The sequence below is a fragment of the Ovis aries genome, chromosome 5 (assembly GCF_016772045.2).
Source record: "Ovis aries strain OAR_USU_Benz2616 breed Rambouillet chromosome 5, ARS-UI_Ramb_v3.0, whole genome shotgun sequence".
NCBI lineage: Eukaryota > Metazoa > Chordata > Mammalia > Artiodactyla > Bovidae > Ovis > Ovis aries.
This window is the reverse complement of record NC_056058.1, coordinates 60,016,817-60,137,443: the sequence shown is the minus strand read 5'-3', so window position 1 is coordinate 60,137,443 and position 120,627 is coordinate 60,016,817. Positions and strand designations below refer to the sequence as shown.

Here is a 120,627-nt window from a genome sequence, read left to right as displayed (position 1 = left end):
ACCCACCCTGAGCCAGGCGCCGCTGTCGGAGCTGAGAGGTGGCTTTGCTTTCAAGCATTTGTCAGCAGTGGATCACAGAGGCATCTCAAGACAAATACGACAGTGTCCTAAAAATACGCACCGAGAGACGAATAGGTTGGGGGTGGAAGGGAAGGAGTGATGGAATCTGAGGGAATAGATGTCGGAAGGCCTCATAGGCCCGGGGGAACACAGAAGCGGAGAAACCAGGAATTCATAGAAGTCCTGCAAACCAGGAAGGAGAGCTCACACGGAGTGCTACCTGTGTACTGACCACTCTAAGACCTCGACGGGCAGTTTTCTCAGTTATGGGATGTTGCCTTCTGAGATTGGTCGGCAGTAGGAAGCAGACCTTCAGCTGTTTTTGTTTTATTTATTTGGCTGCAAGGGGTCTTAGTTGGCAGCTTGTGGAAGCTAGTTCCCTGACCAGGAATAGAACCCCGGCCCCCTGCATTGGGATTTTGGAGTCTTAGCCACTGGACCATCAGTGAAGTCCCCTCTCAGTGTTTTGAGTTTTTGAGGGGAGGTAGACAAGATTAGAAATGGGAATTGGCATTCAATTAGAAGAGCTTGTAAGTCAGGATTATATCATAACCCAGGGGTGGCCTTTGGAAGTTCTTTGGAAAACCTATAGGAGACTTCTCTGGCGGTCCAGTGCTTAAGACTCCGTGCTTCCACTGTTGGGGGCAGGGGTTCGATCCCTGCTCGGGAAACTAAGATCCCACATGCCATACAGCATGCTAAAAAAGAAAAAAAATTTTTTTTTAAAGGAGAGGTAATGAAGGAAGAGAGACCAGTTGGAAGGCTATTAAAATAGTCCCACCAAGTCCCAGGTGTCTGCAGAAGAAACCATGCTTTTTCCGTGGAGCTGTGACAGAGGAAGGAGTCACCACTGTTCTGAATCCAAGACACCTCGTTCATCCAGCCATCCACTCATGCAGCTTGTGCTTATGAATGCCTTCTAGGTGCCATGCCACTTGCAAGATGCTCAAGATATTTTTAAAAGTTAGACCTTTGTGGTCCTCATCCTTAAGAGATTCTGTTTGAGTGTCCCTCCCACCCACCTCTCTCCAAAACATAATATACGACACTGGAGCTTGTTTCTGTGGCCAAAGTTCAACAGAGAGAAGTGGTGGGGTCTAAATTAAAAACGAAAGGAAAGAGAAAGCGGAACCCAGACCGCTGCTGTCTCAAAGTGGGAGCACGGGAGGATGGTCGTGACATCCTAAGTGTGGGAGGGGCCCTCAGAAATTCTCACCTCCCTCTCAGCCAGACAGACAACTGACACTTCACAGGCCCAGGGTCACAGAGCCTTTCAGTGGCAGACAACCGGAACTGCGCGGTCCTGACCTCAGTCCAGCACTTCTCACCCCCCCAGGTCCTTCCACTTCCTTCAGTCTTCCCTAGAGGGCTTCAGTACAAAGTCAGCCTCCCTCCAGCTCCGAACTGGTTCCCTCTAGCCCTGAGCCCTGCCTTTTCCCTCAAGAAAAACACTTCCCAGCAGCTCTGGTCTGGGGTGCACTCGGGCCTTTACGGCCACGGGGGAAGCGTGTGAAGGAAGTGGCTGGTTGGCAGGAGATTGCCCTTTCGACCTGAGCCGAGAGTGACGACTTGGGGATTGCCACTGGCCTATTTCCTGCTGTTGGAGAGCACTGTGGGAAGTGTGGGCTATTTACAAGACCCCGATATTTGCTGTGGCCGGCTTTGCTGAGAGCCAAGTCACCACCAGTGATCCCACTGGAGAAGCCCCTCCTCAGTCGTCCTCTGCTGTTAGGCAAAGGAGATGGCTAACTAGGCTACTAACCGGAGTCCAAGTGCTGAGGCAAATTACCTGAAGACAGAGGCAACACGTCATGGATGGACTGAACTGGAAATGGTCTGCAAGATCATCCGAACCAGCCCTCCTACTTCCCAAGTTGGGAAATGGAGGCCCGAGAGTTGAACTGCAGCCCTGGGGTGACCCCTGTGACCAGTGCCTAGTTGTCCTGATTCCAGCTCTTCTCTCTGCTGACACACTCGCCTTCCTGCTGACAGCAGAGCTGAGAACAAGATGGGGAAGTGTTGAGTTGACTGGCCCACAGTTCAGAACCCAGAGCAGTAAATCACCACTCCAACGGGCCTCTCCGCACCCTTCAGACCTCAGGTTTCCCAGGTCAGACTTCCCCCACTTCACAGCAGCACTTAGACGAGTGGGAAATGCTGGTTCTGCACCGAGTCCACCACTCAGTAGTCAGATCTATAGAGGGAGGCGGGCAGTTCAGCCTGGATTCGAATGCCAGCCAACCACTGGGAAGTAGATAGGTCACTTGGCCTCTGTGCCTTGACGTCCTCATCTGTAAAATGGGAATGACCAAGATTTCTATCTCACAGGGTTGTTGTGAAGATGAAATAAGGCAATGCATGTCTGAGCACACTATCTGGGATACAGCAAGGGCTCAATAAATATCAGCTCTTTGTTATTAATCAAAGGCTGGATTCCATTTCAGAGCAGAGAAAGAGAAGGAGTCTCTTTCAAGAGCTTCTGATGATTTACTGAGTCCCTGCAACTGTGCTCCTTACTCTCAGAGAAAGCTAAGTGGGAAAATGTTATAAGAAGAATTCAACCAGGCACACAGCAGCAATGGATACCAAGAGGCCACAGATGAACCACAGACAGGTCAGAAAAAGACTCCCTGGAAAGTGGATATGTGAGAAGCACCTCAAAAGATGGGTAGAGAGGGAATTCCCTGGCCATTCAGTGATTCAGATGCTGAGCTTTCACTGCAAGGGGTGAAGCTTTGATTCCTGGTCGGGGAACCTACATCCCGAAAGCCAAGTAGCATGGCTTGGGGTAGATGGGGAGGGGGAGAGATGGGTAGAAAAGACATTGAAGGAGGGAGAGAGTCCTTTGAGGTAAGATACAGAGGTGGGGAGTGGAGGCAGTGGGGTGTGCTCCTGAGGGCCCTGCCCCACGCCCAGCATGAGGACACCACTCAGGACAGTCATGGAGATTCCAGGTTGGAGTCTGGCCTTTACCCTCTGGGCCCTGGCCAGCCCGTGAAGGCACTGGGGATGGGAGTAGTAAGATCAGAGACATCCTTAGAAAACTGTTTCTGGGTATCAGCGTGGAGGAGACCAGCCCGGCAGCTGGGAGACCATTGAACAGGCTCGCAATTATTCCCCAGATGTGGAGGGATGAGGATGCGAGCCAGGGCTGGGGAAGCAGAGATGGAGAAAAGAGAAGAAGGATGCATGGGGGAGCAAGAAACCAAGGAGACTGCCCTAACTGCTATGGGGAGCAAGAGAGGGAGGCCAAGGTGAAGCCAGGCATCACCTGGGAGTCAGAGGCAGCAGGAAGTGTTTTAAAGCCAAGGACCCTGGCGTAGCAATCCCTTCACCCTCTGCTCAATGAGGTGAGGCCCAAGGAGGCCCTCGGCCAGAGCCTTCCGGGAACAGGCCCTTCCTTCCATCTGTGGGATAGCCCTACTCCTTCCTCCAGCTACCACCTGCCCTCAACGTTGCCAGCTGTAACCAGAACCCCTGAGGGGCTACTCCACTGAGATCGCCATGGACCTTGACCTGGAGACAGCCATGGCAGGGAGGGAAGGGCCTGATAGGAGAGCAAGGAGGATGGGGGCTGACACAGAAATCTCAAGCCTGAACAGGGCCAGCCATCTCCATTTCCACTTGCGCTTACATCTGGCATCTACTCAAAGCTCGTAAGTACTACTATCCACCCCCCACACAATTCCGAACCACAGCCACGCACAGCCACATGATGTACACACTCTGTATACCCAGACCCACCTTTCCCAGCAGGGCTGCCAAAACTGGCCTGCTCTCCCCACCAGAATGATCTTGTTATTGCGAACCAGGGAAACAGGAAAAAAAGTACAGTCTCTATCCTCACGGAGAAGGCGATGGCACCCCACTCCAGTACTCTTGCCTGGAAAATCCCATAGACGGAGGAGCCTGGTAGGCTGCAGTCCATGAGGTCACAAAGAGTCGGACACGACTGAGCGATTTCACTTTCATTTTTCACTTTCATGCATTGGAGAAGGAAATGGCAACCCACTCCAGTGTTCTTGCCTGGAGAATCCCAGGGATGGGGGAGCCTGGTGGGCTGCCATCTATGGGGTCGCACAGAGTCAGACACGACTGAAGCAACTTAGCAGCAGCATACCCAGACTCAGAAATACATATTCTTGACCACAGAGAGAAAAATGATTAGGTCTCAAATACACAGAGGGTCACAAACAGAAAGACAGACGTCGCTGCCCATAGATGCACTGGTGGCCACACGGGAAGGGCCTCACGCACATAGGCACACTTGCTTTTCACACACACTTGCTAGGGCACAGGTGAGTTCACACTTTTCTTGGCACCCAGCCTGTGTGTAGAGCACACAACTCCAGGAACCTGTGACCTGCTTGTTCCTGTGTATGCTCTTTGTTCTGTTCCTCCATAGGAGGAGAAACAGCCAGGCTGTCTGGGGGACAGACTGTGGGCCTAATCACGCCCTGCCTTGAGCTCTGGGGAGCCAAGATGAGCTCCCTGAAGGAGGGGGATCAGCCTTGCAATGGATGAGAATCCCCAGGGAAGGTTTCCTGGAGGAAGTGAGGCTCAAGGTGAGTGAAATATAAAGCTGCAGGTGGAAGAGAGAGAGATTTTCCTTTAAAAGTCTCCATCCTGTTCTTCACTTTTCTTAGCCTGCTCTAGAAGAAGCTGGTGGTGAAAGGGTTAACAGCACCACGTGCCCCTTGCCCCCTTCCCCAACCTCCTTCTCTTGGGCCTGGGAAAACCTGAGCACTGGGATTTGCCCTGATGCCTTTTCGCTGTTCCCAGGATAAAACTCCCCAGGTGAGTGAGATGGAAACCTAAAATGAAACTTTGCCAGACTTCCCGGCCTGGGGCCCCATTACCGTCACCCTTGTCAGCAGCTGCAGTACCAGATCCACTATGATCGTGCCCTCTGCCTGAAGCCGGCTCTCCTGGGGTTGGAAAGTGCGCTTGTGACTTCCCCTACTGGGTCTCAGGCTCCTGACCTCAGGAGGATGTTTCAGGAACTAAGTGAGATTAAGCACACGCAGATCCTAGCACAAAGCCTAGGTACCCAGGATGGTCAGGCCCTATTACCTGCCTTCCCAATTCCCTGCCTCTCCCAGGGTCCCTTCTCTCCCCCTGGCCTTCTCCCATCCTGGGGTCCAGGTTAATGGGAGTACAATATTTGCATAGACATGAGACCTCACACCAGGGAAATTCCCCGGTGACCAGGCTTCCTTTCTGAGGTCAGGCCGCATCATCATACCCGCTCCTTCCTCTCCGGCTCCCCCCAGCCTCCTGCTGGCTTTGGTCTCTTCTATCTGGGTGCTATAGACCCAGACTCACAGATTTAGTCCCATCCTTTCATCCTGGGTGGTGTCCAAGAGGGTGTGAAGGCAGAGAGTGGGCTGGGAATCTGGAATGAAAACAAGTTACAAGGGATACAGGAAAAGGCAAAAGGCAAGAGGTGTTCTGGAAATCTGGACTGTAACGCTAACGTGACTTTGGGCATAAGCCTTCCCCTACCTGGGCCTTAGTTTCTCCTCCTCTCCGGCCAGGGGGTTGGTCTGAACAATCTCAAAGCTTCGTTCCAGAGCCGATAGGCTAAGAAGCCGCTTCATTTAGCAGCACAGTCTTGCAACATTCGTACTTGGATCTTCCTCCTTTGACTTGAATCTTGCAACATTCTGCCCTGTATCTGTTTCCTTGGGAAACACAATTTTGCAAAACACACCCCTAAATTCCATTTTTCAGATGTTTACAGAATTCTATGCACCTCCTTCCCCCATCTTGGCTTGAGTTTTAATGTTCCCTTTCACATTCACCATGTGTGATGTCCTATGACCCACAAAAGTGGAATAGAGCTTCCCGATCCGTCCTCCTTGTGGTCTCTGCTCCTGGCACTGAAAAGATGCCTTCCCTGATACATGAAAGGGGAACAGTGAGGTCCTGCGACCACCTGCATCAGAACCAACCTTTAGAAAAGAACTTTGAGGGACTTCCCTGGGGGTCCAGTGGCTAAGACTCCATGCTCTCAGTGCAGGGGGCCTGGGTTTGATCCCTGGTCAAGAGAACTAGATCTCACATGCTGCAACAAATGTGGAAGATCCTGCCTGCTGCAACTAAGACCTGGTACAGCCAAATAAATGAATGTTTAAAAAAACACAGGCACAGCCAAGTGAATGAATATTAAAAAAAAAAAAAAAGACCCTTGAAAGCAGTGGGCAAACTTGTGACTTTGATTAACCTGGGGGGCTATCAAAATACCAATCCCAGGCCATACTCCGCCCCTTGAGATTCTATTATTATTACTATAAAGTGGGGCCTGGATATCTGTATTGCCACATAACTCCTAAGATGATTCTGATGTACTGCCTGGATTGAGAGTCGCTGATCTGAGGCACCCATCCAAGACCAAATGAGTCAAATAATTCTGACGGACTCTCAAGTTGACGAACGCTTGACCTATGATATTCTTTATGAAATCCTCCTAATGGACACCCCTTCTATACACCTAGCTCTTCCCAGGGTTACAGGTGAACAAGGAGAATTGATTCCTTTTCACAAATGAGGAAGGTGAGAGACAGAGAGAGGAAATGTCTGCTGAGGTCACACAGTGAGTCAGCAACAGCAACGGGCCTGGCACCTAGTGCATGCCTCGAAGCCCTGGCATCCTAGGCCCATGCCAGCACCCCTGGACTCAAAGCACTCTTGCCGAAGTCATGGATTTGACATCTGGGTGACCCAGAGAAGTGCTCGCACACTTGGCACCTCCCACTAGTTTGTGACAGTGAGTTCTCCTTGGCTGCCTTTGTTCGAGCAGGCAATTCTCATTTCAGAGTTGGAAGATCCAGTTTAGGGAACTTGGGCTTTTCAAACTCCACTAAGTTCCAAGATCACCCTTGAAAGTTTATTTAAAGTGCCATCTCTAGGGCCCTAGCCCCCAGAAAGGCTGATATCTTAGGTCCATGGTGAGATCCAGAAATCTGCCCCAAGTCCTGGGCTAGGTTCCAATGGCACTGGGGTAACTTTCAACAGAATTGGTGAATCAGGAATCCCACAGAGTCAAATCCATTCATTCGCTAAATAAATACTGATTGACGAGTATGAGGCTGACTCAATGCTATTCCCACATTAGCAACAAGACCAGAGATGTCAGGGTGGGAGAGGAAATTAAGGAGGGAGGCACAGGATAATTAAGTAGCAAAGTCATTCGTCCTATTCTGTGAGAGCTTCCCCCTGTATATCCACATTTCACTCATCTTTTGAAGTTCAGCAAAGGTCTCATTTCCCTCAGGTGAACTCTGAAGAAGTTCATTACCTGGGTTTGAACTCCAGCTATGCCAAATAGTAGCTGTTGGCTTAGACCACTGTAAGCCTCGGTTTCCTCATTTGTAAAACAGCACTACCAATCTCACAGGGTTCTGATGAGGAACGCATTTAAGAACGCTTAGTACCATGCCTCAGAGAAGGCAATGGCACCCCACTCCAGTACTCTTGTCTGGAAAATCCCATGGACAAAGGAGCCTGGTGAGCTTCAGTTCATGGGGTCGCTAGGAGTCAGACACGACTGAGCGACTTCACTTTCACTTTTCACTTTCATGCATTGGAGAAGGAAATGGCAACCCACTCCAGTGTTCTTGCCTGGAGAATCCCAGGGACGGGGGAGCCTGGTGGGCTGCCGTCTATGGGGTCGCACAGAGTCGGACACGACTGAAGCGACTTAGCAGCAGCAGCAGCAGCAGTACCATGCCTGTACACATTAATCTGAAGTATTAGCAATTAGTGTTATTATTTCCAGACCATTTGGCCTGCTCTGATTTCTTCTTCCTCTGAACTTTTAGCTTTCCTTACAGTATCAGAATGGAAGATCCCTTAGTGATCATCTATCTGATTCCTTCCTGTTATGAAAGGGGAAGCTGAGGACCAGAGAGGTGATGGAATTTGCCCAAGGCCACACAGCAGAGCCAGGACTCAAACTCAAGTCTTCTGATGCCCAGTCCCAGGGGCTCTTATTTCTTAATGTCTATCCCTTGACCCAAACAGAGAAGGCAATTTCAGGATATCTACGGCTGGAAGAAGGAAGATGGGGAAGAGAAGGTGGGAGGAGTTGATTGCTTTCAGCATTTCGGCAGGGAAAGCCAAGAGCTAATCTTCCCACAGAGTGTTCGAACCAAGTGTTCAAATTGGAGATTCCAGCTCAGGTGGGTCTAGGTCCTTGAGCCTTGTTAGCTCTTTAAGTTCCCTCCAACCAGTCCTGGGTGGGTGAATTCACAGAGGATCTATGATTTTTGTTGCCTCGGGAGAGGACATCCCATGTAGCGGGGAAGTATCAGAATCCAGGAATCAGGGCTGGATTACACAATCTGATGAGGAATCTGAAACTCTGTTTCCTTGATGAAGGGACATTCTTTAAGTTCCCAGAAGGCTCTAGATGACTCAGGGCGCTTATGCAGGGCTGCTAGCAGGCTTCATAAAGGGCCAGGAGGGAGATCTCTCTCCCTGATGCTGAGTCCTGCCACCATCCCAAACGCCTGTTTCCTGAGCTGTTGGGGCCGTAAGGGAGGCCTTGCCATCTGGTATCAGAGGGAAAAGATGGAGCATCTGACAGCGAGGGCGTGAGAAGGTATATTTTTATTCCCCAAAGAGAAAAGAGTTTATGTTCAAAGAAGCGTATTGTCCTTTGCGCCTGGCCTAGCTCAAGGACTGATGTCATTCATTCTGTAGAACTTTCTGTGAGCTTTGTCAGTGTAGCTGCTTGCCACCTGTGGCTATTGAAATATTTAAAACGTGGCCTGTGCAAGCGGGAGCCTGAGTGTGGTGTGGGAAAGAGCCCTGGACTAGGAGTCAGGAAGTCCCTCGATTTACTCACATGGGAAATCACTTCCCTCTGTCTGTTCTTTCCTTCCACGTCTGTAAAGTGAGGCTGTTGGGCCAAGAGTTCTCTCTGGCATTCCCTGGGCAGTCCCAATCTGAAGGGCACAGCAGCAGTTGAGGATCAGAGTCAGTGGACTCTCCACTCCATCACACCCCGTCCCCCCATCTCCCAGTGCCCTGCCCAGGGCTGGCATAGCCCCCTGACATCCAGCCCTGTGTGTTTCTCCAGACCCACCTTTGTGACATCCCCCTTGCATGCTTCAGACTCCATGGTTTCAACAATGGTTCGCTCCACTGAGAGTGAACAGTTTTCAGCTCCCTGAATGTACTCTCTTTCTTCTCTTTGCATATTCTGTTCCCTTTGCTGAGAACACCCTTCCTTATACTCTTGCTTGGCTACTTCTAGGTCTCAGTCAAGGTGTCCCTTCCTTTGAGAAGACCTCCCAGATGCCAAATCCTGACCAGATGCTCCCTTGTCCAGGCTCCTATAGCTCCCTGTATTTCTCCTGTCAACACACATCTCTACCATACTTGACTGTAATTACCTATTTATTTGCCTACAGCCCCCAGAGCAATGCTATCCAGTAGCCATTTGTATGATGATGGAAATGCTCTATACGTGTGCAGTCTAAGGTGGGAGCCACATATGGCTACTGAACACCTGCAATGTGGCTGGTGCTACATTGCAGGAACTGAATTATTAATTTTATTAATTTCAACTCATTTATATGTAAACAGCCATGCATGGTTAATGGCAATTGTACTGGACAGGGCAGCCAGCCCAGAGTCTGTGAGCTCTGAGTGGGCAGGAAGTGGGTCTGACTTGTCCATTCCTATGTCTTCAGTGGTCTAGAATGTTGTGTAAGAATGAAGAAACTCCAGAACTGGGAGAAAGGTCAGTTCATCCAGACAGTCCCCAAATATCCCCCCACTCAGGCGTCTTTTCAGTAGACAATGAGCTGAGACGTTCTGTTGGTAAAGTTCAGTTCAGTTCAGTCACTCAGTCATGTCCAGTTCTTTGAGACCCCATGGACTGCAGCACACCAGGCTTCCCTGTCCATCACCAACTCCTAGAACTTACTCAAAATCATGTCCATCAAGTCAGTGATGCCATCCAGCCATCTCATCCTCTGTCACCCCCTTCTCCTCCCGCCTTCAATCTTTCCCAGCATCAGGGTCTTTTCCAATAAGTCAGTTTTTCACATCAGGTGGCCAGAGTATTGGAGTTTCAGCTTCAGCATCAGTCCTTCCAATGAATATTCAGGACTGATTTCCTTTAGGATGGACTGGTTGGATCTCCTTGCAGTCCAAGGGACTCTCAAGAGTCTTCTCCAAAACCACAGTTCAAAATCATCAGTTCTTCGGTGCTCAGCTTTCTTTATAGTCCAACTCTCATATCCATACATGACTACTGGAAAAACCAGAGCTTTGACTAGACAGACCTTTGTTGGCAAAGTAATGTCTCTGCTTTTTAATATGCTGTCTAGGTTGGTCATAGCTTTTCTTTCAAGGAGCAAGCATCTTTTAATTTCATGGCTGCAGTCACCATCTGCAGGGATTTTGGAGCCCCCCAAAATAAAGTCTGTCACTGTTTCCATTGTTTCCGCATCTATTTGCCGTGAAGTGATGGGACCGGATGCCATGATCTTAGTTTTCTGCATGTTGAGTTTTAAGCCAACTTTTTCGCTCTTCTCTTTCACTTTCATCAAGAGACTCTTTAGTTCTTCTTCACTTTCTGCCATAAGGGTGGTGTTTGTAAAGTAGTCAACAGTTTACAAAGAATGTCTGTAAACCCTCATTTTAATTGCCATTGCAGGAGGCTGGCAAAGCGGGACTCATTATCCTATTTTATAGCAGAGGATCACTGAGGCTCAGGATGGGAAAGTGAGTCTCATGACTGAGTGCAGAGCTGGGCTGCTCATCGGTGGGTAGATCTCTAAGGCCCGACTTAGCATCCTGGTGAGATCCAGCCGAGAGGGAAGGAAAGGGCTTTTTCCCTTCCCTATGGAGAAGCCGCAGAAACTAAGTGGAAACAGATGGGATGATGGGAGGTGGGAGGTGGGCGGTTGGTAGGAGGATGTGGGCCGGGTGTCTGGTGATTTCCTCAGGACCCTGGGCACTGGAATCCCCCATTTTAGGCAAAGGAAGAGACTGAGATCCTTGGGAGAACCCAGAGGTGGGGCGGGGTGGGCCGGCCCGGTGGCCTCTGCCCTCGTGCCTGTTCCTGGCCCAGCCACAGAATCATCAGGCTTTCCGCGGTCCCCCGGAGCCCCCTCCCCGCCCTGGAATTCACAGCAAGTGACAGCCAGTCTGGGAAGTGACAGGTGGGGAACTGACAAAGGAGGGCCCTGTGCTCTGCCAGGGGGCGGGATGGGGCCTCAGCTGAGTTTGTGGGGCTGCCTGCGCCTCCATCTCGGGGAATTCCCCTCCTGCCTAAAAGTCAGCCCTGCCCAGCTCTCCTTCCTGCAGAAGCACAGTGAGCCGAGGCGCCTTCTCAGGCGGCAGCCCCTGCTGCATAGACCCCGTCATCTTCTCCTGCCCTTCCCCAGGTGAGTGACCTGCTCAGGGTGGTAAGCCAGGATGGACCAAGGTTCACTGCACAAGCCTGTGGGGCCACCAGACCCTCTGGCTCTGGGCCACAAGCCACCTGGCGCCCCGTTTTTCTGCAGGCTAGTGTCTGTGGCTGCCCTGACCCAGCTCCCTCGCTCACTCCCTGGGGCCTGGGCTCTGCACCTCTACCTCCTGGCCGGCCCTCATTCTCTTCTTGCCTCTCTCCCTCCATTGCTTCTTTCCTCTTCCTGCCCTCCTCTCCTTGCCTTCTCAGCCAGTCATTTTCTCTCTAGTCGCCAGCAGTTTTTCCAAAGGGAAGGAAAAGAAAGATCTACTTTTGTCTTATCCTTTTCCCAAGAGAAGGGAGCAGGTTCATAAGTATGAAGGCAGTGTGTGTGTGTGTGTGTGTGTGTGTGTGTGTGTGTGCATGTGCATGAGCAGGGATGAGAGATGTGTCTGTGTTCATGGGCTTGTGTCAGATCTCCCAAGATGCTTATGTGGAAGACCGTGTGAGGCAGCGCGTGTGAGCATGTTTACGTATTTGTGTGAGTGTGTCTGTGAGTGTCTGGGTCATTATATGATTGTGTGTCAGTATGTTTTTGAGGGTATGTGGGCGTGTGTGAGGCACTTCAGTGATCTAAAGCTAGACAGGAAGAGACCAGGCGGGAGTCTGCCCTGCCTCCCTTGGGAACACGGTGGAAGGCTGGTGCCCTCCTTAACAGGGGGCAAAAGGGCCTGCAGAGGGCTCCCCCACCTGCTCTCCTCCAGGGCCAGCTGGCCCTTTCTAAGGTTGAGAACCCAAGGCACTAGGAGGGGTGACGGCTGGCAGACAGTGGTGATGCAGCCTCCTCTTTGATCACAAACAGTCCAGATTTTCCAGAGCGGGTCAGAGGCCCAGCCCAGGGAAGTCCCTGGCCAGGAGGGGCAAGGAGTGGAGGCCAAGTCACTGTCACAGTGGCTTCTGGGCTGGAGAAGAATGAAGGGAGAAGTGGGAGCGGCCCAGAAGAGGGTGCATAGCAGAGGCCTTGGGGTGAGGCTGAAGGAGGATTGTTCTCAGGGCCCTGTCAGGGCTTCCCAGGATTAGGAAATGCTCTGGTTCCCTCGGGTCTGCTTCCTTCAGGGGCTGGGAGGAGCCTGGCTGACCTTTGCCAACTTCCAGGAGGACGACAAGGGGCTAGCTTGGCTCCAAACCCAGATCCACTTGACATTCTGAGTTGCAGATACGGGAGGCCAGAGGGAGAAGGCCTGGAGGAAGGGAGGCCTGGGGCTCCTAGGAACCGTGGGAGGGGCCTGGCTTGGCCACGTCTGCTACAGGCCGCGGCTGGGAATTCCCCCCAGTGTCACTTTGCCCTTGCCTCTCCTCCAGCAGTGCCCAGAAAACATAGAGTAAGAGGCAGGCCCAGGGATGCAGTGGAAACAGTTGGAACGAAAAAGAGAAAAGAAAAATAGGAAAGACACTGGAGGAACAGTCAGGAGAAAAGCCTTCTAAGGCGTGATGTTTCCGAGAAACTTTTGTGCGGTCTATGGCAAGTTCTTCCACAGCTCTGGGCTCTGAGGTCCTCCCTGGAAGGAGAGGGACGATCCCTGCCCGCCCTGTGGACTGGGTCATGATTATCATCGTCGCCTCTCACTGATGTCACGCGCAGTGGTGTTCCATGCTTTCTACTCCTGCACTGTTCTAACCTTCCAGTTATTGATGAGGACCCTGGGGGAGAGTCCTCACGAGGTGTAAACGCCAGGTCTGTCTGAGCCCAGCACCCACCTTCTCACCCTTGCGTGACATGCCTCTTGAAAGTGGGGCAAACTGTGACTATGAAATAGTTTAACTCATCTTAAAGTGCTGAATGTATGTGAAAAGTTATGGCTTTCTTAGCACCGTTGTATCCATCCTCTCATGTGGTTGTTTGGGAAATAAATAGAATTAAAAACACCTTTTCAGGCTGAGGGTGGGAAGCAGGGGCCATAGCCTCTGCTCACTGATTTAGTCTTTACTCCCAAATATGATCACCTCCTATGACTACAGCTGACACCAAGTGCTTGACGTGCATTTCTCACTTATCGCTGAAATCTCCCTCTCATATGCACACACCCAACACCAAAAAGCACCTAGAGTCTATCACAGGGTTTTCCATTCCTGAGATTGTCCCCAGGCTATGGAGACGTGGACTGGATCTAAGGAGGTACCCAGACCCAGGACTGATCTTTCCTTAGTTCATTGGTTGCTCATCACTGCTATCCAAGACTCTGACTCACTAATTAACCTACAGGAGTGAGGCAGGTGCTGTTTGCTTTAGAAGCTCTGTTCCCATCACTGAGGTGTGGAAATAGCATTGCTCTGGCAGCAGGCGACTTAAGTACTATTCCAAACTTGCTGTCAGACTTCTGACAAGTCCCTGGCCCATGCTGGCCCTCAAGCAGTGGTTTCATCCCTATAGAAAAGGGCCCTTTCTCAGGACCCTTTAAAGACTGGAATGTTGAGTTTTGTGCCCTGCAAGCTGGCAAGACTCTACCGCTTAATGCTCAAGAGTGTTAAGAGTTTCAGAGCCAGGATCTTCATGTTCCCGTGACTTGCAGCAGTGGAAGCCACCTAACACCTCAGGACCCCAGTTTCATCTGTGAAGTGGGGGTTATAATGGTTCTGACCTCAGAGGCTGGTTGGGAGATACATTATGTGAAAGTGCAGACCTAGCACACAGCAAATATTCCATTGATGTTACTGCCTCATGTCTTTAATACGCAGCCTTCACCCCTCTTTAGGCACTTGATTTAGAGCTTAACCACTCACAGGTTGATAGTTTTTGATGTATTTTATGTCTCTCAAATGTGGATTTAGGTGTGACTTTGGAGCAGCCTTGGTGGAGGTGATAGAAAGGGGCTGGTGGTAGAAAGGAGACTGGGTCACTGCATGCCTTGAAACAAAACAAAATGAAACCACACACAGGCCTTTTGATTCTCCTCCCAGGTGGGACTTTGCATAGGTGCCTGTCCTCACTCTGGAAGAGCAAGAGGTTCCCAGTGGTCTGAGTCACTCGGTTCTCAGTGTCAGACTCAGCTTCCCAGTTTGGCAAGTTCCTTTCAGGTCTGGAGGGAGCAGAGGGTGCAAATCTAGGGGGCCTGTCTCCCACCCCACTGAGCCCCCAGAGTTGAGGGTCCCATAGAGTTTGTGAATAGTGGGATGGAACCTAGGGAGGCTGCATTCCTGGGTTTAACACTAAAGTTCTACTCAGTGCATGTGATTCACATCTATAAACCACTATCTTTTCTTGAATGCCTACTGTGTGCCAAGCTCTTGGCTTGACTTACATGATCTCATTTATCATGATCACCTAAGGGGTAGGTAATCATATCTCCACTTTTTAGAGAGGAACAGAGGCTTAGAGAGGCCACCCAGGAAATCAGTGTTTGAGTGGTTAGAAGCCCATTAGTTAGGTCCATAGCCTGTGATCATCATGAGTGTTGAGTTTCTGTAAGAAAAATTAGGGCACATAATGCAGTGGAAAGAGTATATATGACTTGGAGCCAAGGTCCTGGGTTCCAACCCTGGTTACATCACTCAATGTGTGTGGCCTTAAGTAAATCCTTACTACATCAGTCCCCAACCTCTTTGCCATGAAGAACAGCATTCGTGGAAAACAGTTTTTTCATGGCCTGGGGTGGAAGGGATGGTTTTGGGAGGATTCAAGAGTGTTACATTTATTTCTATTATTATTACATCAGCTCCACCTCAGATCATTAGGCAATAGATTCTGAAGGTTTGGGACCCCTGCTTTTATTACATTGAAGACTCAGTTTACTGATCTGCCAAATAGGGGATTGTGATCAATAATCCTATGGCCTTTAACACGGTGGAATGTTTGAAAGTCAAACAGACTGTAAAGGATGAAAGGGGTGAGTGTAGTCATCACTTCGAAGAGATGACTCTTCTCACACATTGTAAATGTTAAGAAAAATTATCCAAAAGTAGGGGATTGGGCAAAAAGATGACTGTGTAACCTTTTTATGCCATTCTAGAGCACTGTCTAACAAGCCCACCTCTAAGAGTCATCCTATACTTTGTGGGATGAAACAATTCACCTAATTCTCTAAGGTCAGACATTTAGAAAAACAGCTGAAGTAGTTTGGAAACAAGACGTAAATAACTGGAGACTCTTCATTTTTTAAAATAAATTTCAGTGTTCATGAGAAGACTTGGGTTGGGCATTTTAGGAAAAGGCAAATTGGGAATTACAGACAAGAGCAGAACAAAAACTAGACTGGGGGATCCTAATGGGTGAGGGGATGCCTGAGAGCTGCAGCATGAATCAGTCCAAGATTGTAATCTCCCGGTACCCTTCCGAATTGGTTTCACTCAAGGGTGCTTTGTTTGGTGTTCACATCCCTCTCTCCCTCCCTCTCTTCAATTTATTTTTGCAATTAAGATTAACTAGAATTAATTGTTTTGAGAATTTGATAACCCCTTTGAAGTAACTAAAAGCATCACAGGATGTCACAAAGCCTGAGAGTACTTGGGTAGGGGTGTGTATGTGTGTTTTCACGTACAGTCACAGTTAATTTACAGGGCTTTCCTGTAAAATGAGGGCCTATATGGAATAGGTCCTCAGATCCTTTCCAAGGATGAGGGCCTGTCAATCACTAAATTTTCCATAGTTCCAGTGAAATGAATCTTTTAGAATAAGTTTTTCATAAAGCTATATTACCTCAATTTAAAGAGCTGTTCTTTATTCCTATTATAAAGCTGTTCTTTATCCAAGCTATTCTTTATTACAAGGCCTTTCCACTTTTTTTTAAAATTTAATTTTACTTAAAAAAATTTTTTTTTGGCCAGTCAGTATGTGAGATCTCAATTCCCCTACCAGGGATGGAACCTGTGCCCCCTGCAATGGAAGCTCTGAGTCTTAACCATTGGACTGCCAGGGAAGTCCAGGCCCTTCCACTTTTTGAAATTAAAATTTACCCTCTTTTAAGTAAAATGATGGGCTTAAAAAAACAAGTGTTCCCAACCTTTACCATGTTACTGCTCCTGCCAGGTCTGGGGACTCTCACAACCTGTTTGCATGATCTGACCCAGGTATAGGTAGATGGTAGGAGGTGGGCTCCGGATTTGCCCACTTGGGTTTGAATTTTGGTTCAGCCACTTACTGAGGTCTTCTAATCTTCCCATCCCTTGTATCTTAATTTATGGTTAAAAATAAAAGTGGGGGCTGGGGATAGAAAACCATCTCACTAGCGTGGCTGAGCAAATTAAATAAAGCTTACCAAGTCTGGAGCAGTAAGGGCGCAAAAAACGTCAACTGTGACAATAAGATTCTTTAAAGGTACTTTCAGCTCAGAATTTCCATAAGCTCTGTAAGTCTTGGGATCGCCCTGGACCGAACTCTAGGACCCGGAGCTCTAGCTTTGGCTCAGCTACAAATGCTTACTACCTTTTGGCAAATCCCCTCCCCGCGCTCTGGGCCGCGTGCCCCTCGGCCCAAGGAAGGGGTGGGTGGTCTCTGCGGCTCGTCTCTGCTCTGAAATTCCGGCTTTCGGGGTAGCCCCTTTCTGGCGCCCGGAGTTTCCGCAGCTGGGAGTGCCGCGAGGGGTGGCCCGGAGGCTACCTAGGGGCCGGCCTGCGGGACGGGACTCTTGCGGCCAATCTGCAGACTCTCTCCGGCCCCCTGACCTCCGGCGGCTGCTGTTTACTTCGCTGCGTCCCACCCCGGCGGCTGCTGGCCAGCCCAGACGGCGCCGCGTGATTGGGCAAGCGGCCTGTCAATCGCTGGGGACTTTCCCAGGGGTGGGGCGGCCCGGCCCCCAGCACTTCCTAGTCCCTGGCCAGGTCCCCCTGCCAGGAGCTGGGATCCTGCTGAGTGCTGTGAGGCCAGAGCCTGGCGCGGGCCTCTACACTGTCCCTGGACTCGGGACTGGACGCGGAGAACGGGGCGCTGTCCCTCAGGGCCCCCACCCTCAGGTAAGCCGGTTGGGCGGAGCGGGAATGGAACGGAAGGGAACCCGAGACTGGGCCGTTCCGAGTCTCGGCAGTGACCGGGCGTGGCGCGGGGAGGTCAGGCCCGGCCTGGTGGCCTGGCTTCTTGGCTCAAGGGCTAGCCTCGAGGCACGCAGCGCCTCCGAGGGTGGCGAGGTCCGGCTGAGTGGGGAATCCCTGACCCGCGCGGAGGGTGGTGGGCGCGCGTGCGCACTGAGTGGGCGAGCGAGTCTGGGACGAGCGTGCAGTCGATGTGCAAGGCGTGCAGACCGGTGGTGTGTGTGTGTGTGTGTGTGTGTGTGTGTGTGTGTGTGTGCGGGCGTGGATCTGTTTACAGTATGGGAGACCAGTTTTGGAGGCAGTGTGCACACGTAATGAAGAGGAAAATAGCTTATTGGGCGCTTTCCAAGTGCTGATCTTAACTCGTTACATGTTTTAAACTCATTTGTCATTGTCACCCTCAAAATGAATTTGATTATTAGTATCTGTATTTTACAGTTTAGGAAACTGAGGCATTTGGAGATTGGGGTCATACAGTTAGAGAGTTGCACAATTAGGATTTGAACTCGGCGTGTTTGATTCCAGATTTCGTTGTGAACTTACTGTTTCTGTTGAAAATATTTTGCCCTCTGTTGGAGGCAACATTTGGGTGCATTTGCAGGGCAGCTGTAGTGAGTTTGGGGGAGGGATTTTTGGGTGTGGAGTTTCTACGTGTGTGAGTTTTCCACTGTAGAATATTTATCTGCAGGAGAGTGCGAGTTTGTGTGTACATGAAAGTGATTGTATTATACATTCATTAATTGTATGGGAATTTTGTGGGTGGGAATTTTGTGCGACTGGGTGAGACCGTTTTGGTTGGGGGGGGACTTTTGTGGGTGATGCAGAAGAATCAGCAATGTTTATCCCCACCCCTTTGCAGAATGACAGTACAGAGAAATCTGTGGATTCCTAATGCATCACTTTTATTTCACAGTATTGTCAAAATGTAATTTAATCAGCTCTTACTCATTTTCCAAACAATGTATGGTAGAGGGGAATTCAGCACCTGATGAGAGATCCGGAAAGAGAACTGTCTCTCTCTCTTTTTCTCATTCCTGACAATGGATACTGCATTAGGAGGCTGGAATATTTATTAGCACAGGCTTATAGCAAGCCTATGATGTATTAATATCCTTGTTTTACAGCAGAGAGAACGGAGGTAGTGAAAAACCAATAATGGTAATAGTTACAGCTTACGTTTATCAGCACTTATCACGTGCCAGGCACAGTGCTTTACGTTTAGTATCTCTTTTAAACTTACAACAACCCTAGGAGAGAGTCACTATTAGTAGCCTCAATTTTCAGATGAGGAAACGGAGTACCAAAAAGGTTAAGACTTGCCCAAGACTAGTAAGCCTTGAACCCTGAGCACTATTTCCTTTCCACTATCCTGGCTGTGTCCTGGAAAAATAATGTGATCAGGGTCTGGCACTTCACGGAAGCACCTGATCATGTCCCTCTGGAGACAGCAGCCCTGAGTGTCCTGTGTTCTACATACGTAGGTGAATCTGTTTTCCCCCACCTGTGGGCATCCGTGGGTATGGCATGGCACTCCCGCTGAGGGTTGCTGCCTGCCCCTATTCCCACACCAGGGCCTTTGGGGCCCCAGGAAGCCGTGGGGTCTGACTCATACCCTTACCCCCCAGTCCTGCCTGTGACTGGGGCCCGGATGTCCTGGGTTGGGTTGGCCGACCTGATTTGAACACCTCAGAATTGAAAGAGGCTGGCTATTGGCCTCCCTCTCTGGGTACCCCTGGGTACTGTTTTACTCTCACACGCACTGTGATTTAACCACAGCAGCCTGCTTTTTCCTCCGTGTTCAATATGGCAAGTTTATTCTTGCTTGAGGCCCTTGTGGATATTGCTTCTGCCTGGAACACCTTTCCCCAGCTCTTTCCACGCTGGTTCATCCTTATCTGTCAGGTCTCAGATCAAATGTCACCTCCTCAGAGGGGCCTTCCCTGACCTTTCTATGCAAAGTAACTCATTTTTTCACTTTCTGTCATATTACTATTATATGTATTTTTAATACATTCATCATGCCTTGAAATGACCGTGCTTATTTGCAAATGAGAAAGTGTGTGTAGAGACACTGTATATGTCTGGGAAACAGTAATTTTTAGTGTTTGCTTGTTTGTTGTCTTTCTCTTTTCCTGGAGTGAAAGGGTGAGAGCCAGGACCTCTTTAGTCTTCACATGTGCATTCCTGTTACTAGGTAAGAGTGTCTGGGATAAGACTGCTGGGTTTGTTCAAACGATGAGCAGAGTAGAAGAAACCAGAATGATGGTGCATTTCGCAGATAAGGAAACTGAGACCTAGAGATGGGAAGGCCCTTGTCCCAGAGAATTAGTGGCAGAGTTGGGGTGAGAGCCAGAAGTTGCTTCCCACGACATGATTTTCCCTCCTGATAGTCAGCAAACAGGTCCTGACAGTCCTTTGGTGTGGTGCTGTGTGGAGTGGCATGGTGCTCATGGTTCTCTGTCCTCCAGGAGCATGTGGTAGACTGGGCAGAAATGTGCCCTGAGTGCTAGCTGGAAGGCATAGTGTGCCAGCAGTTGCCTGGCACTGAGTCTCAGTGGGGTGTGATGCAGTTTTGGGGGTGCCAGGTGGTCAGGGGGCTTCTGTAGAGAAGTGACTTCAAGGCCAGGCCCAGCCAAGATGAGGAGGTACAGAGCTAGGCCTGAGCTCCTTCTGGAACTTAGGAAACTGGGCAGAGGATTTGGGGTAAGGCTCTCCTGGGTTGGGGGAGCTGACCAGCTGGGCTAGGAAAAACCCTAAAGTCTTGACTGCCAGGCAGAGAAGTGTCAGTTTTTCCCTGCTCCGTCGGCAGCACTGGGAAGTGATCAGAGCAGCTGGTTGGTAAACCTGAGCATGCATCAGAATCCCCTGGGTGGCTTGTTAGACTGCAGGGCTGCGTCCCCAGAGCGGCTCAGCCAGCTGGTGGCAGCGGTGCTGGGGCCGCCAGACCAGCTGCTCTTTGAGAACCCGTGGTGTGGCGTGCCTGATTTAGAGTTAGCACACCTGGACGGGGGCTGCGCCTGCTTCCTCATCTGTAAGATTCTGTGACGTAAGCGCTGCCTCCAGAGGGGCGCCATGAAGGAGACAGTGCCTGTCAAGCACTCAGCGCAGGGCTGGCGTGGGGCTGCTGTGGTGTAAGTGACCCGTCGTTGCCAGCTGCTGAACACCGTTCAGTCTTATTAACGATGCCGATCTTGAGGATGTTGAAGGGATTTCAGGAGGAGATGATGAGGAAGGTCAGATGTTCCAGGCTTCGGCATAACTTGCCCTTCTTCCTCTGCCACCTCTGGACCATTCTGTGTCCTCTGTGAATGGATCGTCCACTGTGGTATCAGACGCCCTTCCATCCCTGTTTGGAACAGTGGAAGTGTATACGTGGGAGGGCCACAGAGGACATCTGGCCCAAATTTCCTCAGCAGCACCCAGCACCCCACAGGTGATGAGCCAGCCTCCCCTGGGCCCCAGCACAGCATCAGGGAGCGCTCTGTGGGCAGCCCTTCCAGTGCTGTTACAGGGGGCTCGCTGTGGTGGGCCCACCTCCTCTCTTGCCCCCTTGTTTACCCCTCTGCTCATGGCTCACTTGACCCCTTGGAGGGAGGGAGAGGGAGGAGTAGGAGGTATGGTAAAAAGAGTGGACAGCTGGCCAACAGAGGATCTGGGTTTCCTCGCCTCTCTGTCTCCACCGTCCCCTGCAGCCGTGGGCGAGTCTCCCTCCCTTGGCCGGCTTTGGTGTCCCAGCTGGAGATCGAGGGTATTACACTGACAGGTGTCTCAGGGCCGTAGCCCAGTGACTGGGCTGCCTTCTCTGCCCGGAGGTCTCTGAGTCTGCTGCTGGGCCAGGCCTTTCTGTGCTCCACCTCCTGGCTTCTTGCTGTTGCCCCCCTGCCTGCCCCTCCTTTATCCTGCTCCTCTTTGGAGAGTGTCAGCAGCTCTGTGAAGTTGCCAGAAGGAAGGCAGAGCCACCACGGCCTGGCTGCTGGCAGGAAGTTTTTATCTGTGCCCCCCCTGTGACCAGCCCAGGACAGTCAGTCACTCCTCTGATAGGAACGGATGACTGGGCTGAGGAGCGGTGGCTCTTTGTCCAAGGGCTGTCCCCAGGCAGGGCTGAACTCTTGTCTCCCCAGGGACCTCACCCCGAGGCTGTTCCTTGTGTCCTTGAGCACCTGCTGGTGGACAGGCCGGTGGCCCAGGCAGGGGTGTGTGTGGGGGCGATGGGGGTAGTGGGGGAGGGCTGGGGATGCTATGGGAGTCATGTCACCAAGGCATCCTACTCAGCGGTCAGAGCTGGTATTTTTAGGGCGGGCGTGGGGGTGTCCCATGAGTCAGGGGCGCTTGGTTAGGTCTCCACCCACAGTGGAGGAGGCTTACGCCACTCTCGGCTGGCCAGCAGACCATGATCTTGGTCAGCTTCATCTCTGTGGTCTGAGGAACCCTGGTCTTGCCACAGCCCCACTTCTGCCTCTGGGGTGTAGTCCCCCCAATCCCAGTCTCTGGGAAGAGGAACAGGGGTCTGAAGATGGCAGGATTAACTTTTAGAAAATGCAAAGGAATCTTTCAGACGCAGAGAGTAACATGCAGACACTTGGGAGAGCCACCATTCAGCTTAAGAAATAACATATTCTGTTCATTTGAAATTTCTCCCTGATCATCTCCTTCCCCACTCTTCCAGAAGTAACAAGGGTTCTAAATTTAGAGTTTTTTCTCTTGTATTTCTCTATAGTTTTATGGATATTATAAATATATACATCCCTAAACAATATTTAATATTGTTTTATATGTTTTAAGATGTTACTTAAATGTTTCCAGCTGTGTTCTTCTGCAGCTTGCTTGTTTTGCTTTTTATTATGTTTGAGAGATTCATTTTTGTTTGGATCTCTAGCTCTGGCCTATTTGTTTTTCACAACTGTATAGTATTAATAGGGGCTTTGCTAGCACCTCAGTGGTGCAGAATCTGCCTGTCAGACAGGAGATGTGGATTTGATCCCTGGGTTGGGAAGATAGCCAGGAGAGGGAAATGGCGCCCCACTCCATCATTCTCGCCTGAACAGTCTCATGGACAGAGGAGCCTCGAAGACTAGAGTCCATGGGATCACAAAGAGTCGGACACGACTTAGTGCCTGAACAGCATAGTACTAACATTTGCTGGTATGAAATGGCCCCGGTGTCTTCATTCATTTTCTTCTTCGTTAGCTTACTTCCAGTCTTCACTGTTGAAACAGGGCATCTGTGGCTTTTATCTGGTTGGTGGTCCCTGGTAGCTGTTCTCTTCCCAGCCACTGTGGCCCCTGTTGGGTTAGCACTTCAAGGTCTACAGGGAGTTCTGCGGATCTGTCCTTGCAGCATTTCCTTGGGGAGAGGAAACCAGGAAAGTGAGGTCTGCTCAGGGTCACTTGGTGAGGGAGTGGAACCAGGATCTGAGCCCTGGTTTCCCAGAAACCCTCTTTTCACCGTATTTGGTATGAGGGGAATTCTCAAAAGTTGTCATCTTCCCCGATGGAGAAAAGTTACAGGGTTGGAGAAAGCCTTTGTTGGGCATTTTGGGCACAAGTACACAGGAGGACAGTTGAGTCTCCCTTCCCTTTAGGTCCAGGGTTAGCCTAGTGCCCTTTGACCCTATAGCTGATAGGCGAGGGGCTCCTCCTGGGTCAAGAGTGCCAGCTGCTGGGTTGGGGGGTGGGTGGGTGGGGAAGCCAGGCTTCTAGGCACGGCGGTAGGTGCACCAGTGGATCCCAGGAGCTGTGAGGAGGCGAAGGCTCACAGGCTGGAGTTGCTTGGGCTGCCTTCTCAGCCCTTCTTAGGGGGCTGTTGGCAGTGGTGAGTACAGGCTGGGGACTGATGATCAAGAGGGGGACATTCTGCTTGGTCCTTGGGAACTGGGCCACCTTGAGCCCAGCTCTGCACCCGTCTGGGCTTGGCTTCCTCTCCAGCAAAGCAGGTATAAGGCCCCATGTGAGGGCCCACGGGTAGTGGATGGGAAGCTTCACCTTTGTTCCCACACCAAAGTCTGGTGCTTTTCTTCCCACCTTTGTTGCCTCCGACCCAGCCTTGACCTTCCTGAAGGTAGATCCTTTCTGGAAGGTTCCAGGTTGAAACAATCTACAGTTACCAACTCTCCATTTGCCAAATTCCTTGACTAGAAAACTCGACCCTGGACTTTACCTCTTGATTTTTTTTTTTTTAACATTTTGTTCACTGCTTTTTAAGTCTTTATATGATAACTAGTCATCTACATTTTTTTCTCTATTAATTTCACTTTGGTCAAATATTTCCCAGAATGAAATTAGAGTACAGGAATTTCCTACATATATGTAAATTATTTATCATGAAACAATATACATCACAGACTGTTAGAATAGAGAAAGACCGTAGAAATATTGATTTTACTAATGAATAAGTTCTTTGGTTCAGGTGATGAAGTCCCTTCTGATTTGTGAACTAGTCCCTATAACCTGTCTGTGCATAGGAGGCAGATTCATAATAAGGAGGCTCTCATCCCTGCCCTCTGCCAACCAGCCTCATTTGGTGCCAGAACAATCGCCCTTATTGTTCTGACTTTGTCAAGCAACTTAAAAACAAAGTGAACTCTCCCTTCAGAAGAGTTACAAAATAACATGTGCTCACTGGAGAAAAAAAACTCCAAAAACTCAAGGGATGCTAAAGGTATAAAGTAGAAAATGAAAGTTGTCTTTTTTTCTCCATCTTCTCTTCTACCTGTTTTTTAAAAATCAATTTAAAAAATAGAACAGGCTAGATTTCTCTTGGAAAGAGTTAAAAAATCTAAGTTTTAAAATAAAGGCCTCCTTTGATTCCAGTCCCCTAGCCCAAGTCCTTCTCTAGAGCTGACTACTAGCGGTGGTTTGGTGTGTATCTTTCCAGGCCTTTTCTTATGCATATGTAAGATTTTATAGTATGTGTATATGTTTATGCACACATACAGGGCTTCCCTTGGTGGCTGAAATGGTGAAGCTCTCTGGCTGCAATGTGGGAGACGTGATTTTGATCTCTGGGTCGGGAAGATCCCCTGGAGAAGGGAATAGCTACACCCCCGCTCCATTATTCTTGCCTGGGAAATCCCATAGACAGAGGAGCCTGGTGGGCTACAGTCCATGGGTTTGCAAAGAGTCGGACACAACTGAGCAACTAACACTAACACACACACACACACGCATACACTCGCACACATAGTTGTGTGTGTATGAATGTGTGTAACAGGATAAATAATATCTCATTATACATCAATGCTTTGCCTTTTTCCTTAACAGTATTTTATGGGCACCTTTCTGTCATTGCAAAGCAGTCTGCCCATTCTTTTCGATGTCCGTGTGCTCTTCCATTGACTGAATGCACCACAGTTTATTAAACTGGCCCCCTCTTGATGAACATTCAGGACATTTTTGCTTTTGGAAGCTGTGTGTCAGTGTGCAGCTTTGTCCAGTCTCTGTGCAGTGAGACAGAGATTCTAGCTTCTTAAATAGGTGGTCACTGAATGACTTACCTCTGGCCCTTTGAATAATTGAAACTTCCTCAAGCATACTTTTTTATAAGATAACTTTCATGTCAGCCATACAAACCTGATTTTTTTAAAATTAATTTTTATTGAAGTATAGTTGCTTTACCGAACCTGATTGTTGACGTAATTGAGAAAGGACATTCTTTACCGTGGGTGACCCAGGTATAAGAAAAGCAAGTGTCCACACAGCTACATCAGTAGAAACATAACACCTAAAAGGTGGGGGTGAAAGTTCCTCTGTTTGGTCAGGCAAGCCACATCTGGAGTGTTGTCCATTTTCAAGGTCAGATACAGATAGGGTGGGAGTGGAGGGGACGGGGTGGGGAGGGGTCCAGAAGCCTGTCCCTGTGAACAGTGCAGGGAACAAGGGCTAGTCTGCTTCTTGAGTGCTGCAGGTTCCGAATCTGCTCAGGGCTGAGATGGAGAAGAGGGGCATCTTGTTCCTTATTCTCAGGGACCCCAGAGGGCAGAGCAGGGGCAGTGCAACCAGAGCTTGGAGTAGCTTCACTGCAGTTAGTGCTGGCTGCCCGGGGGTGCTCCTGGGGGAGGAAGTTGGTCTGGGTCACTAAAGATGGTCAACCAGAGTCCCCTGGCTCCCCTGGGGACTGGATAAGCATGGGTCTGAATCTCCCCTGAGCTTCCTTTCAACCTGAGACTCTGAGCCCTGGTGACTACTGGCAGTCCAGGGCAGACCGACAGCTGACCTCATGCAAGGTGAGTGACACATAGAGGCAGCGGCTGGGAACCTGGGGCGTTTCAGGCAGTGGAACAACAGGACTGGTGTCCTCCCCCTGAGCTTCAGCCTGTGCCTCTCCGCCAGCGCAGGCCAGTGGAAAGGGCACTGGTGTGGAGTCTGATAGAATGAGGCTGGGTTCTTCGTTCTGCCACCAACCAGCTGTGTTTCCTCAGGCAAGTGACTTGACTTGTCTGAGTCTGCCTCCTCGTCTGAAAAATAGAGATGATGCCATCCAGCCAAGAGGATTGGTTTCCTTGCTGGAAAATAGGGATAAGAATGTTCATCTCTGTGTGGTAAGAGGAAAATGCGGGAATACTGTGCCTAATGACGCAGTGCAGTGCCTGGCTTATGGGAGCACAGGGCTGTCAGGGCCCATCCCAGCTTTAGTTAGATGCTCCTTGGTCCTCTTATGCAGAGTTTTCAGCCAACTAATGGCCCGGTCCTCCCCACTGTGCCTGGGCTGGTAGTGTAGAGCTTGGATCTTGGAGGCTAAGTAGGGCCAGTGGGGCTCTCTCTCTGGGTGAATCAGTGGTGTGGGGAGGAAGGACGTGGGAGATGCCAGCTGTGCTTGAGAGACGTGACACTCAGGCTGACCTGGAACCTGGATGCAGACCAGGGAGGAGGGCAGGACCCGGGGAAGGGCTGCAGACATCATTTGGGGGTTTCCAACTGCTCTTGGGAAGGCGACACACCCCTGAGAGCACTGCAGGAGGGTTCATGAGGCAGGACAGCCACTTGGGCGTTGGGAGGGATGGGAGCTAGGGTGTACGTGCTCAGTCATGCCCTACTCTTTGCAACCCCATGGACTGTAACCCATCAGGCTCCTCTGTCCATGGGATTTTCCAGGCAAGAATACTGAAATGGGTTGCCGTTTCCTACTCCAGGGATCGAATCCCTGTCTCCTGCATCTCCTGCACTGACAGGTGGATTCTTTACCACAGAACCACCTGGGAAGGTTCTGAGCTGGGGAGAGTAGCCTTTTTAAGATCAGAAGATTTTAGAAATGGATGGCAATATATTGCAAGTTCTGGAATGTTAGAACTAGAAAAGGCCTTAAAAATTGTCTAGTCTGCCCCCTTATATTGTATTATTGCTATCATCAACAACCCCTCCTTTTAGAAAACTGAGGCCAGGTGATGGAAAATGTTTGCCATGGTGTATCTAGACTAGAGGGCTTCCCTGGTGGGTCAGTGGTAAAGAATCTGCCTGCCAATGCAGGAGACGTGGGTTTGATCCCTGGGTCGGGAAGATCCGTCGGAGGAGGAAATGACAACCCACTCCAGTATTCTTGCCTGGGAAATCCCATGGACAGAGGAGCCTGGCGGGCTATAGTCCATGGGGTCACAAAGAGTCAGACATGACTTAGTGACTACAACAACAGCCTCCGCTAGATCCCATGATTCCTGAGCCCCGCCCATTCCTCATATTACACTCTGCCTGTAGCCTCTTTCTTACTGAATTGTTTGGAAAGACTGATTACATCTTAGGCTTCTCACTAGTGAGATGCTGGGGTGGGCTCCTTGGGTACACACTGTCTAAGGTAGGTGCAGTGTCTCTGCTGACAGTCATCAGAGGACTCGGCCCGCTCTCTGATGGATGGAACTGAAGCCACAGTTTCCCTGATTGTGAAATGGGTGGAGTGGTCTGGAGGTCATTGTGAGGTGTGGAAGTGGGAAGATTTTTGTTTTAGCTTGCGAGATGTTTCATAATACCTCACTTCCCGTCAGCCCTTGGGGGACTTGCAGGATATTCCCATTTACTGTTGAGGAAATTGAGGCTCAGATGATTCCTGATCTTTCCTGAACGTGGCCTTGGTCCAAAGGCTTCTCATAGCTTCAGTTTCACCAGCTGTGGTGTTGTCCCAGTGTTCCTGCTTACAGTTATTTGCAATCACGAGAACTAAGTGGATGCTACAACCCATCAGCTGGGCTGTTAGGGGCTGCCTCAGCCTTTTGGTAAGAATCTACTAAGTGCCAGGTACTTTGTGAGGTATTATAATTATTATCATTTAGGAAATCTTATTACAAAATGAATACATTTCTTTATTGAATCAAATAGTCAGGAAATAAGTGAGAACTCCCTTCCAGTTGTACACATATTGCTTCATTTAGTTTCTTTAATCCGACATCCATGGTTTCTGTTATTTTTTTCTGTTTTGCGGATGAGGCTCAGAAAAGGTGAGGGGATGGTCAGTGTCACCCAGCTTGCAGGGGTGGGCCAAGCTGGGACCAGGGCAAAGCCCTGGGGCAACGTGTGAGAAGGGTTCCGGCTCAGGGTCTCATCATGCGCTTGGGCTCCCCCTTCTTTGTTGCACCCAGCGTGTCCCATCTGCTTCCGTCTCTGATCCTGCCCTGTTGGGATCCTTTCTTCCTGATCCAGGGCTGGACTATCTTCTGTGTGTGTACGGGGTCCCCTCCTCTTTCTTGCCCTGTGGCTGGCTCGCAAAGTTTGGGTCTCCATGGATCCTTAGGCCAGCATGAAGACATCATGCAGTTTGTCTCTAGTCCAGGCTCCTCTCTCTGTGCCTATGAGGGAGTTGAGGTACACAGAATGGACAGCTTGCCCATGGCCGACAGAGTGTGCAGTAGAGCAGATGCCAGGACTTACGACTTTCTGTCCTTGCCTTCTTTCTGGAGACCCTTCCCTTCGCCACACTGTCCCCCACACCCACCAGCTTCCGTGGCAGCCCCTGCCGTTCCCTGGGGAGGTTGCTTGTGGCCTCTGTGTCCTCCCAGTTCCCAGTGCCAGAGACCTACTCAGGCTGTCCTCCCTGGGCTAGCGAGAACTTCACTTCCCCCAGAGACACAGGGTCTGGCTGGCCTCAGGATGCAGCCAGTGCCCAGTGGCATTAGATCAGGGTAAGCCCCCAAGTGGGCCTCAGTTTCCTTACCTGTGGAACAGATGTCAGCCCTGCCTCCTTCCCGCGGCTCTTGTGACAATCCAGTGGAAAAAGATGCTTGAGGAATCGTAGCGATTTTGCAAATGTTACTAACTAAGCAAATTCATATCATTTGGGAACCCTGGGAGCCCCTACTCCCAGCAGCAGCACACAGCTAATTGAAAGACAGCCTCTAATGGGCTGAAGTGTCTCAGTGCAGAGGCTCCATTTGAATCTAGCCTTTTTCAACCTTCGTCTTGGGTGGAGGTTGCGATCTGGGCCCACGCCCCCCCACCTCTCCTCACCGCACCCCTCACCCCGACTCCTTCCCATCCTCCCATCCCTACCCTCCGACCCCTACCCACCCCTCCCTCCTCACCCCACCTCCATCCCCCCAGCTGCTGTCTTCTCCTTCTCCTCTTCTGGCTCCTTCAGTTTCAACAGCATCATCTCTATCTTTACACTCTGTGGTCACTGCCTGATTTGCCATCTGTCTGGGCCCAAACCAGGCCTTTCTGGTTCCAGTGAGTGCCCCCAGGTTTTTCAGGGTGGGCTGTGGGGACCCCCCTCAACCTTAAACCAGGATCTTGTTTTGGGAGAAGGTCTGAGGTGCCTGTATCTTCACCCACAGCTGTTTCTGTTTTTGCACAGTGGGTTGGTGTCTCCTGCTGGTGGGTCACCTGATCTGTAGCTGCTAGACCCAGGCCCAGGTGGACACAGAGTCCATGCTGGACTTGGCAAGAACCCAGAGAGGGGGCTCTGCAGTGCAGTGAGTGAGTGCAGGAGCAGAAATGGAGATGGGGCAGTGGCAGACTAGAGGGAGAGCAGGGGCCCTTCTAGCTCCACCCTGACATTGTGTGTGACCTTGGTCTTCATGCTCCGGGGCCTGCCTGCTGCCCTCACACCCTGAGTAAGGGTCAAATGAGCTCGTGTCCCCAGATGCCTAGGCGCTGAGCTCCAGTACTGCCCCAAGCGAGGCATGGGGGTGGGGTCAGCGCCTCCTTTCCCCTGTCCACACCCATCCCTCTGTCTGTGATGGAGAGAAATGTACCATCAGCATGGAAGACAGGATGATGACGCAGGCCCTCATTCCAGGAGCCTTGGGGCGCCTGGTAATGGACTTGGCCTCATTGTCCTTGGAAATTCCTGTCCAGCTCTGTCATCCTGGGAATGAGTCCCCTCTCTAGGAAAGATCTCAGAACCACACAGACCAGGAGCAGAGTTCCCATCTGCCCAGAAGTCATCCTGAAACTGCCGCTGACCATCTGGGCATGAGGTCAGCGGGATCTGGAAATTCCCTGTTCCCCTGTTTGTGTTTCTTGCCTCCAGAAGTCCAAGCCATCCTTTGGGTAGCTCTTCTGGTCTCCAGAGAGGACTTTCTCATAGTAAGCTATTTGGTCTGGGCTCCCTCTGCCCACAGCCTGTACTCTCCCCCTGCCCCCAGCTCTGCCCACCCAGGCTGGAGTCGAGAGAATAGCCTGCCTGCCCCTCAGCTGCTTCCCCTGAGCCCCCTTCCCTGGAGGCTCCCCAGTGCTGAGGGAGAGCATGCATGGTTTGGAGAATGGGAAGGTGGGGTTTCAACTCCTGGGTCCTGCATCCTGCTCTGTTGCTTGGTGTGACCTCTGGGCATCTCCAAGGGAGCTTAGTTGCGCCAGGCTCAATTCTAGAAGTGTATGGCTGTCCCGGTGTCTCTGGTCAGTGGGTCACAGTTAGGCTCTCAGGATGTTTGCACATGGCTTCTCAGGAAGCAGGCATAGGATCAAGGGCTCCTCTGGTCCTTTCCGTCTCTCTGATCTAATTAGGGATTTCCTGGGGCTCTGTTTTGGACCACTCTGATGACACCTTGGTAGACCAGATGTACTCGGCACCTGCTCCCCTGGAGCTTCTAATCTATTGGGCAAGCCAGATGTGGAGTAAAGATATTCCCAAATTATCACATGTTGTCAACTGTGAGTTCCATGTAGGGTGAGTATGGAGTGGTGAGCAGGAACCCAGACGCCTGCTGTCACTTATCACCAGAGGTGCTTAGGGTTCCTTTCGGGTCTCAGTCTTTCCGTCTGTGGACTCCATGCAGCTGTCAGTCACCTCTCGCTTTCCAAGTGCCAGGCCTGCACTGGCACCGCAGATGAGGAGAGCATGCTCGCCTCCAGGAGATTTTCGTCAGATACATAAAGATTTACCCCAGTCATACATATCCCATTCTGGGCATAAGGGCCTGCTGGAGAGGCACACAGGAGAAAGGGGAGCGCAGAGGTAGGAACCCCCCAATATCTACCAATGTTTGGAGCTCCTTACTCCATACCAGCCACTGCCCGGTGCCTCACCCACACTGCCTTCTAACTCAGTGAACACTTCAGAGCTTTCTTTGCTCTGCTGTGTAATGTTGATCTTTTGAGTTAAAAATAAGTCCCCCATAAGCTGGTGACTTCTGTGTTGGGTGTGTGGGCAGCTGTCCTGTGCCCCTGGGGCTCAGTGAGGGTGTGGGTGGCTTGCAAGTGTGTGTTTCTCTTGGCAGTCTTTGGGGGACAGGGGTCTCACTCAGCAGAACTTTTTCTTTCTGGCTTATGGCATCCCAGGGTAATGGGGACCCTGTGGCCAAAATCCTCGTTATCTCTTGTGCTATAGGGCAAGGGAAACAGCCCAGAGTGACTGGATAGATAGCCCCACGTTATCTTGCAAACAGGCTTGAACTTGCCTGTTGCCCCTCTGGCCTGAGTCTTGTTGGAGCTGTGTGAGGATAGCAGGCGATCGACTCAGCTTTCCCAGGTGGACCTGGATCTGCATCTTGCCTCGCTTGCTGGCTGTGTAATCCTGGCTGAGTTTCCTAACCTCACTGAGCCTCCATTATAAAGTGAGGATAATACTATGTTTTTTCGGGCTGTTGTACAGCTTAACTGAGATAATGCAGCCAAACGATTTAATGCAGTGCTTGGCAAGTAGGTTAATGAATGAGCTATTATTATTAGTCTTTTTTTTTTTTGTACTCTTTTAGCAAAACACTTGTGGGTGCTCAAAGGATCTTTGAGGACTTGTGACTGGAATCATTTTGGCCCTGGCGGTGGTGATCTTGGGAGGGAGGTATCAGGGCTCCAAGTCTTTCTGGAGCCCCTGGTAGTGGAAACCTTTGGAGCTCTTCTGTGGTTGGTAAGCTCTTTGTAGGGCTGGAGGCTGAATCAGTTTTTCAGCCTCAGGGCCTTTGCCCTTACTGTTCTCTCTGCCTGAAATGATATTCCCCCAGATATCTGCATAGCTAGTTCCCTTACCTCCTCTTCAGGTGGGCCCTGAAGGTGAGCCCTCCTTCCCCGTGAGCCCTTTCCTGACACCGTCATTTAAAATTAAGGCCCTGGCAAAAGAAAAAATTATAAATAAAATAAAATAAAATTAACGCCCTACCTCATACTTCCTGCTTAATTTCTGTCCGTAGATATTTCCATTACCCCTAATACTGTGCTCATCTCTCTCATTGTCCATCTTCTTCCACCACTACCATGTAAGCTCCAAAAGGATTTTTCTTTTGGTCTGTTTTGTTTGCTGATAGTTACCTAGCACTAGACTAGCATCCAGCACAGAACAGATGCTCAATCAATAATTGTTGAATGAATGAATGCAAGAAAGAAGCTTCTCTACTAAGTCACAAAAGTTGGAATTCTGAAATCACTTTGCGGGGGGGTTTCAGATGAAATAAAGCCAGTGAAACTGAACAGAGTAATGCAGAGTACTTGCTGCGCAAGCAGATGGTGCTTTGATGGAAAGTACATCTGTTCATTAGAACTGGAAGGAGGAGGGTAACAGTGTCAATTCGTATATTAAATATTAGTCAGGGGGCTTTCTTTTTCTTCTTTCTTTTAGAAAAGCTAGTGTACATATAAATGGAACTTCGGATTGGATGACTTGCTTATCCCTTTGGGCACAACATTTCACTTTAAAAATCACTGATTTAGTGTAAGACTTTCATTTCCCCTCCGCAGGGAGGGGAAGGGACTGCCCACGATCCCACAGTGAGTTAATAGTTAGACTGTTTATTCATTCGATAAGTGTTTGCTGGACATTCCCATCAGAGCTAATACCCTGCTGGGCACTGGGGATGCAATGATTCAGGGTCCTGCTTCTTCCGGACCCCATCAGTAGGACATGAAGCTCATGTGTTTTGACTCCCAGGCCAATGCTTTTTCTTATACTCCACATTGCACCTCACAGTTGACTGCTGTTCCAAATGAACTGGTGGTGCAGCAAGGCTGCTAAAAGAAACTGATGGTGTTCTTAGGTCACACGAATAGAGGCAGAGGGTCCAGATCAAAGGAAGTGACTGTCCTGCCCTGCGGTACCCCGGGCAGACCAGCCTGTGGCGCTGTGTTCTCTTCTGGGCTCTGGGGACTGCCTTCCAGGGCTTTGATTGTCTAGGACGCTTCAGTGGCTCGGCCAGCCCCCTGACCTACTGCTGTTGTCCTTCCAGCCAGGCGGGTACCACGGCAGGGGCTGAGCCACCCTCATGGAAGGGAGAGGACCATACCGGATCTACGACCCTGGGGGCGGCGTGCCTCTGGGAGAGGCGTCCTCAGCTTTTGAGCGCCTAGTGGAGGAGAATTCCCGACTGAAGGAAAAAATGCAAGGGATAAAGATGTTAGGTAAAGCAGACCCTGCCCTCTCCCTGCAGAGCTCCTCCCTCAGCCTGCAGTGCTGACTGGCGCATGCTTCTGCCCAGGCCCCCTCTCTCCCTCCCGTCCCAGCATGGGCTCCTGCCTTACAGCTGTGTCTCTGTGCACTCCTCTAGCAAGGTGGCAGTCTTCCCTGCGTCCCCAGCACCCCAGCACCCTGATGACCAGACTCAGAACACTGTGAGGGACTGAGAAGGAGGAGTGGGGTGGCAGAGAGGGAGCCGGCAGGCTCAGTTGGCAGACATGGGGAATAGCCATGTATAGGCCATCTACCAGAAGCACCAAAAATGGGGAGAACTGGCATCACCAGGGCAACCACGGTCCAGTCCCTAAGTGTTAGAGCAGGGAGTCTGGCTTGGCTTGAAGCAGGGCAGGAGGAGACCCCTTGATTCCTGGCTCTCACCCAAGCTGTCACCACTGCCCAGGACCAGCCCACTTCTCTCCACATGGCTGACTGGTCCCCATCTGTCAGCACCCAGCTCAGATGCTGACTGTTCCTCCATGCGAGGTGTTCCCCATGCAGAGGGGACCCTTTCCTCCAGATTCCTAAAGCTCTTCCTTCACCTCACTGCCCTCTTCTCTGGCCTTGGGCTTTGGGAGTTCAGTATAGCTCCCAGTTCCCAAATGCTTTCTCCCTGCTTGGCAGATCTCTCCTAGGAATGGCAGATTGGCGAAGGAGGGGTGGTGTTTCCCTGTCTCCACTTACATAAGAAGGCAAACAAGGCCCAGAGGGGTGGCGGGTGGTTGATGTTATGGAAGGTCTCCTCTCTTCAGGGAGCCCCTGACTGCAGTCTGTAGGCTGTGGGTAGCCCCCCTTGGGACCATGATGGTGGGCCTGAAAGAGCCCCTGGCTTTGTGGAGTCCTCAGTCAGGTGTGGCAGGAATGGGGCAGGAAGAAGGTGCTGGAGGTCAGAAGTTTGTTCCAGATTCCCCTCTGCTCCTTTCCCCCTGGTTGCAGGGCCTCTTCCTTACCAGGCTGTTTCTGGCCGTGAGCTGGAATGATATCTGTCCCACTGAGCCCACGAGGTGATGCAGGGAGTGAAGCCCAGGACCTGGAGCACCAAACCCAGGCAGAAGCAGGCATAGGGGATCAGGGTGGGAGAGCTGGCATGCTTAACTGAGTAATTCTGCTCCTCCTTCGCCCGTTGTCTCCCCAGGGGAACTTTTGGAAGAGTCCCAGATGGAAGCGTCCAGGCTGCGGCAGAAGGCAGAGGAGCTGGTCAAGGACAGTGAGCCACTGCCACCACCGTCTCCCTCTTTGGCCTCCTTCGATGACCTGGCTGAGCTCGCAGGTACGAGGGGAGCCCGGGCGGTCCTCTGCCCATACCCTCACTCTCTAGGCCCTTAACCGAGGACTCCCTTCTGAGTCAGAAATCGACCTCTCCTTCCTTTATCTTTAGGCTGCAGGCTGTCCTCCCAATCATTTTCTGGCTACAGCATCCCCCAGAAGGTCAGATTTGGAAAGGACCTCAAAATAATCTTGTCCAAAAATGGCTGGTGACTCAGCAGTCCTAAGACCCTGGCAGACATTAGAAATGGATTGCAACAATCTGCTCCTTCCAGGATGTGGGCTCAGGATCTTTATCAATATAACTTACTCAGCGCATATTTGATGAGCAGTTACTATATGCCAGGCATCATGCTCCAGGCAACACGTTCAGGTCACTAGAGTTGGCATCTGAGTCAGAAGCTTTCTGGTCTACCTTGCCCCGCTTCCATTTTACAGGTGGGGAGGCTGAGGCAGAGCTGGATTTGCCTCTCGGCCTGCAGCAGCGCCTTTCAGATGTCAGGTCCACAGACCACCTATTAAGGGAAAGTGCCGACTGTGACTTAGGGTTAAAATCCTGTGTGTGATCATGTGCATTCCTCTGGCATGTCTCTACATCCAGGGCAAGGTCTGAAACTAGGGAAGAAAACGACTCAGATGGTTCCTGCTGTAGCCCAACCTGCGGCCTCAGCCCAGGCCAGTATGCCAACCTTCCATTCGGCTGCTGGTGACGTTTACTGAATGGACACATGGAGGAGATGATGATCTCAGAGTCTGCTGTGCTGCAGGCAGCGGGCATTGCCAGCTTCCACTTGTCCATTCAGTAGTATTTTCTTTTTTAAAAAAATTATGAAAGTATGATAACACATTCACAGGAGACTAGGAAAATACAAAACAAGTTTCCCTATAATTCTACTATATTCAGTAGTATTTTCTGAGTCCTGGATGGATGCCAGGCTCACCTCAGGAAGGAACCATGCAGCTATCCTCAAGGGGCTCCCTGGGGCAAGAGCCCCAGGAATTTAGGGAGGGAGAGCTCAGTTCTGCAGTTGCCAGCAGGATCAATGAACCTTTCTGTGTCTGTTTTCTTACCTTTAAAATGGGGATACAAAGCTGTCTTAAGAATTGGCCAGGACAGTAAATATAAAAACACTTTGTTAATTATAAATTGTCATCCGTGTCATTATTGAGGTAGGTCCAAAGTAGCAAGGAACAATGATCACCTTGGGATTTTCCCAGTGAGAGCAGGGAAGATGGTCTCTGCCCAGGTTCTGCCCTGTTGTTCCAGGGCCGTCATCCTGGGACCACCTCCCATTTCCCCAGACTCGTGGAAGGAACTCTAAGAACTCTCCGTGCCAAGGCCATTCTTAAGGGGGTGGCATCTGGGCTTTTCCTCTTTCTGCTTCTCACACACATTTTCTTAATGCTCCAGGAAAAGACACAGCTGTCCCAGAAACCCCTGCTGACCCGGCACACCCAAGCGACAAGCCAGAGCCAGTCCCCAAACCTCCATCCAGTGTAAGTTGTATTTGGAGTCATGACAGAAAGTTGCCTGGATCTCAAGTTCCCACTGGCAGAATAGGAAGAGGGATGTTTGGGGTCAGGAAACTTCTGACTTGCTGGGTAATATTGGCGAGTTGATTTCTCTGGGGCCTTGGTTTCCTCATTTGCAAATGAAGGTCAGAGTTCAGTCTGACCAGGAAAACCCTGATATGCGCAAGGAGTTCTTCCCGTCTGCCAGGTTGTGTAATGTTAAGCATGTATCGACTGCCCAGTGCTTGGAAAGTAGGCAGATGTGACAGGCAGCTCACCTTCTCAACAGGGGCTCCCAAACTGTCTTCTGCAGATTTGCCTTGAGAAGGTCGACTTGGTATCCTAGGACTGGAAGGGACTCAGGGTGGTCATATCATTTAGAGTCTCCATCCCACAGATGAGATTCAAGAAGAATGTTTTCTGAGGTCATATAGGACAGCTGAGAAAGAGTAGAGGGGAAAGGGAAACTTTCTGGGGCAGTGCCAAGGCCTAGAAAGTTGGAGGCCAGGGGGCTCAGCAGAAGCTGAGCACAGAGATCCCTCGATCCCTGCCCTTTCCTGGGACAAGGGAAGGCTGAATTAACCTTTGTTCAACCAGGTTCAGCAGCAATCCCAGAGCCAGTTGTTGGTCCAGCGGCCCATCGATTGGTTGCGCAACCAGTATCTGCTCCTTGGAGTGACTGGGAGACATGGCAAAGTCTGGAGTTCTGGTTCACCCTAGATTTGTGTGTGTCCTGAAAAAGTCTCTCTAAGTTTGCCAGTTTCTCACTGAGACTTACCCCAGATCAGTCCACTCGCCTGGGATCTGTGGGACTGGGTTGGCAAGGCAGGTACAGGACCGCTGTGGCCGCGGCCACACTGACTGCTGCCTGTGTTTCCCAGATGACCAGTCGGAGACTCCCAGGTCTGGGACATGGCTCAGGTGCCATCATAGGGATGTTGGATTTGTGGTCCTTGAAATGCAGTCCTACTTTTACATTTATTAGTGAGAGGCCCTCACTAATTAGTTTCCTCCTCTGTCCAATGGGCATATAACCTTCTGACCACTCACACAGGTTGCTTGGAGAAAAAATGGAGTTCATGAAAACATTTTATTTTTATTCTTTTTTTGGCTGTGCTGCACAGCATGTGGGATGTTAGTTCCCAAGAACCTGTGCCCCCTGCACAGAGTCCTGACCACTGGACCCCCAGGGAAGTCCTCATGAAAACACTTTATAAGTGCAAGGCCATTAAAAAAAATAAGATCGTAAAATGCTAAGTACCTTGAAGGTCAGCTAGCCCAGTATCCCTGTTTCACAGATGAGGAAACTGGCCACGGAGGATGTGACCTCGAGTCACACAGTGGGCTGCCCAGCAGACTTGTTGGGATTTATTCCTGCTTCGTGGTTTGTGAGCTCAGCCTGGGCTGGCTCCTCCCACATGGAGGGGCTGCCCAGAGGACTTGGACGTAAGAAGGGATTTTTGTCCCTCCATTCTCTGCCTCCTCCATACTCTCAGCTATAGGGTCCATAGAGGAGGGGTGAGGGGTTTTCTCCCAGGCATCCCCTGACTCCCTTTTTCTGCACAGAACACCTCCTCTGAATTTGAAGTGGTCCCTGCCGAGGGACCTTCACCGGAGAGCAGCGGCCGCACCAGAAATACGATGGTGAGTGGACGGCTGGTCCCTGGGCACATCCCGCATCTCCTCTCTGTTTCAGTCACCTGGCCCCTGGTGAGAGGCACAGGACGCGCTCACATCCCCTGGGCACCTCGGAGTCACTTGGGATAGGCTCGAGGGGCCAGCGCTGGGGGGTGTTTCTCGCTCACATATGCAAATCCGTGACTGGTGACTTCCCCGTGGGCCACACGAGTACCAGCCATTGTGAAAGTCCAGGCACATTGCCAGCCCCGCTGCCTCCGCCAAGCGCTCAGCACCTCTGCACACTATGACTCAGCCTTTGGGCCTGTGGGCTTGTAACCCGAGTAGAGTAGAAAGGGTCAGAGGAACCCAGAGCAGCTTGAGGCAGGGGATTGGCATTTTGTGCAGGCTCTTGGGTCCCCCCCGGGCTCCCCTTTGGGGCATGTAGGTAGGAGGTTAAACCTTGCGCTCACACACACACAAGCATACACAGTCCACCAGCTCTGAGGTGTCTACCTGGTCCCCACTTTACCCTCCGTTGCTGCCTTTATTGCAACTATGTCGCCCTGCTCTCTCTTAAAATGGCAGACTTACTGGAGAACCATTGAGGAAGGCATGGTACATTCTTCAGAAATCTTCCACTTCTTACCCTCTCCTCCTTCTCCCTCCCTCCTCCCTTGGAGATTTTTTTTTATTGTTATACAGGCAGCAGGTCATCTAACCCTTCACTGATGTCTTGTTTTCCACTGCCTTATTTGGGGCACGAATGTTGCCCTTTAAAGTGAAAGGCTTTGGGAAGTGGGAACTGGGGAGTGGAGGGAAGTGAGGCAGAAACTGCTGGTTCCCATTACAAACCTTGGAGGACAATGTGACTTTTTAAGCTATGAGCAGTTGATTAAAATGTTAAAATTTCAAGTTAAATGCCGAAAAATACATTAACGTATAAAAATTGAAAATGTTGAATCAGCAAGGCAAGATACAAAAAGGTTGCTCTTTGGTTCACTGATCATCTCTCGTGTGTGTCAGTCCCCGGGGTGAGGTCTCCATCAGGCTGCCACACAGCTTACACTAGCGAGGCTTTGGGGACACAGGGCAGCTCTGGGTATCGGGAAGGTTCTATGTTTCATCCCCTGGGAATGTCAGCCCCTGGTCCTGTTGTGTCCCTGAGGGTTCTAAGAAGCTGGCCAAGGAGGCACGATTCCCCCGCACCCCACCCCGCCCCCTACTGCCTGCTCTGAAAGCATTTCACTCTATGACCCTGAACTTCATCTCATCAGTAGGTTCATCCTTCGCCCCACCGAGAGCTTAGTCTGTGCCGAGCAAAGACAAGACAGCCTCCCTGTCCTCTGGGAGCTTGCAGGCTAGTTGGAGAGGTCTGAGATGACACAGGTCACCAGCTGTAAAAAGAGTACCATTGGCCGCCTCAGACCCTGTGTGGAAAGAGGCAGTGCGGGGATGAAGGCAGAATTGAAGCAGCAGCAGCCCCTGTTAGAATGAGGTGCTGACAGTATCAGGGAGCCATTCACTGGACACCGTGCTGTGGCCCTCAGGGCATTTCCACTGCTGCAGAGTTCAGACGAGGGAAGTCGCCGCAGATGGAGCATCGGGAAGCCCAAGGTCTGGCCCTGGCTCTGCCACTGACTCATGGGGCAACTTTGGGCAGCCTTCTTCTCCCCACACTTTGGTTTCTAGACCCGAACCTTGAGGCTTCATGTAGCTCTGACGTCCTGTGATTTGCATCAGTGTGATGGAGGGCTTGCTAGAGCCGCTCACAGGCGGGCAGGACCTGGAAGGATGAACAGAGGGGACACCAGGGGAATGAAGGCTGAGGAGATGTGGGACCTAGGGGCTCCGGCAGGGGAAGGTGGGCACTCAGGTGCCTGGCTGGGGAGCTGGGGGCTTAAGGCAGTCAGCTGTCAGGTACCCTTGCGGATCCTTGGACATGGTGTTGGCATAGCTAAGGCACTGTCTGTATTCTAGACAGAGGCGAGAGAGAGAGTGACAGGTTCTGAGACTGGACTGTCTTGCCCATGGTTTGCTTTCTGTCTTAGTTCTCTACTAGACTGGGTATCTTTGAACTATATAGAGCTATGATTCTTTCTTTTTTAAATTAATTAATTGTTTTTGGCCGTGCTGGGTCTTCATGGCTGCGCACAGGCTTTCTCTAGTTGTGGTTAGCAGGAACTAGGCGCTGGTTGTGGTGCACAGACTTCTTACTGCTGTAGCTTCTCGTTGCAGTGCATGGCTCCCAGCACGCAGTCTTCAATAGATGCGGCTCATGGGTTCCAGAGCGCGGGCTCAGTAGCCGTGGAACATGGATTTAGTTGCCCTGCAGCATATGGGATCTTCCCAGACCAGGGACCAAACCTGAGTCCTCTGAATTGGCAGACAGACTCTTAACCACTGGACCACCAGGGAAGTTCTAGAACTATGCTTCTTAGTGTGTTTTGAGTCTCGGGTCCTTTGAGAAGTTGGTGAATGCTTGGACCATTCCCCAGAAGACCCTGGTACAGACATGATGGACAGCTGCGATGTCTGCTGGCCGAGCCTTGCTGAGTGGCAGCAGCAGTGCTGTGGACAGAGTGATTTTGTTCCCTGGGCTTGCCGCTTTCATTCGTCAGTCAGTTCACCTGCAGGGAACCTTCTGGGGCGGAAGGGAAGAAAGGGGGTGTGTGCGTGCAGGAGATGAGGATTCTGAGGCCCACATAAACACATGACTGACCCAGAGGCCCTCGGTGAGGCCCGGAGTGTGGGAGGAAGGCGGCTCCATTACTGGTGAGACAGCCAGTGGCCCGGGAGTCCTGGGGCCTGCCCTGTGAGTCAGCCCCAGACAGGGAACCTGGGTAACTGGAGAATTTCCCCAGGCTGAGCTGGGATCAGAGGGGGAAACTGAGTCATGAGGAATGGGGAAGCAGAGGGAGAAAGGCTGGAGAGGCCTGCTCAGACCGTGGTGAAGAGCGGCCCGCCCCCACCCTCCGCCCCCAGGAGCTGGGCCCCCTGCCCCAGGAGGACAGCACCCTGATGCTGCACCTGCAGCGCCTGGAGACCACCCTGAGCGTGTGCGCCGAGGAGCCCGACCACAGCCAGCTCTTCACGCACCTGGGCCGCATGGCTCTCGAGTTCAACCGGCTGGCCTCCAAGGTGCACAAGAACGAGCAGCGTACCTCCATCCTACAGGTGAGGCCGGGCCCGGGGCGGGTGGCCCGGGATTGGCCGTGTGGTTCCCCTTCCGCTTCCTCCAGCTCTTCTGGGGCATCTAGGGGACCACAGGGACTTCCGAAGGCGTGGTTGGGGACCGGTCTCGGGCTTCTTGTTCAAGGTGGTGAGCGGGGTAAGGAACTTGTGTGAGGGGACGAGGAAGGAAATTGGGAAATGGTGGGGCGGGTGATGCAAATTTCATGGTTGGGGTGACTGTGGAGGCAGGGGATGCGGCAGGGTGGCAGCATCCTTGCCTTTGTTCTTCACATACAGGTGTGGACAGGGAGGGGACAGGCCCCTTGTATGTTACTCCCTTGCCCCCTGAAGCAGGAGCATCATTATCCCCACTTCACAGGGGGCGCTGCAGCCCTTGAGAGGTGATTTTTTTTTTTTTTTTGCCTAAGGTCCCCCAGTTAGTAGATGGTACAGCTAGAATTTGGACCTCTGTGTCTTATTCCAAAGTCCATGCTCTTAACTACTGTCCCAGCCTGCCTCCCCAGTGGAGGAGGCTTCCCCTTCATAACCCTCCCTGTGCTGTGAGAATGAAGTTAGGTTTCCTTCCTAGGCCAGGCATACAGCAGAATGATTGTCACACACACAGACACACACATATATTCTTTTTCAGATTATTTTTGGCCATGCTGTGCAGCATGCAGGATCTTAGTTCCCCGACCAGTTATCGAACCCATGCCCCTGCGTTGGAAGCACAGAGTCTTACTCACTAGGCCTCCAGGAAGTCCCATCCCTTATTTTCCTATCAGGTTCCTATTTGTTTCCTTCTTAGCTCTTACCATAGTTTGTAATAATTTTATTAAGTGGTTTCTTTGTATTTGTTTTTTTCCTTACGCTCCCTGCTAGAATGTAGGCCTCACAAAAGGGGCAAGTGCTTGTCTGATATGTCCACCACTGCCAGCGTCTGGCACTTCATAAGTGCGGAATGCGTATTTGGTAAATGAATGAATGAGTAAGCAAATGGACTCACACATGAGCTCTCTTAGCCACTTTGCTGGAAGATAGTGACCTTTGTGATGACCTCTCTCGATCTGCTTTTGGCCCAGGGTATTTGCCTCTTGCCCAGAAGGATAGCACGTGAAGCCTCGTCCTGACCTTCTCTTAGTGCCCAAAGCAGGACGTTCTGTTCCCTGGAGGCCCCACCCAGGGCCGTGGCATCCTGTGTATTTTCCCAGCCTGTGGGTGGAGGTAGATTAATCCTGTCCCTCCTCATTCTTTCACTGATTTGTTTCTTGGTTCCTTTAGCATTTCCAAGGCCAGGCATGGCATGAGGCCTCTGCTGGACATTGTAGTCAAGCATAATGGCTTTCTGCTCCTTCACATCTGATCGCCCTCGAGTTCCAGGCTGTCACAGGGGGCTGGATTTTGCTGTGGAAACAAGCAGCTCTGAAATCTCCCTGCATACTGTAAACATTTTCCCTCCTGTTCTGTGTGGCAGGGGCTTGTTTCTGCTTTGTGGCAGAAACAAGGCCCCCACTGTCTTGTGCCCTTTGGAGTATGAGGCAGCCAGAGGGAAAAAGAGGCCAGAGAATTGTGCCTGAGCCAGCCCAGAGGTGCCACTTGTCACTTCCACTCAGCTTTCATTGGCCATAACTGGTCATATGATCATGACAAGCCTGGGAAACAGGAGGGAGTGGGTGAGAGGTCCAGTGAATATCACTTACTGTTTCTGCCTCCAGCCCGACTCACAGAGTGCCACCTCCCTTCTCTGCTCTTTCATCACAGGGGAAGGGCACCATTTAGGGTCTGCCAGATGGCGTTTAGTCCCAGTGGTGATTCTTAAGAGCCAGGCAACCTTATGCACTTTTTTTTTTAATCTGTACTAGCCTACGTTTTGGAGAAAGAAATGGCAACCCACTCTAGTGTTCTCGCCTGGAGAATCCCATGCACAGAAGAGCCTGTCAGGCTTCAGTCCATGGGGTCGCAAGAGTCGGACATGACTTAGGGACTAAAGAGAGAGAACGAGCGCCTACATTTGGCTATACCTCTCAGCTTGCAGCATTTTAATTCCCCAACCAGGGATTGAGCCTTGGGCCATGGCAGTGGACGCGCCGAGTCCTAACCACTGGGCCACCAGGGAATTCCCTGGCCAGCATTTAAAACTGAGCTGAATTGTGTAGCTTTGGGAAAGCTGTGAGGCTCCACTGAGGCGGTGAGTGGCAGAGCACCCCACCATGTATGGGCTACAGGTGAGGTGCTCACTAGATATCTGTTGAAAGATTGAGTCATTTAGTCCTGACCTAGTGCATCACCGTTACTAGTTAGCCATTCCCTTCCTTCCATCTGTGAGGCCCTGAATCTGGCTCCCTGTCTTCCACGTCCCCCACCTCACGGCACTTCAAACACGCATCCTCAAAGGTTATAGAGGGCCTGGCAGCTGATGAGGCCCTTGTGTTCTCACAGTTTTGTAGGTCCTCATAGCAGCCCTGTAAGGGAGGCAGGAGAGGTGCAGTGTTTCCTTCCCACTTTGTAAGGGAAGGAAATGTGCCTCAAAAGTGAGGGAATCCTGAGCCACACTGGAAATTGGTGAGGTCTTGACCCAATACCCTGTCTTCCCACTTGCCAGCTGACAACCTCACAACCACCCCCGCTCCGATGCCTCATTCATTCTGCAAATCGCCTAAGCTCTAGGCCTCTTAGGACTCAGGTCTTCACGGTCCTTCATTAATTTGGCAGTTCAGTCATTCGGTTTTATGTTCCTTCAGCGGGATTAAGTGCTGAGCTGTGCTGGACCCTGGGCTAGGTGGGGGTCCTGCAGGGGACGAGAGAGTGGCGAGGGGATCCCAGCCTTCTAGAAGCTTGTGGACTAGTAGGGATGGGGTGGGTGGACACAAAGAAGGTAATGACACTGATGATTCTGTAGCTGTAATTGTCACAGGTACCAGGAGGGTGAGAGCAGGGGATGTGGGCGAGGATAATGGAGGTGACCTGGCTTACCTGCATGTGGCAGTCAGGGAGGACTTCTCGGAGGAGGTTTGACATTTAGGCCAAGACCGGAAGCAGGAGTAGAAGCCGGCCAGGGCACAGCTGGTGTGGAAGAGCATTTTAGGCGGTGGGAACAGAGGAGGAGGGATGACCTTGGAGGACCAGAAGGCCCTGTGGCTGGCTCTTGGTCAGGCCTCCTTATGGCTGGCTCCTGAGGGAGCTGATGCCGAGAGGAGCCTGGGTGGGACTTTGGCTTGACTCCTGCTGTCCCAGGAGGAATTGGGTGAGGCCATGCTATGGGGATATCATGTTGGGACGTGGTGTGGTTATAGTGCCTCCCCCGACCTCAGCATCATTCTGCATTTGGGGTGCACTCCTTCCCTTGCTTTGCCCTCATCTCCCTCTCTCTGCCTTGCAGACGCTCTGTGAGCAGCTTCGGAAAGAGAACGAGGCCCTGAAGTCCAAGCTGGACAAGGGCCTGGAACAGCGGGATCAGGCTGCTGAGAGGCTGCGGTAAGTCCAGGCTCCGCCGAGAAGGCGTGAGGAGCCGGCGGGGCAAGAGGCGGGCAGTGGTGTGTGGCGCTGATTTCTCGGTTGAGAGCACCGAGCCCTGTGCCCAGCTCTGCTTTGGGCGTCAGGTCTCTTGGTCCTTCTCCTCAAGCATTTCCTCTCTGGTCCATTTAATACCGTGAGGAGTGTTTGTGTATAAAGTGCCTTCAGAGCTTCAGAAGGTCTGGATGAAAGTGCACTCCTTCCTTGGCAACCTGCCTGTTAACAACAGCTTGCTGGCTGTTGGAGATGGAGCTCTGGACTTTGCTGCCCTCTGCTGGTCACCATCCTGTCCTGCTCTGTTTCCTGAGAGCTGTCAGGGAATGCTCTTCTGGGCTGGCTCCTGGTCCCAAACTTAGCTGTGCATCAGAATCGCCGAGGGTCAGGAAAAGCATTGCAAGTTTGCACTCTCTACCCTCTCTCCTGTGCTGAGATTCTGATTCAGTGGGTCTTGGGTGAGACCTAGGTGTCTGCATTTTCCAGTGGGCCCATAAGCACGTTTTCTGTAGTTACAGTATAAGTGGGTCCAGATTCACCCCAGAGAAACACTGGTCTTGACCATCAGAGCTCAGCCCTTTGAGATCACGTGGGCCAAACCCCTCACCCTGCAGAAGGAAACTGAGGCTATTTTCACATGGAACCCAGCTGGCAAACAGAATACGAAGAAATCCATGTTTCAGTCGTACGTGAATCCACATCACCATTTGTCTTGTATCTTTTATCACCTACTTTAGTATTTACTTAAGAATTTAATTTGCATCATGTTTTTACTGAAGATTATTATAAATAAAACTTACACTAGAGTAACTGGAAAACAGCATTACTTGGAATAAATAGAAGATGCCTCCAACAATAAATAACAGCAAAAATGGAAAGATGATTAATTCTGGCGAATTGCCCACTGAAGGCTCTGGACCTTGAAGGCTGCTCTTTCTCAGTCAACATGGGACACTTGCCAGCACTAGAGAGGCGCTCAGGACCTGTGAGCACCAAACTGAGACTTATCCCGTGCAGGATGTCTGAGGATAATTGGAAAGGGTGGAACTTTCTCAGAGTGTGATCCAGGGTTATTTGTTTATTTGGCTGCACCATGCAGCATGGAGGATCTTAAGTTCTCTGACCAGGGATCAAGCCCGCACCCCGCAGTGGAAGCCTGGAGTCTTAAACCACTGGACCACCAAGACGTCCCAATCCAGGGTTATTTAATGCAGTGTGGATGTATCCTGAAGATCTTACGTATACAGACATCCCATAGTTGGGGATGGATTGTTGGTGAAGATCAGAGAATTCCAGAGAGGTCATGCAGAGTGGCGTGAGGATACCATTTGTAGTTCCACCTGAGGGCAGATCTCAGGGACTCCCCTTACTCCCCAGGACTCAGCTGCAATTCAGACGAGTAAGATGTCTGAGACCCCTGTCTCCTCCACCTGGGGCCGGCAGTATGACCTTTCTGTTTGCCTCCAACCCAGGGAGGAAAACCTGGAACTTAGGAAGTTGTTGATGAGCAGCAGTAAAGACGGTGCCTCCGGGCGGCCAGGCTCACCAAAGATGGAAGGCACGGGCAAGAAGGGGGCGGCGGCACTGCAGCAGGTATGTGGTCAGAAACTCCTTCCCCAGATCCTGATGGCCAGTGCCCAGCCTCCAGGGCAGTGAGCCAGTCCCACTGCTGGAAGGTTCTGGTTGTTAGACAGCATTTCCTTGGTTTGTTCTGACAGTCCACCTCCCTGGAGCTTCCACTTCTCAGCCCATATTCTGCTGCCAGCCACAGGGAGCGTCCCATTCCCTGGAACACACGCTTAGCCTGTGGGCTGTGACCGTGGTTCTGTGGGGTCCCCATAGCTTCTCCAGGCTGAATAGCTGCAGCTCCTTCAGTCATTGCTCATAAAGGCGGTGTCGAGTCATTTGTGCTGTCTGGGCATCTCCCCTGTCAGTCTCTCTTATAGGGTGGCTCCCAGACTCAGTTTAATGTCTCAGATGCTCCTAGTGGAATTAGGATGTTAGGTTGAGAGAGCCCCCGAGGGGACTGTGTTAAGCTCCTGTGGTTGTGCTCCGAGAGCCTCTGACATGTGGAGAGGGTGTGGGCTGACTCAGCAAGGCCTGCAAATGCCCTGGGCCCTCTCGCCTCTTCCCACTGCTGCTCCCAGTGCCGGCTCACATCCAGTTCCTGCATGGGAGCTGGCTGGCCCCTTGCCTGTTCTGTGTCCTCCTGCAGAGCTGAGAACCAGCTTTTTACTGACATATTTTTCTTCTCTAATGAGGTTTAATGGCTGCACAGCCATCAGTGTCTTTAACAATCCCCACACTTGTGTAATAGCAATAATTATCCTAATAACTTAATTCCTTATTACTATGTGACAAGGTAGAATTTACCCAGGGTTTGCCAGTTCATTATTTGGTTTGGACTTCCTCTCTACACGTCAGGGAGGCAGGGCAGGGACCTGTACTCCATGAGACTGCCATGGCTGTTTATGGCAGGAGGTTTGGAGAGGCCGTGTGACATCACACTGTCCAGATTCCTGTATCCACCTGCTGCTGTCAGGCAGACATGGGGTAACAGGCCGACATGCTGATGAATGGCCTTCTGATTCACAGCTCATGAAGCCCCTCTCCTCTTCTGTTTATGCCTCACATCAGGGCCTGCCTTGTCTGCCCTCTTGTGGAAGTGCCTTATGGATTCTCCTGATCTCTGGATTCACGGTGGTGTATGGGCAGCCCTCTTCACTTTTTCAAACCCTTGACATCACTGGTGTCTAGAAAGGCCAGATGCTCTTACTGCCTTGCCAGGGAGGAAGGTCCCATAAGAGGCTTGCATTGCAGATGATGGTGAAGCCTGTGCCTTGCAGTTACATGTGGGTTAAATGCAGGCTCAACCCACCTCTTGTCCATGCTGCCACCTTGGACAGGTTACATGAACTTTCTGACCCGTTTCCTTCTCTGTGAGATGGAGATAATAACACCTCAGAGGATGATTGGAGAGTTCAGTGATGTGATGCCTGTGAAATAGATTTAGCACTTGGCAAATGGTAAACTGAACACTGACTGTTACTTTTAATGACAGATTTGGTCTCTCTTCTCTGTGGACAGGGGCTTCCCTGGTGGCTCAGCTAGTAAAGAATCCGCCTGCAATGCTGGAGACCTGGGTTTGATCCCTGGGTTGGGAAGATCCCCTGGAGAAGGGGACGCACACAGTATTCTGGCCTGGAGTCCAGTCCATGGGGTCACAAAGAGTCGGACATGACGGAGCGACTTTCATTCACACTCAGTCATTCTCTGTGTAGCTTAAGGGTGCACCTCCAGGAGCAACCCCCTCTTCCTCCTTCCCCAGTAATATTAAGCACAGCTCCCCTCCAGGAGGCATCAGGCTTCTAGGGGCAGGCCCATTGCTCACTTTTCTTAATGGAGGTGGCGTCCCTGGAGGACTCCCCTTGCCCTCTCTCTTTACTTCTGGGTTCTGTGGTGTACTTACAGACCTTAGCCTGCAGGGGCGCTTGAGCCTCACAAGCTTATGCAGGCCCAACCCTGTCAAGTCACAGGGGAGTGTGTGTGTGTGTGTGTGCGCGCGCGTGTGTGCGTGCGTGCGTGCGTGTGTGTGTGTGTGTGAGAGTGATGAGGCGAGTGGAAAGGCAAGGAACGGAGAGAATGTGGACAGTGACTCCAGGACAAATGCTGTCAGGCCTACAGGATGTCAGAGGTTGGGCCTGTCCTGTTTGATCTTGTACTGAGAGTGTGGACCTTGGCCTACATCATGCAGGGCCCTAGAGGTAGAACTGCTGTTCGGTTTCTTTTCTTTCCTGTTTTTTGCTGTTCAGTTTCTGAGTTGATGACATCCTCCTGTTCTTTCACCTCAATGCTTCATATTTAAAAAACATTTTCTTAAACGTTTTATTTTGGTATAACTGTAGATGTGCAGAAGAGTAGTGAATAGTGCAGAGAGTGCCCATCTGCCAGTCGCCTTGACGTCTTGCGTGACCGTGGTTCAATGACCAACACCAGGAAATGACCATTGCCACAATACTATTAACTAAACTGCAGACTTGGTTCGGATTTCCCCTGTCTCTCATTCGTGCCCCTTTTCTGTGCCAGGATTAAATCCAGGGTCCCACGTTGCATCTGGTTGTACCGTTTCTTTAGTCCCCTCTGCCCGTGTCAGCTCCAGTGATTCTTGAGGCTTTCAGCTATATTGTAGAATGTCCCTCAATTTGGGTTCCTCTGGTGTTTTCTTATAATTAGATTGATATTGTTGATTTGGGCAAGAAGACCACAGGAGTGACATCTTGTAACACGTCAAGGGTATGAGACGTCAGTGTGTCCATTTACACCCAATCTTGATCATTTGGCTAATGGTCTGTCTGTCAGGTTTCTCCATAATAAAGGGACTAATTTTTCTTTTATAATTAATATTTATTTTCGAGGATATACTTGAGACTGCAGATGTGCTGTGTCTCTTTATACTTATTTCAGCAAACACGGGCAGCTCTTGACTGCCATGATTATAACTACAGCCTTCTAATGGTGATTTTGGATTTCCCTCATTCCTTCTCTGTTTACTAATTGGAATTCTTCTTGTCCCTTCTCCCCCATTTATTTTTTTATTCATCTGTTCCTATTAATATGGACTCAGGGATATTTTATCCTTTGGCTTATAACCCAGCACCGTCGTGATTTATTTTCTTGTTCAGATTCTTCCTGCTGTGGTCATAGGAAGTTCTTTCAAGTTGCCTCCTGTGCTCATTTGACCTGCCTTTCTTCTGATGGTGATGATTGAACACTTCCTTACTTTCTGTAGTGTCACAAGTTGCTCCATACTCACCTTATATTTTCTCTGCCCCAGCCATGAAATTAACCACTTCTCCAAGGAGCCCTGTTTCTTTTTGTTGGAGAGTGCCATTTAGAAACCAAGATCTGTGCTCATTGTTACCTGAGTGATGCCGCTTTAGGCCCTCTCAGAGGCCAGAGCAACGAAGTACATGTGCTGATCACACATGCACACATGTCTTTATTTGTATATTTTTTAATAAAACATTTAAAAAATAAACACTTTATAAAGTATTTTAAAAAATAGTTAACTCTTGCCTTCAGAGGACTTTTGGCTGATGCGTGGAGGAAGGGAGGGCAGCTGGCAGTGCCATAGAGATAGAGCCTGAACAGGGAAAGAAGCGTCTATGGGGAGGGGGCCTCGGAGCCACTGAGGATCAGGGAAGCGGAATGATGGTCTGTGTGGACGTAAGAGGCTCAGTTATGGCTGGGACTGGTGGGTGAGAGGGTAGAGAGGCAGGAGACAGGGGCCTGGGTCTCGGGGGTGAGTAGCCTTGGAGGAGCCCCGAGTGGGCGAGAGAAGGGCTGTTTGAGGCTCTGCTGCAGGCACCTCTGTGTTCCTCCGCAGGCTGGTGTGACGGCAAGTAAAACCCCAGAGGTGGGGCCCCTGGGTGCGGCTGAGAAGAAGGTGAGGATGCTGGAGCAGCAGCGCACAGAGGTAGGTGGCTGGAGGGGGTGCTGGGGGCCAGGGAGGATCCTTCCCCACTTCCGGGGCCTGCAGCACAAAGGTCCTTCCTGGCCCCTGGCTCTGACTGGTCTCTGTGATGAGCTGTCATGGTGGCCACTGAACCATCTGCCAAGGATGAGGCACGCTGCCTTGCCCTGGGCTCTTGTCTCCTGATCAGTCCCCCTGCCCATAGGAGTCACTCTGAGGACATGGCCTTCAGGGCGTGGCCCATCACTGTTGAGGGGGGTTTAGTTTAGAAAGGCTCCCATGGTGAACCCTGAGTGGTGACAAGAGGTGGTGATAGGAGGCAAGTGCAGCATCAGCAATGGGGAGCCTGTCACCTGTCACCACACAGCTGGTTCAGGAAGGGTCTGTCACAGAAGGAGAGACCCCTCACCTGCTTGTAGCACTGCTCCCAATCAGCCGAGAGTCTCCAGAAATTGAGGCTCTTCCCTCGTGTCTCATGCGTATTCCATCCCTGATGTTTCTGGACCAGAGGTGGGAGCCTAATCTTCTCCACTGACTGAGCCGCTCCTCTCCACGCAGCTCAGGTTCTTGTCCAATCCCTGGGCCTCTCTGCCCTCCCTCATCCTCCAGCACATTTGAAAGTTAGGCTCCACTGGTCTTTTGTTTAGGTGCATATTCAGTTTTCTTTCTGTATTGCTGTAAGGTATATATATATATTTTATTACAAAGATAATATTAAAAAATACTCATTATGAAAAGATGGAGCGTCTCACCTCCTGGAAATGACCACAGTTTAGAACAGTTCTTTGCATATTCCTGAATTTTGTCTGTATACTTACTAATGTATGATGTTTGTAAAACCGATGTCAAAATACCACATTGCAGATTGCTTTTTTCCTTTCTTAAAATTGGCTATATCTTTGAGGGTATTTATTATATTTATATATAAAAGCATACTCTGTGATTCTTTAATTCTGAGTACTTTTTATCATATTTTAATGCTTTTGGAATTGGAAAGGATGCCCTTTCCATTGTTTTATTAATTTAACAATGTTGGATTGTTTTCCTTCACGGAAGAATTGTTGATATATCAAAATTATGGCAAGTAATTAGTGTCATCTCAGAACACAGGCGATGTATCAGGCGCCCAGCTTTCTGAGTAGCTGTGCAGTGCTCCAGTTTCTGTTTAATGCTGTCATTTCCTTAACCTACTTCTGATGCTCAGGTTTGCCTCGATCCTTTTTTTTGCAATATAAACGTTATTGAGATGATCACTAATACACATATTTTTTACACACTTGTGCAAGTGCTTCTTTTGGCTGCATCTTTCAGAGTGGAATTATTTGGTTAAAGAGAACTTGAAGTTAATACATAGTCCCGAATTGCCCCCTGCATGGGTGTGGGTCCCATAATTCTATACCAGAATTATGTACTGTTTCTGTGTCTTGGTGTTAGTCTTGCTTTCCTGGCGAGGGTAAAATGTGGCAGTTGATAAAGCTGACTCACTTTGAGGAAAGGTTGTGAGAAGCTCGGGATCAAGGCAGCGTGTGGACCCACCACCCACACATGCTGCACGATGCACCTATGAAGCTGGTGGCGGCGGCGTTGGCTCTCTTTGGTCCTCCTCTGCTTGTCTCCTGCTAACCCCAGTCTCTCCCCCGCAGCTGCTGGAAGTGAACAAGCAATGGGACCAGCATTTCCGGTCCATGAAACAACAGTACGAGCAGAAGGTATTGTGAGGGTGATGGGAACTCCAGGCCGCGCCCCTGCTTCTCCGCTAGGCTCTCAGGGCATCCTCGGCGCCGTGCGTGCGTGCGTGCGTGCGGCTTCTCTCGCTGCAGCGTTGGACTGTGGGTGTCCACCCCGGCCCTCACACGCTCCCTCTCTCTGCCTCTGCTCCCAGATCACGGAGCTGCGACAGAAGCTGGCAGACCTGCAGAAGCAGGTGACCGACCTGGAGGCCGAGCGGGAGCAGAAGCAGCGCGACTTTGACCGCAAGCTGCTCCTGGCCAAGTCCAAGATAGAAATGGAGGAGGCAAGTATGACTGTAGGTCTCGCAAACTCAGCTCCAGAGGCCTGCTCTCCTCTCGCCATCGCCAGGAGCTGGGGGTGGGAGTCGGGAGACCCGGCTCCCTCTCTGACTCCGGTACTCAAGGGCTGTGTGGCCTGAGGCAAAAGCGCTTTCCTGAGCTCTCCCTCAGTTTCCCACCTGAAAATCGAGATTGGACTAGGTATGTTTCTCATTTTTTTCTTTTTTCATAGGGAGAGCTTTTTGTTAAAGTCTCATGGCCTAGGGAACTGTACAGGGAAGCACAAAATGTGAAAAGATTCCCCAGGCCTGCTCTAGTACACCTGATGGGGTGGGTACTGTGGAACCTGCCCAGTGGTGGTGGCTGTTGCCGGGGAGGGGCTCCAGCATTAGAGCCTCCTTTAGTCCTTCATCCGGTCACTGTCCAACAGCGGTGCACCAGGCACAGCGCTGGGTACACAGTCAGCAGTGAACGGCCAACCCCGCCCCGGGGGAAGAGACATAGAACACCTAATTACAGAAGTAAATGAGTAGACGTGTGTTAACACAACACAGCAGGTGCAGGGAGAGAACATGAAGGGAGATCAGATCCATTCAGGCTGTGTGTGGAGGGGAGCAGGAACAGGTCCCCTGAAGAAGGAGCATCTGACCAGTGTGTGTGTGACTGACACCAGCCAAGGCCCTGATCCTGGGGCATCTTCAGGAGGAAAGGCCATTTGACCCCCAGGCTCCCTGGAGATTTTATACCACCATGTTTTCACCTTCATGAGAACTAGGCAGAGGCTGCTTTTGCCTGACTCAGAAATGGCCATTTCCAACATGGTACGCATTTCAGAGTTCCCTCCCGTCAGCAGGGGCCTTCTCCGAGCAGTCAGCCTGCCCTGGTGACTGCCCCGTCCCTGGGGATGTGTGTTACGGAGGACACTGCCAGTGTTTTCTTGTGAGAGCACAGTCACAGCTGGGGCAGGCAGCCTGGCCCTGGCTCCCGTCAGTGGGTGGGCTAGGTTCCTGGTATCTGACGCTCTTCTCAGTCAGCTGGGGGAAAGGTGGAATTTTCAGAACAAAGCTTCTGTGGCCCTGTGGATAGGGACACGGGGCCATAGAGGCCATGTGGACCCATAGCCTCTTACACGGGAGCCTGTAACAATTCCCACAAGATCCAGCCAAGGCTGTTCTCTGTCATCGCCAGCTGAAAGCATCTCACCAGCTAGTTTGTAGAATATTGACATGTTCACACAACAGTTACAGTTGGGAGTTTCCCCAGACCATCTCTCCTTACCACCCCACCCCCTATTCCAGGCCCTTCCCAGTGGTCATCACTGTTTCCATTTGGATGTATTTTTCCAGGCCTCCAGCACACATAAACACACAGAAATAGTTTCATGTGGGTATGCCTGGCCTTTGCACCATCCTGCCCTCTTCTATTTTAAACCCTCCCCTTGCCTTGCAAGGGGACAAAGAGCACCAGAGTTAGGAGACCTGGATTCTTGTCTAGCTCTAGCTCACCGTGTAGTCTTGGGTAAGTCACCTCGGGATAGTCCTATAAAGGGGCTAGGACTTGATGCCCCTTTATAGGGGCATCTCTGAGGGCCTTTCCAGCTGTGACTGTGGTAAAGAACCTGGATTGTTCCATAGTATGTATGGAAGCAGGGCTTCCACCTTAAAGCCTTCCCCGGTTTCTTTTCGGCAGGAGTGTGCTTTCTTTAACCTCACAGAACTTTATTTCTCTGTGGAGGACCCCTTTCCGCCTCATGCTGTGTTTATCTCTTTGAAGGTCTTTTCTCCGCTAGACTTAGAGACTGTAAGAGCTGAGAGGTCCTTTGGAGACTGTCAATCACATCACTTTCTGTGTATTGTAGAAGACCCTGTGTGAGCCTGGTAGAAACTGTGGCTTTTCTCTCTATAAACTGCAGTTAAAATTTTGCACTCAGTGTGGGGGCTTACGGATCTCCTGCAGCCCACCTGTGACCCTGTTATGAACCCCTTATCCATGGTGGATAGATGAGCTTAGACCAGAGAAGGCTGTGTCAGTGCCCGAGGGCTCACCTTGCTGTTGGAGAAGGTGGTGATGGAACCCGGGGCCTTCCACTCAACTGGGCTGCCCTGTCCTTGAGGACAGGACCATGTGGACATGACTGCTCTCACGGGGGTGCCTTGCACAGGACCATGTGGACATGACTGCTCTCACGGGGGTGCCTTGCACAGGACCATGTGGACATGACTGCTCTCACGGGGGTGCCTTGCACAGGGCCTTGTGCATGAGCATCGTGGGGCTGTAGAGTAAGAGCGAGGGAGGGAGGTGCAGTCACCCGGGGACAAGGCAGGCGGTCAGGGGGTCCAGGCCTCCTGCAGAGGCTCCCTGCTCACCAGCCCTGTGTCCCCTGCAGACCGACAGGGAACATCTGACAGCAGAGGCCAAGGAGCTGCGCCAGAAGGTCAAGTATCTGCAGGACCAGCTGAGCCCACTCACCCGGCAGCGGGAGTACCAGGAAAAGGAGATCCAGCGGCTCAACAAGGTGGGTGCAGCTAAGGTCTGGGGGTGGGCAGGGCTTCCCAGAGCCCTGCTGCAGAGCCCACCCCATGGCTGGTACCCTCAACCCTCAGCTCAGGAGGGGTGACTCCTGGGTCAGGGTAAGGGTGCTGAGGGCCTGGGTGCTGCCGCAGGGTTTCTACTGCCTCTGCCCTGCTCCCCGCATGCTGAGTGCCCGGCCAGATGAGCTGGGCAGGCCCTGGGATGTGCTGTCTGCTCACGCAGTGCCACCCACTCATCGTTCAGGTTTAGCTCTAACACCGCTTCCCAGGAAGGCCTTCCCGAGTCTCCTTCGAGTTTCCCTGTTCTATAGCTAAAGCACCAGCAGCTTCTTTCAAACCCTTCTGGCATTTTCTTGTGATTACTTACTGACAGCCACCCTCCCATCCAATGTTGGAAGGTGTGCGTCTTCACCAGGGCACATACCCCCGGCGCCTGGCACCAAGCATGTGTTCAGGAAAAACTGAAGGGAGTGGATGAGCTTTGGCCTGAGTTCCTACCCTCGAGAAGGGGGATCCAGGGAGACATGGCCCAGGGCAGGGATGGGCTAGGGCTAGGGGAGCCCAGGTAGAGATCCCTCTGCTCTGAGCCAATGTGAGGGCCAGTGGGCTGGGCTAGGGGATGGTTCTAGTCCCAGTTATAGCCCCTGTAACCTATCCGGGTCTCAGTTTTGCCACCTGAACCCTGGCTGGAATCATGCTAGCCCTGCCCAACTTCTAGTGCAAGGGTTAAAGGAGTGAGCTGATGGAGAGGCTTTGAAAGGAAACTTTCTTGAAGGCTCAGATTTTCTTCCTCTTCTGCCTGCCTGCTCTTTCTGCTCACAGCAGACTCTGTTGTGGGTTTGTATTCACTGGGTCCCAGCCCTGCTGGGGTGACTCTGCTTGGTTTTGGTGTTGGATAAGCAATTGATGATGCCAAGTGTGGGGCTTTGGGACTTGTTCTCATTGAAAAGAATGATCTATCCCAAGCTAGGGGACTTGGGGCTCTAAATCCAGGCAGAATGTTCTATGTACTGCTGGTTGTAGAGATGACCCAGGCAGGATCACTGCCCTCCAGGTTTCTGTGCTGTAGCTGGGGACAGAAACTTGTAAGGATGACTAACACAAGGCTCTCCCTGTCCCTGGACCTCAGTCTGCTCATCAGAAAAATGGGACAGATGGAGGGGGAGGTGCAGTCATAGCCTTCCCTCGAGCATTCTGAATTTACGCTTTAAATATATGTGCATCAATTTGACTTTCCTTGCCTGTACCATGTCTCAGTTGCAGCATGTGGGATCTGTAGTTGTGGCATATGAACTCTGAGTTGCAGCATGTGGGATCTAGTTTCCTGACTAGGGATCAAACCCAGGCCCCCTGCATTGGGAGCTTGGAGTCTTAGCTGCTGGACCAGGAAAGCCCCTTGAATTCACTCTCGGCTCGGCAGTCTCCTCTTGTTTCTGGGGGAGTCCAGGAGACAAGGAGGGGCCTGAGTCCGAGCTGGGCAAGGTTTCCCCAGGGTCCAGGGAGGCACTGTGAGCAGTGCTGTCACAGGGCCAGCAGAGGCCCTGCCGCCCAGGTGGTGATGAGGATGGCCAGTCTTGAGGGGTGTTCCAGAGTTCTCAAGCAACATGTTAACAGGGTGCAAGGAGAAAACCGGTTAATGAATAACTTTCAAGAGAACGTGAGCACACAGTTTATGCAAGGAAAAGTATTCCGTGAAGGTAGTAAAACAGAGCTTTTACAAAAACTCTCAAAATATTATTTGGTGATGTTTCAGCCCATTTTCAGGGTTGGAAAGGTAAAAATTAATTACATCAAAATGAAAATCCAGGCTAATCTAACTACAGAAGATCTGGGGATGGAAGGGTTGGCTTGGTGGGAATGGGTTATGGAAGCTGGAGAATCTCTGGGCAGGTCCAGGAGATATAGCTTCTGCCTCCAAAGGACTTCGTATTCTTTCTAGGTCTGGGTGCTAAGAATTGAGCCACTTATCCTCAGGGAAAGGGAGATTTCTCCCTTCTACATAAAGACCACAGTTTAGGCTGCTGGTTAAGAGCACATACTGGCCTTGAATACCTGCTTTGCCACTTACTAGCTGTCTGACTTTGGACAAATCCCTTCAGGTCTCTGAACCTCAGTTTTCACATCCATGAAATGAGTGAAGGTCATAGTTTTTCTTCATAGGACAATGGAGAGGATTTAGTAAAATGATGTGTATATAGTGTTCATCTATAAGATGGCATTTATTAAATAGTGGTGGTTATTATTATTATCCTTATTATGATTGGGGTCTTTCAGTGGGCCTGACCCTTTCAATGGGACCTGACTTCCCAGGGCTTCTGCTGACAGGCCCATCTCCTTTCTTCCTGATTCTAGGCCCTGGAGGAAGCACTGAGCATTCAGGCATCCCCGTCCTCTCCAACAGCATTCGGGAGCCCAGAAGGAGCTGGAGGCCTGCTAAGGAAACAGGAGCTGCTCACGCAGAACGAATTGCTGAAACAGCAGGTGAGTTTGAGGGGAACGGGTTAGGTAGGTGGTGCCCAGTGGGAGTTGGAGCAACCCTGAGGGCCTAGGACGGACCTTGAGTCACGCAAGCTGTAATCTGCAGTCCACTGTCTGGCCATCGGCCAGGACTCCTGTCTGGTATAGGTTTATCCTTGCTGGCAGGATATCCCTATCTAGGTCATTCCTCTACCACTGTCATGTTTTAAACATTTCTATGCCCCAGTTCTGCTATTATTTCCCTAATATTTCGAAAGCAAAATTTTTTAAATTTATGTTTTAAAAATGAACTGCTACTGGAGTGTATTTGATTTACTATGTCCTGTTAATTTCTGTTGTACAGAAAAGTGAATCAGTTATACATATACATATACCCACTCTTTTTTAGGCTCTTTTCCCATATAGGTCATTGTGTAGTATTACGTAGAGTTCCCTGTGCTGTTTAGTAGATCCTTATTAGTTATCTATACGTTTAAATAAACTCAATAAATATACTTAAAATGGAACTTTAGATTTCTCCTGCAAATGGGAAAACCGTTTATTATTTGTCATAATTAGAAAGTAACTATAAGCAATAAATACAGTAAAGGCAAAACTGTGTTGTTAAAGTCTAGCTAGATACTTCTGCCTGATCATGGCTTTGTGCTTGAGTCCTCTGTCCCTTTATTCAAGGGAAATTAAATACTAAAGAGGTGCTTAAACAGTAGCATAGAATGCAGACCTTCTCGCTGAGCGGCACAGAGGAGTGAAGAAAGTTGAGAAGGCTTTGGTTCTCGCACGTGCTTCTGTGCTATTTGCTGCCGTGTTTCGGATCCTTCTAAATCGTCCCGAGCCTGGTCAGCTTCTCACTGATCTGCAGTGAGGATGTGAATCTGCAGACAGGGCCCTGCCCGCCCCTTCCCTGCCAGGGCACCAGCCCCCACCCCAGAGCCTCAGGCAGAGTTTTGTAGGCCCCCTGCTCTTGGCACCAGGAGGCCTGAACTCCAGTCCTCCACTCAGACTGTTTCTGTGGCCTCCGCCTCTCTGTGGGTCTTGGCAGAATGGAAGAATGGGACTAGTTTTGATGGCTGTTGACCAGTTTTGTGTTTTTTAGCCATGGATCCTTTTTTCCAATAAAGCCCTAGGTTGAAGCCCAAAATATAAGATCAAGGGACCCAGAACTACTCTGTTTGTAGTTGGGGTTGGGGCCAGAGGTACACCTATTCCTCTCCCCATGGGCATTTTTCAAGACAGGGTAAAACCAGTTCTGCTGTCTGACTCCTATCAGAGGCCCAGGATTCTGGGTCTGAGCAGGTCTGAGCCCCCACTCAGAGCTGTCCCTCCTCCCTCACCCCCTTCTCCCTTCCCCTCCACCTCCCCTTTAGGTGAAGATCTTTGAGGAGGACTTCCAGAGGGAGCGTAGCGACCGGGAGCGCATGAATGAAGAGAAGGAAGAGCTGAAGAAGCAGGTGGAGAAACTGCAAGCCCAGGTCACCCTGTCCCACGCCCAGGTGAGAAGAGCAGGACCCAGGAGTGGGCAGCTGGCTGTGCCCAGGGGGAGGGCACATGGGTTGGAGGGCCCTGGTGACGCTGGCTGGCAGGACACTCACCGATTCTCCTTCCAGCTCTGCTGATACATTTCTGTGGCCCTCAGAGCGTCCTCTCCCTTCTCTACTTCTCCTAGCCCTGACTTTCCACAATCGGTTTTGATGCCTTTAAAGAGCATAATTAGGAATTAGCTCTGAGCCATCCGCTCTTTCCCACACTGAAGCTAACAGGTATGAATGCTGAAGCACGGCGTCAGTGAGGCTCCTGCAGCCGTCCTGACCTGTGTTCAGACTGCCCATGGTGAGCGGGCCTTACCCGCAGTCCCTGGCCTGGGCCGTGTTCTGCCCCCCAGGGCCCTTTCCCACCGCTGGGCCAGGCAGGACAGCCCAGAGTGGCGGCCTCGTGCGTTGGCCAGTCCACCCTGCTTAGGCCCGGGACCCAGGCCTGGCCAGGAAGCGCCTCTGCTGACAGACTTCTCTCCCTCCCTCTCTCTCTCAGCTAAAAGCCTTCAAAGATGAGGAAAAGGCGAAAGATGCCCTGAGGCAGCAGAAGAGGAAAGCAAAGGTGAGGCGGCTTGAGGGAGGAGGCAGCCCCTACCGCATTTTACCTCCTCCAGGGAGCTGCAGTCTGACGCCGGAGGCACTGGTTGCTCAGGCGTCCAGCTAACTAGTGAGGCCCCAGGTGGCACAGCGGGGAAGAATCCGGCTGCCAGTGCAGGAGACACAAGAGGCTCAGGTTCGATCCATGGGTCGGGAAGATCCCCTGGAGAAGGAAATGGCAACCTGATCCAGTATTCTTGCCTGGAAAATTCCATGGACAGAGGAGCCTGGGCCACAGTCCACGGGGTCACAAAGAGTCGGACACGATTGAGTGACCGAGCACACACACGCCCAGCAGATGACAGAATGAATTATGAGCTCGACTACACGTCAGGCCCTCTGTCCCTTTATTCAAGGTGTGATGCTAAGTGCTTTACAGACAAAACAAAAAGCGCAGTTGGAGCATTTAGAACAGTACATGGTAAAGAACCAGTGCCCAGGGCACACCAGCTGTCCTCATGGTTGGTATTCTGGGCCCGTGTGCAGCCTTCCATGGCCACATGCCAGCCTTCGGAGAACTGAGACTCTAAGAGGAGAATGGGAGACGGGATGAATGTCACTGGGGTGGCCCATGCAGCCTGTCACAGACCAGAGCCAGATGCCACCTTTCTTGCAGACCTCGGCAGACCGCTACCACCTGGAGCCCCACCCGGAGCACCTCTGCGGGGCCTGCCCCTACGCCTACCCGCCCATGCCCCCCATTGGGCCGCACCCCGGCTTTGAGGACTGGTCCCAGATCCGCTACCCCCCACCCCCCACGGCCATGGAGCACCCGCCCCCACTTCCCAACTCACGCCTCTTCCGTCTGGTGAGTCCATGCCCCCTCCCTCACTCCATGACACACACACACAGGCCAGCCAGACACATGCCAAGGGCAAGGTCAACGGAGAGGGTCAGAAGCTGCATCCTTGGCCCCTTGGGAACAGACTGGTGTGCAGCCTGCCATCCCCGGGGCAGGACATTCCAGCTCAGGGCTGCTCAAGGGCCCTGGTATGGGACAGAAAAGGCTGGGTAAGGGAGCAGGGCCAGCAGGAGGGCTCTCTCCGGCCAGCCAGGCCAGGAGTTTGACCTTTTTCGTGACCTCCTCATGTCACCAGGTATAAAGTCTTCACCATGCATTCTCTCCCTTTGCTTTTTCTTCTCTTTTCCTTCTCAGTTTCCTTTTTCTGTTTTCCTCCCTTTTTCTCCTTATCATTCTGTCTCCAGAGTTTCTGACCCCTTTCTCATTCTCTTCAGTGCCCCTGCCACAGCCCCTCAGGCATCTCTCAACCTGGTCAGTGCCAGCTGCCCCCCATCCCATCCGCTTCTCCCCCATCTTCTCCCACATAACCATTCCTTACATGCATCTTTAAACCCTGGAGTGTACTGTGCGACTATAGCGCCTTGGATTCAAATCAAAGCTTGACCACTTGCCAAGCTGGATGACCTTTGACAAGTTACTCCACCCCATTTGAGCCTCAGTTTGCCAACCTGTAAAGTGGGGTTGGTAACCTGGGTTGTTGTAAGGATTCAGTTATAGTTGATTAATATGAACTTAGTACTGTTCTGGCACAGTAGCTGCGACTATGGTTATTGATTACTAAACACCAGTTTTGTTGCAGCCAGAATACACCTGGCGGATGCCCTTTGGAGGGGTACGTAATCAGAGCTCCCAAGTGATGGACTTACCTACGGCCAGGCCTACAGAACCAGGTGAGTGTGACCCCTGGTAATGGGCCTTGGTTTATAAAAAGATAGTTTTTTAATCTGCCAGGATTGTCCCAATTTGGGGGCAGTCTTGCTACCTTCTGATCTCAGTGGAGGAGAGGTGCAGGTTTCTCAAATAGTGTTGAGAAGAAAGGGGTGGTGACTGCATCATGAAGGAGTTGAAACCATTCCTTCCGCTGATTATAGTTTAATGTTCTAAGTGCCATGCTCTGTGTAAGATGCTGGGGAGGAGGCCAAGACCAGTGCAAAGGTCTTGGTGGGAGGGAGTGAAGAACTATGGCTGACTTGAGGATCGACAGAAGTCTGGCTTGGCTGGAGCCAGGAACAAGACGGAGAAGGGAGGCAGACAAGGCAAGGTCAGGGAGGTTGGTAGGTCGCACCACAAGGGCCTTGTAAGCCCCAGCAGGACGGCTGGTCTTTATCCTAAGGATAGCCTGCAGGCCTTGGACATTTTAAAATGGTCTGTTTGCTGGTTGTGAAAGCACTCTGGGCCCTTAGTCTCTCCCTTGCTTTCTGTGAGGCTTTTATGGGGCCTTGCCTGTGGGGGCTTCTGGAAACAGAATTGCAACTAGTGGGAGCCATGTGGAGGCCAAGTCTGTCTCAGCAAAAAGAGGAGTTTTCTAAAGGTTGCAGTTGTGCAGAAATGAAGCCTGCCATGCCTGGTGGTCGAGGGCCCCTCTGCAATAGTGTGGGCAGAGGCTGCAGGGCAACTCGGAGGGGGTGTGGTTTGGAGGATCTCGTGGTTGGGAGGAGGAGGCGTTGAGCTGGTCAGGCACTTTCTCATGTCTCCCCGTGGAGCCCTAGGGGTTCTGTGGAGCCATAGGAGTCTGCTTTGATGAGTGCAGAGGGTGGCCAAACAGGCAGGACTGTCCCTTCTCCCAGAACTACTCCATTTCTGGGATCTGGAACCGGACTGACTAGGTGCCAACACTTCCTAGACCTGGGACCTTGAGCAAGTTTTTAAAAACTCCCCTGTGCCCCATTTCTCTCCCCCATAAAGTAATAATCTGCCTGCTTCCTAGGTTTGGGCAAGGATTGAATGACGTACCTAAGGTTCTTCGACCAGGGCCTGGCACTCATTAACAAACACCCAGCAGCCCTGGTTTTTTTCCCCACTCTTACTGTATTCATTTCCATAGGACTTTGAAAGCTACTGTACTACCTCATCTTTAAATCCTAAATTTGTTTATTTAGAGTCCACCAAAAATGACCGTGAAGGACCTCAGTGAAACCAGTCCCCTGCTCCACCTTCGTCTCACAGAGCCAGCTGACTTCAGATTACTGGCAAGCTAGAGGCCACAGGCTCTGTGTGGCCAGAGCTGCAGCCACTCCGGAGGCTGAGATGGATGGCCAGCTTGGGCCCTGGCCCCAACCTGGACGGTCTGCAGACTGGAGAGGCTCCATCCAGAAGGCGTCCATCTGGGCCTCTCCTTTGGAGTGACTGGGAAAAGCCTACTATTGTGCCCCTGAGTGGAGAGAGGGGCCGTCAGCCTGGACCTGCTGTCCTCTGTGGACACTGCTGGCGGATGCCAATCTCCAGTCGAGAGACCTTCATCAGCCGAGTGGCCCCAGCCTGGAGCCACCAGGCCCTCAGCTGGAGCCTTGTGGTGTGGAGGCCTGGACTGGGGTGGTTCTTGATCCCTGGACAGCTGTTTGCACAAATCTTGGACATAAATCCAAGCTAGAGATGAGCATTTTGTGACCAGATTTCTTTTATGCCCTGGCTAATGTGCTCCTCCTTGTCAACTAGTGTGCTTCTTTCCTGGCCCCTCTTCCCTCTGTGCCCTTTTCTTCCCAGACGCACCCCCCCATCCACCCCCATAAGAGCACCACCATTACTCCTGGCAGGCATCCCCTGGGATCCTGCTCAGAGCTTCTGTGAGGGTGGAGCATCCAGGGGCTGGGGGCCAGGCGGCCTGAGGTTACACTCCAGTCCTGCCCCTCACTTGTCAGGAGACATTGGGCAACGCCTGGCCCTTCTGTGAGCCTTAGTTTCCTCATCTGTCAAATGGAACACCTCATCTCAGTGCTAGCTGCCTTAGAGAGAACTGTGGGGTGACAGTAGATGTGAGCTGGTTTTATAGACTCCAAATGCTGAGTGAGGAAGCAGAGCGGGCCTAGGTGGAAACCAAAAAGCAAGGCCCTGGAGCCCTCCGTTCATTCCTTACCGCCACCTTCAGCTTTCCTGCCCCCGCGCTGGGGCAGCCCCATGGAAGAAGCACAACAGTAGGCTCAGCTGCTGCAGAAAGGCCTTTACTAGGCAGACAGGGGTGAGCCTCATGCCAGCAGGTCAGGGTGAGGGGAGAGGACACACCCCCCGAGGGAGTGGGGTGGCATCCCTGGCCGGGGGCCTCAGCCTGAATGCACTAAAGGCTGGCCCCTCAGACAGGCTCAAGGGAGGTCCGCCCACGCGGGCTTCGGGCCCCTCCTTCATGGCGATGCCGCCCCCTGACACGGGGAGCGTGGCCCCTGCTCTCACGTCTGCCTTGGCGACCCTCAGGGAACGCTGTGGGGGTGGTGGGGTGGGGGGCGGGGGAGGGCCCTCAGGAAGGAGCGAGGCTGTGTGGTGGAGATGGAGGGGGTCAGGCAGCGCGGCGGACCCAGAAACTTCCGGGCACTTCTGGGTGGTGTTTGGAGGCTGTGAGAGATGCCAGCCCGGTAGGGTGAGGTCCTGGTTAAAGCAGAACAATTGAATCTAGAGCTGGGTTTTCAGTTTGGACTCAGCTGAAAGTGGATGGTTATCACTGGAACAGAGAACTAGAAGGAAAGGGAAGTTCCTCTCTGGCATTCTTCACAGCACACAGCTGTTGCCACATATGCACTTGTGCAGGTTGACACATGTGGCCCTGTACTCGTGTGTACACACGCCTGTAGGCATGTGTGCAAACGCCCATGTGCAGAGCAGTACAGACACAAACATTCATCTCAGGCTGGGGCCTTGTGTAACAGTAAAGGGTCTAGCATGGGAGTGTGGCATAGTTGGAGAAATGGGTTCCTTCCTGAACAGAGCCCTCCCTAGCCCGTGTGGTGGACATGGAGGGGGGGTGGGCCTCAGTTACTTCCCCTTGGCCTCCAGGACTGCCCGCCGCCGCATGTAGGTCAGGATGTCCATCTTGACAGAGTTGACCGTGGTGCGGTGGTACCAGCGCATGATGGGGATGCCGTCTGGCCCCACCAGGAACTTCTCAAAGTTCCACCGGATGTCATGGACCTTCATGGGTTCCCAGAAGAGGCGGCCGGGTGAGCCTAGGAGCTCCGAGGTAGGAGGACAGGAGTTCTGGAGCAGAGACGAGAGAAGTGTTAACTCTGCTTGGGGCCCTTCCCACTCTATAATCCCTCCTCCTTCCCAGGACTTTTCAGGGGAAGGAGAATAGCCCGGCACTGAGAAAAGAGTACCAGGTTGGGAGTTAGAAAACTGAATCCCAGCACCAGCTTTGGTTCTAGCAGATTGTGAGACCCTAAGCCTGTCCCTTCTGGGGCCTATCTTAAAATTAGTTGATGAGCCCCTAGGGTCTACAAAGCCCTCTAGTTGGAATAATAATCAGATGCCAGGAAACTCCCCAAGAGCCCAGGAACAAAGGAGGGTGGCACAGGCCTTGTCTCTGTGGCCTGGGGCCAGGAGCGGCTGCAGCCCCGTCCAGAGCCAGCATCAACCAGGCAGGGAGGCTCGTCAGCAGTGTGGCTTGGCTGTGTACTCACCTTCAGGAATGTGTAGAACTTCTGCTCTTTCTCCCCGTTCACATCGCCTTTCTCAAACAGCTGGAAGTTGGGGGTGAAGCCCCCACCTGGTCGAACATACCTAAGGAATATTTGTGTGTGGGTCCCAGGGACATGGGCTCAGAAATAAGAGGAGGGGGCAGAACTGGGGAAGGGGGGTTGGGAATCGGGATTTTATGCTATGATGGGCAGTGGGAGCCAGTGACTGTTAAATGGGCACAGGTATAATGTGGGTCAGCAGTCTTCCTTCAATTTGGTAACTGCTCAATAACCCCTGCCCTCAACCTGTCCTCCCCTTACCCCAACGTGGCTGACTGCCATCATCCCTGACCCTGTCTCTCCTGGTACCTCTTCCACTTGTTCCACTAAACAGAGTTCCTGCAAGGAGAGAGTAGTTCTTGGTGGCTGATAAATATCCCTCGTGAGTAGGGGCCAGCATAAAAGATGCCTGGAGCCTGGGCCGGGGCGCGGTGGGAGGGACGTGCTAGAGGAGCTTTCTCAGGACACTGATTCAGCACTCACTTGAGGGTGGCTAGGATCTCCGAGTTCTCTCCTGGTTCTTGTTTTCCAAATTGGTTGCAGGGGAAGCCCAGAATGACCAGACCGAATGGTTCAAGCTCTTCCTGCAGTGCATTCAGTTCTGGAACAGGGAGAGAGCAGAGATGGGGATAGCCTGGTGAGGAGTCCCACCTCCCGTGTACCATCCACCTGCCCGCCCCATTGTATAGCTGAAATCACTGAGGCCTGATGGGAAGGGACTTGCCCAAGATAATCCATTGAGTGTGGCATTGCTGGCATTCAAGCCCCGTCCTATGGAGTCCAACCTGGATGGGTTGGAGGTCTGGGGGAGAAGAGAGCAATGTGCTTTCTCAAATTAATAATCAGACACCCACTGCCTAAACCCACCACCTGGGCCTGTAGGGTGGGGGCTCCTTCAGGACTGTCAGGACTGAGTGTCCTGGAGTGAGAACCATCCATCCCTGGGCAGAAGGCAGATGACGTCCCTGGGGTGGGATGGAGCCCTCACACCCCGCCTATACTCTGGGTATTCAGAGGCCCAGGGGAGAGCCTGGCCCAGCTCTCACCCCGCTCAGTGCCTCCTAGCCTCTGGTGCAGCATCCATGGTCACCCACCTCTTGCCCAAACACACTCTGCTTTATTCCAAGGGCTACGTGGAAGCATTCTAGATGGAGCGCTCACTACCCACTGGGCCATCCAGTTCACTGTCATTGTACTTCCAGGAATCTGCCCATGACTCTCAGGCAGAACATTCTAAGTTAGATTGCCCTTGCTTCCCTCCCACACCCCCAAAGCATTTTCTGGTGGGTGCTGTCAGATGCCTTTGGCTTGCCTGTCCCCTGGCTTTTGACTCTGACCCAGCTAAGGAGAAGTAGAGGGTACCAGGGATCATGAAACCTGGTTCTGTCACTAACACACAAACTCTGGGAACTCAGGCCAGGGGCCAAGAGAAGCACTGAGGCAGATGGGCTGAGGACAGGGGAGAATTTCTCAGCAAGAGGAACCTACTGTTCTTACTCCAGTGAAAGGAAGTTCCAGGCACAAACCCAATCTCCTCCATCCTTCTTTTAGGGCAAATGAGATACTCAGGGATGAAGGATAACTGAGAATCTTCTAGAACATATTTGTAGGGGATCAGACCTCAGGTTATATAACTATTTTCACAGAACCACGGAACACAGTAGGATTCAGGTACAGGGTTTAAAATGTCATGATGACCATCACCCCCATTCTCCTTGCACCAGAAAAGCTCCTGTGATTGGAATGTGCCCAACTAGCAGAAACAGCCCCAAACACAGCAGGGGAAAGAGCGGGTGGCTCTTACCAACATACTGGCCCGTCAGGCCTCAGTAGCTGGCCACGTTGACGAAGAGGATGTATTTGCCAGCATACCGCTTAAAGGGGATGTACTCCTCCCCATCGATGGTGAGGGCCCCGTACTCATAGATGGTGCCGCCCACACCAGCATGGCAGTCCATCTGCAAGAGACCAGCACCAGGAAGCGGTTAGAGCCTGAAGGGAACTCGGACACCACCATTTTCAAGATACCAGGGAGTGGCGGAACACTTTTGCCCACGTGGTCTTGACTTGCCCAAGAATTCAAACTGGACTAGAACTGAAGTCTCCTAATTCATTGTACAAGATAATATTAAAAACATTGAATAAGCTGGTGAGTGCTACGGAAACTTGGAGAAATAACTATGGTCATTACTTCTGCATCACTTGTCAGTTTAGACAGCCACCAGGCAGGCTGTGAGGGAGACTACCCCTGTGCCTTGGATGGGATGGTGGAGACTGGGAAGCTGTTAGAATAACGCAGGCAAGTGGTGATGAGAGCCAGAAGTAGATCGTTGTGAAGGAAGAGCTGAAATTTCCTCAGAAATGAGGAAACATCAGTGTGGAAAATGGTGATTCAGACGTTTCCAATCCGGAGAACTGGAAAGCTGAGGCTGTTGTTCAGAAATGGGGAAGTAGGATGGGGGCCAGGAATGGGGCCAGGCCTGCTGGGAGGATTAAATGGCATGGTCAGGATAAAGACCAGTGCCTGGCATAGATCCGATGTTCCCTGCGTTGAGCAGTGTGGCAATGACCTTAAGGCCTTCCTCTTTGCCCGACTGCCTCTCTGCAGTCCGCCTCCAGACTAGTAGAGTCAGTGAACAATGGGCTGTGAGTTGGGGAACCAGCTCTGCCTCTAACTCCCTGTGTGGTCTTGGACTTGCCCTTTTTCTTCTCTGGGCCTCAGTTTCCTCATTTATAAAGTGAGAACCTTGAACTGGACCAGCTGTTCTGAATCACGATGGCTTGACAGTATTGCTTTCGGTGGGAGAAGAGGGAACGGATTACTGCCAGCAAGTGGGATGCTGAATTTACATCCACCCAACCCCCCACCCTATCCTCATCTCATCTCTACCATTTTTTGATGCAGAATACAAAAATCTGGGTTTACTCTTGAGAGAGCATCACGGCATCACTACCACAATTAGCAGGTGGGCTGGCAGTCCTGGCCTGGACATCTGAGGAGAGGCGGGAAGACAATAAAACTGAATGCAAGCTAGCATTATAGACCAGAGACAGGTGTTTGGAGTTAAGAGAAGCAAATTCACGCACTCTGTTCTGGCCAGTCCTGGAAGACTGGCTGTTAAGGTGAGGTGCACCTGGGCCCAACCGAGTGAAGAGAGCCGTCTGGGCTGGTAGGGCGTAGCCCTGGTGGGGTGTAAGAAAGCCACTCTGTCTTGGAGACTCCGTAGGCCTGCTGAGCTGGGGGAGCTGGACTCCTTCCACATGGCCATTCCCTGACTGCTGCAAGCGATCTTCTTGGCTCGGGTACGAATTCCCTGCTTCACGTGAGTCTAATATTCCATGCCCCGTGACTTCTGGTGGGTGCCAGAGGCAGGCCTGAGACCTAAGCTTGACATTCCTCCAGCCCCTGGGCCTCTTGGGCCCCAGCTGGGGTCAGCTCCAGCTCCAAACGCAAACAGCCAGGACACGACAAACACACCCTAGCCAGGCCTCCTGCCTGCCTCTCCACTCTGCCCTGGCCCAAAAACAAACTGTGAAATGGGGAGGAAAAAAAAAAAAGCCAAGAGGTTTTCTAAATAAGAGAAGCTTGAAAACAGCGGGAGGTTCAGCTTTTAAGCCCATTTTCAGGGAGGGGTGGGGCAAGGGGAATCTCCCCTCATTAGAGTTGAGTCTTGCTGGCTGCGTGTCCCTGAGCAAGTCACTTTCAATCTGAGTTTCCATCTGTTGACGGGTGAGGGAAAAACCACCTGTCTCCCAAAATGGCTGTGGGAATTTGCTAGTAGATTAAAACCATCTTGAAAGCCTCTTGGAAAGAAACCCAGCCCCCGTCCCCTCATCAAGCGGTAGGGTAAAGGGTCCTGACGTTGCTGTGTTTCTGTGAAGAAGACTTGGGTGTTCCCCAGTCGGTATGAGGAAGCTGATGCACTGGGCAGAGTATTTCCAGGAAAAGGGACCTGTGACAAAGCCTCCTGCTTTCTACTGGGCCTGCAATGCTGGTGCTGTGGGTTCAGACTGAGAGGGGTCGGAGAGTGACAATGGCAGGGGAAAGAGTTACAGCCTGCTCTCAGTACTGAGCATGCGCCCCACCTCCTTCTAGGCCCCGCCCCTCCTCTTGTGGGTCCCTGGAGTCCCAGAACCCTGCACCTTAACCAAGAGGTCAGAGGAGATGGAGGTGGGGGGTGGGGAGGTTACCTCAATCCTCCCACAATTGCATAAGACAGGAGAGTTCAGACGGCTTGAGAGTGGGAGGGGAGACCCTGCCAGGACCCCGGCTGGCTTGCATTGCTGGTCCTGTGTCTCTCTCCTCACTCATCTTACCACTCCCAACAGTGTGAAGGTATGAGAGGAGAGCTGGACTGGGGGCAGGAGACCTGAGTTCTAGGCCTGGCCGGGCCCCCCATGAGACTACATATGACTATCCTGTTCCTTCTCTGGGGCTCTGGCTCCTTGATTATGAGAAGGGGTCAGATTCAAGGCTGTCTAGAGGGCTCTTCAGCTCTGACTGTCCGCCGGTGGTTCCTTCATTCTATCTGCCTGATTTAGTCACCTAGAAACCAGCGGTTACTAGGAGCCCACACACGTCAGCAGCTGTTATTCTCTTTAGCCTCTGTGAAGTCCTTTTGTAGGGGAAGGACAGGGAGCCTGGGCAGCCTTAAGATGGACTGGAGAGGGGTCAGCGAGGAAAGGCTTTGTTCCCCAGCCCCTCCCTTTGAAATGGGTGGAGGCAAATATTCCTGTGGGGCTGTTGCCTTTTGTCCATCCTTTCCTCCACTTGCCCCTGGGCCGCTGCCTTGGCCTTGGAGCTAGGGGTAAGATAAGTAGTGATTGAGTCCTAGAAATGGAGGCTATGAGATTTCAACCCTCTCAAGACCTGGGAGGAAAAATGGGGCAGGACCAGATTGTCATTGACTAGCAAATCCTAACTGGTTGCATCTGATATGATCACACCCCACTCTAAGGCTTTTCTAGCCCATACCCATCGTGTTTTCTCTGAATCCATCTATTCCTCCCCAGAGTTCTACAGAGAACACATAACTATGATGAGCTATTCATAGGATCCATGTTCTTACCTCCACCTTCTTGAAACAGGGCCCCATCTTCCCGTCTCTGCTTCTCCCCAAACTGAGGTTATAGGACTGACTCCATGATGCTGCCCTACCCATGGCCTGCCCTCACTTCAGTTCCACACCCTAATATCGAAACTCAGACCCATCCCTGCCCAGGAAAATACCTTCTGAATTGGAGATTATGAACAAGACTGGATACAAAGCCAGAGGCTAGGAGGAAGTGGCCCCATAACCATCCAGTCTCTAGGCTGACTCCCAGGAGAGGAAGACCGATTAGAATTTAGGCTGAGGACAGGACGAGATAGAAACAAGCAGAAGTAGCCTTGCATTTTTAATGGGCTTCCTGAACAATAGATAGGATTATGGAAATAGAATTGTGGAGTCATACGATCTTAGAATGGAAGATTTGAGAAACAACAGAAGCGCAAAGCGTCTTCATTTTATACAGGTGAGGGGTGTGTGTCGGTGTGTGTGTGTGTGTTGGTGTGTGTGTGTATTGGGAGGCTGGAAACAAAAATCTCTCTCTTTGGGTCTATGCCTGGCTCCTGACTCCCCACCCCAGGGAAGAGGAGAGGTCTAAGCATGTCAGGTCACCCCTGCTCCTGACCTCAGAATCCCCACTCTAGCTAAGGACCACACGCTCTACTGAGGGTAGACTCAGGCTCAAGGGAATTCTGCCTCTCCTATGGAGCTGGCAGGCCAATAAGGGCTGTGGCTGGTGGGTACTGAGGTTGCCCCCAAACAGGAAACCCTTCAGAGAATGATGCGTGGATTTTTCAGCTTCTCCAAGCTTTGCAGCTTCTCCTCTGAAGTCATCAGCCTCTTTGTGCCCTGTGCTCTCACCTCCAGTGGATGGAGAAACTGAGGTCCACAAAGGATGAGATGTCTAGTCAGTGTCCTGGGCGTTCTTTGCTGCCAGCCCAGAGCTCGTTCTGTCAGCCTCTTTTACCAGTGTCCCAGAATCCTACCTGCATTTATGCTTGGGCTATTTGGGCACCACATATTGCCTGCCATTCTCCCTGGGAACTCTGCAGCCACCCAGACCCCGAGTCTCCAGGCCATTTTCTGGGCCCCTACCCTCTTCAGGGTCTGCTGGAAGGGAAGGGTCTCAGAAACAGACGGTGGTTTGGATGTATCAAGGCGGCCCGGAGGTAGTGGTGGGGAAGAAAGTGTGAACTCTGGAGAGACAAACCTTCCTCCCTCCTTCATTCCGCCCACCAGGAGCACCCAGGACTCCAGCGGATGAAACTGCGAAGAGTCTGACGACAGTCTGAGTGCGCCAAAGACGGAGGCAGCGGGAGTTAAGGGCGTCTCTCGCTCCTAGGTGTCACCCTTCTAGAGGGAAGCCCTCACCGAGAGATGGTGACACCTGCGGGCTGTGTTCTTTCCCCTGGCCCCCCACCCCCGAGGCTCACTCACCTTCGACTTCTCCTGTCCCTGGCTCGGGGGAATGAAGCCGGCCAGGAGCAGGGAGAGAAGGCAGGATGCCCGGAGGAGCCGGGCCATGATGGGCTGGGGACGCGTCTCGGCTCGCCGCAGACGCTGTCTGATCCTGGGCCACGGTCCGTCTGAGGTGTCGTCTGCTTTCATCCACCTTTCAAGCCCTCAGCAATGACCAATCCGCTGCCGGGCCGGAGTCTCTGTAGCCAATTGCAAGGCGCCTGGCATTTCAGGGGCGGGCATGACTTCCCCTCCGCTTCCCCCGCTGGGCGACAGTGACATAAGCAAGTGTGGGCCGAGAGATGGGCGCCAGGTGCTTGTGAACCCTTGAGGCAGCCCCCTCTTCTTTCGACTCCAAAGTGCTGGAAGTGGCAAGCACCGTGTCCTCAGCCCAGCCAGAGAAGGGGCTTAAAAAGCACCGAAGAATTGATGGAACTTCCCCTGGTGTTCCGTTTCCTCCTGCCTCCAATCTGGTAGAAGGGATATTAAAGACTTAAAATGTCAGCAAGATCTGGAGTGAGACCTCCGGGAATATTTACTCTATGTAGGCTTAGTGCTTAAAAAGCAACGAGTTGACTGCTCTAGAATTTTTGAATGCAGCCCCGTTCCCTAGAAGAACATTGGGATTCCTCAGCTGGTTTGAGAGCAGAAAATACATTTACTCCCTGTATAGTCTTGAACATATTGCTTTCCCTCTCTGGGTCTCAGTTTCCTGAACTGCATGATGGGATTGGTTGATGCTGTCTAAGGCCCTTCTTGTTCTGGCTAGATGACTTGCTTCTAAAAATAAGTGACAGACCTAGACCAGGAGTCCCTTAAGAGTAGGGACCATAATCACCAGCTGGCACAGGGCCTAGGACACATCACGTGCTTAGTATTTGTGGTATTAGTTAGGCAACGGATTTGGGGATTTCCCTATAGTTCAAGGCTTCCTTGGTGGCTCAGTTGGTAAAGAATCAGCCTACAATTGGAGACCCAGGTTCCATCCTGGGTTGGGAAGATCCCCTGGAGAAGGAAATGGCAACCCACTCCAGTATTTTGACCTGGAAAATTCCATGAACAGAGGAGCCTGGCGGGCCACAGTGCATGGGGTCGCAAAGAGTCGGACATGACTGAGTGGCTACAGTTTCTTTTTCAGTGGTTTAAACTCTATGTCCAGTGCAGGGGGCGCAGGTTCAATCCCTGGTCAGAGAACTAAGATCTCACATGCAAAAAAAAAAAAAAAAATCAATTTGTTTCTTTGCTTTGAGATGCTGATGACCAGGTCAGTGAGTTCGAGGTCCATGCATGATTCTATCCACAGACAGCAGTATGTGTTGCAGTCAGTGCTTCACAAATCAGACTAAAAGAGTCATCTGAGAAGCTTTTTGTACAGATAACTAGGTCCCCCTTCAGAATCACTGCATTACGATCTCTAGGGGCAAAGGCTGAGACTCCACCTTCAGCCATGTTCCAGAGCTGACTCTGAGGCAGGTGATTCTGTCTTCTGATGGACAAGTGCCTTGTGATACCATGCCTTTATCATGACTTAAGATGGTATGATCCCTGTGGGAATTTGGAAGGGCTGTCTTGATCTCACATTCTCTGTGACTCCTTCCTTATCTCAAACCACAGCCTATTGAAGTGAAAAGAGTCTTAAAGGCCTTTAACTTTAAATGAGTTAAAGCACGAAAGCATTTGAACAGTGTCTGACACAGAGTATGTAGTCAACAAATATTATTTATTCAATTGCCTCATTTTGCTGAAGCCTAGAGATGGGGAACAATTCATCCACAGCTAATTGATGGCCGAGAGCAGACCAGAATCCAGGCCTAGAGTACATTCTTGGGCCCTCTGGACTTTGTTCTGTTGTATCTTGAAGGTCATATTTACCCAAAGATACAAACATCTGTATACATAGTTTCTCAGAAATGCGGTATTCATTTGCATCAGTAGGCATCTAGGATTCCTCATAATATGTGCCTAGCACCTTGTCAACATCATGAAAGAGGGGACTTCCCTGGTGGTCCAGTGGTTAAGACTTCACCTTCTAATGTAGAAGGCATGGGTTCGATCCCTGGTCAGGGGGCTAAGATCCCATGTGCCTCACAGCCACAAACCAGAACAGAACATAAACAACAGAAGCAGTACTGTAACAAGTTCAATAAAGACTTTAAAAATGGTCCACATCAAAACAAAAAATGTTAAACAAACAAAAACCATGAAAGATGCCAGAGAGTTTTCTGGAAGTTACAATCCCCGCCTTCAAAGTGAGTCCAGCAGAGCCAGGACTAGGGTGAGGCGAGTGCAGAGATGGCACCCGTGAGTGAGTGCCTGCTTATATGGTGCACCCTGAGTACCTGAATTGCCTTACCCTAATCCTAGCCCTTGTGTTCAATTTCTTTAGGGAAAACAAGGAGTCAGAGCCTTAGGCTTGCAGTAGGGCCACAGACAAATGACTTTCCTTCTGGTCCATCTGTTAAACAAGGGTCCTTGACAATCTCTCCGTGGTGGGCTCTGCAGCTCCAAGGGTCTAAGGAAAACCTGGGCTGAACCAGACTTGGGAGTACTGATCTCATGAACAGTGGGTGGGGGGTTAAGGAGGATAGCCTGCCACTGGATTGGGCCTTTGTGTTGTGTACTCCTTTCAAAGGCAGTTCGAGCCTCAGTACAAAGATCATGAAGACAAGGATGAATATCATACTTGCTAACTTTTTCACCATCAGCCTTTTTAGCACATTTGGTTGATTTGTTCCCTGGAATCCTGTTTTGAAAGATGTTATTCTGCACCAGGCTGTTTCCCCTGGCCTTCAGATTAAAGTCCAAATTCCTTAGTCCTGGGACCATACCCTCCAAATCTGGCCACTTCCTTGTCTCTCACCACACTCCTCTTGCTCTCTCTACCCAGCTGTACTGGACTGTTCTCCAGTTGTTCCAACAGGCCATTCTCTCTCACCTCCAGCTATGTTGTTGCCTCTACCTGGAACTCTCTCTGTTCTCTTTTACTGGTTCTCTCCTACCATTTTCAGGTCTCAGTGCAGATGTCATTTCTTAAGGAAAGAGTTTCTTTCAGGCCCCCTTGATTTATTCTACCTCCTAGAGCATTTGACATTTTATACATTAACCTTTTGTTTACCATTTACTTTACCATTATTTCTTATTTGTCCCCTTTTCACACTAAATCATAAGGTCCACGAAGGTCTCATTCTCACCGCTTTGCAGAGGGCTTAATACACAGTAGATGCTCAGTAAATATTAAATAAATGAATGCCAAATAAACACTCTTTGGCAAATTGAATAAGTAGAATTTTAGTCTAGCTCTGAGCCCAAAAAACTGGTCTGATTCCAGTTGCTGGGAAGATTTGAGACACATGAGTTATGCTGAGTGAGCTTGTCAGAGGAGAGTAGATGATTTGCATTTGGGTTTCAGGAAAGGAAGGGTGGAGACAGATGTGCAGAAGAATCATAAGCCAGTTTTGTTTCCAGCCTGAGAAGCTGCTCTACTGAATCTCAGATAAGTGAGCACCAAGTCCCTCTTCATTTTCTCTTTTTCAGGCACATTCACTACCAACCTGCTTGGTGGGTGAAGAGGGACTGTAGATGATTAAAAGGAGGTTTTTAAAAAAAAGTGCTGATGCTCTGTGTCTTAGAGGGAGATAGAACATGAGTTAATAAACAAGAAGGGCAGTGAAAGGGAAAGCAATGGAAGCCAACCCTATCAGTGCTGAGTAATAACTGGACCCAGTGATGAGGTCAGCCAGCCCAACCCAGATGGGGAGGCAGCAGAAGGGAGGCCCAGGCCCCACCACTTTGTGCCAACTCCAATGGTGGCCCATTTTTATAATCAAGAAGGGATGGCAGAATCCAGGTAGGGCCCTGAAGCTGCTGGATTCCTAAATAATTGGCAGATGCAGTCTTTAGAGCTAGCCAGAGGACAGGAAAAGAGGTGGCTGGAGCCTCTGCTTTTGAAATCAGTGCTTTCCAAACTCTGGGCCTCAGTTTCTTTATCTATGGAATGAGGAGTTGAGCAAATTAATCTCAGAGGCCAACCTTTTGGATGATAAGAGTAACAGCATTCACCCAACATCCTATGCATACTAGGCGCTCAGTTCAGTCGCTCAGTCGTGTCCAACTCTTTGCGACCCCATATTTTTGGAATTCCTGTAACTTCATGAGGTCGCTAACATTACTCCCATTTTAGAGAAGAAACTAATAGATTAGTTAAATGACTTTGCTTAAGGCCATCCAGTTGGTAGGTGGCAAAACCAAGATTCTGACAAGATGTTGATCTCTGCAGTCCTTGTCATTAATCTCTAACTGTGTACTATCCCACTTGTCAGCCATTAGCTGGGTGTGGCTAGTGAGCACTTGGAATGTGGCTAGTCCAAATGGAGATGTGCTATGAGCATAAAGTATGCATTGGTTTTTGAAGACTTAGTAAGGAAAAAAAAGAATTAAAATATCTCAATAAAATTTTATATCATTACATGGTAACATTTAATATTTTTATATTTGGGTTAAAGAAATTATATTGAAATTGATTTCACTTGTGTCTTGACTTTGTAAAATGTGACTGATAGAAAATTTTGAATTACACATGCAACTGATACTATATTTCTGTTGGATAGTGCTAGTTTTAAACCGTATATTCCTAAAAGATTGCTAGGATTATAGTTGTTTCTGTGAAATCTAGACTTACCCCCTGTCTGAGGTTCCCAAGACCACCTACCAGTTCAATGATTTGCTATCAGGACTCACAGAACTCAGCATACAATCATACTCACACTCTGATTTATTACAGCAAAAGATTACAGAATAAATCAGCAAAAGGAAAAGGTGCATGGGAAAAAGACTCAGGGAAACCAGGCACAAACTTCCGAGAGGCCTCTCCAGTTGAATCACACAGGATGCACTTAATTCTCTAGCAGCAGACTGTGACAATACTCTGAGGAACCCCATTAGACTCGGTGATTGGTTTTATGTATTTATTTTTGGTGGCGCTGGGTCTTGGTTGCTGTGTGCAGGCTTTCTCTAGTTGCGGTGAGCAGGGGCTTCTCGTTGTGGTGGCTTTCTGGTTGCAGAGCATGGGCTCTAGGTGCCGAGCTTCAGTAGTTGCAGCTCGTGGGCTCTAGAGTGCGGGCTCAATAGTTGGGGCGTGTGGGCTCAGTTGCCCCTCATCATGGGCAATCCTCTGAGACTAGGGATTGAACCCATGTTCTCTGCATTAGCAGGCAGATACCCAACCACTGGGCCACCAGAGAAGCCCAGGGCTCAGTTTTTATTGGGGGCTGGCCTTGTAGGCATCCTCCTCCTATCATGTACCAAAATGCCAGACTCCCAGAAGAAAAACAGGTGTTCAGCACGAGCCACATTGTTTATCCAAATAGTCTAGGCTTAAGTGGGCCACCGTTATCAGTTCTGGGAATTGTGGAAGTCCTTTGACATCAAAGTTCCGGAATGTCAACCCAGGGCCAATTGTGCAAACAGATCTTTCTAAGGATAGCAGTCTCAGGCGGGCTGTGTTAACTCTATTCCTCAGATCTCCCAATTAAACTTCAACAGGACCTGGCCTGACAAATACTAGGTTTATTGAGTTTATCTGAAATGGAGTTACTGACTCTTACTTTCTCTAAAACTCACTTCATTTGTGGGGAGAGTTATGGAAAAGAGTCCCTAAAAACCATCTTATTCAACCCTCTCATTTAAGAGGCTGAGGTTCTGAAAGGCCGAATGATTTGTCCAGTATCCCACAGTAAATAAAGAGTCACACCTGGGCTGGATACAGTCTGAAACTTTCAAAATGTCGCTTCCCTTCTCTGGGAAGTTCTTATATATTGGTGGAACCTAACACATATAGCCTTTTCCCTGATTCTTAGTAGCAGGGAGCCCTACCTATGTTATCTCCTGGCCTCATCCCTCCTGCCCTCCGTCCTCTCTGTTATTGTTTGGCTGGGAGACTATTGCCTGGAAGAATAATGATCTTCATAAACAGTCACTAAACAGTGGACAACCCATATTCTACTTCCTCTGGTTAACTGACCACACATAAAACCAATGAGGACTACTGGGGAATGAATAAACTCTAGCGTAGGACAAACTGGATGGGGTGGGTATCCCGTCATCCCTCCTGCCTCTCTTTCCCCACCATGACCACAGCTAACAAATGGCTAGATCAGGTCCACAGCATCGTCACCCTTTTCCCAACACAGAAGGTCATGTCAAGGGGATACTTGAGCAAGTTTTGGACCAAGAGTCTGGACTCCTGATCCTACATTTTTATCCATGCCAGAGACTACTCACATCTCTCTGAGCCCTGACTCTCCCAACTCTGAAATGAGGAAGTTAGAATTTTGAGGGTTTCTCCATCCTAGTCAGTTGATGAGTATACAGTGTCTCATGAACTGACCCCAGGGAGGAGTCCCTAAGGACAAATGGAATGGTGGGCTGGAGAATCTGCCTAGTCGGAGTTGCATTACAGAGTGAGGGTAGACTGTGGGCCGGTCACATTGTCTCCTCCTTTGCGGCACCCGCCATGGCCACCCTGAAGCAGTGATTTTGAGTTTTAGATGAGCCAGGACACTTAGTTCGGAGTCGGCCTATGAGTACCTCCATCCACATTTCCTCCATGATGCAGAGGTCGGGTGTGATGTCTCTGGGGCACCAACCTTATCCAGATACACGCTACCGCCACCTGGCTGGGTAACTTCTGATGAAGTACATTCACCCTTCTTGGACATGACCTTCCCTAGCTGTTGAGTAAGGTCAATAATTTCTGTCCTGCCTGCTTGATCAGCCTTTTAGGAGTCTCTAGTAAAGTATTTTTGGAGCTGAAAGATGCTGGAATATGAACTCAAGAAAGGACTGAGGAATTGTTATATTTTTTCCCAATTAATTCTTTGTCTCCAAAGCCACGCTTCATCGATGCCTTTTCATCGTATTGCTGAGCTTTTAAACATTCTAAGGGCTTCCCTGGTGGCTCAGTGGTAAAGAATCCTGCTGCCAATACAGAAGATCTGGGTTCAGTCCCTGGGTCAGAAAGATCCCCTGGCAAAGGAAATGGCAATCCACTCCAGTATTCTTGCCTGGGAAATCCCATGGACAGAGGAGCCTGGTAGCTATAGTCCACGGGGTCGCAAAAGAGTCAGACACGACTTAGCAACTAAACAACAATAACAAAATGTACTAAACGAAGTGTCAATTCAACAGATGTTTCTTAAGCATCTGCTATGTACTGTGCACTGTGCCAACTGTTGAGGCTTCTGTGACTCAGGGAGAGCAAAATAAGAGTCCTGCCCTCTAGGAGCTCAGTCTGGTGTGGAGAAAGCAGCAACCTGGCTGCAGAGGACGATGGATGCTCCTAAAGGAGAAAGTGCACCTCAGAGAGAGGCACTGCTCCTGGATTCTGGGAGCAGGACCAGCTTCCCGCTGGAAGTAGCTCGTAAGCCGAGAAGGAGCGGGAGTTAGCTGGCTGAGAGACATGAGAGAGGCAGTGAAAAGAGAGTGTTTGACGCTAAAAGATCTACCCGATCAGGGGCTAGTTGACCCCTTGACACGCAGGTTCTTCATGGCTGAAACAGAGAGCTCAAGATGAAAAGAGACAAGAGGTAAAAGGCTAGAGAGGTAAACAGGGGCAGATGGAGATGGGCTTTCCTGCCTTGGACTTTATTTTGAGGACAGTAGACAGAAGAAAGCTCCCCGTTGCATCCTGTTTTGCTATTCTTTTATCCCTTTTCACAATTTTAAATGCTCTCACTGGTTTATTTGTCTACCTACTTATGGTCGATCCCATTCTTCTTCCACCTAGAATGTAAAGAGCATGATGTCAGAGACTATGTCTTATTCTCTACTATAACTTCAGCCCTAAGTACCAGGCACACACAGAGGGTATTTAATTAATAATTGTTTAAGAGTGAATGAACGAATGAGTGAATGACTGAATGAATGAGAAAAAGGAAAGGGGAGACATAGATTTGGGAGTGTCCCTTGTACTTTGCCTTTATTTAGGGAAAAGCCTCCCCTCCGCACCCTCCATAGGGGAGAGGTGCAGCTCAACAAGTTTTGTCTTTTCAGGAAGTGAAGTGCAGGTGAGGGTGAGAAAAGGGCTAGGGAGAAGGATCAGGGTGAGCTGACCCAGAAACAGAAAGTCTACCTGAGGTCTGGACACCAAGTTCCTTTTCCTTAAGGCTCTGTGATCCATGGGAAATAACCTGGCCTTCACATTGAACCCCAAAAGGTTTTAGGGCATCTGGGACAGGATCAGGTGTTATCCTACTTCCCAAGCTTTGATCTCTCAACCTCATGAGACTATCAGACCAGAAGGGTCCTTGGGGATCACCTAGTTCCTTGGACTCCAAGTGTCTTAGGTCCTTAGACTCTACTAACAGACATTCCCACTGCCACCTACCCTGCTCTTGTGCTTCTTAATGTCAAATTGACAAATTCATGTCAGCTACTGTATAGACTTTATGTTTTTGAGAGGTAGAAGTTCTTTTTCAGGCTACTCCCTGGCTGCTGCTTCTCCCACTTTCCATCTGTTTGTAATCCTGCCCTGGATGAAGCTGGGAAAGTCAGGTCCTGATGCTTCACTCCATGTTCTAAGCCCTATTTTCTCACCTCTTCCAAAACCAGCTACAGCTTCTCCCCCAAGTCTAGACAGCAAGACCATACCCATCATGTTCAAGGATGTCAAGCCTGGTATGCAACAGAAACTTCCTAGAGAAGAGCTCTTTCTCCCGCAAATGTCCAAGAAATGTAGGAGACTCATGGTTGAGTTTGAAGTGATCTGCCTTCAAAATTCTCCAGCATCAGGAACCTTACTTGAGCAGGGTTTTCCTCTATAGCTACCCGTGTTCCCTCAGGACCAACCAGGGACCTTTCCAGAGCTCAAGAATTTCTGAATCATTCCACCAGTGATGGACCTATGATAGGGTAGGAGGGCTCAGGGAGGGCTTTTGTACTGCTGAATGTTTTCTGGAGAATATATTATAATCTTTCAAAGTTGTAAAAAAAAATTAGTGGGAACAGATAGCATCAAGGCAGGGCCTGAGAAAGAAAGGATCCACCTCTCTCACAGGGTTCGGGCTCTCTTATGGCTTGTGGATCAGGGGCTGAAAAGATGGCTGGTAGTCCAGGCTCATCCACTCCAGGATGCTTGGCCAGCTCTGTCAGACAAGTCAAAGATCTTGTTTTTGGGAGCTGTGGGTTCAAGCTCCCAGTTAGGCACTGGGAAGCATAGAAGAGTCTTGCTGACTTGGGCATCAGAGAAATGCATATTCAAACCCCAGATCTACCCTTTTCTAGCTATTTGAGAAAGACATCTTTCCTCATTTGTAAAATGGAGATTTTCTGTGGATGAGAGCATACATGAGAAAACATTTGGTACAGGGTGTGGGATCTATTCCCATAGTTATCATTATTATTAAAGATGCCAGGGATGACCCCCAGTATCCCAGCCATGCAGTGCATACCTGAACCAAGCATTCTTGAGGGCATGGAGGCTGGCGCTCTGACCCTCGGCATCCGGCCACCCCATTGCCCCCTCAAATCACCATCCACAATTCTACAGCTCAGCACTGCTCTGTGATCTCAGACCAGGCCCTGTAGTCTCTCTGGTCTTCTCTGCCCTTTCTGAACCTTCAGAAGCTGGACCACATGATCTCTAAGGGCTCCATCTGGCTTTGAAATTCTTTGTCCAATTTCTTAAGGTCTCTCTGGGACAGTTAAGTACTTTGTGTACAAGCTCCTGAAATGTTCTTATCCAGAGGTCAACACGGAGGCGGACTGTGGGGTTTCAGGACTTTGGAATACCCTGAGAGGGTGTCCTGCTCTTCCCATGCGCACACACCCCTGCTTTACTTCCCCATTTACACAGAATCGCTGAGCTAAGATTAACTGAGTGCCTTCTATGGGCTAGGCTCTGTTCTAAGTGTTTTAAACAGACTAACTTATTTAATCCTCATAACAACCCTATACAACACATATAATATAAATTCCATTTTAAAATCGAGGAAAGTGGGGGATAGAGAGGTTAGTAACCCAAGCCAGTAAGTGGTGGAGACAAGGGTCCAGCTCAGACAATCTGGCTCCAGGGCCTGATACTCTCCTCTTTTATCCCAACACTACACTGAGTCCAGAGAGTGAATGGGAAATTCAGAGTAACACAGCAGCTTACTCAATGTTCTCTGACCGTTAAGCCACTGGAAGAGTCATACCGAGGGCAGTAAATAAGAAGTTGAAGAGGAAAATATCTTGGCCTCCCCCTTTCTACATCCTCCTTCCATCCCCGAATCCTGTGGGCTATTTACTAAAAGTAGAGAAGCTACAGGGTGTGGTCTTGTGGTAAGTGCCGAGGCTGGCCTGGCCAGACTGGCCTCGCAGCGGTCAGCCCTCCTCAGGGCTAAGCTTGGCTGCCTCTCCCATCCACCCAGAAGCACAGTCAGAGGGGGTGGAAGTGCCTGGGGTGGAGGTGAGGGCAGGACCGAATCAGGAAAATATATTAGAAAGGGAAAAGGGCAGGGGCCGGGATTAGGGGAAAGGATGGGATACAGGGGGAAAAATACCCACTGTGTGTGCCAGACACAGGGCTAGGGACCTTCCCATACCTCTTGCATGGAAGGTCCTGTCATTACCCTCATATTATAAGGGAAGAAATTGGGACGCAGAGGGATGGATTGCCTGCCCCAAGTTATGGGTGCGTCTACAGTGAAAATGTATCCTCTCTCCATTACGGAAGCCAGGAAAGAGGAAGAGAAGGGGAGAGAGGAGGAGGGAGTGAGGTGTGGGGACCTTGGTGCTCTGCAAGGGCGAAGAGCCCAGAGCTATTCTTGCATCTTGGAAGGCTCACTGGGAGAATGTTTATCAGAATCCTCCACATTGAGCCGGACTGTGACCTCCCAGCCTGTCTGTGCCTGCCCCGTGACTGCCTCTAGATATAAACAGCCTATTTATTAACCCCAGGAAACTGGCTCTTCTGCCACTTAGCCTTATCTCCTGGGATGGGCGGGCTTGGAGAGCAGAGGCTGCCTGGCCAAGAGCTTCCAGACTGGGAGGAGCGGCTGCTAGAAACCCTGATGATCAGTGAAGAGCCGTGCCAAAAGAAGCCACGGAGAACCCCCATTCAGTCTGTGTCCACCACCTTGCAGACTCACTCAAGGCAGCATGATGGGTTAATAAGCCCCCAAAGCCTTTGACCCGATGATTGCCACTTTAAGGGAATTAAAGCTTGACTCATTATTTTCCTTAATGATTCCCATCATTAGATCACTGTGGTGACACCAAATGAAATCATGGCTATAAAGGCGCTTGGTAAACTGAACTCCCTCCAACTCCCACTCCAGCACCTAAGAAGTTATCCCCTCATCCAGTCCCTTCCACTCCAGTCCCCCAAACTCTATGCCCCCCCTTCAACATTTGTCTTAACACTCACCCACCACATGCTTACTACCACACAGTAAGGAATGAAGATTGTAATTGTATATACCCACTAGATTGTTGGAGGAATTAAATGATATACTTCCTATGAAGTTTAGCACCTCTATATGTTCAATCAGCTTCGTCTATCACCGGGTGACACTTAGTTCCATGAAAGGCCTCCCACAGTGTTCGTATAAGTAACCAGGAGTGGGAATATTTTTGAATGGGAGACCAGAGATGAGGCAAGAATTGGCCAGAATCAGAAGGGCAGCTTGAAGGACTGGAATGACAACACCAAGAATGCTGGAATTTCTGGGAAAGGGAGGGCATGTACAAACACAAGAATTGGATGAAAAGTCATAGGATATTTACAACTCCGGAAAGAACAGAACAAACACCATCTCATTCCAAGGCTAGTGGTGGGACATGGTGACCTTTCTGGGACACAGGAGCTTGTGATTATAATTGTGAGGTGTTGAAAACTCTCTGAGCTCACAGGTCTCATCCTGCTGGTTGCCTCTGCAGAGTCAGTGAGAATTGTGATCCCCTCTCCACTTTGCACTTTCAGAAACTTCTCCCAGTGTTTCCAATAATATTGCCTTATCCAGAGCCTTGGACTATGTCCCTGTTTCTTCCATTCTCTCTTATCCCCATTGAATCTACATATATTTTGTTTTTATAGTATGAGTATTTTTATTCATGTAATTATAATTGCATTCTTCTTGTAAAATTAAAACTTGGCAACTAAGGCTGAAAATCCCACTTCACTCCTTTTGCTCTTCATTTTTGTCATGACTCTTCCCCTACAGCTTAATTAACAGTATGTTTATCCTTCCAGAATTTTCTCTGTGTGCACACACACCCTCACACACCATTTAAAATATATGTGACAACATTTTTTGGTTTGGCTTCTTTTCTTCTTGTTTTCATCAGTAGAATTGCACATTATTATTGTGCTACAACTTGCTTTTCTCACCCACTATATGTTCTAGAGATCTGTCCATGTTTGCATTTTTTATCTGCTTAAAGTTTAACCACTGCACAATGTGGCTATTTTATGGCTTATTTATTAATTCCTCCCCTCAATCCACATTTCACTGCTACAAGCAATGATGCTGTGAACATCCTTCATACACTTTCTTGTGCACATGTGATTTTATTTCTCTACGGCATAAATCTGACAGTAGAAATGCAGGTTATCAGGGTATGAACATCCCCTGCTGAATCTTAAGTATGGATTTTCCCTAGCCACTGCCAGTCATTTCTTTTGGTCCATGGGTACCACATTTAAATCACCAGCTTCCTGCTCCTAACTCCCCTCTACCCAGAGGTCCCTCAGGTTCCTCAAACCTATACAGGAAGAGACCTTCCCTCCCCACAGTCCCTGCTGGTGTACATGCTACATTCTCCCAGTTGCCCAAGGGTGGAAACTGTGTTCATGGTTCTCTCCTTTCTCCCCAATGTCTAATAAGAGGTCAGATCTTGTGGAGTTATCTCAGTAATGTCTTCTGGTTCTCATTTCTCCTCTAGTTACCTTTGGCCACGATTATTTAAAAATCCCCTAATAGTCTTCTTGTTCCCTTATGCAATACACCATATGAATCTTAATAAAGCACAGTTGATGTCATTCTCTTTTGGTTGGTTCCCCCCAGTATAAAACACAGTAGGATCTCCTTGGTTTGCTCTTCATGGACTTCTCCAACATGGCTGTTTTCACCCTCTAAGTTTTATCTCTTCAGATCCCTCCTCTTTCACACTCTAGGCACACCAATCCTTTTGCATTCCCAAATGTGCTCATATTTCTTGCCTCCAAGACTTGGTTTCTCCGTTTCCTCTCCTAGAAGTCTCTTTCCTAGCTCTGGCTATTAAGGGTCTATCAATCCTTCTAGGTCCTGCCAAATACGCATTAAGGATTTGGGTTGCAGGGGTCTGGCACAAGTAGCCAATTTCTTAACCTCTCTAATCATCCATTTTCTTCCCTATAAAAAGAATGTTAATGCTGTCCAGGTCCATGGGGAACTTTTAGTTAGATGATACATATGAAGCTCTAAGCACAGTCCATCCTAGAGTAAATACTAAATAAACCTTAGCTCTTACAGGCATCACACTTCTTCTACAAAGCTGTGCTTGGTCTCACTGTCAAATGGACTTTCCCACCTTCCAGGGCTCTCCCTATTCTAGTGGGCATTTAGCCATTCCTCTTCTAAGTCTGTCTTCACACTTGATAATGACCTCCTGAGGGTCAGGGATCCTCTAATTCATTTCTGCATGCCTCAGAGTGTCCCCAGCACAGTGCCTAGAACTGAACTGAATGTAAGGAGAATAACACACTGTTCCCCATTTGGAGGTGCTGAGAAGGAAAGAGAGCCACTTATATGGAATTAGAAGACAGCTTTGGCTTCCACCTTGGCACTCACTGGTTGGTGAGAATCCATACACATCCCCCAGTTTCCTTATCTATAAAATGAGGAAAATACTACTACCAGCCTCATAAGGTTGGGGTGAGCTTCTGTGTGCCACATAACCACACATCCCCCAACCCATACCAAAAGCAAAATAGTAAGAACTTTCTAGCTGTTTTTTGAATCTTAGTTTGCCTTCTCACAGTAGCTGGCCTCCCCCTTGTGGAAAAAATTCAGATTGCATTCTATGAGTCTATAAATAATCTGGGAGCCAGAGTTTATCTCAGCATTGTTTATGTCGTTGAAAAACTGAAAACCAACCAGGCCTTCCAATAGGAAGTGCCACTAGTGGTAAAGAACCCGCCTGCCAATGCTGGAGATGTAAGAGACCCGGGTTTGACCCCTGGGTCGGGAAGATCCCATGGAGAAGGACATGGCAACCCACTCCAGTATTCTTGCCTGGAGAATCCCATAGACAGAGGACCCTGGCAGGCTACAGTGCATGGGGCTGCACAGAGTTGGACACGACTGAAGCAACTTAGCACGCATGCACACCATACAAAGGGAAATAATCGAGCCATTTGAATATAATGAAATAGATGTCTAGGGGGTACTTCTAAGCAAAATTCTAATTATTAACATATAAACTTTGTACAATTTTGTAAGTGTCTACACATTAAATGTTAATAGTGCTTATGTTGGATAGTGAAATTCAGTTGTTTTTCACTTGGGGTCCACTTGGAGTCAACCCCAAGTATGCGAATCCCGTTGAGAGGCAGTGAAAGTCCAAATCCTGCAACCCCATGGACTATACAGTCCATGGAATTCTCCCATGGAATACTGGAGTGAGTAGCCAATCCCTTCTCCAGGGGATCTTCTCAACCAAGGGATCAAACCAGGTCTCCCACATTGCAGGCAGATTCTTTACCAGCTGAACTACCAGAGAATCCCATTGATAAGGGAATCCCAAGATAAATGAAAACAGATCAATATGTGCTCCCTGGGCCTGCTGCGTGCAGACAGCCCAGACAGGAAAGGGTGGAATGGAAAGCCAAGGGGAATAAAGGATCTTAGGCTGGAGTTCTGGGAACCTCTCAGACGTGGGCCGATGTGGGCTGTGTATCCACTGTTCTTGGCCAGGCTGATCTGAAGTCCTGAAACTGACCCTTTGTTCCCAGCACCAGCCAGACAAGCAGCCAAAGAGAAAATGCCAAAACCATCCAGGCCTTGCAGGAGACACTGACTGGTGAGTAAATGTATCCTCTGAGGCTCTAGTCTAGACTGGAGGAGCACTGGAGCATGAAAGAGGCCCAATGTGGTAAGTGCTGGAGACCAGGAGCACTTTTGGAGCTCCGGGAACAGAAAGAACCTCCCAGGGGTTCAGGGGCAGGTAAGCTTCCTGGAAGAGGTTGCAAATAAGTTGCACACACATTTGTTCAGCATTTTACCCAGGATTTTTCGATGATTCAGCACCCAAGGACCACCTAATGGATAGCCAGAACATACAAAGACTGTACTTTTTAAGTATTTTGTTAGTTAGTACTTAAAATTTAAACGATATAAGTAAAAGGGACAAAACTACTTTTAGTCTTCGACCAAAGTGTATATATCTGGCTCCATGGGGGAAGGTCAATTTTACTTCTGGTTGTTCTCTTTTCTTTTTCTTTCTGCTGTATTAGAAAAACCTGAACTTAAAACTGTAGGTCATCAGTTACTGTGGAAAACAGTATGGTGGTTCCTCAAAAAACCAAACACAGAATTACCACATGATCCAGCAATTCCACTGTTACATATATACCTAAAAAATCTGAAGCAAGGACCAAGCTGTGCTCTTAACCATTGAGCCATACTACCTTCCCAGCTGTCCAGAGACAGAAACTTTAACTTGAATTACAAAAGCTGATTCCAATAGTGCCAGAGGGTAAGTGAATGTCAAAACTGACAGTTACATTCAGTGACTTGGAGGAGAACAGCCATTTAGAGAGCCATGAAAATATGAGGCAAGCTGAAGTGTAGGTGCTTGGTGTCTTCATTGCAAACAGAACCTCATTCCCCATTAAACAGGAAGTGTGATCTCAGAGTTCTAAGTCACAGACTTGTACAAGCAGCAGAGTTAGGCTACTGTCCAGAGTTTATGACGCGGTGTCCTCCTGCCCTTTGAGAACACTGAGAAACCAAGATAACATCTGCAAGCCTGGGAAATCTTGAAGAGCTCATTCCCAGAATGCAAGGGTGGCCCAACATTCATGAATCAATGTAATTCATCCTATTAACAGACTAAATCAGAAAAACTATGAGATGAAGATATGAGGCAAAAAAATGTATTCAACCAAATTCAACACCTATATATGATAAATAAACTAAGAACTGAAGAGAAATGGCACATCCAGATGATGTAATATTACTCAGCTCTAAAAAGAAATGACCTGTCAAGTCTTGAAAAGACATGGAAGGAACTTCAGTGCATATTGCTTAGTGAAAGAAGCCAAGCTGAAAAGGCTATATACTGTATGATTCCAACTATATGACATTCTGGAAAAGGTGAAACTATGGATGTGGTAATAAAGATCAGTGGTTGCAAGGGGTTAGGGGGAGGGAGGGAAGCAATGGCAGAGAATAAATGATTTTTTAGGTGGGTAAATATATCCTGTATGATATCATAATGGTAGATACATGTCATTATACATTTGCAGAAATCTGTAGAATATACGGCAGCAAGAGTAAACCCTTATAGAAACTGCGGACTTTTGAGTGATTATAATGTGCTTCTGTAGGTTTATCAATTGTAATAAATGTACCACTCTGGTAGGATGTTAACACTATTGGATGCTGTGCCTATGCAGGGAAACTCTGTACTTTCTTTTCAGTTTTGCTGTGAACTTGAAGTTGCTCTAAAGAATCAAGTCTGTTAAAATTGACAGGTACATCCATACAATGGAGTGTTATCCAGTGACAAAAAGAAATGAGCTTGTTTTCACAAAAACGTATGACTTTTTAAAATTTGTATTTTAATTGAAGGATAATTGCTTATGACTCTTAAATGCATATTATTAAATGAAAGAAGTCAATCTGAAAAGCCAACTTGCTGCTGCATGATTCCACTTGTATGACATTATGAGAAAGGAAAAACTATACAGAGAGTAAAAACATAAGTGGTTTTCAGGGATGTTGAGAGAGGAGGAGAGAGTTGAATAGGTGACGCACAGTGGTTTTTTGGGTGTTAAACTATTTTGTATCATGATATTAATTATTAATTCATTATATTAATACCATACTTAATCATGATACTATAACGATGGATATACATGGCACTATGACATTGTCAAAACCCATAGAAACTTTACAGCAAAAACCTTGAACATTATGTTTAATTTTAAAAAGTAATTTATGCAGTAGGGAGAATCTCATAATGGAATTTAAACTTTGATAAAATAAAGTGTGTTATACATTTATGAAATAACCTCACCATACAGGGCGAGAGGAAACGGTGTTGACCCAATTATCTTGGGAAATGAGTGAAGTGAGACTAGAGTCAAGTAAACTATGTATAAGCACTGTACTCTGGTTGCTAAAGTTGCTTTCCGCAGGCCGTTCAGGTTAGTAATCCTGAAGCTGCTACACATGTATACTGGAACCGAACAATTAAATAAATGAAGGGCAGATGGTGAGACTCAGGAGTGAGAGATTACTGTTAAGCTAGTGGGGAAGGCTAGAATGACCTACATGATACTGGATTAGATTTGGAGATGTCAGTATGAAATGATGTTTAGCTTAATGCAGACTCAGATGAGTACATATAGAGAGATGTATAGGTATGCTTATATGCATGGGTTAATATAAACATATATGCTTCTTTGCTCTCTCAGCTGGGAGGGCCAGAAACTGACACTCTAATAGCCAGAAAGCATACCCAGTGCTCATATCTTGCTTTCATTTTTATATAATAGCGTTATTGAGATTTAATTCACATACATATAATTCACCTATTTTAAGTATACATTTCAAAGTTTTCCATAGCAGCTGCACCATTTTGCATTTCTATCAGCATTGTAGAGTATGAGTGTTTCCAGTGTCTATACATCCTTTCCAACAGTTACTGTTGTCCATCTTTCCAATTACAGCTGTCTTTGTGGGTATGAGATGGTATTTCACTGGGGTTTTGATTTGTATTTCCCTGATGGCTAATGATGTACAGCATCTTTTCATGTGCTTATTGGTCATTTGTATATTTTGTTTGAAATAATGTCTCTTCAGATCCTATGTCTATTTTTAAACTGAGTTATTTTTCTTTTCAATGGGAGTTCTTTATATGCAGTCACATTGTGAGGCACTGGGGGGTTAGGGCTTCAACATATGGATTTGGGGGGGACAATTAACAGTTGTAAGAGGGGGTAATTTAGCCCCCCAAAACAACTATTTATAATAAGTGTGATAAGTGTGGCTGTTTTCATTTGCTCACTCTCCCACGATCTCTATCTCATATTTATATACATTATGTAAATAACAATACATTTACATATTTTATCATTGATCAAGAAGTAGCAGAAGTCCTTTATATATGCAAAAGAAAATAACAGGAAAAAAGTTTATTTTATACTTTAGAGTTCTTTAGGATGCCCTATGTTTCATTACAATTCATACTTCGTTAAAAGAAAAAAGAAAATAGGGAATTCCCTGGCAGTCCAGTGGTCAGGACTCGGCCCTTGCACTGCTCTGGCCCGAGTTCAGTCTCTAGCTGGGGAACTAAGATTCTGCAAGCCATGCAGCCTGTCCTAGATACATAAATGAACCATGACACAGGTGGCCATGACAACCCACACACAGCTGGATCAACAGGGCTGAGGAAGCCACCGCGGGAGAATGTCCCCTGGGTCCTCCAGACCTCACTGAGAGAAAACCATAGATGTCCACTAAGATTTAGCTACAAGGATATTTGTTGTGGCACTTTTTAACAAACTGAAAGTTGGAACAAATTAAAGAACTGATTAAACAAATAGATATATACCCCCCAAATAAATTTGAAATTATCAAAAACGACATTGCCAAATATTTATCAAAATGTAAATGGTAGTTGAGTATACATCAACATCAGTACACCTTCTCTGACCCTCTAGTCATGCCTTCTGTGGACTCTAACCAGGGCTATAGGAACAGAGACAGGCTAGAATGTGAAGGTAGGATGCACAATATCAGGTTCTCAGCAGGACCCAGGAACTGGCAAGGACACCAATAGTCTTGGAAATACAGTGTACACATGGCGAGATTCATTCAGCAGTCTCTCTGGAATGTTCCCCAGGAAAACTGAGGTGCAGGTCCCTGTGGTTTCAGCTGAGGAGAAGCAGAGTTCAGTTAAACGCTGTGTTTTAGATTGGGAGATGTTGTAAGAAATAGGAGAGTTGAAGACAAATATCCGGGCTAGGATTTACCTGCTGGCTATTCGACCTTGGGCAAATCACTTCACCTTACTGAGCCTCAATAAAACTGGAAATAATACCTGTGTTTTACTAGTTACTTTACCCCTCCCCCCCTTAAAAAATTAAGGTAACAAATATATTTTACAAAACAGTCTAATTTAAAGTAGGAATGTATGTGGGTGCACACATTCATGCTAACTGTGCCCTCTGCCCAGCACACGTCTACTGTTTCATTAAGACTTTCCTCAAAGATCAAGGAGGCCTCCCTGCCTACTTAATCTAAACTTAACCCTCTCCCCATTTCCCTTACCCCATCTACTTTTTCTTTGTGTACCACGCATCACCTCTACTATACTATGTAACTTACTGATATATTGTGCTTATTGTTTATTGACTATCTCTACTTACTAAAAGTAAGATTTCATAAAAGTAAGAGTTTTTGTCTGATTAATGTTGTATCCGCAGAACCAGGAAGAGGGTTTGGCTCATAGATGCTAGTCATTGAAAAAAAATATATGTAGCTGTAATATGTTTCATGAATCTTCTGGTGGCTCACAGGTTAAAGCATCTGCCTGCAAAGTGGGAGAGCTGGGTTTGATCCTTGGGTTGGGAAGATCCCCTGGAGAAGGAAATGGCAACCCACTCCAGTGTTCTTGCCTGGAGAATCCCATGGATGGAGGAGCCTGGTGGGCTACAGTCTACGGGGTTGCAAAGAGTTGGACACAACTGAGTGACTTCACACACACAATATGTTTCATAAAACAATGCTTATCACATGGGATACATATGTGATAATTTACAGTGTTTTATTTTTTTAAATGGTCACATACAAGATTCCATTTATATGATGTTCCAGAAAGGCAAAATTAACCTATAAAGATACAAATTGGAAAATTGGTTGTTTCTCAGCATGTGGGGGAAAGGATTGATTGGAAAGGGGCAGAACTTCTGGGGATATTAAAATGTCTTGCATTTTGATGGCATGGTATACAACAAATTTTACATTTTATTCTCTGTGAGTTACATGTAAATTACTCTATTTAAATTTTAACCCAACTTTTAAAAAGAACTGGCAAATAAAAAATATTAGTCTTAACAAAGATTTCATCCCTCTTACTACTGTACTGGTTTTCAACCCATAGTTTGAAAAACTGACTTACGGGTTGCTGTGGAGTTAAGGCTAGACATCATTGGTAAGGCAGGTGGCACTCCACTTGCATCTGGTCCCATCACTTCATGGCAAATAGATGGGGTAAAAAATGGAAACAGTATTTTTCTGGGCTCCAAAATCACTGTGGACTGTGACTGCAGCCACAAAAATTAAAATACCCTTGCTCCTTGGAAGAAAAGCTATGACAAACCTAGACAGCATATTAAAAAGCAGAGATATCACTTTGCCACAAAGGTCCCTCTAGTCAAAATTATGGTTTTCCAGTGGTCGTGTACAGATGAGAGTTGGATCATAAAGAAGGCTGAGCATGGAATAGAATTGTGGTGATGGAGAACTCTTGGGAGTCCCTTCCACAGCAAGGAGATCAAACTAGTCAATTCTAAAGGAAATCAATCCTGAATATTAACTGGAAAGGCTGATGCTGAAGCTCAAGCTCAAGCTCCAATTCTTTGGCCACTGGATGGGGAGGGCTGACTCATTAGAAAAGATTCTGATGCTGGGAAAGATAGAGGGCAAGAGGAGAAGGTGGCAACAGAGGATGAGATGGTTGGATGACATCACTGACTCAATGGACAAGAGTTTGAGTAAACTCTGGGAGATAGTGAAGGACAGGGAAGCTTGGCATCCATGGGGTCGCAAAGAGTCCAACCGGACTTCAGTTCAGTTCAATCACTCAGTTGTGTCTGACTCTTTGCAAACCCATGGACTGCAGCATGCCAGGCCTCGCTGTCCATCACCAACTTCTGGAGTTTACTCAAACTCATGTCCACTGAGTCGGTGATGCCATCTAACCATCTCATCCTCTGTCATCCCCTTCTGCTCCTGCCTTCATCTTCCTCAGCATCAGGATCTTTTCAAATGAGTCAGTTCTTTGCATCAGGTGGCTAAAGCATTGGAGTTAAGGCTAGATATCATTGGTAAGGCAGATAGCACTCCACTTGCATCAGCTTCAGCATCATCCTTCCAATGAATATTCAGGACTGATTTCCTTTAGGATGGACTGGTTGGATCTCTTTGCAGTCCAAGGGACTCTCAATAGTCTTCTCCAACATCACAGTTCAAAAGCATCAATTCTTGGCGTTCAGCTTTCTTTATAGTCCAACTCTCACATCCATATATGACTACTGGAAAAACCATAGCCTTGACTAGATGGACTTTTGTTGGCAAAGTAATGTCTCTGCTTTTTAATATGCTGTCTAGGTCAGTCATACCTTTTCTTCCAAGAAGTGAGCGTCTTTTAATTTCATGGTTGCAGTCACCATCTGCAGTGATTTTGGAGCCCCCTCAAAATAAAGTCTGTCACTGTTTCCATTGTTTCCCCATCTATTTGCCATGAAGTGATGGGACCAGATGTTGTGGTCTTAGTTTTCTGAATGCTGAGCTTTAAGGCAACTTTTTCGCTCTCCTCTTTCACTTTCATCAAGGGTCTCTTTAGATCTTCTTTGCTTTCTTCCATAAGGCTGGTGTCATCTGCATATCTGAGGTTATTGATATTTCTCCCGGCAATCTTGATTCCAGTTTGTGCTTCCTCCAGCCCAGCATTTCTCATGATGTACTCTGCATATAAGTTAAATAAGCAAGGTTGACAATAAATAGCCTTAACGTACTCCTTTCCCTATTTGGAACCAGTCTGTTGTTCCATGTCCAGTTCTAACTGTTGCTTCCTGACCTGCATACAGGTTTCTCAAGAGGCAGGTCAAGTGGTCTGGTATTCCCATCTCTTTAAGAATTTTCCAGTTTGTGGTGATCCACACAGTCAAAGGCTTTGGCATAGTCAGTAAAGCAGAAATACATGTTTTTCTGGAACTCTCTTGCTTTTTCCATGATCCAGCGGATGTTGGCAATTTGATCTCTGGTTCCTCTGCGTTTTCTAAAACCAGATTGAACATGTGGAAGTTCACAGTTCAGGTACTGTTGAAGCCTGGCTTAGATAATTTTGAGCATTATTTTACTAGGGTGTGAGACGAATGCAATTGTGCTGTAGTTTGAGCATTCTTCGGCATTGCCTTTCTTAGGGACTGGAATGAAAACTGATCTTTTCCAGTCCTGTGGCCACTGCTGAGTTTTCCAAATTTGCTGGTGTATTGAATGCAGCACTTTCACAGCATCATCTTTTAGGATTTGAAATAGCTCAGTTCGAATTCCATCCCCTCCCCTAGCTTTGTGATGCTTCCTAAGGCCCACTGACTTCACATTCCAGGATGTCTGGCTCTAGGTGAGTGATCATACCATCGTGATTATCTGGGTTGTGAAGATCTTTTTTGTATAGTTCTTCTGTGTTTTCTTGCCATCTCTTCTTAATATCTTTTGCTTCTGTTAGGTCCATACCATTTCTGTCCTTTATTCAGCCCATCTTTGCCTGAAATGTTCCCTTGGTATCTCTAATTTTCTTGAAGAGATCTCTAGTATTTCCCATTCTGTTGTTTTCCTCTATTTCTTTGCACTGATCACTGAGGAAGGCTTTCTTATCTCTCCTTGCTATTCTTTGGAACTCTGCATTCAAATGGGTATATCTTTCCTTTTCTCCTTTGCTTTTTGCTTCTCTTCTTCTCACAGCTATTCGGAAGGCCTCCCCAGACAGCCATTTTGCTTTTTTGCATTTCTTTTTCTTGGGGATGGTCTTGATCCCTGTCTCCTGTACAATGTCACGAACCTCATTCCATAGTTCATCAGGCACTGTCTATCAGATCTAATCCCTTGAATCTATCTGTCACTTCCACTGGATAATCACAAGGGATTTGATTTAGGTCATACCTGAATGGTCTAGTGGTTTTCTCTACTTTCTTCAATTTAAGTCTGAATTTGGCAATTAGTAGTTCAAGATCTGAGCCACAGTCAGCTCCCGGTCTTGTTTTTGCTAACTGTATAGACCTTCTCCATCTTTGGCTGCAAAGAATATAATCAATCTGATTTTGATATTGACCATCTGGTGATGTCCATGTGTAGAGTCTTCTCTTGTGTTGTTGGAAGAGGGTGTTTGCTATGAACAGTGTGTTCTCTTGGCAAAACTCTATTAGCCATTGCCCTGCTTCATTCTGTACTCCAAGGCCAAATTTGCCTTACTTACTGACAAATTTGCCAACAGGACTCACTGACTTAACAACTCCACCGGCAACATTTCAGACATTCAGTAAAGCTTGGTTTTCTTTTCACATGCCGAGTGCGCTTCTCAACGTGGAGTCAAACACTTGTGTGCTCTGGCTACCACAGGTTGCTCTCTGGGGTGCCACACCGGCAGAGCTTCCATATCTTCCAATCCCAGGAGCCCACTCACCTGGGACTCATGAACTCGGGCTGGGAAAGGTCACTGTAGCTTTCGACACATGCCGGTCTATTAGGTGAAGCACACTGACTGAAACTGCCCACCCTGGCCACGCACCATAGCAACCATTTGCATGGGCTGTTTTATGACAGGAGGTCCTGGTAATGAACACTGAACTAATAAGCCACCACCAACCAGAAGAGTTCAAGGGAGGTCAAAAGGAGACAACATATGTTCCAACCAACTCCCAGAATCCTCGCTGGCACCCATCTTGGCTGAACAAGGCTTGCACCACCAGGAAGGACTCTGAGTTAGAATGATTGGCTAAAGACAACCTGGAAATTAATCCTATCACCGTAAAACCTGAGACTGCAGAGTCACATGGCAGAGCTGTTTTCATGGGTTCCCTTAAACGACTGCTCTCCACCCGGGTGCCCTTTCTCAATAAAATCTCTTGCTTTGTCAGCATATGTGTCTCCTTGGACAATTCATTTCCGAGTGTTAGACAAGAGCCCAGTTTCAGGCCCTGGAAGGGGTCCCCCTTCCTACAACAGGTCCATGCCTCTACCCCAAAGCCTGCCTGAGCCCCATTGTTCACCACAGCTCCCTCACACCCATGCCATCTTTCTCCACACAGCTCAACCTCCAGCCCCGAAGAAGACCAGCTAAGTAAGTGGCTTGACCCCTCTTGACTCAATCCTGTCTGGGCGCCACGATCATCAGGACCTGGAGGGCACACAGGCAGAGAAGAAGCAGCCACGAGTGGAGATCTCTAGAGCAGGTTCCCTCCAACTGCAAACTACATCTCCCAGAATGCCCGTGCTGCCATGCCACACATGCGCAAGGATAGGCCAGGTGCACCTGAGGTGTGGTCCCGGCTAGTTCTGTCTCATTTCAGCCTGCTTCCGCGCCTGAGTCTCCGTGGGAACGAGACACATGCGCAGTGCCCTGGCAACCTTGCGGACTTACTCTATTTTAATAATTCTCCCGGCAGGATCACATTTTACTAGAAATTTGAGGACTTAACTCTGGAATTTGAGTTTGAGTCCAAGGCCTTTCGTTGTGGGCCTGTGAGTATGAAGTTACAAAATGAGAGATACATCTTAGAGGCTTCCTTAAAATGCCTGCAGATCGAAGCTAACAATGGTTGAAGTTAGTACGGGAGTGGGATAATCGCTAAGAACATACACACACAAATTTATATTGATTACACAAATATGATGACCAAGAGGTTTTTTTTTTTTTTTCCTTCACTGATGAATCATTTATTCGAACAAGACAAGATGTCTCCACACCGTTTCCTTTTATACAGAAAGTGGAACATTTCAAATATATTAACTTTTCTCTTCAACAAAATTTCTTTCAGTCTGGTCCCAGGAACTGCCTTTCATTTCAGGATTCACGTTTCTGTAACACATATGCACCCATTACAGCCGAAAGAGCTTACTTAAATTTTGGATAGTTGTTCACTATAATGGTGACCATACCGGCATATGGTAAAAACCCTCGGGCTCGCCCTACCACGTCCTTCTTTTTGAGCCAGTTCTGGCCTTCTTTGTACAAGCCTCTATCATTAACTTCATTATTATCTCCTTTAGTTAAAAATTTGATGTCTCCTTTGTCTTTTTCGTGAACTTTGATTACTCTGTGAACTATTGGTATGTCGCGTCCTTCGACTTTGAAAACAACTATTTCTCCAGCTCTAATGGGGTCTTCCCGGAAATTCGTTAGGAACAGAAGGTCACCCCTGTGAAAGGCTGGCTCCATGCTGCCGCTCAGCACCACCACGATGGGGCTCTCGCTGCCGGTGAGGACAATCAGGCCTTTCTAGATCATGAGCGCAGAGGACAGGATCATGGCGAAGTTTAAGACCTGGTAGTAGAGCTGGCGCTTGTTCATCTTCCTCGGGTCCCCGAAGATGTCCAAGCCGGATGCGGGGAGATGCGCCCCCACGGTACTGGCGCGCACCATGCTGGAGTCTCCGGTGGGGTCGAGGGAGGCACACCGAGGCAGCCGGCGGGCTCCGGGAGTCGCTGACAGCTGCCGATGACCAAGAGTTAACTCGCCTGAGTAATATTTAAAGAGAAAAATTTGAGAATGCTTGGAGAAAGTTTTCCTCTTCAGCGCAGTTCAATATTAATGAAGATGTGTTACCAGTCCTTTGGAGACAGCAGCAAGAAGGTCCGCTTCAGAAGTAAAGGAAGCACCTGGTTGTACCTCTCCATTCCTGGTATTGTAGGCCACACGCGGAGCACAGTTCTCCAGGAAAGACCATTAACAGTGCTGCTTTCTAGGGTTCTTGTCAGTGGTGGGAGGGGTGGCCTGCAGTACAGCGGTGTTCTCGGAGCGTAGGTGAGTTCTCGCGAGTCTGGAGCAGTTCTCCGGGTTCAGGTGCAGGCCTGTTCGAATGCTGCTGCCGCCATCTTGGGTTGCAGGGCATGTGCAAGTTTCTGCTCACCACAGGCAGAGTTGGGGTTCGGCATAGCGGTTCTGCACCAGGAGCTGTAATGTGATGGGTTAGGTGCAAGACCTCTGCAGAGTGTCCTATACAGGTAAGTGAAACTAGATTAAGCAGAAAAGAAGAGGTTAGGCCTTACGGCTTAGATTCCCTTTTATTTTTCCCAGGGACCCTAGCAGCCTTTACTGGTGGCAAATCCCTTCTCTGTCTTTTGACTTTCTCCTCATGCTTGAGGGGAGCTGAGGGGCGATGGATGGTCTGATTTCTGTAACTGTTGCTGAGTTAGGCTGTTGTCTTCTGGGTGGAAAAGCAGGGTGTCTGTGCTGCCTTGAGCTATGTCATATTGTTAACGGGCTTCAGCCCTCACTATTCATATTCCTGAGCGACCGCCAGTTGAAGTTTTGTAGATTCTAATCTTTTAGAGACTGAGGACAACAGACAATTTAAAATAGAAGCCCCAAATGTCAGCAAGAGGACAGTAGTTATTAAGAGGCCCAGGAAATGTAGGTGAGGGCTTGTTTTGTTGCTGTTGTTTGGTCACTAAGTCATCTCTGACTCTTTCGCCACCCCATGGACTGTAGCTCGCGCTATGCACCCGTTCCCCGCCTCCCCGCCCAGGTCCTCCGTCCATGGGATTTTCCAGGATATGAATACTGGAGTGCATTGCCATTTTGTTTTTCAGGAAGTCTTCCTAACCCAGGGACTGAACCCTCATCTCCTGCATCAGCAGGCATATTCTTTACCATCAAGGAAGCCTATGGCTTTTGTTAGCCAAGTTGGTTTTGTAGTAGCCTGTCTACACTTTCTTCAATTAGGCCACTTATATTGATGTAAAAGCAACATGACATTTTGACCTTCTCACAGACTCCTCCTTGGTCAGCTAACTGATAATCAAGGGCAATCCAGTTGTCCTAAAATCCCTGTTACTTGGCATACAGGATTAACTTATCTTTTGCCATTTATCAGAAAAGGAATTTCAGGTTGGAGAGAGGTTCACAAGTGTCATTGTCGGGGGTGGTGGAGTTGGGGCAGTTGGTTCTGTTGTCTTGGGTTATTTCTCTGGAGGCTGGGGCTCAGGATCTGTCTTCATTTAAGTGTGATGTACCCACCGAGTGATTCTCAAGGGAGAATGGATGGTTAGGATCACTCTGGGGTCCCTTCCACTTAGGAGTGAGCTGTTCTTGTGGGCTGCTGGTTTTCCATGCGTTTAGGTACACCCAGTTTCCTAGCCCAAAGGGGTATAGGGCCAGGTCAGTGTGTGTGGTCCTCCTGGTTATCATATTCTGTGAGACCTTTCATGGTTTCTCCTACCTAGAGAACTTGAGTTGTTTCATTCCAAGGGGATTAGGTGTCCCTTCTTGCACTTGGGAAATCAGTCTATCATACATGAGTTCAAATGCACTTACCTGGAACCCTACCTGGAACTAACCATATGTGGAGCAAAGCAATCAGAAGCACCTTAATCCACTTTTTTGAGTTTGCTGGCATAGTTTGCTTGCTAAGGACCATTTCAAGGTTTGATTGGATCTCTCTGCTTTCCCTGATGAGTATAAGGTCCACTATCACATTATCCCCTTCATCACTTGAGACACAAATCCTGAATTATTATCATTTTGTAGGGCTCCTAGGAGCCCAATCCTGGGGATTATTTCTTTTAGTAATGCCTTAGTCATTTCAGCTTTCCTTTCAGTTCTAGAAGGGAATGCTTATATCTGAAATTGCCTGGTACTCTCAGCATGACAATGAAATCAATCTGCCAATGTTCTCCAGGGTATGTCCCTCTGGTTTGAACAGGTCTTTTCTGGGGGACTCTGGGGCCTCTCGTGTTGGAGTTATTTATTGTGCCAATGGGGCAAGTGTCAACTACCCAACTGATTGTGTTTTTCATGGCTGGGGTCTCCATGATCTCAACTGGCTAACAATTGATATATAGGACTTCCTTCTGGAGAGGAGGATGGCACCCCACTCCAGTGCTCTTGCCTGGGGAATCCCATGGATGGAGGAGCTTGGTAGGCTGCAGTCCATGGGGTCGCTAAGAGTTGGACACGACTGAGAGACTTCACTTTCACTTTTCATTTTCATGCATTGGAGAAGGAAATGGCAACCCACTCCAGTGTTCTTGCCTGGAGAATCCCAGGGATGGGGGAGCCTGGCGGGCTGCTGTCTATGGGGTCGCACAGAGTCGGACATGACTAAAGCGACTTAGCAGCAGCAGCAGCAGGACTTCCTTCCCATAGTGAGATCCTTAATGGTCCTCCCTGATGGCTTGGCGAGCTACAGTTTAGGGCATTAACTAGCCACCCATGGCTCTTCAAATCCCTACTGAAGCCCCATTTTGGGGCTTTGTGTAATTCTTTTCTGTGTAGATTGGGGAATAATTGAATGGATCTGACCTTCAACGTATGTGGGTTAGTTGCCAAGTTACTGGTTCTAGGTCCACCCTTTTTGGCAGTTCTGGAGAAGGGAAAGACTACCCACTCCAATATTCTGGTCTGGAGAATTCCATGGACGGTATAGTCCATGGGGTTGCAAAGAGTCATACAAGTGAACGACTTTCACTTTGGCAGTTATGTCCACCATGTTGTTATGTACACCGTTATTACCTCTGCATCCTCCTCTTGGTGACTCCAACAATAAATCATTGCTACCTTTTTTGGAAGCTGTACTACTTACGAGAGTTATACTTATAAGAACTGTACTGCTTCAATAGGGACTTCCCTGGTGGCTTAGACAGTAAAGTGTCTGCCTACAATGTGGGAGACCTGGGTTCAATCCCTAGGTCAGGAAGATCCTCTGGAGAAGGAAATGGCAACCCAGTCCAGTACTCTTGCCTGGAAAATCCCATGGATGGAGGAGCCTGGTAGGCTACAGTTGATGGGACCATAAAGAGTTGGACACGACTGAATGACTATACTTTCACTTTCACTTTTCACTGCTTCAGTATGCTTAAGACATGTACTCCTGTTTATTCTCTTCAGTAAGCATAACTCTTCCCCTCCAAATAGCTCTATGTCTGGGTAGGATGGCATATGCATATCAGCAGTCTGTGTAAATATTTAAGATCTTCTCTGTCCTGATCTTTAAGTTTTAGGTAAGGGCCGTCAGCTCCGCCTTTTGGGCCAAAGTCCCAGGGCATAGGTCTCTTGGTTCTATGATTTGGGTCTGGGAGGTTACCGCAGATCCCACTAGCCTTTTCCCCTCACTCATAGAGCCACAGCCATCCTCTTCAGCATTCAGGAGACTCACTTCCTAGGTTAAGGCAATTGGGATAGATTGTTTCTATTGTTTCTATACCCTCATGTTCAAGGGCCCTATTTCTGTAGGTGGTTAGATGACAGGATTTAGCGTACAGCAAGTTTGACAGATTTTTGTTGCCTTCTGCCACACCATGCCCCAGTGAAAGTGCTGAGTCCTACGCACTGGATTGCCAGGGAATTCCCAAGTTTTTATAGTAACCACTGAGTTGTCCAAAAATGTAGCCTGGACTTGAATTGACCTTCTGGGTAATAACAATTTCAGTCATGTTCAACTCTTTGCAACCCTATGGACTGTAGCCCACCAGGCTTCTCTGTGCATGGGATTTTACCAGCATGAATACTGGAGTGGGTTACCACTTCCTCCTCCAGGGGATCTTCCTGATCCAGGGATATCTCCTACACTGGCAGGCAGATTCTTTATCACTGAGCCACTTGGGAAGCCCATTCTGTTCCCTTGGGGCTTATTAATGCTTGAAACTGGTGTGGATTTCATACGATGATTGACTGTCAAAACATTTAACTTCTCAACCTCCTTTAGCCAGTAGCTGCTACTGCCTATAGGCAAAGAGACCATTCCTTAGCAGTTTGATTTAATTGTTTAGATCTGTCCAGAGAAGTTTGTCCTCAGCCACTAACATTTACATCTTGTGCCCACTGTCTAGGGGAATGCCAGTCTCTAGTTTGTCTCCCATTAGGTGAATATTCCTTCCTATCAGGGATATAGGACATTTGGGGATGTATAGGAAGGAATGGGTGAGAGTGTATCTATCCAGTTTGCATTTTAATGACTCTGTGAGAGCCTGTTCTTGGGCCTTCCCTGATACTCTGATAATTTTACAACTCTTGTAACTGAGTTTGCCTTATCTGGTGTTTTAAAATGAGAACACTGTTGGCACCAGTATGGACTAAGAATTCAACAGACTTTTCCTCTATGACCAGTCTCAGACGGAGCTTCTAGGGGGTCAGTTGGAGTGCCAACTTAGGAGCCCCTGGCCCCATCATTCTTCGTATATTTGGACCATCTGCATTTGAGGGTAGTGGCTGGGATCTGCCATTTCTATCCCTCTTTGGGGGCGCTGAGGGCATTTTCCTTTCCAGTGTCCTTCTTGTTTACATGTGGCACTGATCATGTACTATTTTCCTTGACTTGCTATCCCTTAATGGAGGCAGAGGGGGCTACTCACCATGTTGAGAATCTCCATAGGCACTTAGTACAGATTCCCTTCCTACTTGGTTAACACTAAAGGGCAACAACTGATCTCGGGTGGCCTCGACAGGCAATGGCTTGGAGTGGGGCTTGGGTTCCTAGCCGGAAATTGAAACTGGGTCACAGCAGTGAAAGTATCAGATCCTAACCGCTAGACCAGTGGTCAGTGACAAGGGCCCTGGCCTTCAGCCTTGCAGAAAAGAATTCCTACAAATATGGAAAGTAGTAAAGCAAGTGAAGTATTTATTAAGAGGAACAAGAGTACAGTATGTGTGGATAGACACATAGCCAGACTCAGGGAGAGAGAGTTGCTGAGTCATTACCTCGTGACAGTTTGAATCATATTTATGGGGCATTTCTTCCATTCTCCTTTGACCAATCATCTTGATTTGCCTGGTTCACAGTCCATATTTGATATATCTCAGGATCCTCCTTTCACATTTCACTTTCATGCACTGGAGAAGGAAATGGCAACCCACTCCAGTATTCTTCCCTGGAGAATCCCAGGGATGGGAGCCTGGTGGGCTGCCGTCTATGGGGTCTCACAGAGTTGGACACGACTGGTGTGACTTAGCAGCAGTAGCAGCAGCAACAGGATCCTCCCATGTATGTACATGTATCTCTCAACCCAGATGGATTTTACCAAAAAGCATCTGGTAGAACATCCCTTAACATAACTCCCCTTTGGCTTCCAAGGGGCCTTTCTGTGCATGTGTGGTCAGGGAGATCTCCTGACTTCAAGAATCAAAGTAGTTGATCTGGGCAGGGCCCAGTCTTCTCCCTTGATTGTCCTGCTATTCTCTTCTTGGAGTTTCAATCCATAGGGAATGAATCTCCAATCACTTTACCATGGGGAACAGGGGACCCATCTACTTTCTGCCTCATAACTAGTAGGTGGATTTGCCTCTGGGCCTTTTAACTCTCTATATCTCAATTATTAAACATCTGGTAGGCAACCTCAACTAGGTGAGAGGTGTGTCTAATGCTGAGGGTACTGTGGGCCTGTTGACAGATTTCTTTACTGCTGCCTAGGTTACTTTTAGAAGTGATCTGTCTAATTCAACAGCTAATATTTTCAACTCAGCATTGGTGTCCTTTTGGGAGACCAAAGCAAACAAACAAAACCCCAAAAAACAAAAATGCTTGTATTTACTTAGAAGTATTCACCTGTCTCATCCTTGAATTTTAAGTTTAATTTTTCATATGTGCTTTCATTCTCTTCCACCATATCCAATCCCAAATTCTTTTTTTCATCTTTTGCAGTTTGCACTGTTTTAGTTATTTACTCCTCTAATCCAGATGTGAATATGTTTTTATATATTGAAATATTAAAATAAGAATCTTGAATCATAGCTATAGAGAACAAACTTATAGTTACCAAGGGGAGCAGGGGTGGGGGTAGTTGGGACAAACTGGGAGGTTGGGATGGACATACATACACTGCTATGTATAAAACAGACAGCTAATGAGAACCTGGGTATATCATGGGGAACTCTGCTCAATGATCTGTGGTGACCTAATTGGAAAGGAAATCTAAAATATGTGTAAGTATAACTGATTCACTTTGCTGTACAGCAGAAACTAACACAACATTATAAAGCAACCATGCTCCCAATAAAAAGTCTTTTTTAATGATGTCTGGGTCATGCTGAAATTGATTTATAAATGTTTTCATTTTCATTATCTGGACTCTTAGAAAACATGGTCATAATATTCACAGTGTTTGAGATTAAATTAGTACTATATCAGTACAAAGCACAAGTTAATCCACAGACAAAGCCATAGATTGATTATTAAAGCTTATGATTACAGTGTGCTTAAGTTGCACACTTAAATCATATTGCTCCAGAGTGATGCAACAGTGGATAAACCATTTTTGTTAATTGTAAATCATCTACAGCCAAGAGGGAGAAAGAGCAATAGTAAAGACCAGGAAAGGCATAAAATCTTTGCCTTGTCAACCTGGGAGGACAGTAGTGTTGCTTACAGTCTTACATCTTGGACCACCTTATGCATTTTGTATATCTACTACTGTGGGCAAGAATTCCTTAGTAGGAATGGAGTAACCTTATAGTCGACAAAAGAGTCTGAAATGCAGTACTTGGATGCAGTCTCAAAAATGACAGAATGATCTCAGTTAATTTCCAAGGCAAACCATTCAACATCACAGTAATCTAAGTCTATGCCTTCTAAAAGATGATGCTGTTAAAGTGCCGCACTCATTATGCCAGCAAATTTGTAAACTCAGACTGGAAAACGTCAGTTTTCATTCCAATCCCAAAGAAAGGCAATGCCAAAGGATGTTCCATTACCATACAGTTGCACTCATTTCATAGGCTAGCAAGATCATGCTCAAAATCCTTCACACTAGGCTTCAGCAGTAAATGAACTGAGAACTTTCAGATGTACAAGCTGGATTTAGAAAAGGCAGAGGAACCAGAGATCAAATGGCCAGCAGAGGCTGGATCATAGAAAAAGCAAGGGAATTCCAAAAAACACCTACTTCTGCTTCATTGACTATGATAAAGCATTTGACTGTGTGGATCATAACAAACCGTGAAATATTCTTAAAAGAGATGGAAATACCAGACCATATTACCTGCCTCCTGAGAAACCTGTAGGCAGGACAAGAAGCAGCAGTTAGACATAGAACAGTGGACTGGTTCAAAATTGGAAAAGGGTCTATATTGTCACCCTGATTATCTAACTTTTATGCAGAGTACATCATACAAAATGCTGGGCTGAATGAATCCCAAGCTGAAATCAAGATTTCTGGGAGAACTATCGATAACCTCATATATGCAGATGACACCACCCTAATGGCAGAAAGTGAAGAGGAATTAAACAGCCTCTTGATGAAAATGAATGAGGAGAGTGAAAAAGCTGACTTAAAACTCAACATTCAAAAAACGAAGATCAGGGCATTTGGTCACTTTATGGCAAATAGATGGGGGAAAAGTGGAAATAGTGTCAGATTTCACTTTCTTGGGCTCCAAAATCAATGCGGATGGTGACTGCAACCACGAAATTAAAAGGCATTTGCTCCTTGGAAGAAAAGCTATGACAAACCTAGAAAGAGTATTAAAAAGCAGAAGCATCACTTTGCCAACAAAGGTCTGTATAGTCAAAGGTATGGTTTTTCCAGTAGTCGTGTATGGATGTGAGAGTTGGACCATAAAGAAAGCACAGCGCTGAAGGATTGATGCTTTCGGATTATGCTGGAGAAGACTCTTGAGAGTCCCTTGGACAGCAAGGAGATCAAACAAGTCAATCCTAAAGAAAATCAGTCCTGAATATTCATTGGAAGGACTGGTGCTGAAGCTGAAACTTCAATACTTTGGCCCTCTGATGTGAAGAGCCTACTGTTGGAAAAGACACTGATGCTGGGAAAGATTGAAGGCAGAAGGAGAAGGAGACAACAGAGGTTAAGATCATTAGATGGCATCATTGACTCAATGGACACGAGTTTGAGCAAGATCCAGGAGATAGTGAAGGACAAAGAGGCCTGGCGTGCTGCAGTCCATGGGGGTCACAAAGAGTCTGACATGATTTAGTGACTGATCAACAACAACAAGGCTACTGGTTACATATCTGAAGAACATGGCAGGATATCTAAAAAATGATAGTCTCCAAGGATTCTTCCCAGTTTCCAGTGACTTTTAGTTATGGTCCACTGGGTTCCGAATATGTGTAATTACATCACTTGCTGCCTTTTTTTTTAGTTTGGAAATTTTGCTTATCACTGATTAAGACCCTGTTTTCATCCTTTAGCCTCTGGTTGGCTGCTTTTAGATCTGGTAACATTTTGAGCTCTTCTTTCACTTCAGATATCTCAGTTGGTAAAGAATCTGCTTGCAATGCAGGAGACCCAGGTCGATTCCTGGGTCAGGAAGATCTCCTGGAGAAGGAAATGGCATCCCACTCCAGTATTCTTGCCTAGAGAATCCCATGAACAGAGGAGCCTAGCAGGCTACAGTCTATGGGTTGCAAGAGTCAGACACAACTTAGCAACTAAACCACCATATCAATTCTTTTTAGAGCTCTTTGTCCCCAGTTTCCCCCAATTTCCAGTAATGACCTATCTGGAAATATTTATTGTCTCTGGGTGGCCTCTTCCAACTGCAGTTTAAGATCTATCAGTTCCGTATATGTGTCATGTAGCTATGCTTTCAGTTTTTCATATTTAGTTATTTTTTCATAAAGCTTTTTAAAGTCAATTGAGTCATCCTTTTCTAGCCTACTACTGTAAGTCTTTCTTTTTTCTAACAACTGTATGATTAAGAACAACTCAGCAAGGAATTACACCAATCCTTAGATGATACTTCCCTGGTGGCTCAGATGGTTAAGCATCTGTTTACAACGCGGGAGACCCAGGTTCAGTCCCTGGGTCGGGAAGATCCACTGGAGAAGGAAATGGCAATCCACTCCAGTACTATTGCCTGGAAAATCCCATGGACAGAGGAGCCTAGTAGGCTACAGTCCATGGGGTCGCAAAGAGTCGGACACGACTGAGAGACTTCACTTTCACTTAGATGATGTGGAACTTGTTTCACATCTTGAAATGGAATCCATCTGAATTTCTTTCTTATTGGATCTCCCATCTGTATCTGGATGTTGTTCTTTTTCATTTTAATTTCTCTCTTGTGTCCAAAATTAAATTCCTATACATCTTTTCTTTCTCTGTCACTGTTGCTCTGATTGATTTAGTCTCTATTTTCTCCTTTTTCTTTTTCTCTCTTTTCTCCCTGTTTTTCATTTTCTTTTATTAGTCTTTTGGAATAAGCAGAAGTTATACCTACAAGGTGGTTTGACCTGTTTAGATGACTTGAATCATAGAGTTAACTGTTCATGGTAGAAAGCGAACAGGATGGAATGGTTGAAGTTGATTCTGGTTTGTAAGGCTGATTTTTTTTTTTCTTTTCCTTTATAGTTTATTACAGGATATTGAAAACAGTTCACTGTGCACTTCAGTAGGACCTTGTTGTTTACCCATTCTGTGTATAAGAGTTTACATCTGCTGTTCTCAAAGTCTCAACCCATCCCTCCCTACCCCACCCCCACCCAGCTCTCCTTAGCAACCACAAGTCTGTTCTCTATGACTCTAAGTCTATTTCTGTTTCTTCACTACAGTCAGTTTAGTCCCTCAGTCGAGTCCAGGTCTTTCCATGCCCATGGACTGCAGCATGCCAGGCTTCCCTGTCCATCACCAACTCTTGGAGCTTGCTCAAACTCGTGTCCATTGAGTTGGTGATGCCATCCAACCATCTCATCCTCTGTCATCCCCTTCTCCTTCTGCCTTCAATCTTTCCCAGCATCAGGGCCTTTTCCAAGGAATCAGTTCTTCACATCAGATGGCCAAAGCATTGGAGTTTCAGCTTCAACGTCAGTCCTTCCAATGAATATTCAGGACTGATTTCCTTTAGGATGGACTTGTTTGATCTCCTTGCAGTCCAAGGGACTCTCAAGAGTTTTCTCCAACACCACAGTTCAAAAGCATCAATTCTTCTGTGCTCAGCTTTCTTTATAGTCCAACTCTTACATCCATACATGACAATACATACATACATACTTACTGGAAAAACCATAGCCTTGACTAGACAGACCTTTGTTGGCAAGGTAATGTCTCTGCTTTTTAATATGCTGTCTAGGTCAGTCATAGTTTTTCTTCCAAGGAGCAAGCATCTTTTAATTTCGTGGCTGCAGTCACCATCTGTAGTGATTTTGAAGCCCCCTAAAATAAAGTCTCTCACTGTTTGCATTGTTTCCCCATCTATTTGCCATAAAGTGATGAGACCACATGCCATGATCTTCATTTTTTGAATTTTGAGTTTTAACTCAGCTTTTTCACTCTCCTCTTTCACTTTCATCAAGAGGTTCTTTAGTTCTTCTTTGTTTTCTGCCATAAGGGTAGTGTGTCATCTGTGTATCTGAGGTTATTGATATTTCTCCCTGCAATCTTGATTCCAGCTTGTCCTTCATCCAACTTGGCATTTCGTATGATGTACTCTGCATATAAGTTAAATAAGCAGGGTGATAATATATAGCCTTGATATACTCCTTTCCCAATTTGGAACCAGTCTGTTGTTCCATATCTGGATCTAACTGTTGCTTCTTGACTTGCATATAGATTTCTCAGGAGGCAGGTGAGGTGGTTCTGTATTCCTATCTCTTGAAGAATTTTCCACAAGACAGAATTTTCTGTTTCTTAGATAAGTTCATTTGTGTCATATTTTAGATTCCACATGAGTGATATCTTATGGTATTTGTCTTTCTGATTTACTTAGTATTATAATCTCTATTTGCATCTGTATTCCTGCAAATCCCATTATTTCATTCGTTTTTATGGCTGAGTAGCATTCCATTGTGTGTGTGTGTGTGTGTGTGTGTGTGTGTGTATTCTTTATCCATTCATCTGTCAGTGGACATTTAGGTTGTTTTCCTGTCTTGGCTATTGTGAGTAGTGCTGTTATGAACATATAAATCTTTTCAAATTATAGTTTTGTCTGGGTTTGTGTCTATGAGTGGGATTGCTGGATCATATTTCAACTCTAGTTTTAAAAGGAACCTCCATACTGTTTTCTATAGTGGTTGTACCAATTTACATTCCCACCAACAGTGTAAGAAGGTTTCTTTTTCTCCACACCCTCTCTAACATTTATTGCTTGTAGACTTTTTAGTGATGGCTATTCTGACTGGTTGGAGAAGGCAGTGGCACCCCACTCCAGTACTCTTGCCTGGAAAATCCCATGGATGGAGGGGCCTGGTAGGCTGCAGTCCATGGGGTCGCTAAGAGTTGGACACAACTGAGTGACTTCACTTTCACTTTTCACTTGCATGCATTGGAGAAGGAAATGGCAACCCACTCCAGTATTCTTGCCTGGAGAATCCCAGGGACAGAGGAGCCTAGTAAGCTGCTGTCTGTGGGGTTGCACAGAGTTGGACACGATTGAAACGACTTAGCAGCAGCAGCATTCTGACTGGTGTGAGGTGGTGCCTTGTAGTTTTGATTTGCATTTCTCTAATAATTAGTCATGTTGAGCATCTTTTCATGTGTCTTTTGGCCATCTGTATGTCTTCTCTGGAGAAGTGTCTGTTTAGGTTTTCTGCCCATATTTTGAGTCAGTTGTTTGTTTATGTTATTGAATTATAGGAGCAGTATATATCTTTTGGAAATTAAGCCTTTGTCAGTCATATCATTTGCAAATATTTTCTTCCAGTCTTTCCACTTTGTTTATGGCTTTTTTTGCTATGCAAAATCTTATAAGTTTGATTATGTTGCATTTGTTTGCCTTTGCTTTTATTTATATTGTCTTGAGAGACATGGCTGATAAATCTTTCATGTTCTGAAGTACTTTTGTCTATATTTATCTGCTCTAGATGTTTCTGCTTTCTTCTTTTCTTCTTTCTTCTCTTTATCCTGCTTTTATTTCCCCCCTTTTTCTTCATTTTTTGTTCTGTGATTTGGGGCTTCCCAGGTGTGCTAGTGATAAAGAACCCACCTGCCAATGCAGGAGAGATAAGAGATGTGGTTTGATCCCTGGGTCAGGAAAATCCCCTGGGAAAGGGAATGGCAACCCATTCCAGTATTCTTGCCTGGAGCATCCCATGGACAGAGAAGCCTGCTGGGCTACAATCCATGGGGTTGCAAAGAGTTGGCCGCGACTGAAGCAACTTAGCACACACACACACGATTTGGGTATAATGACTTCCTCATATTGTTTTTTTTCAGCTTCCAAAAGTCCAGTCTATACTATGTTCATCTTCTAGCCTATTTAATCTTCTAGACTGTCTTGCTTTTCTAGATCTTGCTTTTCTTTGGGTTTCAGAACCTTTCATCTCTAACAAGGGTGAAATATGATATTCATGTTTCCTTGACTTCTAATGTAGAGGAAAGTGCCAGCAACAATTGTAGTCAGGGTTATTTGTTGCAGGATTTTTGATTACTTATTCAGTCTCCTTAATGGGTTTAAATTTATTCAGATTTTCTTCATAATTTAGTATTGGTAAGCTTTGAGTGTGTAGGAATCCGTCTGTTTCATCCAGATTATTTGTCGTTGTACAGTTGTTCATATTAGTGGTTCTCTCCTACAGTCTCTTTCTAGTTCTATAAAATCAGTTGTAACGTCCTCTTATTTCTGATTTTAATTACTTGAATCTTTTCTCTTTTTTCTTAGTCAGTCTAGTTAAATGTTTGACAATTTTGTTGATCTTTTTGAAGAACCAACTCTTTGTTTCATTAATTTTCTCTATTGGTTTTTATTGTCTGTTTTGTTTATCTCTGCTCTAATCTTCATTATTCTTTTTTCTGGTAGACTTGGGGAACATTCACTTGTAATTATCACTGTATAGTATATATATATATATATATATATATGGTTTTTTTTTTTTTTTTTTGGCTATGCTGGGTCTTCATTGCTGTGCATGGACTTTCTCTAGTTGCATTGAGTTGCAACTGTCTAGTTGCGAGGTGTGGGCTTCTCATTGCGGTGGCTTCTCGTTGCAGAGCACAGGGTCTTGGGTGCACGGGTTTCGGTAGTTGTGACATGTGTGCTTAGTAGTTGTGGCTCGTGGGCTCTAGAGTACAGGCTCAGTACCTGTGGCCTACGGGCTTAGTTGCTCCGTGGCATGTGGAATCTTCCCAGACCAGGGATTGAAACTGTGTCCCTTATATTGGCTGGTGGGTTCTCAATTGCTGGACTACCAGGGAAGTCCCATTATATAGTATTTTATCACTGTAGAATTACACTGTGTTATGAGTCTGTGTTCTTAGATGACTGATTGGATCAGAATTCTCTTAAGATTAGCAGACTTCCATGTGTGATACAGCAACTGTCTCCTAAGCAATCCTAACTTTCCTTGATTATTTCACTTTTTAAATGGTGCTTTTATCATATTGTGATTTATTTTATTTATTATTTATTCATTTTGGTATCATTTAAGCACAAATGGGTCAGGAATATTTAGCTGTATTAAAATGATACAGCTCAAACTCTAGAAGAGTACATGACAAATAGTAGGTGTTTTCTGAGTATTTGCTGAACAAAACTAAATGATAGAATGAATGAACAGTTTTACTGATTTAATAATCTTTGTGAAATTACATTCCGAAATTCCATACATCACAAAGCTTTTAAGGTATGGGTAAGCTGGTAGTAAAAAAGATGAGAAGACCAGAAGAAAGAGGTGTTTTCATTTTGGTGAGATAATCTGAATATTCCTTATTTACTATAGTAATTGGTGAGGGTAGTGATAAATCTATATGCTAGTAAGAGGAGCATTCTTAAAAGCCCTAAGGTGAAAGTGAATTGAGGAAGAACAGAATGTCTGATGTTAAATGAATGAGGGGAAGTGGTTTATAATGATGTCCAAAAATTTGAAGAAGATAATGGAGGGCATTTTAAGGCATGCTATAACATTTTTAAAAGAGCAGATTTCTTGAGGTTTAATGGACAAATAATAAACTGCATTTATTTTGATCACATTGGCTTTTGTATACACCAGTGAAACCATCACTACAATCAAGATAATGAAAATATTCATCATCCCCCAAAGTTTCTTCTTATCCTTTGGAAATTCCTCTTCCCTGACTGGCTTCTGCCTCATCCCCAGGCAACCACTAACCCTGTTTTCTGCCACTGTATATTAATTTGCATTTTCTAGAATCTGATGTAAGTAGAATCATAATGTATGCACTCTTATTTTTACTGATTTCTTTCAGCACACTTATTTTGAATTTAATGTAATTTTCTGTGTATATCAAGAGTTCATTCTTTTCTATTGCTGATTGGTATTCTTCTGTATGGATAGTTTATCCATTTGCCTGTGATGGACATTTGAGTTAATTTTAGGTTTTGGCTTTTACAAATGAAGCTATGAGCATTCCTGTACAGATGTCTGCACGCTTATGTCTTGTATATTGTATGTTGTATGTCTACATGCCCAATGCTTATTCGCTTGGATAAACATTAAAAATGGAATAGCTGCACCATATAGTCAGTGAATATTTAACCTGAGAAATTCCGTGTTTTCCAAAGGCATTGCAGCATTTTACATTCCCACTAGCTGTGTGTAAAGGTTCATTTCTCTACATCCTTCCAAGTACTTGGTAATAATTAGTTTTTAAAATTTTAGTCATTTTAGTAAGTGATTAATGCTATCTCACTCTCTTAAATTAGCATTTCCCTGATGACTGATGATTTTAGGCATCTTTTCTTGTGCTTATTTGACATCAGTATGTCTTTGGTGGACTTCCCTGGTGGCTCATAAGTCTTTGGCTCAGTCTTAAATAATTTCCTTGTTAGAGGTCTTTATATATTTTAGCTGATGGTTCTTTATTAGATGTATGATTTGGAAATACTTTCTCCTAGTCTGTGGCTTGTCTTTTCACTCTCTTAAACTGTGTCTTTTGAAGACCAGAGGTCCAGTTTATCCTTTATTATTTTATGGTTCATGCTTTTGGTGTTAGCTAAGAAATTTTTGTCTCATCTTAGGTCTCAAAGGATTTCTCCTACATTTGATTCTAGGAATTTTATAGTTTTTGTTGTTCGGTTGCTAAGTTGTGTCCGACTCTGTGCAACCCCATGGACTGCAGCATTTTATATTTAGGACTGCAAGCCATTTTGTTTTTGTTTGTTTGTTTGTTTTGTATGTAGTATGAAGAATGGAGTAAGATTCAATTTAAATTATAGATATTCAACTGTTTATGGAGAAGGCAATGGCAACCCACTGCAACCCACTGCAGTACTCTTGCCTGGAAGATCCCATGGATGGAGGAGCCTGGTGGGCTGCAGTCCATGGGGTTGCAAAGAGTCGGACACGACTGAGCAACTTCACTTTCACTTTTCACTTTCCTGCGTTGGAGAAGGAAATGGCAACCCACTCCAGTGTTCTTGCCTGGAGAATCCCAGGGACTGGGGAGCCTGGTGGGCTGCCGTCTATGGGGTCACACAGAGGCGGACACGACTGAAGCGACTTAGCAGCAGCAGCAGCAGCATTCAATTATTCAAGCACTATTTGTTGAAAAGGCTATTCTTTCCCCCCACGGAATTGTCTTTGTGATTATTTCAGCTGGATCTATTTCTGAACTATCCTACTCTGTTTCATTTATACATTTTTTAATCTTTACACCAATACCACACTTTCTTGATTATTGTAGTATGTGTATAATAAGTCTTGAGATCAAGTAGTGTTAAGCTGCAAACTTAATTTTTTCCTCAAAGCTGTTTTGGCAATTCTTGGTTCTTTTCCTTTCTATATGAATATAAAACTGTCCTTTCTATATAGGGACAGTTTTATAGATTGCACTAAAGCTATAACTCAGTTTTCAGAGTTTGACATTATAACACCGGGGCTCTGACACATGAATGTCATATAGCTCCTGTAAGTCTTCTTTAATTTCTATTAGTATTGTTTTATAGTTTTTGGTATATTGGTGTTTCACAGCTCTTGTCAAATATGCCCCCAAATCATTCATACTTAAAAATTTGTCTTAGATGTTTAAAATGTTATCTGATTTTTACAAATTTTATTTATTTTTTAATTGAAGGATAATTGCTTTACAGAATTTTGTTGTTTTCTGTCAAACACCAACATGAATCAGCTGTAGGTATACATGTGTCCCCTCCCTCTTGAACCTCCTTCCCATCTCCCTCCCCATTCCACCCCTGTAGGTTGATACAGAGCCCCTGTTTGACTTTTCTGGGCCATACAGGAGATTCCCACTGGCTATCTATTTTACATATGGTAATGTAAGTTTCCATGTTACTCTCCCTGTACATCTCACCCTCTCCTCCCCCCACAATTTCTATTATTTATTGATTATATATGGAAGTACAACTAATTATTGCATATTGATCTAGTATATTCAACCTTTCTAAGTTTACTGATTACTTCTAGTACCATTTTCTTTGTAGAGTGCATTAGATTTTCCACATGGAAGATCATGTTATCTACAAATGAATGTGGTTTTACTCTTTCCTTTCCAAACCAAATAGTTTTAATATATTTTTTGCCTTATTGTGCTAACTAGACCCTCCAACACAATGTTTAATAGAAGTTGTGGGAGTAATTCCTTCCACTTTATTCAAGATTATTTTAGCTATAATAGGGCCTGTTCCTGTCCATGTAAGTTTTTTTTTTCCCCCCAAAAACAAACTTTTAATTGAAGTATAGTTGAGTGTTGTATGTTGTGTTAGTTTCAATTGTATATCAAAGTGATTATATATATATATTTAAATATATTCTTTTTCAGATTCTTTTCCATTATAGGTTATGACATGATATTGAATCTAGTTCCCTGTGACAATCTAGTTCCCTAGTTCCCAGTAGGTCCTCATTTACCTGTTTAATATATAGTCGTGTCTATCTGTTAATACTAAACTCTTAATTTATTTCTTCCTCTCTTTCCCCTTGGTAACTGTAAGTTTGTTTTCTATGTCTGTGAGTCTTTTTCTGCTCTGTAAATACGTTTATTTGTATCTTTTTGTAGATTCCACATAAAAGTGATATCCTATGATATTTGTCTCTGACTTACTTCACTTAGTTGATAATCTCCAGGTCCATCCTTGTTGCCACAAGTGGCATTTTTTCATTCTTTTTTATGGATGAGTAATATTCCAATTCATTTTACACACACACATACACACGTCATAAATTCTTTATCCATTCATTTATTGACAGACATTTAGGTTGCTTCTGCGAACTGGCTATTGTAAATAATGCTGCTCTGAGCATTAGGGTCCATATAGCTTTTCAAATTAGAGTTTTCATCTTTTTTGGATATATGTCCAGGAGTGGGATTGCTGGATCATGTGGTAACTCTGTTTTTAGTTCTTTAAGGAATTCCATATAAATAGGTTTGTCTAAGTCTACAAAAAATAATTTGCTGTCATTTTTAAGACAAATTGCTTTAAATCTGTAGATCAATTTGGAATTTGGGGATAATTAATATCTTTACTATCTATAGTTTTCAAATCAGTGACCATGGTATGTCTATTTATTTTATTTCTTTTAATGACATTTTGTGATTTTATTCCCAAAGATTCTACATGTTTTGATAAGTATAAGTGTTTCTGTTTCTTTGGAGTGATTAAAAATGGTATTAATGTTTTTATTTCTGTTTTAATGTTTTTATTAGTAGTATATAGAAATGTGATTGACTTTTGTATCTTGTATCCTGTTCCTTTGCTGAACTCACTTACTAGTTTTAGGCATAACACGGGTAGATTCCTTTGGATTGCCTACATAAACAATCATTTATGTCATCTGTATTTAGGGACAGTTTAATTTCTTGACTTTCTGATCTGTACACTTCTAATTTTGCTTTCTTGTGTTATTTTAGTGGGTAGAATTTCCACTACTATGTTGAAGTAAAATGGTGATAGCAAACATCATTCTCTTGTTCCTGGTCTAGGAGTGGAATCATTCAGTCTTTCATCATTAAATATTATATTTTCTGTGGGGTTTTTTTTGGCAGATGCTCTTAAGTTATGAAAATTCTTGTCTATTACTATTTTGCTGAGAGGTTTTTGCTTTGTGTTTTTAATCATGCATGTGTACTAGATTTTTAGCAAATGCCTGTTCTCTGTCAATTGACATAATCATTTACTTTTTCTTTGTATCTTGTATCAATTTTTAGCTAGCTTTGAATACTTGAAATACATTATACTTGTCATAGTGTATAATTCTTTTGCTATATTACTGGATTTGGTTTGCTAATATTTTATTGAGTATTTTTATATTTTAAGTTCATGGGAGACATTGGTCTGTAGTTGTTGTTGGTTTTTTTCGTACTGCCTTAGTATGGTTTTGGTAACAATTTCCTGATAAAATGGTTTGGAATACTGAGATTTTGGTAGAATTCTAGTTATGGAGCCATGAAAATGATCTATTTAATCTTAGTTGAGTTTTGGTGTTTGAAGACATGGTCCACTTCTTCTACCTTGCCAAATTTATGAGGCTGAAGTTCATAATATTCTCACATTATTGTTTTAATGAGTGCAAGATCTATAGTAACTTAATATCTAGTAACAATTTCCAACATCTTTTTAATTCTGAACTGTATTTTTTTTCCTTCAGTTTATTTTTATCTTCATCATGAATATCATTTTCCAGTTTCTACACATACCTGATAATTTTTGATTTGGTGGCAGACAGTGTAAATTTTATCATGTTGGATGATAGATACTTTAGTGTTCCAGTACCTATTTTGATGCTTTTTTCTGTATTTCAGCTAAGTTACTTGGAAACAGTTGTTAACTGGCATCAGAGTAAGATATAAAGGTAGAACTAATGATTTCCCACTATTGAGGCAAGACCTTTCTGTGTATTTTTCCCAGTGAATTGTGAAATTTTCCAGTCTGGCTGATGGGAACAGGCATTAATCTTGGCTTAATCTTGAGCTTCAGTTACTGTTTCCTCCTTCCTCTCCAGTGTCTCTTTCCGAGATGCTAATTTTCCTTATATACATGCACTGACCAGTACTCTCCTGAATACTTGAAGTGGACCCTCTGCAAGTCTCTGGAGCTCTCATTATATGCAGCTTTCTCCTCTTTGATCTCTGCTCTGTGACTCTAGCTGCCTTGGTCTCTTTGTACTGTTAGTTCCTTCTCTACCTCTCTGGAAATCTATTGGCCCCTGCCTGGACTTGCTTTTCATGTCATACCTGGAAATGTTCTCAAGGCAGTAAACTGGGCAATCAGAAGGGTCACCTCAATTTGTTTCCCATCTCTCAAGGATCACTGTCCTTCACAGCCTGATGTCTAATACCTTTAAAATCATTATTTCATGCACTTGTCTGGTTTTTCCATTGGTTCAGGTGAATGTTCTCACCCATTCCTTATTACTTCACTTTGGTCAGAAGCAGGAATTTGGAATTGGTTTATCAAATTTAATTTTGTTTTATAAATATGTAATTTTTTGTGGTTACATAGTCAAATCAACAGAACTATGGTATATTCAAAGAATATAAGATCCAATCTGTGTCCCTTCTATCTTATTTCTTTCCTCTTGTGGTAGGAAGGGTCTAAGATAGCCACCAATGAGTCCCACCTTCTGATAAAATACTCTGCATAAGTAAGCAGTTTCTAACCAATGGCATATGGCAACATTGAGGGGATGTCATATATAATAAGGGTATATACCCATATATAATAAGGGTATAAAAGATTGTGACTTCCATCTTGCTTAAAGACTCCTCTCTTGACTCCCTAGATAAGCAAGTTGCAAGTTGGAGAGTCCTGTATGGCAAGATACTGAGGGTGGCTTTCTCACAACAATCAGCAAGGACATGAATGCCCTTAGTCCAGCAATCTTTGAGGCATTAAATTCTACCAACAATCATGTAATTGAGCTTAGAAATGAATCTTTCCCCATTTGAGTCTTCAGATGAGAGACTCCAGCCTGGATCAATACCTTGATTATAGATTTGTAGAAGACTCAAAGCAGAGGATTCAGATAATCCATGTCCAGAGTCCTGACCCACAGAAACTTTGAAACAATAGATATGTGTTGTTTAAAACCACTAAGTTTTGGGGTAAGTTGCTATATTTCAAAAAATAACTAATAATACCTTTTGTAGATTATATTTATTTGATGACTTATTTTTCCATCATTTGCTTTTTATTTTTAAGGTAAACACATATACAGTTGATCTTCATTATTCACCGATTCTGTATGTACAAATTCACCTTCTTGCTAAAATGTATTTGTAACTTCAGAATCAAACTCAGTGCTTTTTCAGTCATAGGCAGACATGCCCAGAGTACCAAATATTTGAGTTGCCCCATGCACACATTCCCAGCTGAGTTTAAACAAGGGAATGCTCTGCATTCTTGTTCCAGCTCTTACACAGAGGTGAACAGATGATGAGGATGATAGGGGCAATGCAATGTGGTGCAAGAAACTCCAGCTCTTAGGCCAGCCAGACAGGGTTTGAATATAACTCTGGCCTCTGTTATTGGACCTTAGGCAAATCACTTAAATCTTTTCAACTTTGCTTTTCTGGTAAAATAAAGACAATATAATCCACCAATATGAGTTGTTTTTTAAGGTTATAATCATAATTATACAAAGGTGTAATTTAAGATTGAAATCTGTTTTATATTGATTTATTTCCCTTTGGAGATATGGTTCAGTATTCACTAGTTCTGTTTGCAGCAACTTAATTGAACATAGCTACCATGAATAAGAAGAATTAACTATATACATATTCACATTTTAGAAACTAAATGATAATAAAGTATTCTCATTTTTTCTACCTTTTCCCCTCATAGAACATTATATCCTCTTTACCTCTATAGCAGTACAGAGAGATATTTCTGTCTCTGTCTTTTAGCTGAATAGTACTGTTTTATGTGTACACTGTAATTTATACAGCTGGACCTGTTGGCAAATGTTTGGGTTGATTGTTGTATTTGGTATTAAAAATAGTACTGCAATGAGTAACCTATTTTTGCGGGGTGGGGGGGGGCAATGTATATTTGGGATATATTCCTGGAATGGAGTTTCTGAGTTCAGAAGCAAAAGCTTACATGTAGTGTTGTAGTTTTAGACTTTGCTACTCCTCCTCTTAAGAGGTAGAGCTTAATTCCCATTCCTTTGTTTGTGGGCACCCTTAATGATTCACTTTCAGCACATAGAATACAGAAGTAATGAGATGTCATTTCTAATATAGGTTATAAGAAGACTATGGCATCTATCTTGTGTGTGCTCTCTCACTGTCTTTCCCTTGACAGTGAGACTCCCTTGACTCCCTTGGAGTGAGGGAAGACCCACCATATCATGAGGATAATTGAGTAGCTGAAGGAGATGCCCTTATGATGGGCAATTGAGCCTGGAAATTGAAATTCTGAGGCTTATTACCAGCTTCTTCATTGAGTTTAGAAGATAACCTTGAAATTTAGTTTAAATACCTACAGCTATTTAGCCTTGAAATAACTACAGTCCTGGCTGACAACAGCTTGAGTGCAGCAACCTCTTGACAGACTAGATCTGAACCACCCAGCTCAGCTGTTTCTACATTCTTAACTCACAGAAGCAATGAAACAGTTAACTACATTTATAGTTTCAAACTGCTACTTTCTAGTAACTTGTTACACAGCAATAGGTAACAAATACATATAGTTATGAGTTGAGTCCAACTCTTTGCGACTTCATGGACAGTAGCCCGCCAGGCTCCTCTGTCCATGGAATTTTCCAGGCAAAAATACTGGACTGGGTTGCCATTTACTACTCCAGGGAATCTTTCTGACCTAAGAATCAAACCTGCATCTCTGGAGTCTCCTGCATTGTCAGGCAGATTCTTTACCACTGCTGCTACCTGGGAAGCCCCGATTGCCAAGTCTTCTATATAGTGAACGTGAAACTCCTCAGTTGTGTCCGATTCTTTGCAACCCCATGTAATATACAGACCATGGAATTCTCCAGACCAGAATACTGGAGTGGTTAGCCTTGTCCTTCTCCAGGGGATCCTCCTAACCTAGGTCTCCCGCATTGCAAGCAGATTCTTTACCAGCTGAGCCACAAGGGAAGCCCAGCTCTGTATAAGGCAATGTCATTTTTCTGTCCCATTAGTAATATACGAGAATTCCAAGTTCCCATGGCATTCTTACTAACACTCTGTATTTCCAAACTTAGAATACTGTTTTTTTAAAACAAGGTAATAGAAGAGAAATAATATCTCGCTGTGGCTTTTTAATTTTTTCATTATGACAGGCCTCCTCTCCCTTAAACTTCTCTCACTTCTATTTTCTTCAGTCGGCCTTTGCAGCTTGTTACTGCAGTAGCAGCGTACCGTGGAGAACTCCTTATAATCGTTCTTAACGTAAATTTCATTATTAATGTGGATCCTATTTCCTTGCTCCTCGGTGAACTCTTCCATCACTTTGGCGGATTTCCCCTACAGTGGAATTTCCATTCCACATTTTCACCCCTCAGCAAGTAGAATCTCCTGGGCCATTTACAAACACTTTTAAGTAAAGTCGCCAGTGAGAATATTTTACTATTCCAAAGTATTCGTCTTTCACCAAACGCAGCCTTCTAATGGGGGACATTATCACTCAGACTTCTTACCCAATCCTGTAAAATCTCTCTGCAAAGTTTTGTGCGTTACAGGTTTGTATAATCCTCTTTTATGTTATCTTTCCCCCCTCCCCTTACTGCCTCTGTGGTACAGCCCAGACAAAGGCGCTGAGTAAACCGAATTCCTCTGCTTGTACGGTACTGACCAGTCTCGCAAGATGGCGGCTCCCACTGAGACACATAGCACGGGGGTGGCCATATTGCCTCCTGAACAAAGCCGCCCAGGGTGCAGAGTGGGCAAAACTCCGCTGTACGGAACAGCGCACGCCGGGGAGCCCCGTGCTTTGCTCACCCAGACAGGAAGCGGGAGAATTCAGCCGTCTTGGGTTAAGCCGTGATGGGCGTTTCTGGAACTGCAGGTCAAAAGGCGGACATGTCTGGTGATGAGTGTCTTTTGGATTGGTAATGGGATAAGAGGGGTATCAGTGATTGGAGACTGATGAAGTCACTGATAGGGAAGGTATATAGGATTAGGGTTGGATTTAGTTGGGAATCAGGGATGGGGTTAACTATAAGATTAGTAATTGGATAATGGTGTGTCAGTGATGGGATTATCTGTGGGATCAGAAATGGTGTGTAGGGGGACTGACTGGTGGTGACTGGGTCAGGAATCTAGGGGAGTCTGAAGAATCAGTGATTGATGAGGGAGGCTGTGGACTAAATGATGAGGGCATCCATGTGGCAATCAGTGATGTGGTGGGCATGGGGGAGTTCTATGGAGTACCTGATTGCTAGGCCCCAGGATTCAGAGATCTGGAGGGAGAAATAATGACCAGGGTGTCTTGGATGATAGCCTAGTTAGATAGCAAATGTATGTATGTTTTACATACGTTAAAATTTCCGCAGGTCATAGGCAACCTTTCAGGTCACATTCCTTCTCAACCCGTCACTATGCCCTTAACCTGGTACCCCTAACAAAAATGATCATTTTGAAACAGTAACAAACAAATCAGGATAGGATTATTATGAAAATTATGATTTTTGTCCTACCTCTGTCTAAATTTATTGAAATCATTTTATATTTTTTTCAAGAAAC

At 47.6% G+C, this 120,627-nt stretch overlaps 3 protein-coding genes, 1 long non-coding RNA gene and 1 pseudogene across 13 annotated transcripts in view; 3 read left to right on the top strand and 2 right to left on the bottom strand.

Moving 5' to 3' along the window:
• Window positions 1-11,389: 11,389 nt before the first annotated feature.
• TNIP1 (TNFAIP3 interacting protein 1) lies at window positions 11,390-62,380 on the top strand. 7 transcript variants are annotated; one of them, XM_042250995.1, is made up of 18 exons: window positions 11,390-11,465; window positions 33,070-33,237; window positions 34,425-34,559; window positions 35,967-36,052; window positions 37,634-37,711; window positions 40,670-40,861; window positions 44,238-44,332; window positions 45,838-45,958; window positions 49,752-49,841; window positions 51,482-51,547; window positions 51,721-51,852; window positions 54,234-54,362; window positions 56,731-56,859; window positions 58,221-58,346; window positions 58,882-58,947; window positions 59,599-59,790; window positions 60,584-60,674; window positions 61,884-62,380. In XM_042250995.1, the coding sequence occupies exons 2-18, from the start codon at window positions 33,102-33,104 to the stop codon at window positions 61,916-61,918; spliced, it is 1,899 nt and encodes a 632-aa protein (XP_042106929.1). In that variant the 5' UTR covers window positions 11,390-11,465; window positions 33,070-33,101; the 3' UTR covers window positions 61,919-62,380. The 7 variants fall into 7 exon arrangements, with proteins under 7 accessions (XP_042106929.1, XP_042106928.1, XP_042106930.1 ...); XM_042250994.1 differs by having other exon boundaries at window positions 33,066-33,237; XM_027970420.2 differs by lacking the exon at window positions 11,390-11,465 and adding an exon at window positions 17,262-17,416.
• A 546-nt stretch (window positions 62,381-62,926) lies between these two features.
• GPX3 (glutathione peroxidase 3) lies at window positions 62,927-71,081 on the bottom strand. Its single transcript, XM_015096153.3, has 5 exons — window positions 70,931-71,081; window positions 66,250-66,403; window positions 64,929-65,046; window positions 64,389-64,488; window positions 62,927-63,966 (listed from the first exon to the last, which is right to left on the bottom strand). Exons 1-5 carry the CDS (start codon window positions 71,015-71,017, stop codon window positions 63,745-63,747), a joined length of 681 nt encoding a protein of 226 aa, XP_014951639.1. The 5' UTR covers window positions 71,018-71,081; the 3' UTR covers window positions 62,927-63,744.
• LOC121819726 (uncharacterized) lies at window positions 67,592-75,387 on the top strand. Its single transcript, XR_009600906.1, has 2 exons — window positions 67,592-69,959; window positions 70,733-75,387. It is a non-coding gene; the product is annotated as an uncharacterized LOC121819726 (long non-coding RNA).
• A 20,453-nt stretch (window positions 75,388-95,840) lies between these two features.
• Window positions 95,841-96,633, bottom strand: LOC101104146 (signal peptidase complex catalytic subunit SEC11C-like; annotated as a pseudogene).
• Window positions 96,634-119,841: 23,208 nt separating this feature from the next.
• The window catches only part of ZNF300 (zinc finger protein 300), a 9,392-nt gene continuing 8,606 nt past the window's right edge, over window positions 119,842-120,627 (top strand). For 2 of the 4 annotated variants that reach the window (XM_012178812.5, XM_042250993.2), the window contains exon 1: window positions 119,842-119,950. The gene's annotated coding sequence lies outside the window, so the exon portion shown is untranslated. Of the gene's footprint in view, window positions 119,994-120,627 lie in introns of all 4 variants that reach the window. The other 2 variants (XM_060415924.1, XM_060415925.1) reach the window with 2 other exon arrangements.

Bases quoted from the DNA above. Each gene is read 5' to 3' on its own strand.
- TNIP1 (XM_042250995.1), top strand. From the start codon at position 33,102: ATGGAAGGGAGAGGACCATACCGGATCTACGACCCTGGGGGCGGCGTG. The intron at 36,053-37,633 runs GTAAGTTGTATT...TTTTCTGCACAG, and splicing joins TCCCCAAACCTCCATCCAGT to AACACCTCCTCTGAATTTGA. The intron at 58,347-58,881 runs GTGAGAAGAGCA...TCTCTCTCTCAG, and splicing joins TCACCCTGTCCCACGCCCAG to CTAAAAGCCTTCAAAGATGA.